Source organism: Ictidomys tridecemlineatus, chromosome 4 (genome assembly GCF_052094955.1).
Source record: "Ictidomys tridecemlineatus isolate mIctTri1 chromosome 4, mIctTri1.hap1, whole genome shotgun sequence".
NCBI lineage: Eukaryota > Metazoa > Chordata > Mammalia > Rodentia > Sciuridae > Ictidomys > Ictidomys tridecemlineatus.
This window is the reverse complement of record NC_135480.1, coordinates 131,670,090-131,814,268: the sequence shown is the minus strand read 5'-3', so window position 1 is coordinate 131,814,268 and position 144,179 is coordinate 131,670,090. Positions and strand designations below refer to the sequence as shown.

At 36.5% G+C, this 144,179-nt stretch overlaps 1 long non-coding RNA gene across 1 annotated transcript; it reads right to left on the bottom strand.

The window, feature by feature from the left end:
• Window positions 1-35,373: 35,373 nt before the first annotated feature.
• LOC144377251 (uncharacterized) lies at window positions 35,374-119,213 on the bottom strand. Its single transcript, XR_013438060.1, has 4 exons — window positions 118,713-119,213; window positions 47,689-47,763; window positions 43,879-44,054; window positions 35,374-37,848 (listed from the first exon to the last, which is right to left on the bottom strand). It is a non-coding gene; the product is annotated as an uncharacterized LOC144377251 (long non-coding RNA).
• Between the last annotated feature and the right edge of the window lie 24,966 nt (window positions 119,214-144,179).

The window sequence follows — 144,179 nt, the reverse complement described above, 5'->3', positions numbered from 1 at the left end:
GGCCCCTGCCTCCCTGTAACCTGCCATCATCTCACACTGGGATTATTGAGACAATCTTGAAACTGACCTCTCACAAATCACCTCCCCTTCTCCACAGTCCATGGATCTCAAGACGGCACACCTCTCTAAAACCCATCAATGACTACCTATCCTTTCATTTCTAGTAGAAAAAGTACCAAATCCTTAGAATGGCATCCTGCTGAGGGCCATTGCCAAGTAGGAATGACGCATGGAAATTTCCTTGCCAGCATACCCCATGTTAAATGGACTTGCCTTGGAATTTTGCTGTTGACATTGCATGTAAGGTGACCTTGCTCAAGGACCAGGGCGGATCCGGGTTTAGAGCTGATCAGGTTTGAGGAAGTATCCGGCTCCTTGAGTTTAAGGCATTCCCCGTTTAAGACAAGTTTAGGGCGTTCCTGGTTTAAGACAATAGGGTTTTTAGGGAAGTTGGAGGTTGAAGATTATTGCTGCTGGGAATAGGGTGTTCCTGCTGCTTGTTCCTGTTGAGTTCTGGTGAGATTCAAATGGGATTTGGAAAAAAGACTTGTGGAGTAGGTGAATTGGGCGGGCAGATTTTTAATTTCCCCTGAACGTGTGTGGAGGCCGGTGTGAGTTCGGGAATAAAGAATTGCTGTTTGAATCTACAAGGTATGTGGTGCCTCCTGATCTTGTGCCCAGGTAAGACATTGGCAGCATCCCCTTCACTTCCTAGACTTATTAGCTGCCATTTGCCTTGGATATACCCATATGCTCTTTCCAGAACTTCTGTGCCCACTATGGCCTTTCCCAGGCCTATACATTCATTCAATATTCCACTCAGTCTAGATGGCCCATTCTTCCTTCCTTAACTCAGAAAATCAACAATAATCACTCCTATTCAAGACCCATCTCAAATGTCATCTTCCCAGTGGAGCATCCCTCAACACCTCCAAAAAAAAACTCTCTTTTTTCCTCATGACTCTTCTTTAATTGTTCTAGAGAAACACGTAAACCTCTGCATTATAGTAAGTTGCAAGCATTTCTTTTTATTTATCTTTTTATTAATAATAATAATAATTATACTGGGGGTTAAACCAGGAGTACTTTACCAATGAGCTACAACCCCAGCCTTTTTATTATTATTATTTTGATACAGGGCCTCACTAAGTTGCTGAGTCTGGCCTCAAACTTGTACTCCTCCTGCCTCAGCCTCCCAAGTCACTGGGATTACAGGCCTGTTGCCATTGCACCCGGTTTGCAAGCATTTCTTATTTCACCAATGCCAGACTATGAACTTTTTGAAGTGTATAAATATCTCATTGGTGTCTCTCTGCCCATAGCAATGATTCCAGTATTTAGTCATTAAAACTAGAATACCCTGGTCAGCTGCAGAAGCATGACAAATAATCTAATTAAGACTTGGGAAGCATTTGGCTTTGTAAGATTGCTTGAGGAGAATTATGTAGATATAGTCTATAATATTTTCTAAAGACTTACAATCTAAATCAGGTTAGGCACTTAAGCTTAGATTGAACATCCTCTAGAACATCCCTTGTGATCTTAAAATATTTAAATATATTTAATAATTAAAGATTTAAATATTATAAAAATATTTAAATATTACAATATTTAAATATAAGATAAGGGCTTAAAAATCCCTGATCCTTACAATGAATGACCTTGTAGAGGTCAGCCACTGCTTTTTTACCTTCCATTAGATGTGCAATATCCATTGCATATTCATCTGGTGTGAATATTCTTAGTTCTTTGAGGATTAGTACTCCCTCTTTGTCTAGACTCTGCTGAGACTGTTGAGCATTATCTTATACATAAGCTTTTGGGGGACGCTTCAAACCCAAACCACATGAGTGTTGAAGTTTATTCATTTGAACAGAGTTTGCAGAGCATGTTGAGAATGTTTGACTATTTAGACGCAAGGAGTTGTTCTTTATTTCTTTTTTGAACCAAGTTTTAGAGAACTACTTTTAATTTTTAAGATATACAATATCCTTCCAATCTTCATTCTTTTCACTCAAGTTATCCAGGTTGATTTTTATGGTTGTCCAAAAAAACGTCCAGAAGCATCCTCTGATTAATAAAAGTATACTAAACCTGTTCACTATATTCTACATGCTAACTCACTGGCTATATTCAGATGAATAAGACTGTAGGAACTCTCATTTATAATCTAAATATTAATATAGCCAAAATAATTCATGCCTGAAAACTACTTAGAGATACTTTTAAAAAGTTAAATAATAAAAAGCTGTTTATAATTGTTTTTATTCCAGTCTTCCATTTCCTAACATAAATAGTTTGGTGTACAGATGGTCTCCAACTTATGATGTTAGACTTATGATAGTTAAACTTTATGAAAGTACAAAAGCAATATACATTCAATAGAAATTGCCTTATTAATTTTGAATTTTCATTTTTTTCTGGTATGATACACTCTCATAAATTCACGCAGCAGTAGCAAGTTGCAGCTCCCTGTCATCCACAGGATCACCAGGGGACACAAACAGTACTCTACAGGGTGCTGTGCTGCTACGCTAGAATGTTTGTAAGATAACTGTATTAATGCATTTTCTATTTAAGATACTTTTAAATTAAACTAGGCTTCTCAAGATGTGACCCCATCATAAGCTGAGAAGCATCTGTATATTCTATTACTAATAATGTTGTACTTGGAGGTTCTACAATGTTGACTCACCTGCCGTATTCCCTATAGCTCTTTTTTTCTCCTATGTAACAATATTATCAGAGAAAGTAAGGTCATATAAATGCACATTACATTCAGTTTATTTTTCAAAACTACAAATTAGAAAAAGATACCACAAATCTGTAGCAATCATAAAGTTCTACAACATGCAATATTATGATTTAGATATGAGGGGTCCCCTAAAAGCTCATGTGTAAGACAATGTAAGAATGTTGAGGTGAAATGATTGGATTATGAGAGTGATGATCAATTACTGGATTAATCGACTGATATGGAATGACTGAGTGGTAACTGGGCATGTGGGTTGTGGCTAGAGGAGTTTGATCACTGGGAGTGTGACTTTGCAGTTTATATTTTGTCCCTGGTAAAGGGGTGTTCTCTCTGCCTCCTGGTTGCCATGTCCTTAGATGCTTTCCTTGGCCACAACCGTGATACTCTGCCTCAGCGCGGGCTCAGAGCTATGGAGTCAGCTGACCATGGAGTGAACCTCTGAAACCATGATCCAGAATAAACTTTTCCTTCTTTAAGTTGTTCTTGTCAGGGCTTTTGGTCACAGCAATGCAAAGCTAACTGAAGAATGCAGGCTCCAGAGCATAACTGTCACCCACAATGCAAGTTCATCCCATCTTGAGCTCATTCTCTCTCAGAGCCTAGACTCCTCTCACACTTTTCAGACTGTTCTCCAAGTAACGGATACCTAATCCACTTGTTATTTTATATCTGATAGTATGTACTTTATTTATGTACACATTTCTCATTAAAATTTTCATGAAAAAAAAATAAAAATAAAGCTTTTTTTTTTTCATGGAAGTGTGAAACCTGTTGTCAGGACAACCAAGAAACAAAGCCTCTTATAAGTATTTAATTTTGTCAAACTATTGTCTTGTTCTATACTTTTACTCTTGCAAGAATGCATCTTTCTGCCAAAAGAAGTATCTTATCTTTCTTTCTCTATGATTTATTATTGCTTATAAGTAGTCCCCTGAATTTATTGACTTTAATATACTATATTTCTAGACTAATCCTAAGACATTTACCTTCCCTTTGAAATTGGCTCATCTTCTAGTCTACCTACCTAATGTAAGTCATTATGTTCACAATCATAAATGCTCATATGAACCAACTCAGTTCAAATCCAGGTTCTATTAGAAATTAGCTGTGTGGTTGGGGGGGGGGGGTTCTCTGTGCATCAGTTTTCTCATCTATAAAATGGGTCTAATAATTGTATTAGACTCACAGGAACATTGTAAGAATTAAATGAGTTAATGCATATAAAGCTCGTAATACATTGCCTATAATGTAGTAAGTCCTCAATGAGTTAGCAGTTTTGATAATGAAGATTATGGTATTTGACAATGATGATGATAATGAAATAATCATGATGATAATGCTAATAACTGATAGTTTCAATGGAATGATTTAGGAGGTAAATAGAAAAAAAAGTGGTCTTCATTTTACTACATATATGCTCTTTCTCAGTTGCCTACAAACCATAAAAGATGAAAACCCTTAAAAAGATCAGACAGCAATAAAAAAAGAATTCATTTTCTTCAATATGAAGCAGATATTACAATTATATTAAATTTTTTCTTCTGTAGCAAAAATGAAACTATGATAATGGGAAATTTTCCCTGAAATGGATTAAGGCATCCTGAACTTAGACCTTTCATCTTTTGCATTTCCAACACCAGTCTTTGGCATCATGTGTCTAGTTCAATATTTTTATGTTTATGTTCTGTTTCACTGTGCTCTAGGAATAGGTACATGTATAAAAAGTAATGGCTAATAGTCCTATTTAGGTCATGGCTTTCAAGGTATTGGAATTCAAATTTAAACTAATTTAAACAAGTATTTAAATTTAAATAATTTAAAGAATTTAAATTTAAACAAGTACAGGAAGTCCATGTGCTTGGACTCCAGTTCAAACTTTACTGCTTACTTCCTATGTGAACTTAAATCAGTTCCTTAACTTTGCAAGACCTCAGTGTTTGAAAATGATGAGTCAGGTTTAATTAGGCTTGTAAATGCTTCTTTCAATGTTACAATGGAATCAAAAGAATGATTATGTGCTTCCTACTTTAAGGTAGTTTTGCTGTTCTTGGTTTTCTCACAAAAAGCGGAGAGTGCTGCCTTTTCTTGAATCAGCTCCTAAGATGGTGATATTTATAAAGAATTGTCTATTAAGGTGAAGGAAACAACCTGCTTAAAATCAACTGTGGGAAACTGGATGCATGAATAGAAAAGTAGACCATTTAATTGAGGTTTTTCTTCTCTTTCTTATGAAAGAAACCTGTAAAAATCATATTTTCTAAATGTAGCCTTCAAATCTGGGTTGCAGACCAGATGTAGATTGAGCATAATTAGAAAGTGGAAGGATAAGAAAAATAAAAAGAATGCAGAGGATAAAGAGAACACAGAAAAAAAAAAAACTAAAAGGAAAGTAACCCGTTTCTTGCCAAAGTGTGCTCGTTGGACCTGCAATATTGGCATCACATAAAAACTGATTTGAAATGCAGAATCTCAAGTCCTATGTCTGATCTACTGTATAGATGATGTTGGTATACTGGGCAGATCCTTCCACCTGCTAGTGTACCCATTCCCTGGCTTCTCTGAGATCTAGCTGAAAATAAGTCATGGATGCCTCCTTATCTAGAGAGTACCCCTTGGCCAAGTGGAAGTTTTTACACCCAGAAGTTTGTACAATATCCAGCCCCACCACCCCACCCAACATTCTTCAGTTAATGACTGTTGGTACTGAGAAACACAAGACTGGTTCCTCATTTCATGAGGAGATTGCTGCAATTTGTATTCCAAATATAGCTATGAGTTCAGACTGAAACTAATCTTCAGTTGAAATAGCATTTAAAATAGTTTTCATACCAGACTTCCCTCATCTCTCTTCTAAGATACAACCCTCTCTCCAGTGAATCCCTCAAGAATTCCCACCTCAAGCTTTGCTTTTAAGAAATTCAGCCTATGTCAGTTTGTACCAGAAGTAAATCTAAGAAGCATGTACATGGAGACCCATTTGATGACTGGCTACAGGTGGTGTATTGATAGTCTCTGGAATGCTGCAGCATACAACTACAAAGACTTTTACCTGAGAAGAATAGATAGGAGACAGAGGAGATACTCCAATTGGTGCAATTTCTCGGGCTTTGGAGAGAGATGAGAAATAGTTATCATAAAGATTGCAAAATTGAATGGCCCTTGCTTAATACCATTGATTTGTTGAAGAAAGAAAATGATAGGCTTAGATCTCTTAATAATTTAAAGCACAGTGTGAGTGTCCCAAGTCTCTTTGGCAGCATTTAAAAATATTCTCATCTCTTGAAGCTGGCAGAAAAAGCCAAAGATCTGGAAAACTACTTAAGTGTGTAACAGTTTCAGGACTTCAGAGATTTTTTGGCTTAGGAAAACTTTCTATGAAAATATGGGACTCTTATAAGGAAAGAATCAGGCCTTGGTATTTTAGATGGCAGTATCTGGATAAATGCATTTGTGAATCTTATGTCCTCAATTTCTCTGAATCCAATAGACCAAGATAAATAGTCCATTCTTTTTTGGAAGAGGAGTTATCCTTGTCCTTGTTTTAGTCTATGTAGGGGCCTCAATTCGGGAAGATGCCAAATAAGACAAAATCTTTCTTCTCCTTGCCTCCTGGATACTAAGCCCTTAATAATAATCAAATCTTGGCATCACCAATCTACAGAACCTCTTAAGGAATAAGAGGATTATGCACCAAATTTTATATAAGGCATGGATATCAGCATTGGCAAGAATTAGGAGAATATGTCTGGGAGTGAATCTTGAGGTTGCTGGACCAAGAAGAGTAGCACACAAAGCTGGATAACAGAGGGCTTAAATATGAGGGAACTCTTTAATGACATAGAATTGAACTCTGGCAAGGACAGTAAGTTATGCTTCTGAAACACTAATTGGTATTGGAAGCCTGGAAAAAGAACGAGATGCATTAAAGAAAATAGACAAGACAGAAATTTCATGGAAAACAATAAGAAGGAGTTTAGCTTAGAGAATTGGGCATGCTATAAGGGATCTATCATATAAGCTAAACAACCCAACAGCTTGTCATTTTCCTTAGGATGGCCTTGAAAATATTTCCATTTATCAGGGCAACAAGGAATGAGAAGAATACACCAGAATCACCATAAATCTCAATAGTGCTTATGCTATGTGGAATGATCTCATGGAAGAGGTATTATTATAGAACTGTGTTGTCTAACTGCTGTGGGGATGAAAGGATCTTGGGAAAGTATAATTAGCAAAGTCCTAATGGCATTCAGGAGGATCAAGATTATAATTATTCAAACGGTGGTCTTACAAGAGCTGGCATTTGATCTTTATGACTCAGTAGATTTCATGATATTATCTGTGGTAGGAAAAGACATCCTGTCCAGGATTTGGCAAGACCAAACAGGATGGTGACAGCAGAAACTCTTCAGATTTGAAAGAAAAAACATTCTTCATATAGCAAAGAACTAAACACCATTCAAAAAGCAGGTCCTGGGATGCTACTGAGTCCCTAAACTAACCATCTGATCTTGGGAATTAAGTGACTATGCAACCAGAACTAATTATCATAAATTGAATACTTTCCAATATACCAGATCATAACATTGGCAGTTGCAGCAGTGATCTTTGATAAAATGAATGTGGTAAATCCACAATCAAGGTCAAGCTTATCTGGAAGACACAAAGAATGTACATGAACTTCTTGCTTATAACCATGCTTCTCTGAGGCCCTTTCCTCAGCCCACAATTCAACTCTCTTAAGCATTTTCTATAACTAAATGGACAGGAAAAATACCGAGCTTGGTTCACAGAAAGTCAGTTTAGTACATAGATGCAAGAAAAATAATACCCACTCAGGGGCATCCCTAGAAGAGAGCATCAAGGAAAATGTCTCTCCGTGGACAAAGCTTCAGAAACTACATGGATTCATACATGTGGAATGTTGAAACTGGACAAAGGTTAAAAACACACACACTTAAGAGTCAAGGGAAGTGACTTATTGGTAAGTTAGTAGCTTGGAAATTATCAGATTAGAGGACTTGGGGCAAGGAGACATGGGGAAGTAGCAGGTGAGTGAATCTTTGGAGTATAAACGTCTTTATAGTACTTGGCAGTTTTCCTCAAAGAACATTCACTATACAAGAGGCATTAAACCATCAAGAGTACAAGATGGCCTAATGTGCAGATGTCTTCTGACATTTATCTTTGACCAGCACAGTGATTGCACAATGGATTTGTAAAGAGAATGGTTACAATGACAGAGATGGAGACTATTCATAAATCAACTAATATAGTCTCCTCCCTGCTGATGTTAATCTAGCATGTGTTCTGTTAAGTATCCCACCTGCCAGGAAAAGAGAATACTGAGATCTCAGATGAGTAACACTCCTTAGGAACATCAAGCAGCTACTTGTAGTAAATTGATGTTGCTGGACATCTTCCTTCTGGTAGTGACAGTGATTTATCATTGACTGGAGTTAACACATATTCCAAGTATGAGCTGCCTTTCTTGTTCATACTTCTCCTGAAGGACCAACATTGTCTGATCTACCAACATGGTCTCGGACGCTTTACCAAAGAAGATGTTCAAAAGCAACTGCAGCAGTGGACACCGTAGTTTCTCCCACTAATCTTCTTGATGTAAGTTTTCCCATAAATTACCAAGAAAAATCCTTAAGAAATTTTCTTTAGAAGGCATAGGAAGTGATGAGATGGGAATATGGGAAGTGATGAGAGATGCAAGAAATTGATGGTAACTGATGCTAGTCTTTCCCATTCTGTTTACCTCTACCTGACAGTTTGCCTGAGAATATTATAACAATTCCTGTCTGCCTCCATCTCCAGAGAATTGCCCATGTCCAACAGAAACTGCTTGACCAATAGACTATGCCTTGTCACCCACTGAGGTGTATCTTAGCCAAAGGTTGACTAGTCAATGATATAAAAGTCCAGCCTTTGTCACTGAGAGTGGGATAATGCCTCAAGTGCAATCGGTGCTCAGGTATTGAAGTCAGACAAGAAATGGAATCATTAGCAAACAATTTAATAATTCTTTAATTTTTAGTTTCCCAGCCTTAAAAAAAGAAAGTAACTACCTCATAAGATTTAATAAGCTAAATTGGATGAAATACTTAGAAGAGTAACAACAAATGATGGTAATGGTGATATTATAAGGTTAAAGAGCAAATCAAAAACATGTTTTTATCAAAAAAAATTGTTCTGAAGAGCCTAAATATTGAACAGGCAGACTCAGCTAGAATTTCTTTAGTTCTATTTATTATTCTAGAAGAATATGTATAAAAGTGTATATGTGTCTATATTTATTTTTCTTATGAACGTAGGTGATTTGAATATTTGTGTGTGTTGAGACACCCTTTCTACTATAAATAACTTTGTGAGCAGCAAATATCCAAGTCATGGAGTCAAAAGTGGCTATAAAACTTGTAGGTCCGAGTCCAAAATGAAAATATTGATCCCTGGTTCAAAAACTCATTAAGAATTTCAAAATGGCACTTATTTAGTAAGTCACTTGGAAATTTTCTGAACATGGAGCCCTGTGATTGAATATGTCTTAACTCATGAAACTTGCCCTTCTTGGAGGGCAGGCAACATTGTATATTCAGGAGGGAGTGTGTGTCTAATGATATGATTAGGAGATCCCTAAATTTTTCCAACAGCATGAACATTTTGCAGACATACATGGTTCCTCAAATTATTTGCAAGGTTGTGGTCTGAGGTTTTTATTAGCAAAGATACAAGTGTAAGAAATATGTCATCATGTGTGCATCAACTCAGGGAAATGATGTTTCTCAGGGTTGTACCTGTTTTCTCTATTTTATAAATGCTTGAACACACCCAAGTGGCCATTCTATTTCTCCTGACAATATTTTGATCTTCTTTTCTTGGTTGAATAATATCTTATTGACACCTGATACTACTTTCTAAATAATAACAATTTGTTTTTAAAATATGAGAAGAAAATAGAAGAGCAAATGTCTATGATAGAGTGAAATCTCTATATTATATAAGCCTGACATCTTCAATGGGCAAAACATCCTTCTGAGAGGTATAAATAGTGTACAAGGTACAATGTGCTGCATCAGAGGATAGATTAGAACACGAAGCTAGGCAGAGTGTTTAAAGGCAGCCCTTAATAGCTTTTATGTCAGATAAAATCTTCCAGTGGAAGACTTTGTGGTGACAGAATATTCTGATTAAAGGTGACTGGGAGACATGAAAAAAATCAATAGTGCTTATAAACAATGGTTAGTGTGAGCTGCACACACATTAAGGAGTTAGTGAGGGAGAAGCTTAGTAGAGAACCATGGATTAAACAAAATAGATATACCAATTTCTTTCTCAGGAGATTTATTCTAGAAGAATGTTGGGAAACTCTCCAGTATTTCTCCAATCATCATGGCAGCCATTTTTAAATATTCTATGAGTCTGATTTGGACACATCCTAATATCCATCTGGTTGCAAGATAGATGGTACAATCCTCAGTTAATACTAATTGTGCAATTGTTACACAAGAAAATGTCTGAGTAATTGCAGAGAATTGACTCTACACCTGTGGCTTTAGTATACCTGAAGAAGGCTGGTGACTGGCACAAAAAATTATCTTTATCTGCAGCTAAGGGGAACAATTAGGGTGCCTAGAAAGAAACTGCATTAAACATGTTTCTTCCTGCAGGCACCTAAGCTTCAGGAGAATTCTCATTTCTCTGTCTTTGCCCTGCCTGGCTTCCTCTTTTTCCTCTTAAACACACACACACACACACACACACACACACTTTCATAATTTGATGTTTTTCATTTAAAAGACATGCGTCAATGTCTATTTGGAATTACTTTTGCTAATTGTGGCTTTGACTTGCACTTCTGAATCAGTCTTTGGCCAATATACTTAATTCAATGGCAGTAACACAAAGTTTCCTGCAATAGAATTCTTTGTGCTAAATCTGCTGAAATTTTCCTATAACATAGGACCCATGATGGTTGATTAGGATTAGCCCTTTCAGGGAAAGGGGAAATAGCTCTAAGAAATTTTATAGTGCAGAGTCAGATTGCTTGATGTGTCATTGTGTTGAGACAAGTGGCAAACGAGAATAAATACAGAGAAACTGATAGTGAAGGGCTGGGCTAATGTAAAAGCCTAATAACATATACAGAGAAAATAAGAGGTTGATGTTTAATAAATATATGTCATGCCCTGTACCAGCCATTTTACCATAAGTAGGCTATAATTTTCATGTTTTCTATAAGAGACTACAGCCTAGAGAGGTTAAGGAGCTTGCCTAAGATTTGCAGCTAGAAAATGGCATATCCCTGGTTCAGGTCCAGAGCCATCCTTCTTGTAACATCGTGCTGCATATGAAGCCCCACGGGGAGGAATGCCACACATCACACACCAATGGCTCTACCAGATAATTAAGACATGACAAAAAAGTGCAAATGGACCTACTCCCCAGAATCTTCTGCCACCGAAAGGCTGGGTCGAGGGCCTGGAGGGGAAGTGTAGATGATAGAACATGCTCGCTCTGTGCTATGGCTGCCAAAGGAAAGACCCCTGTGAAGAAAAGACTATTAACAATCTCAGCTCCATTAAATTTAAAGCAGCTGCTAACAGTAGGGGCCTTTACATTGTCAATTATATGAATTTTCCTATTACTATGTCATACCAAAGAGCAATTATAGCACATTCATCAAATCCTGCTTCCGCCTCTCTGGTTCTGTCCATTAATGCCACAGTGGCAGGCCTTAGAAATCCTTGAAGACAAATCTGACATGCAGACTTTAATTGTTTCAAGGATTTGTGGTCAGAAACAACACTAGGTGAGTCGTAGGGGGTCAATTACACAATTAGATAGTGATAGGCAGAGACCAGCTGAACTCACACAATGCACCAAATATTTATATATCAGTACACTTTGCAAAGCACTTTTGACACCTCCTATTTCACTTCAGGTTGACATCTATCCCATTAACGGATCAGGGCCGTATTTAATTATTCTTCGTCTTTTATTGTGGAAGAAGTAAAGACCCCAAGAGTCTCAGGTGGCTGAGACTAAGAAGTGATTCCTGTGCAATTTGGCCCCCCACTGATGGAGCAAAGCAGCAGGGAATGAATGGTTTTTATCTCCTTGTGCCATATTCGGAAAGAAGGGAATAAACTGGTTCTAGAAAAGAAAGAAGTAGGAAGGAAGACAGAAAGGGAAAGAGGAGGTCAGAAAGAAGAAAGGGTCAGCCCTGAGTTGAGCTTCCTAAAAATGGTTCCTGACAGAATAACATCGAGCTGTGTTATGTGGTATGGTATATGCTGTGCCACGGCTCCACAAAGACAGAGATGAACTTACAGAAAAACAGAGGATGAAGAGGATGGAAAGCAAATTAGCTCTCTCCAGTGAAATTGTGCTTCAGAAAAAAGCCTACTTTCTTTTCCAAAGGCAGGCATCACATGGTTTCAACTCAAAGGTTTTGAAATCTCAAGAGAACTGTTATCTGCACAAGATGAGCCCCCTCAGTTCCATGCAGTACAGTGCTTGCTCATCCATGTTTTGAGTTCCCTTTTTAGATGCTTGATAGGCATTGAATCATACAGTAAAATTTTTCTATCCTTCGGGAAATTCACCATTCCTGGAAGGGCCCAGAACATTGGCAGATGATTCAATACAGCATCTTAAATGACGGTAGTGAGCTCAGTTTGCCATGGAAACAGAGAGAGAGAACCTAGAGGCTTAGAAGAGTTGTCCCAGAGCTGTCTGACATGATAGATAAGAGATAATCGGTATTAAAAATAAATAAATAGGGGTGGGGTTGTGGTTCAGTGATAGAGCACTTGCCTTGCACATATGAGCCACTGGATTTGATCCTCAGCATCACATAAAAATAAATAAAGTTATTGTGTCCAACTTAAAAAAAATTAAAAAAAACAAATAAATAAGAGCAGGGAAGATTTTCCAATAAAAGATAGAGATTCTGCCCTATCATTTGGTTAAGCACATATGGAAAGAGACATAAAAAAAATAGTCAGTTTTTTTTGTTGTTGTTTTAACCACAAGTCTTTTTTTTTTTTTTTTTAAATCAGATCTCATGTAACTCAATGCCTCAATGTGGTTGCCACTTGACACATTGCCATCTCAGTGGCTACCTGCAGGCATATTGCCTGGCTTCCTAAACCTTTCTTTGAAATCATGATGGAAGCCTCTACCACCTCACAACTATTGCGTTCTGCATGCCTGCAAAACCAGTACTATGTAAGTCTATCATCAGTGGGAGCAGTGGCCACACTTTCTTGGACTATAACTGCAGGGACCACTGCATGCCAGGATAGATGAACAGAGTGAAATGAATCCCTGAGAAACAACTTCCTAGGCAGCCTTGTGGAAGCAAGGCTCCCAGAGGCAGTCTTCAGAAAAGAAAGGTTTGTACTTTTCTACCCTAAGCCTTCAAGGGGTGTGGTCTTGCTGATTCCTATGATGCCCTCAAAGCATCATTCCTAGGATCCCAGTACAAAGTACTTGTTTTTGTTTTGCCAAGGTACTAGGGATTGAATCTGTGGGCCCTCACCATTGAGCTACACCCCCAGCCCTTTTTAAAAAAATTTTTTATTTTGAGACTGCATCTCCCTAAATTGCTAACAGTGGCCTTGAATATGTAATCTTCTTGCCTCAACCTCCCAAACAGCTGGGATTATAGGTATATGCCACCACACCAGGCTACTACTTGGCTTTCTAATGGTTCTGAACTTTTTAACAAATTCACCCTCTTTGGCAGAAACATTAAAAACCCTTATTTTCTGGCCAAAATGCAAGTTGCTCACATTTTTCTGTTTTGCTTTTTGCTACCTATTCTCAATGTTTCTGGTTAAAACCAGCCAGTAATACCCATGCTTTAGCCTAAATGCTGTGCTATCTTAAAGTTTTCCAGAATAATTATGCTATCACCTCTAAACTCAGCCTCTAGTGCAGTTTTAGGATACATACAAAATGTAGACAACTTCTTTGCCAGATTGTAATGTGTCTTCATTTCCATCTGAAACCTCATCAGCACAGCCTTTACTGTCTGCATTCTTATCAGCATTCTAGTCTGAGTTCTCATCAGAATCATCTGTTAAGCTCTGCTTACAGCATTCTTAGCTGTCTCTAACCCACTTCTTCCAAACTTACAGGAACCAGTTCCAAAGGCTTCTGAAGCACATCATCAGATATAGTCACAGTAATGATCCCTCTTTTCTGTACTAATTTTCTATATTAGCCAGTTTTCCCTTACTATGACAAAATGCCTGAGAACATCAACTTAAAAGAGGAAAGATTTAGTTTGTCCACCAGTGTTAGAAGTTCCAGTTCACAGTCAATTAGTTCTGTTGTTTCTGAGCCTGTTATTAAGGAAAACATTGTGTTGAGGAGCATGTAGTGTAGCAAAGCTATTTCCCTCATGGTAGCTAGGAATGGAGCAGGGGTTCCAAGTCTTAACATCCCTTTCAAGGGCATACCCCCAAAGACCTACTTTCTCCAATTAGTCCCCATCTCCTAAAGTTTCTACCACCTCCCAATAGCACCACCAACTGCGGACTACACTTCAACACATGAGCGTTTGAGGGACATTTAAAATCCAAACCATAGCCAGGCGCAGTAGTGCGTGCCTGTAATCCTAGAAACTCAGGAGGTTAAGACAGACAGGAGGATTGCAATTTGGAAGCTAGCCTCAGCAACTTAGCAAGACCCCATCTCAAAATAAAAAATAAAGAGGGCTGGGGATATACTTCAGGGGTAATATGCCCCTGGGTTTAATCCCAGTACCCTCCCCCCTAAAAAAATATTTAAACCATAAAACCAAGATGTGGAGAAATCCAATATTTTTTTAGTTGGAATGAGATAATCATCACATGAAACTAAGGGTAAAACAGACCTAAAAACTTTAAGTTTAAAAAACATTTACTGTTTTCAGGATCAAATAAACAAGTTGTCCAATCTACTACTGAAAAGCAAACTATCTCAAAATTTAAAAGTGTAAAACGACCTTTTTTATTGTCTTTACTGTTTGTTTGTTTGCTTTGCTTTATTCACATTTTTATTGGTCAGCAATTGAAAATAAGCTTGGCTGAGCAATTGGTCTCTGATCCACATGGCAATAGGTGGAGTGGCTAGATGGCAGAATCTACCCTCATGGTGGCTCTTTACTATATATGCAAAGATTCAGGATTACTTGATGTGCCTTCTCTCTTGTTCTCCCCACTCCTCTTCCCTCCCCTCCACCCTCCCTCCACATAAGTTCTCTTCTCCAGAGTTTATTCACGCTTCTCACAACATAGTAATCTCCCTTCTAATATGGCATTTGACTTCCAAGAAAGAGAAGAACACCTACCACTATCTGATATTTTTGTCATATCCAGTCACAAACCATCCCAGGTCCAAAGGGAAGAAAGATAGAATCCTGTCAATGGAAGGAAAGTCAAAGAATCTGTGGTCATCTTTAATCTGTCTAGAAACTCAACAGAGGTCTCGCCTATATTAAACTTCATTAACCTGTGGCGCTTTTAAAGTAGTCATCACCTGGTTTCTTAACTCTCATCATGACTAAATAAAAAGCAAAGCTAACATCATAAGTTCCTTGTCACAAGGGGATGCCATGCATGCAGCACTTTGTGTAGTGACTTTACTAGAAGGAACAAGGAGACGTGGTACTAACCATGAAGGAATCTGGCACCTACCTACACCTACCTGTCTCATTTGAGATCCACACCAATCTCTCGTCACCCACATACCCACATATTATTGCTAGAGCTTTGCCATGGGGTTAACTTCTCCGTTGGCCAGTCATTGTAATTTCAAGATTGAATTCTCTTTCTCTAGTAAGTTAAAAGTACACACAGAAAAATCTGAGACCCAATTTTCAATACGTTTTTACAAGGAATTCACCATCACAACCATTCTGAATATTAAGTATTATATGATTAGGAAGAATTAGTATTTAAACCTTTTTAAAACCCTTTAAGTATGTGACCATCAAATGTAATTGATAAGGGATGAGACTAGAGCCCTGGCATCTGACCATCTGACTCCAAAGCACCTCTTTCTACTCTCTGTACTCAGCTTCCTAATACAATTAAAAAAAAAAAAAGTCTCAGGAGAAGGACAGGGATGACAAATGCCATCCTTTCTGAGAAAGGCTGGGAACTGCCACTGCCTGCAAATCCTTTTCAGTTGCCAAAAGTGGCCCTGACAGGTGAGCAGACAGGATAACTCCAGGGAGCTGCTAATGAACACAGGGCCTGGAGAGCTAGGAAGGATTAAAGCAGAAGCAGCTATAATATCAATAGCTGCCTCCTGTTTCTGGCTACTGTTCCAGGGCACTTAGGTCGGCCCTCAGCGAATTTTCAGGGTAGGAAGCTTGTATTTCAGAATTCAAGTTTTCCTTCTCTTCTCTCACTCTGGAAACTCACAGTTTATCTCTCCCCTAATCATTGCCATTAGGCTTCTTGAACATCCAGATGCCCAGCAACCTCCCTCTCCTCTGTCTACAACCACCACCACTGCAACTTCCTCATCTCAATACACAGGGCTCCAAGAAACGGACTCCAATGTCTGATTTGCCCTGTGTTTAAGGTCCAACACTTCAGCTTCCGTTTTAGAGAGAACTTGGATCTTCAGCCTCTTTTTTCCCCTTTCCTATCCATTGCCATCCCCCCCCTGTCTAGATAATGGATGTGGCAGCAATTTTGTCCCAACTCAATCCCAGACATGCTTTATGTAATGAAAACCGGTAATAATTGAAGGATTTGAAGAAGGAGGAAAAAGAGGTGGTATATTATATAAAAACAGTTTCTGAGAGTAAAATTTAGTATGTCACAACAAGGCTATGGAATTAATAGTAAAAGTCTTCCACATACTCTGAATCACTTTACTAGGTAGGAATGATACATTTAAAAATAAATAATGCTTTATGGATTTACTTTATCTAATGTAAAAGAGAATAATAAGAGCAAAGATAGAGCTAACATCCAGGTCATCTGATTCCAAATCCCATGGTCTTTCTACTCTCCTGGCAGATTTCCTTGTGGCTTTCACTTTCAGCTGTCTATAAGGTAACAAAATGAACTTTTCCAGATTTTTCTATTGTTAGAAATTCCAGGGTGCCATAAGGAATCAATGTATGCTCTGAAGTATCTCTGCAAGGTGAGCTTTACTTCTACAGAAGGGTGTGCAACCACAGCGTTGCAAGCAAGCACACTTAAGCATGCAGTCTGTTTTTATCCCCAGCTCTGCACTGCCCATCGCTCTGATAGGAGGAGCTTGGGTTATGATGCATGTGACTGGCTAATTTTAAAATTGGGGCAGGGGTCGGCAAAGGGAACGGCTTTAGTTAAAATGGCTACAGTTAGATATATGGTTTGGGAAGCTCAAAATATCCACAATTGGATCCATTTGGGCTGTCCTCTGGAAACCCAATCTGGGAATTTAGGCTACAGGTTGCCTTTTTGACATCCCAATTTTACGTTTAAGGCTAAATACTATGTTCTGAAAATGGACCACTGGACTTTCTATTTCTCACACTATGAATTGCCAAGAAGTCTCAGATGTATATTTTTTTGTTTTTTTTTTTCTTTTCTTTCTTTTTTTTTTAATACTCAATATCAGTTAAAGGATTCTATTGTTTCAACCAGATTAGGTCAGGTTAAGCTACAGTAAAGAGAATTCCAAAATCTTAGTGGTGTCACCCAATAAAAGTTCATTTCTCACAGACATCTAAATCCAAAGTGGGCCAACAGATGAGCCCTCTTCTTCATAATCCTCAGGAAATGACAGGTTGAGAGAGCTTTGTCTTACAAATACTGTCATAGGCTCCCAGGCAATTAAAAGGAAGACACTGACCTTCACACTGGCCCTTGAAGCTCCCACCTGGAAGCTTCACAAAATTCTCTTCAGCTCACATTTTATTGGCCAAAGTGAGTTGCATGGTTATGCCTAAATTCATAAGGGATAGAGAAATGCTACCCCACCAGATATCTAAAAGAAGGAGAAACAGAATATTTGTGAACCATCAAAACTACTACTACACATAAACATACACACACACACACACATACACACACAATTAAAAAAAACAGAAATAAGCATGAGTGAAGGTTATCCTAAACATTAGAAAATTTAAGAGTTCAGTTATAATTCATTTAAAACCCATTTTTACTCTCTGAATAGATACCTGTAAAAATAACAAAAAGACTATGAGTAATAATCATGACTCACAAGAAGAATACAGTCAGGAATGAAAAAACACTTTTAAACTAATCCCCCAAATTAGTCAAAAGATAACTGATGGTTAAGCATACATAAATATTTTATAAAACATCATTGCTGGTTCCTAAGTTAAAATAGTACCATAACTGCAATCAACAACCAAGAATATGAAACTGATAGCTAAACTTCTAACATAGCTGAAAAAAAAAAGTTAGATAACTGAGCAATTGGGTAAAAGAGAGATTTTAAAAATTATGAAAAGTTGGCTGGAATGTTGGTGTATTTATCCTAGGATTTTGAAACTTACATGGTTTACCTCTACTGCTAACTTGGAAATTTCTCATGCCATTGCCTAAAGCATAGAGGACAATCCAGCAAAGGTCATCTTTATTCTCATCTTTGTTTCTCAGGTGAGGAAACTGAAGCCCTGTTGTTTTCTATGATTTGCCAGTTGTCAGTCATTTGAAAAGAGATGAATTTTGAGCCTATTCCTGTCCCATGACCACATACTGAAGAATAGGTTAAAATGTGGCAATAAGATCAGATTTGAAATTCTGAAAACTGGGATGGTGCATTTTTATTCTTAAGCAGTGTCCGGTGAAAGAACAGATATCTGTGGAATTAAACAGAATGTAAATAGGCTTGGGACTCTGTGAGTTAAAGAAAATAAAATAATTTCTTGCAAGGCTTTTCAGAAATTTTGCTGTCCTATTAAGCATTATGAGCATCAATGGATGAGGGTCACCTAAGCAGAATAATGGTCCACATCTTTGAAACCAGTCTTGAAAATCTGGTTTTATTTAAGAAAAAGAGGAGTGGGTCCAGAGCTGGTGCCCAAGGGAGTGAGGGTGTCATGCCCCTTTTATAGATTATAGATTTCCTTTCTTCTCAAGCCCCCTTCTCCCATTCTGCCTATGTGACCAAAAGTGACCAAAACTTCAGGAAGAGAGCATTCAGGGGGTGATTGCTCTGTTGGAAAGTGCAATCCTGCCCTTCCCCCAGAGGCTGTTAGCAACCCATTTCCGTTTCTTTGATAATCACTTACTGTCCTTTGCCCTGGTCTCTTGCTCATCCCCAAACCTGTGATTTCATTCACCTTACATGGGGCTTTGAGGACATGTTTACATTAAGCATTTTGAGACAGAGAGATCACCAGGTGGCTCTCCTGGAATACTCAGGTGGATCCAGTGTCACCACAAAAGTCCTGATAAGAGAGAAACAGAAATGTCAGGGTTGGAGGAGATGTGACAGTGCAAGCAGAAGTCATAGTGCTTCCAAGTCTGCATTCCCAGAATATGAGCAGCATCTAGACACTGGAAAAGACAAGCCAAGAGAGTCTACTCTGGATCCTCTTGAAGCAGCACAACCCTGTCAACATCTTGATTTTCACCCCACAGGACCCATTTTGAATTTCTGACATTCTGAACTGTAGGAGAATAAAAATGATCTTGTTTCATGACACAAAATTTGTGGAAATGTTTTTACAGTGGCATAAGAAACAAATGCACAGCGAAGCTCCCTTCTAAAGTTTATTTGCAATTGAACTTTCCATCTCCTGAAATACCTACCTCAAGGAATATAGTTTGGGGAAACACTGGCATGTTGTCATCCCCTACAGTTTTCTTGAGATATGGTTTAATGGTACATTCCCAAATGTTAAGAATAAAGCATTTCATCGAGATAAAAAAAAATTAATCAGCATTAGAGGAGAGAGCAGAATTTGATAACTAGAACCCGGGGAAATAATTCATTTCGTCACCCCTCAATTTTAGTCACAAAGGTTTTATCTCTCAAATATTAAATGTTCCTGCCTCTCTGCTGCCTGGAGTGAAAAGCCAGCCCTCCCTGCCCCCATCTCCTCTCTCTGCAACACAGACACTTTTCTACTATGCTGCAGGCAAAAACAATTTGAAGCAGGTGACAGCAGAGCTCTTCTTTTTAATGCCCTCTGCCTCAGGCACAAGACTGGATCTTTCCAGACACTAGAAATGTTATGAGCGGACATTCACCCATTCTCCCTCTGGCAAGCCAAAACGTACTTTTCAATTGGCTCTCAGAAATGCTGATGAGTATCAGATGCCTGACAGGCTGCTTCTGAAGGGGGCCTCCCATGCAGCATATTTTTACCTGTGTCTTATTTGGAGTGGCTGCCCAGGGGCAGTGAGGAGAGGGAGGGCAAGCCTCTCCAACCTCCACCCCTGCCTCTGCCTATCAGGGATCAGAGAGAAAGGTGGTGAAAAATCTATCCCCCTAATGCAATAGGCTTAATGCCAGTGAGTTTAAAACCAGTAGAACCACAAAACTGCAAACCCTCTCAGAGCGCAGCATTTTAAGATCATAAAGAAGTATAAATCTTCACTAAAATAGTAGAAAAGTAGCCTCCCCACCCCCAGCCTTCACAGGTTTCTACAAATCACTTTTACCTCTTACCCAGGAGAACCGCTCATGATGCATTAGGTTTGGAGAAAGCAGAAAAAATTCCTGGTGAGCACAATTCTGGTTATGTCACTATCACTGAGGGGTGAGCATGATTGAGCTGTTTTGCCAGGACAGTAGCTTCAATCCCCCAAAGGAAATTGCAATACTCCAGTAAATAGAAAATGAAGGCCTGCACAATAACCCAGAATGATTGTTAAGGCGAGTTCCAAAGACATTAAATATGCTTTATTCCAACCTGTCAGAGGGCTGTTGTTTATTCCATTTTCACAGCCTGCCCTCCTTCAGTCTGATCAACATTTGTTCATTGGGATTATGGCCAAAATCCTATGGGCTGGAAAACAAGCAACTATGAAACGAGCAAGCTGCTGGCAAACTGTTTCATTTTTCTTTATCTGCTTAGAGGGTCCAAGTGATATACAGATGTCTTCCAAATGATTCCTGGTTTTTTTATACAGGAGATAGGATATGGCCATAGGCTATCATTTTATGTCGTCAGGTGTCAAATTACTTCTGATGACTGAAAGCATCCACCTTGCTGGTGAGAAGACAATGGTTTATGTTTAAGAAATACCTAGTACCAACATCACCCATCAGCATTATTTTTCCAAAAATAGATTCATTCATAAAATAATTGAGAGTCCTACGTGCCAGGATACAGAGATGACTAACTCCTTATCCAAAAAGAGGTCCTAGTGTTTTGCGTGGATAATACGCGTGTAAAGACAGAATTAGAATCAGAGTACCAAGAGCAGAGTGATCATTCTGTCTAGGGTCAGGTTAAAGTATTACCTTGTAAGGGGTACTTGAACTGAGTATTGAGAAAATGGGTTAGAACCCAGAGTGAACCAGGCGGGAACACCACCCAGGAGGGAAGTGAAAGGGAATCTGGTGACTGAATGGTGAGGGAGGCAGGGAGTGTCAGTAAGCTGAAGATATCCACACACCCACATTAAGGAGGGTGTTGTGGGACACCAAGGGCCTTCAGCTTTATGGCACATCAGAGAGAATTAACAAGTTGACTCAGTACCACCTGAGATAACAGCCTCAGCCGAAATTGAAAGAAGCTGTGTTTTCTTTGTTTGCCCAGCTTTCACGCTTCTTGTATCAGTCAGGTCCAATTATTCCAACTCCCAAGTACTCCCGACAAAACGAATTATATTTCCAAGAGAATTTAATACAGGACATTATTTACATAAGTAATGGAAAAGTTAAGAAACCAAATTGACAGTGAGGAGACCCAGAAATGGACAACAGCAGAAAAACCCGCCGTATAGGAATCCCGAAGCCAAGAACGTCTGACCAGAGCTTGACCATGGCAGGAACTTCTCATCAGAGCACAGAGACACAGAGCAATGTGCTCTCTGGCAGGAGCTGGCACAAGGGAGGTGAACCTGCTTCAAAGATAGCACCAGGTGGAGTCAGGGAGGAAGAAATACGCGGGCTTCCTTTCTCTGGCTTTGCCCTGGGACCTCCTATTGGTTGGGCACATTCAAGAGTGAGCAGGCAAGGGAACATGCATTTATTTGTGTCACAGATCAGAGCTAGAGAAGTACGGAGAATGAATACGAGACAAAACATCAGCTGACCTACACAGTTGGCCCTTTTTCTTTCTTTTTTTTTTTTTTTTTGCTACTCTTCTGTACATATTTAACTTCCATACCATAACAACTTCATTCTCCCATTTCACAGAGTGTAATTTATGCAGACTCCATGGAAAAACTATCCTATATTAAACAAAGATGTTCTCATCAACTTCCCAAATGGGGAAATGTGAAGTGCCCAGGGACCATAATTTCCATATGGAAGTTGAGTATTAAATATTGACACATGGTCCTTCCCTTCAGGTTATCAATAGTCCTGAGATCTATCAACTAATTTCTAAAAAACATAAAGGAGTTTATTTGAGCATTCAGTGATCCATGAATCAAGCTGCTTCAGACCATAAGCAGTTTGGGGATCGTACCAAAGCAGCAGGAGAGGAAGACTTTTTATGGCAAGCACAGAAGCAAGGCAAAGCAAATACTTGACTGGTTAAAGTGGAGCAGTGGACTTACGTGGATCCTTCCTTCCAGTGGAAAGTTCCTAGAGGTTAGTTGAAGATTTATGATTGGTTAAGCATTACCTTTACATTGTGTTGACTTTCCAGGGGCTTCCACAGAAACCCAGGGCTCAGGAGCCACCTCAGCCCAAGGGCTTCCCAATGAATTATTTTAACATCCTGAATCAAAGTGTCCAGGAGGAGGGCCATGAGAATCTGTATTTTTAACAAGCAACTACATGACTCTTCTATTGGTAGTTGCCAGCTGTTTTTGAAATAGTCTGTGGAACTTTTTGAAACAAAATGGTAGGGGAGGGGAAACAAAAAATAACAAGATAATGTGTGTATAACAAATACGTACAGCTGCTACAGTCTGTAAGTGTTCATCAGGCATAGTTGATATCCTTTCAACAACCCTAGATAGGTATAACTGACATACCATAAAGGATACATAATCACATACATAATTTGATGTATGTGTTAGACAAATGAAGATATCAAAGAAACCATCAAAATTCCTTTATGTCCTTGGTAGTCCCTCCCATTATAGCTTTCTATGCTCTTTCCTCTAGTCCCAAACAAGCAATGATCTTCTATCACTCTGTCATTAAGTTGCATTTTCTAGAGTTCCACATAAATGTAATTACACATTATTTTGTCTGGCTTCCTTCATTCAGCAAAGTCATTTTTATACTCATTTATGTTGTTATGTATATCGACAATCTATTCCTTTTATTACTCTGTAGTATTCCATTACATAGATATTTTATAGGTTGTTATCTGTCATCTATTGGTGGACATTTTGGTTGTTGGCAGTTAGGAGTTACTACAAACAAAGGTATTATTAATATTCATACACACATCTTCATAAAGGCATGTATTTCCTTTCATCATGTGGTAGAAATGTATTTAAATTTTTTAAGAAACTGTCACTCTTTTCCAATGTTGTTTTACCAGAGTTGATATTGATCATTTCCTTCCTCAAGCACATAGCCCTTACCCTAAGACATCACTTTGGTCAGGATTTCTTAAACGATGGGATGTTCCAAACATTTATTCTGGAAAGCTTTCTGCAGTTATTGAGTTATCCACTGTCAGTTACTATTGGATATGAAAGTACTAAGAGATACTCTAGTGAACACATTAATATCCAGAATATGAGATCCAGGCTCTGTGCTTTTACCTACTTTCATTATACAGAAGCAAGCCAATTTACCCTTATTATCAGAATTAACTACCAAGTCAGAACCAATCATCCTACTCTGCCTATTGTTTCAATGGCATGAAGAGCCCAAAATAGCTTAGATTAAATGAAATTAGTATTATGTGCCCTGATGTAAAGAATCCTTCCTATGAAGCCAAGACCTCTAACTGAGAACAGATATGAAAAAAAGTTGTTTATATAAATGGCAACTAAGGTGTTGTTTTAAGTCTCCACCAGGTCAGTTAGCAGGATCATGGTGCAGGCCCTTAGGATTTGGGAGCAAAGTTAGGTTTCCTCTATTTATACAACTTGCTGAATACTGGGTTGTTGAAATTGACTGTGGGACATGGAACAACATGCATTCTGAGCTGCCTGTTGTGAAATAGATAATATCTGGTTTACTAAGCTATAAGTTTAGATCTGTACAATGACTATTTTTGAATGAAAGAACTATATGTGAAATTGGGCTTGAAAAGTTCAGAAGGGCACATGAAATGTACATAAGGAGATGTCTCAGATTCTTACAACATCTATATCCTTACATGCCACAGCACAAGAGCATCTTCTAGAACTTAATTTCCAAATATCAAAGTGATTTGTACTTGTATGAAAGCCTACATCTTCAGTACAAATTCTCTGAGCCTTCCTGAAAACTAGTGGTCATATGAACATACTTGGTATATGAATCAGAACAGTAAACCAATTATTATTTATTATTGCCTCCAAATGTCATAAAGAGCCACAGAATACATGTGTGCCTCTGTCTTCAACAGGAAGTATGAGGTGTAGGAACTTGTCATTCCTATAAAAATTTTTAAATGAAATAATTGATGACTGAGGATTTTTTTTCCATTTTCTAGCAGACAAATCTTGCTACCTGCTCACCACCAAAACCAATCAGCATAATGTCATTAATGCAGTGACAGTGAGATATTCTGTGAGATGTACAGATGGCTCTTAGGTGAGAGGGGGAATGTATACTACTGCCCCTTCCAGGTAAAACATTTTTTTATATATAATCCTTGTTAATTTGTTTAGGAAACTGTATTTATCAGATTAGTAGTTGCATACCAGGTGCTAGGGGTTGTGTTGAGTTAATCCATAAATATGTCACACCTGAAAAACAGCTCCAATGGAATTATTAGTTGATAAAATTTATGAAAATCCTCAGTTATTTTAGAAGATATATCAGCTTTTTAACCCAGAGAAGCAGTAAGTTAAACATAAATATGATAGTAATGATTACCTGCATCCTGATAACCTTAAATGGTAGCACTCCACTATAATCACTATACATGATTATACTGATTTTTTAATTATTCATTTGCAATGAGAGATGCTTCTGGTGAATTCATAAAGGAGCAAGTCATCTCCTTTGAAGGCAACTTCTTCAGATGAATAAATTAGAGTTTCTTTAAGAAAAGGAAGACAAGGGAGGCTGAGACAGAGGATCACAAGTTCAAAGCCAGCCTCAGAAACTTAGCAAGGCCCTAAACAACTTAGTAAGAACCTGCCCCAAAATAAAAAATAAAAAAGGGCTGGGGATATGGCTCAGTATTTAAGCACCCCTGAGTTCAGTCCTTGTCAGAGAGAGAGAGAGAGAGAGAGAGAGAGAGAGAGAGAGAGAGAGAGAGAGGAGGGAGGGGAAGAAGGAGGGAAGGAGGAACAGAAGGAAGAAAGGAAGGAAGGAAAGATGAACTTCATTAAACAAAATTGTGTTTGCTGGTAATAAAAATTAGGGTATATATTGTATCCAGGTTCTTAAGTTCAACTACATTTACTTAAATATCCCCCATCCCGACTCTAATAGTTAAACTGCTTAAAATTAATGTCTTGACACTATCATAATAAACAGCTGTCTGGGTCTTCAACTTGCATAGTAACTACACTACATATAGTTCCTGTCCTCAACCATGATTTTCCTCAAGAACTTCTAAAAATCACAGAAGCTCTCTGGTTTTCCGATTGGCCTGTGAAGTTAGGCTTGTTGTTGTTGTTGTTGTTGTTGTTATTATTATTATTATTATTATTAGTAGTAGTATTTTGTAAGCAGTCCAGCACAATCAGAAATAACTGGCTCTTTCATACAGTCAGACGCAATAGCTACTTATTTCGCCCAAAGACTTTCTTTCAATGGGCACATCATCCCAAACACACCAGGTAACAGTGTCATGATGTCACTTGATGGAACACCTTAATTATGTGACTCATTTTCTACCTGAAAGAGATTCTTCACTGTGTTCAAGATAAAAGAAGAAAGCAATCTAAGCTAAATTCCTTCTTTAGGATCTGTTTCCTAGGACTAATTCTGATTTAAAAAAAAATATCACTCAAATATGGAACAATGCAAACTAATTTAAGTATTTCACATAAAGGAAATTTAATATAGGCAAATCAAATGTCTAAAGAGCCAGAAAACTGAAGAGGTGATCATGAAACATCGCACAGCTCAGCAACAGCAGAAAAGTCAGTATCACCCTAAAGAACTAAAGAAAGGAAAATGTGATTTTACTGAAGCTTCAAACCAGGAATATGCAATAGGGGCAAAAACCATTAAGTGAGAGGTTATCTAGTAGGAGCTCGTTTTAAAGTCCAGCTTTTTCACTGCTGTGACTAAAAGTCTCTACCAGAACAATTTTAGTGGAGGAAAAATTGTATTTGAGGCCTCACGGTTTTAGAGGTCTTACTCCATAGAAGGCCAGCTCCAATTCTTAGGGCTCAAGGTGAGCTAGAACATCATGGGAGGAGAAGGTGGCAGAGGGAAGCAGTTCATACCACTGTGATCAGGAAGCAGAGAGTCTCCACTCTTGGGATACAAAATATATACCCCATAGCCACGCCCCCAATGAACCACTTCTTTCAGCCACACCCCACCTGCCCCCAGTCAATGCTCAGTTAATGCCATCAGGGATCAACTAACTGATTAGGCTTAGACTCTCACAACCCGATCATTCCTCCTCTGAACCTTCTGGCACTGTTTCACACATGAGTTTTTTGGAGGACACCTCACATCCAAACCGTAACAGAGCTGAAGTTAGGGAGAAGATTCAGCTGCTGCCTAAGTTAACATGAACTCAGGGGAAATGACCTTAAAAGTCTTTCTTCTCTTACCCTTTAGTCTTCTCTTCCCATGGATAAATTCTGCCTAGAAGCTAGTAACTCCTTGCAACACAGATTTGGAAGAGGAAATGCATGGTAATTGATCAGAAAACAAATAAGCAAATGGCCAGCAAGCTTCCATAAAGAGAAGAGTTGGCCATTATTAAACTTGTAGTTTTAGCCAGGCCAACCCAGAAATAAACTGCCTATAGAACTAGTTTCTATGTTGTGCTCATGTTTTTAGATTAATTCAATGTAGAAAATTTGATGTCACACAAGAAGCTTTATAATCTGTAAAAGTTTGGACAAAGTTTGGGTTCGGGTCATTGTCCATGAAAGTTAACTAATTATAATAGTCATTGAATATAGACTTTACTTGTAATTCTTCCTATGTCATCACTATTAAGATAATTATCAAAGTAATTGATAGCAACTCTAATTTTTTGTAGAGTAGTAGTCAAGGTATATTAGCCCATTTTTATTACTGTAACATGATACCTGAAGCAAGCTAATTTTATTTTAGATGAGGTTTATTTAGGTCACAATTTTGAAGGCTGAAAGCTCAAGATTAAGTGGCCCTATTAATTTGGCCTCTGGCAGGAAAACCTGTAGGAGCATGCAATCACACAGAGAGATGGAAAGCCAGAGCATAGGAAGGGGTCAGTCTTGTGACCTCTTATTAGGCCTCACATCCTAAAGGTCCCACCACCTCTGTGCTGTCATACTGAGAAATAAGCCTCCAACACATAAATCTTAGGGGCACCAATCACATCCAAACCAAAGCAAGAGCATAAAATGCATTTTAAAACTTAGAATTATGCTACAAATTCATCCCAAAACCGGAATTGTGGAACTTGAGTATCAGTTTCAGTGATTCATCTCTATGGTACTCAATATACCGCTCTTTAAATCAGATTAGAATAATTTTTAAGTCTTTTTTTGTGTGTGTATTTGTTCAACAAGTACTTTTCCTAGGCATCTTGCCAATGGACTTTATCTAAGCTGAAGGGATACAATGGCATTATATCTACTACACATTTTATGAAACTATATATTGTGGTTGTTTATCATATAATTAGATAAATATTTTTACATTGTACCTATTCCAAGTGTTATAAAGGAAAAATCCATGCTTTCATGGAGAGGACCTGGCCTAGTGAACATTCAAAGGAGTTCATGAAGAGATGATCTGGGTATGTAGGAGTTCAGTAGGGAAAGAAATGCTCTGAGAGTGTCCAAGTGGCTATAATAGCCCTGTTGCTGCACATGTACATCAGGCTGAAAGAAGAAAAATGTTTCTAGAGTCAAGAAGAAGAACGGGGGTATGGTGCATTCCGACACCGGATGGGTAGTGAGGGGCTAGAATTCAAGTGTCACCAGAGCATGGGAAGTAATCCTGTCCTTGTCCTTGTAGCAGTAAGAAGTCCTCAAAAAGTTTCAGCTCAGAAAATAACATGCTCAGATTTGCATCATGAAGAGATCACTCCTAGATATGTTACTGAAAATGTACCGGAAGGGAAGTAGTGAGGGTGGTAGCTTAGATGAATCTGAAATTGAAAGAGAAAATGAGTGTTAGATTTATTTCAGTGATTTCCTTAAAAAGTAAAATATGACAGGGCCTGGAGCTGAATAGGATTGGGGAAGTCAATTACTGGAATTTTTCTCAGGTGACTCCTAGTTTCTGGCCTGCCTATGGGGATAGATGCTGGAGCATTCACTGATGGCATTACTGATGGCATTTGCTTGAAATAGGCCAAGGTGAAGGAACAGGATAGCAGAGTAATCGCAAGTATATTCCTGGGAACATTTGGTCTGGGTGGATTTTAGCTACTTAAAAGCAAGTGCTAAGTAGTCAAATGGATACTCATGTGTGAAATACAGGAAATGTTATGCTAGAAAAGATCTTTGGGACTTACCAGCTTAGAGATGGTAACTGATGGTAAAGACAAGAGTAGATTATCTAGGAGCATGTAGAGTAGGGAGCGAGATGGGCCCAAAATGGAAATGTAATTGTATCAGACCATAATTAGCTACAAGGGTTGAACCCAAAATAGAAATAGGAAAAGTATAAATAGAAAAAAATAAAGGCCAAGAAAGCATACTATCAAAGAATTCAAGAAAAGAATGCTGGAGAAGGAGGCTGTGTCCAAAGCCAGACAAGAAAAGAAAGTGTTCCTTCAATTACGAGAAAGGAATATTACCAATGAGGGGATCAAAGGCCAAACTGAGGCAAATTCAGAAGCAATCTGAAGGAATTTGGCTTTGGAGGACAGGAAAAGGACTAAAAGGTGATGATAAGTGTCTTACTATGTTTTGTGTTGTTCTAACAGAACACCTAAAACTGGTAATTTATAAATACCATAAGTTTATTTCTCACATTTCTGAATGCTGGAGAGTCCAAGATCAAGTTGCCACCTTTGATGCGTCCTCTTCCCTCTTGCTGCATCCTCACACGTGGGAAGACCAGAAGTAAGAAAAGGGGAACCTACTAATACCAGACCCTTTTTTGGCATCATTAGTCCATTCATGAGAGCAGAGCCTCATGACTAAATTCTTCCCAAAAGGACCCACCTCCCAACATTATTGCATTTGGGATTAAGTTTGCAATACATGAATTTGAGGGGACACACTCAGACCATAGCAGAAGTGTGTCCCCTCTTAAACATTTAAGAGAAATGTGTACTATCCAGAGCAAGAAGAACAAGCAACAAAACTCTGGAGCAAGCAAGCCACAGGAGGTAGAATCCAAAATTTAGGTAGTAGAACCATCTCATTACAATGAGAAAGACAAAGACAGGGTAAACACAAATTTGTGTGCATTTGCATTTGAAAAGATGCTTGGTTGTTACTGGGAGGGCAATGGAGTTATTTCCTGTAGTTATTTAAATTTTCTGCAAAGTCAAAGTCCTCTTCCTAGAGAGCAGGGATTAAAGGGTTGAAAAAATTAAAGGAAGCAGGAAGCAGTGAGGGAGACCTTTCCAACCCAGGTTTTTGTGATTTTATTATTTTGCTTCCTATTTGGTATATCCTGATTTCAAATTAAAAAGTGTTCCTTGAAATAGTATCAGTCTTTTGGAAAGATCACTTTGTCTCATCAAAACTTTTTACTTCTCATTAACTTTCTCTCTCTCTCTCTCTCTCTCTCTCTCTCTCTCTCTCTCTCTCTCTCTCTCTCTCACACACACACACACACACACACACACACACACACACACACACACTCACTATTCAACTTTTTGAAAAACTTAATGCTATGTTAACATTGCTGTTTGAAATCAATCTACTGCCACAAATTTTGCAGTTGAAAATCTGAAACCTGAGAAATTTTAACATCGATGTGTTACAGGGTAATAGAAATTGTACAAAACTGCATGCATAAAGTGCTTAAAAAACGCACTTCTACATGAGTGAATCCTGGTTTCACATTGATCTGTAGCTTCTAATTAGTGAGGTTGCCATTTAAATTAAGCTAGGATTCCCCTGGTCCCCCAGAGAGTAACGAATATTTTCTCCACAGAATTGGCTTTTTTGTGGGGCACAATGGCACAAGCCTGTGATTCCAGTGACTTGGGAGGCTGAGACAGAAAGATCACAAGTTCAAAGCCAGCCTCAGCAAAATTGAGGCACTAAGCAATTCAGTGAGATCCTGTCACTAAAATACATAATTGCGTTGGAGATGTGGCATGTGGCTCAGTGGTTGAGTGCCCTTGAGTTCAATCCCCAATACCAAAAAAAAAAAAAAAAAAGGAAGAAAGAAAGAAAAAGAAAAGTGTTCTTTTTAGTGAACATTTTTGGCCATAGAATATTCACCATGACAGCAGCACAACATGAGAGCAATCCTAGATGACTTCACTTTTATAATCCAAATAAAGGGAAATCTTCCAAATAAAAATGAAGGAGGATGTTCCTACCATTTTGTCAACTGCTATAAAATCCATAAAGCTCCATCTAGCTTGGGTATCCCATCTACTGACAAATTCAATTAAAAATAGATGTGAGACTAAGTAGTAACAGAACAGTCCAAGTTTAAGGATGTTGCCACTGAAAATTGACTTCCAAAAGGGCAACAATTAAAAGGAAGTGGAGAGATGTGAGAAACCTTCTGGTAATAACACATCTTCAGTTATGTGAAATATTGTAATTAAAGGCCAGTGAGGTGAGGAAGACTTGTACCAAATAGTGCAATTACAAGCTAGCAAGTTGAGAATTCAACCTATACTCGGAAGAACTACTTGGTGTATTAATTTTCTCTTGCAGCTGTAATTTAGAGACTTTAAGCCCCAAGAATTTATTCTTACAGTTCTGTAGTTTATAAATCTGGCATGGATTCTACTGGGCTAAAATCAAGGTGTTAGCGGAGAGGCATTCTGTGTGGAGCCCCTGAGAGGACAATTTGTTTTCCTTGCTTTTTCCAGCTTCTAGAGGGGACACCCATCTCTTGGTTTATGGCCCTTTAATCCTTCTTCAATGCCAGGAGCAAAGCCTCTCTGTCGTTCTGCTTACATTATCACACATCTCTTTCTCTGACCTGATTTCTGCATCCCTTTTCCAGTTTTGAGAACTCTTGTGATTATATTGGACCCGCCTATTTCATATGGGATAATTTGCCATGTCTAGGTCCTTAAATTTATCACATATGAAAGTCCCTTTTGCAGAGTAAGGTATCATATTCACTGGTGTTCACAACTAGGCCACGATCAGGACATGGTTCTGCCTATTAGTATTGGGAAAGTGGAAAGACATATTTCTAAAAGAACCTTGTTACTGAAAGGCTTCTGTTTTCTAAGCCTATCACATTCAAAGATGATATTAAATCAAGATTTGAAGGAATTTTTCCCCCATAACTATGCAGTACATCAGATAATCAGACTACTCATTTTCAGTGACAAGAATGCCAAATACGAAAAGCATTCCTTTGGCAAAATGAAACTAACTCAGAAGATATGAATGGATGATTGAAAAGCTATCTGGGATGCCCACAGGATGTCATGCATCTTTTTTTTTCAGGAAATTACTGCAGGAGAGAGAATAGACAGAGGCTGTAAAAGGGTAATAAAAATGTATTTTAATTAAATTATTCCACAATAAAACTGAAAGGAATCTAAAAACAATGGCTGATTATTATCCTAATCATGCTTCCTGAATGGCCATTGCAAGAAATTATTTTGAGATAAGAGCTGAGCTGGTTACAAATGATTTCATCCTATCTCTCTCTCTCTCTCTCTCTCTCTCTCTCTCTCTCTCTCTCTCTCTCTCTTTTATCCATCTCAAAGTTCCTTTCTTCTTGTCTCTCAACTCTCTCCCTCCACCTTCTTTCATCTCATCTTGCAGGAAGTGTGACCTTAGTGAAGATTCAGTTTCATCAATTCATTATGTTCCAAACAGAGTATCAGTGGATAGCGCGTTGCTATGGGTTAAAGTTGGCAAGAAGGCAAACTCTGGCCTCAGCTGCAGCACTTGATACCTTCACAATGTGTCATATTCTAAGAGATGCAATTGCCAGGAAAGCTAGCTTTCCAGGAAGCAATAATGTTCATATTTTTGTCATTATAATCTAGGTCTAAATTTGCTTGTTTAAAAAGCCTACAGCATTAAGTGTCCACATTTTTCAAATAAAATACTGAGGCATGGGGCTTAACAAAGGATGTTTCGCCCTTTATAAATTTAAATGAAAAGTGTTACAAACTCATAAAAAAATAAATTGCATTTAGCTACATATTGAATAAATTTACTTTATTGAAAAATAAAATAAAATTACATGTAACCAAGATGGTCCCAGAAAACCCAGGGTACAGGCTCACAATTATTTCTACCAGGCAGTTCAGAATGCTCTTTAGTTGTAAAACCTGCAATTTATTTTGTGTAGTGTCTGCTAGTGACACCAAAGCTGCAATAACAAGTTTCTTGCTTTTTTTTTTTTTTATTCCATGTGAAATCATGTGAGCTGAGTATTTGGCTAGTTTAATTATCCCAAGAGTCTGGTTCAGTAGTTCAGTGTCTGGCACACTAAATGCTCAATAAATGTAGAGCAACTAAATGAACAAATGCATGAACAATTTAAGATTAGCCAGATAGAAAGCAGGCCAACTTTCACCTCTGCCAGGACTGAGTGAAACTCTCAAAAGATCCAAATAGAGAAATGACTTCTAAGAGGACATGGAGTCCTGTAAGGGGAGAATCACTGATAATAAGCAACAAATAACCACATTAACTGATTTTATCAGGGAGTATCGGTTCATGGTATCACCATGAAAATGTTGTTTCAGGGATTTTTTTTTTCAATTAAAAAAAAATTGTCAAAGCCTTCATTTCCATGGGATTTCAGACTTCCTAGTGTTAGTTCAATTTTACAAATTTCTGACTGATTTTGAAAACTTGAATCTTGTGTTCGATTCCCAGGTCTCTTCCAGTCTAATCCTGGATAGGCTAGACTGGTGGTCTGGGGTGCTGGGCAGCAGGTGGAAAAGGAGCATGGAGTCTGTTCTCTCACAGCATTCCCCTCCACTGTCCTGACTTTCCTGCAGCTGGAACAGGAACGAAGGAGAGGGAAGAAGACATTCCAAAAGAGACTTCTCCTTGGAAATCAGCCTCTCTGGTTTGTCAAGCCATTACTCTCCGGCCCTCATTTTCCTCTCCAACCAGGAAGGCATTCTGGGGTTCTCGGGTGGGATCACCGGAGGTTTCTCCTTGCTTGATTCCGCCGTGACGTGGGATCAATGCATGAGGCTCAGCCTCCTCCTTCTCTCCTGAAGCCCTATCCCAGGTGATCCACCCCACCTTCCCTTCCTGTTCGGCTCCCTTTGCCCAAGAACAGCACCTGGAAGGGACACTGGTTGCAGAAGCTCAATCCTGCACCACCTCCTCACTTGCCATCCGTTGTACTCACATATCCTTCTTGCCCTGCTGAACAGACCTATAGGCTGCACCCTGGGAATCTCTTTTTCAACTTTCTTACATCCCTTTGGTACTTTTCTCCAGGCTGTAGCCTAAAGAACAGATGATCAGTTCAGTGGCTCAGCATTTTCCAGCACATCACTCTGAGCCCTTCACCAGTATGAGGAGGGGGCAGGCAGAGAGGGCAACTTGGACACACTCTTACAGGAAGTTAAGACAGTATATCACATAATCCCTTCTTCTTGGGGAGGAAGTGGATACTACTTGTATAATCCATACTTCTCTAAAGGATGATGGCCCATCGTCTGTGTCAAGCTATATATATTTTTTTTATTTTTACAGATGTGGAAGAAAGGAGGGTTAGGCAGACCCAGGCCACGAAACTGTTCCTTGCCACTCCTAGAGTCCCAGATGGAGATATACTAGACCTAAATTCTATCCTATACTTAAATTCTAAAGTGACCAATGCCTCTTATCCTCACTTGTGGTCATTTGTCAAGTGATTCCTTAAAAACAGAATCACAAGGCAGAAGGCTTACCACATGGCCAGACTTTCTCCTTACAGGCAGTGTTCTACACATATGAAGCCATTTTTCTTTCTACAGCTGTACGAGTGAAAGATAAGAATATGTTTGTTTAGTAGTAAAGTCTAAGTAGCACTAGGTATCAGTTAACCACACCACTCAGTTTTAAGAAACAAGTTGATTTTTTTAAAAAAATTCATTTGAAAAAAAATTATATTCATATAGAAGATATTATTATTATCTTACAACATGATGAGATGGATAATTGCTATTATTTCCTTTTGGATACTTTTTTAAAATCCTACCAAGTCTCCAAGCATTAGAATTAAAGCCAGGTGTTCATGGTCAGTGTTCTTCTTTGATGTGGGGCTGTTAAGGGGAATCTGTACTCCTCTTCCTGTGAAGTTGGGGACCAATGGTTCTATTCTGAAACAACATCTGTGCCACACGTGGAGAAATTTATGAGGATCCCCCTACATACATAAAATATGTTAAATAACAAAAAGACAACTGAGTTCATACAGTGAGTTCATCCCTCAAAAAGGTGACTAGCAAAGCTTCTCCATAAATAAATTACTGCAGTTGTCATACCATGAAATATTCTTAGGCTTCAGGTCTATAACTCTCTGATGCTTTCACCTGGACCATCTCCATTCAAAGGGCAAGCATCTTAAAATATTGAAGAGCAAGGCTAACTGGGCTGCAGAGAAAATCCCATTTGGGATGCAAATATATTCACCCCATGGTTACAAAGATTTATAAATATGTTTTCCCATGTCTTAAGGTCACTTGGCTATTATATTCCAGAGTATCCTGTAATCCAATAAATACTCTATCTATGTATTTACTGTTTACAAGGCTGGAAAAAGAGAACTGAAGGGGGTTCGGGTAGCACATGAACCACTGTAGAATACTGATGCTGAGACAAATTGCTATGGAGACAGTTTTCCACAATATGGGAGAGAAAGTTCAGTCCTAGTGGATGGATAGCAGGGCTTCTGAAAGCAAGGGGAAAATCTCTTTGAAGACACGCATATGCAGTTTTCAAAACTACATCTTTCTCCTTCCTCCTTAAGTCTATATTTTTGAAACTGTTTACCTGATTGTATCAACCATAATAGTTGAAACTCAGCTAACAAGTACCCTCTTAAGATGCAAAGCCCAATGAAGAATTAAACACTCATCAATCAGATATCAGTGAGTTTTTCTTCACTTTTTATTTATGTATTATAGTTACACATAATATTGGGGTTCCTTTTGATGTAATTACACAAACACGGAAATTTTTTAATACTTATTTTTTAGTTGTAGTTGGACACAATATCTTTGTTTTATTTATTTATTTTATGTGGTGCTGAGGATCGAACCCAGGGCCTCACACATGCTAGGCGAGCACTCTACCACTGAGCCACAACCCCAGCCCCACAAACATGGAATTTTAATGTGCTCCAATTCAGTTCCAAATACTTCCCCTTTCCCTCCCCTCCTCTATTCCCCTATTCCTTTTCCTCTGTTCTACATAGTTGGTTTTCTATTTACTTTTAGTTTTTTTTTAATTAATGCAATATAAATATACATAAAGGTGAAATTCACTGTGGTATATTTGTATATGTACATAGGATAGTCCTCGGTACACTGATGAGAAGGTTTTTAATTAACCACTTCATCTCAACTAAAAAAAGCACAGGTGAGATACAACATTTGAATTGGAGAGAAAGTGATTGTTAACAAGGAGAGGTGCAAACAGTGCTCGTTGCAGCACAGCTTGTAATAGTGAAAAATCAACAGCTCTTTAAATACCCTCCAGGGGAATATGATAAATTATGATGAATATTTCTGAAAGAATATTACATATCAGTAAGCATTAATGATTGGATTAATATGTCTTAAAAATACTGTTGAGATGTGTTTTCAAATAGATGCCTCGATTTTTGCATCTACAAAATGGAGATGATCATAACACTTCTTTCTCAAGGTTATTTTCAAGAATCAAGCTTGGTACCTACTAAGTGATCAGTAAATATTAGTTATGTAATAATAACATCAGCTATTACTCATTATTTATGGACACATATGTAGAAAAATAATATTGTGATATATAATAACATCAAATAACATATCAGATATTATTATATAATGTAAGTACCATCATGGCTAACCTTGTGTCACTTAAGATTTTTGCTCCACTTGCAGTGTTGTGTTACTTATCATTTTCAATTCCTGATCTCATACATACAGCAGCAGAAATGCAGGCTACTGTCAGGGGAGAAGAAATGTCTCCGAAAAAGGATCCAAAGAGTTCCTAGAGAGAACTCAGGACCAGCAGAGTTCTTGACATACAGACCAAAAAGAATTTCAGCAGGTGCCAGTCAAAGCCATATACAGAGGTTTGCTTCAAGGGGAATGTGGGCAGTTAGAGAGAGAGACAGAGACAGAGACATACAGAGGGAGACAGAGAGACACCAACCTTTGCTGGTAAGGCAAGGAATACATATTCAGGAAGAATGCAGGCATTCTCCAGAGGGAGAAACAGCAACCTTTGGTATGGGGGTGTTCACATGTGGAGTGACTATTGCTAGAGGCTGAAGTAGAGGTGGTGCAGAGTTATACAATTTTGGGGGGCAGAGTTATGCAAACATGGGGCAGAGTTATACAATTTTGAGCCAATTTTTACTGAGCTTAAGCATCACCATCATGTTACTCTTGCAGACAAGGGCTGTGACCCAAACCATGAGCTGGGTCATTCAGGTGTTGCAACTGTTCAGGGCTGCTTTCTGTGTTTCAGTGGTTTTTGTATGCTTCTTGCATCTCATTAGTTCATGGGTGCTTCCTTTGCAACTCAGTACCTCTTCCTTTAAGCCCCAGTCCCTATCTCACTACCACTCCTCTTGGTCACATGTAACACAGGGACTGTGGTCCAGTTTTGACAAGGATGCCTAGAAATTTACTGACTCACATAGTTCAAACATCCAGAGAATCAATTTTACATTAATCCAAAGAATCTACGTATCTGTGATATTTTATATTTTCCAGTTTTCTTGCCAATACCCTGAATTCATGTATTTCCAATCCCTATTGAAGTGCAAATCTTCTCAACCAGAAACATCCGGGACCAAAATTAATTGGGATACACAATTCCAAGTACTGTCTATCTCCAAATGGTTTGATTGCATACCCAATTAGAATAAGGTCTAATCCCAAATATCTATGCTTTTTAATTTGTGTTGTATACATATTGCATCCTATCTGTCTGTGCTATGCATAGCCTGATTAGCCAAACTTCATACACATTGCTTCTTCTTAATAGGGGTGGATGTAAAAACCTCATTTCAAGGGCTGGAGTTGTAGCTCAACGGTAGAGCACTTGCCTTGCAAGTGTGAGGCATTGAGTTCAATCCTAGCACCACATAGGATGACACACTGGTTCCCCAGGCATCGCCTTGGTCCAGAGTGTGAGGCATTGTGTGATATTTATGGTGTGTTTGAATCTGATCTGTTTATCAATGTCATCCTCCTCAAACTAGACCTGGTTATATCAACTCATGATTTCCACACAAGCAATGGTAGAATGATGGATGAAGCTTCAGAAAAGAACACACTCACGATCTCCACCGTCAATTTTCAGGGAGGGAAGCCAGTTCTGAAAGGCTGCAGCAACCACATCCTGGATTTGCTGGAAAGTAATGTTTCATTCATTAGTGTTGCCTTGAATCATCTTGCTGACTTGAAAAATAAATTTATAAACAACCAACCAGCACTTAAAAATTCTTATTCTTTAAATCCTTGCCCAAAATACTTCACCTACATTTTTGAGAAGTAAATTCCCGACTTTGCATAATATATTCATATTTTCCACCACTTCCCCACCCTTTCTGGTTTCAAAGAATGAGTAAAATATAGCTCAGTGTTCCACTTCTACCTGGAGAAATTTATGATTACCCATAAAGAATATCTGTGGCTTGTATTCCCCCATTTAAATACTATTTTCCACATCTACAAAACTCAACTATGGTAAAGATTTATCTGTAAGTTTGTGAGAAAGCCAGGCAATATTTTTCTAGGTAAAAGGAAATTATATAGATTATTAAGGAAGTGGTAATTTGTGTGTGTATAGTTGCTCATCAGTACACAATTAAAATAGGCTTCAATACCTTGGAGATACGAGAATTCAGAATTGAGTTATCTCCTTTGAAAGCAAGTTAAGCTATAAACTACTAGAACTAAGAGGTAGAATTGCTCTCTTATTAAACCAGAAAATGGACAAGAAATGAATCAGAGTAGAAAAACACCAACTCATCCCAGATAAAATGATCCTCAGACAAAAACAATATTGCTTATATCAACATAATAAAAACGAATGTATTTATATTGAATGGACTTTGGCTAACGCAGAATTTTAAATCTATGAAATCACATAAGTATATTTCTGATTCCAACCTCCATTGTTCAGGATGGATAGAACAAGGAATATTTTAGCAAAATATTACTATGGGAAGTGAACATTTCTGTTGCAGGAAAAACACAGTCAAAACTGCAAAGCTTGATACCCCAAAGATCTTACTCAAAAACCCACTCTGACCCTTGAATTTCTTTATGGTTTTACTGAGTATGATTTTCATATCATAATAATCACTCATTATAAGTGTAAAGTTGAATGAATTTTAGTAAATTTATGCAGTTTTAGGCCATTTCTATCACCCAAAATATTTTATTAAACCCATTTTCAATCAATTCCCTAGATAAACTCTTAGTCCTAGGAAACCACAAATTCACTTTCATTTATATGAATTTGCCTATTTTTAAAATTTTCATATGAACACAGTCTTTGTGTTGTTCTTTCACTTTAGCATAATGTATCTGAAGTCTAACCATGTTTTTATAGGTATCAGTAGGCCAATTTTGAAACAATTCTTGAGTAACATTCCATTTTATGGATGTATATTTTATCCATTCCCTGGATTCGGGACATGTAGATTGCATGAGTGAGCTGCCTGAACAGTTTGGTTTTGGTTTTTCTGTGCTGGAAATTGAACCAGGGGTGCTTTACCACTGAGCTATACTCCAGCCCTTTTGATACTTTTATTCTGAGGCAGGGTCTCACTCAGGATGTTGCTAAGTTACTGATGCTAGACTTGAACTTGTGATCCTCTTGCCTTAGCCTCTCAAGTCACTGGAATTACAGGTGTGTGCCCCCATACCAAGCTCATGAACTGTTCTGAACAAATATCTGTGTGGGTATAACTGCTTTCTGAAGTGACTGTATAATTTTACATATCCACCAATGATGTATGAGAATTTCAGTCTTTTGTTTTTATTTGGCCTGTTTAGATATTCATAACAGTAGAGGGTATTTTGACATATTATACATGCATGAAGTATAACTCATGCTAATTAAGATACCATTCTTGTGGTTGTATACGCATGTATTCGTATATGAACATAGGAAAGCTATGTCGATTCATTCCACTGTCTTTTCTATTTCCATCTCTCCTCCCTTCCCTCTCTCTCTCCTCCCTTCCCTTTGTCTATTCCAATGAACTTCTGTTCTTCCTTCCTCCTCCTCTTACTTTGTGTCAACATCCAAAAATCAGAGAGAAAATTTGGTCTTTGGGTTTTTGGGGACTGGCTTATTTCACTTAGCACAATAATATCCAGTTCCATTCATTTACCATCAAATGCCATAAATTCATTCTTCTTTATGACAGAGTAATATTCCATTGTATGTGTGTATGTGTGTGTGTGTGTGTGTGTGTGTGTGTGTATATATATATATATATATATCACATTTTATTCATCCATTCATCTGTTGAAGGACACCTAGGTTGGTTCTATTACTTAGCTATTGTGATTTGAGCTGCTATAAATATTGATGTGGCTGCATCACTATGCTAATTTTAAGTCCTTTAGGTATATGCCAAGGATCAAATGGTGGTTCCATTCCAAGTTTTCTGAGGAATCTCCATACTGCTTTCCAGAGTGGTTGCACCCATTTGCAGTCCCACCAGAAATGTATAAGTGTACTTTTTTCCCCACATCCTCAACAAAATTTATTGTTACTTGTGTTCTTGATAATTGCCACTCTGACTGGAGTGACATGAAATCTCAAGTGCAGTTTTAATTTACATTTTCTAATTGCTATATTGAATATTTTTTCATACATTTGTTGACCAATCATATTTCTTCTTCTGTGAAGTGCCTGTTCAGTTCCTTTGCCCATTTATTGACTGAGTTATTTGGGGTTTTGGTGTTCAGTTCTTTGGTTCTTTGTATATCCTGGAAATTAACGCTCCATCTGTGGTGCAGGTGGCAAAAATTTTCTCCCATTCTATAGTCTCGCTCATCACAATAATCTCAAAAAAGTAAAATATAATACTTGAAAGTCAATCTTACAAGAGAGGTGAAAGACTTCTACAACAAAAGCTGCAGAACACCTAAGAAAGAAATTGAAGAAGCCATTAGAAGACAGAAAGATCTCCCATGTTCTTGGATAGGTAGAATTAACGGCCACACTACCATAAGTGTTATACATATTTGATGCAATTCCTATTAAAATCCCAATGACATTCTCCATAGAAATAGAAAAAGCAGTCATGAAATTCATTTGGAAAAATAAGAGGCCCAAAATAGCCAAAGCAATCCTTAGCAAAAACAGTAAAGCAGGAAGCATCTCAATACCAGATACTAAATTATACTACAGAGCTATAGAAACAAAAACAGCATGGTATTGGCACTAAAATAGATATAAAGACCAATGGAACAGAATAGAAGACACAGACATAAACCTACATATGTATAGTTATCTAATACTTGACAAAGGCACCATAAACATACATTGGAAAAATGATAGCTTCTTCAACAAATGGTTCAGTGAAAACTGGAAATCCTTATTTAGTAGAATGAAATTGAACCCCTATCTCTCACCCTGCACAGAACTCAAAGTGGATTTAGGAAGTAGGCATTAGACCAAAGTTTTTTTCAAATCTTGACCACACTTGGACTTGTAAGACTTTTGGATTATAGCCATTCTCCTGGGTGTGTGGAGGTAGCTTATTGAGGTTTTAATTTGTGTTTTCCACAATGAATATGGCATTCAGGATCTTTTAATGGGCCTATTAGCATTTTTTAGATCTCTTTGTGAAATCTTTTTTCAAATATGTTGCTCAGTTTTATTCCGATCTTTGTCTTCTTATTATTGACAAGTATTCTTTGTATATTCAGAAGAAAAGTCCATTAGTACATATGTTTTGTAATATGTTCTCCCATTCTGGTGTTGGCCTTTTCATTTTCTTTCTTTAAAGAGAAAAAAAAGTGTTTTAAATTTGATAAAGTCAAATTTATTAATTAGTGCTTTTACTGACCTAAGAAATTATTGTTTAACCCAATGTCATGAGATTTTCACTTACATTGTTTTCTAGAAAGTTTATATTTTTAACTACTAAACTTAGGTCTACAATCCATTTTTCTTATCTTTTAGGTTGATGGTATGAGATAAGGGACGAGAATTATTATTTTTTTTATGAATCTATTCAATTTTCCCAGTTGAAAAGCTAATCTTTTCCTTGTTTAAACATCCTTGGCATCTTTGTTGAAAATCAATTAAGCATTGGTGTAATGTTTCTCCTTTAGTGTAATTCAAATCATGGATCCTTTCGGGATGCCTTTACCTAAGGAATTGCACTGCTAAGGCTAGTGTGCACATCCACGCCTAGTTCTCACTTTAGATAAATTAACTGGAATCCCCATTCATGGGTAAGTTTAGCCTGGGTTTCTGAGCCCAGCAAGCTGAAGACCTAACAGGGATGAATATTTCGAGATAATCATAATCTTGAAATATTCATAAATATAATGAGGACATTTGGTAGCCAGCCATCTTCTCCTGATATCATGTTTCAGAAACTTCTAATCTTTAAATGCCCCGTAAGTATTTATTGATAAAAGTGTGGAAGGCGTTATGAAGAATTCAAAGAAATGTAAAATGAGTCAGTATTTGACTGAGAATGCCTTTATGACCAACCAGGTTGTTTACATCCAGGATCCATTGAGATTAGTGGTGTGTGTACTGTGCCCATTGTAAATCATTTGAAAATCACCAGTTCTCTTGTCTTCCATGAGCTTATATTCTACTTGGAGAGATAAGACCCTTACATAGTTAAACTATTCAAGGCAGTTAAGTTATATGCTTGGATTCAAAAGGTTGAGAAAGTAAAGGTCACAGACAGCTTCAGGTAATGTTAGCAGAAAAGAGGAGAAAAATGTTTTTAAGATCAATAAGAGCAGTTTTTTTAAAAAAGAATATTATATAAAATGTAGGCTTTGCAAACTTACAACTTATCAGTGCTCCAACTATTATCCGTAAATATCTAAATAATGGTATCTGTTTAAAAAAAACTTTTAAAATAAAACTGATTGCTGCCACTTTTTGACTGCCTACCAGGGGTCAGGCTATGAATAATATTGTCTAATTATCTTAGCCTATGAATTATATTACCTTATTCTTACAATTGACTTAATAAATAGAAGATATTATTGTAGCCATAGGCCTAACTTCAACAGCTTTTAAAATAAAAAATAAGGCTACAAAGGGAAAATAATATTGTAATTTAAATATTCTAATTTCCATACATATAATGAAAAGTTTGTTCTTCTCCAAATTTTCCTATCCTAAGGGTTTACTAGGAGCAAGGGAAAGCATACGTAGAGAATGAATCAGTCCTCCTCATTGCCTCTCGCCCCCTGCCTTCAGCCAAAAGAAGGCAATGATCCAGTCATAGGCAATAGGTGCGGTTACCATGATGGCTGACCTTTAGCAGCCAACACAGGGCCTTGATTTCTCTCCATAATGTTCTGCCACTGTCACTGATAAAGCTACTATATTTTTGAATCTCCAGTGATCATCAGGATTAAAAAAAAAAAAAGAGTGATGTTCCTCTGTTCCTCTGCCTGTTGTCACACTGGGTCCTGGAACCCACTGCATATACAGTTTCTGTTAAGCAGAGGGGCATTTTCCTAAGAGTGACCTTGCTTCCATGGTCATGAGGAATTGTTTACCTTCTGCATCAAGACTGAGACCTTTCCCAAGACCTTCACTGAAGCCACTGAAGGTTGAAGAACTTCATAGCTCTCCTGTGCCAAAGGCAACCGCATATCTTATTCTGGGGTGAATTACTGAAGTAAGCAATATTTGCCTTAGGGGAAAAAAATCTAAATTTTCCTATCCTTATTCAAGAAATAAGAGAATAGAGGCTAAGAGAATTTAAGTGAATTGCTGATGATCACACAACAAACATGAAATTCAAACTTAGCATTTTCAAATTTCCAAGCTAATATTTTTTCACTCTGCTTGACTGTTTATAAAATCCCTAATAATGAAGAAAAGTCAGTTCTGGGTAAGTTGGACCTAATAAGAACCTAAATAGTTCCCCTCACCCTCCAGACACACCTATTCCAATAAGATTTAAAAGGTGCCTGCAGCAACTTGCAAGGCTTCTTATTCTCTTATGGGTTGTAGTCTGAAAGAATCTTTGTGCAAACCAGAATGTGTGCTGTTAGTAAACAACCCAAAGCTATTTATTAATTGAAGGTAAATAAAAATGCAGTTGGGTTTCATTCTACAAATAAGCTCATAGAATCTAACACACAAAGACAGCATTTCAGGCTAGGGAAAAAAAAAAAAAAAACAGAGAGTGAAACATTCCAATGTTACCTTTCTGCAGTGGAAAGCTCTTGTTAGTATGACAGGCACGGGGCTCATGGTTGTGTTTCTATCATTGACAGGCTGTGAGTCTCCTCAGTGGGTCACTGATTCCCTGCAGACTCCTGCAACCTAGTCTGCCCACCTTGAAATTGCTGCAAGGGAGGGTGGTATGAGAACGAAATGGTCTAAAAGAAACATAAGAGAAATAATTTAATGCAAAATATTTGTACATGAAGAAGCTTTCTTTGGCCTGGCACAGTGACACAGACCTGTAATCCCAATGGCTTGGGAGACTGAGACAGAAGAATCTGAGAGTTCAAAGACGGCCTCAGCAATGGAGAGATGCTAAGCAACTCAGTGAGACCCTGACTCTAAAATACAAAACAGGTCTGGGGATGTGGCTCTATTACTCCAGAGTTCACTCCCCGGTACCAAAAAAAAAAAAAAAAAAAAAAAGCTTTCTTTGATGACTCAATAATATAAATAACATCTGATAAGGTTCAACAAGTCAATAAAATAATTCAAAATTATTTGTAGTCTGCAATGATTTACTAAACATTAGGACTTGAACAACTTACTCATAGCAGAGCTAGAAGATCAAGGGATTGATCGAAACTTTGGTGCTGATTGAATTGGTTTTCCACACATGGCTTCTGATAAAGTGGTGATGTGCCCTTAGTTCTGCTTTTCCAAAGCAGACAGAGCCTTCCAGTGTATTTCTCACTCCAAATAAATGAGTGTACAAACATATAAATATTATGCATTTTAAGGGACAATATATTAGAAAGAATAGTTAATCATATACTGTAATAATAAATAACTAAAATCTCAGTGACTTGAAAAATAGAGGTTTATTTCTTACTTGGTTGGCTGTTCTCTAACTTGGAATCACACCATCTGAAATACATGATGATATCTGCAAGATCTCTATGGTACAAAAATAAAGATGGAAGATATGCTCAGGCCTTCCTTCTCTCAAAATGGTACCCATTATTTTTGTTTTCAGTCTCTTGGACAAACCAGTGGTATGGATCAACCCAGCTAATAAATGTGGGGAACTTACTCCATGCCTCAGACACCATGGTATTTACCTGCTGGATTACCCAGGTCTGAGTGTAGTATCATCCTTTATAGAGTAGTTCTAAGAAATAAACAAAATAACTTACAGTATGAGCTAGCCCTGGATCTGGCACATACTTAGTATTCAATAATTACTAGATCCTTTCTACTATTCTCAGTCCCAAAGGTGAACTTTGCCAACCTGTACAATCAACAGCAGAAGCAAATGCATTCCTGGGTGTGATAGTGAAAGCACCTTCACACCTTGTTCAGCACAATACAAAAAGCAAATCAAAAAAATGATGGTGGTGTTCCTGTGACAATTTGCAGCCCATCTATCAGACCTTCAGTATCACAATTGTAGATCCCTCTATGGTTCCCCAAGTTTTAAGGGAAAAATTGAAATCCCTAAATGTAACACCCAAGGCCCATTTAAATCTTTTCCTCCAGCCTCCCTCCCTAACTATAACAATTGCTGCATTCATCCTCATTCTTCAACTGAATACTAAGGCTCTGGGATAACATACACATTCCTGTATTACAAATCACCGCTCCACTGCCTGGTCCAAGGGTCTGTCTCCCCCCCTCAATTAGAAACTCAGAAGTCAGAATCTTTGTCATATTTGATGCAAGATCTTCGGAGTCTGACAAGGTGCTTGACTTATTGTAAAGTTAAATAAAAGTTGATTTTTTTTTTAATCAATGAATGCCAATCTCACCCTTGTTTTTTTGTTCAGTATTTCCAACCATACTCACTCTAGATGTTCCAGCAAATTACTAATCCAATTGTACTAATCCTGTTAATCATCAACTTCAGATGCTTTTGGACACTTTTAACTCCAGATGGGAAAGTCCCCAAGCTCTATTCAACAAGGGATGGAAATGCACTATTTGGAGACAGCAAGGTCTGGAGCCAAACCCTAGATTTGCCACTTAGTATTTGTGTGAACTCAAGCACACTCTCTTAACCTTAACTATTCTGTTACTTCAGAAGGAAATTAGGACCATTACTTCCATGCCATAGGGATATTGTGAACACTGAAAATAATCCTAAATTTTGACCTGCCTGCATATTTCTTCAGATGGAAAAAAAAATTGGCTTGCCTGCATAGTTCTTCAAATGGACATCTCTTTAGGCAGGGAAGATATTTATTTTTTGAAGAAAAGTTCTTTAAAAGCTTCTTGGAATAAAAGATAAGGCTCTGAAAGAAGTCTGAATGTATAGAGAGCCATGCTGTCAGATTCTGAATGTTTAGAGAGCCATACTATCAGAGGGAAAACAAATTGTTTCTTAAGAAAAGAATAAGAAATGAGAGGAAGAACAAAATCAGGAAATTATAGATGACCTCTCTTTGACCCCTGAAATTTTAATTAAGTCCAAAACCATGGGGAATACACTTTAAAGCACCTAGTAGTATATTCTGTCACATAATAATTAGTCTATAAATTATAAATGCAGTTATTATTTAAAGTGTTGTTGTTATTACTAATCTAAACTTAGTTAGCAGATAATTCCACAGATTTATATTTTCAGTAAGGTGAAAGGGAGAAGATAGTGGAGGGAAAAGAGTTAACAGTTTTCCTTCTACTTGAATTGCATATTTGTCTTTGTTTTTCTGTTTGCTTGGTTGTTTGTCTTTGCTCTTCACTCTAGGGTGTATTTTCACTACTATACATTTTTCTTTGCTCATAGCTGACTGTGTTCATTTTTTTCTTCAATTCTATCAAAGTCCAATTTATGTGCAAGTCATAGTATTCATTTAAAATATGCAATTCGATGAGTTTTGACATGCATGCACTCATAAAACCATATCAATATATGAAACATTTTCCATTAGCCTCAAAAGTTTTCTTGTTTCATGTCCCAGGCAAGCACAAATCTGACTTTTATCAGCAGTCTAAAATTTTCTAGAATTTTTTTATGAATAGAACCAAATGGTATGATGGACATTTGGGTTATTTTTTGGTCATGTGAATAATGCTGCTATGAACATCCACGCACTGATTACTAAATGCTTTCATTTCTCTTGGGTATAAATCTGGGAGTAGAATGACTAAGTGATAAGAAAACATATTTAACCTTTAAGAACTTTCCAAACAGCTTTCTTAAGTGGTTAAAGTATTTTGTATTCCCACCAACAGTGTTGAAGAGCTCCAGTTGCTTTACATTCTTGTCAACATTTGGTTTTGTCAGTCCTTTAATTATTAGCAGTTTTAATGGGTAAATAGAGGTATCTCATAACTTTAATTTGCGTTTTCCTGATGTCTAATGGTGTTGAGAATCTTAATTTTTTCTTCCACTGACTTTTAAGTTCCTTATGTATTCCACTTGAGGTCTCTTCCACTATATCTCACCCTTTGAATAGTGGGAATATCCTTTTCTCATTACATTTACTGGTTGGGACAGGTATGTGGGATTTGTTTTAAAATTTATTCTGCTTTTTCACCTTTGATACTTGAATATGTCAATCCTTAACTTTTAGGGATGATTTCTTATAAAGATGCATTATTTAATCCTCTTAAAACTTTACCCACTAAATCATTTGGATTATTTGGGTAAAATTTTTATCAATTATTTTTCGTACAAATTCAAGGTATTGAAGTAGAACATGAAATCTACAATTAACTTGGGAAATCCAAAACTAATCACAGTCACTTAACCAAGCCAATAATAATGACCATCTGCCTAATTTTTATGAACTTGCTATAAAAATTAGAAGTTTGGGGCTGGGGATGTGGCTCAAGCGGTAGCGCGCTCACCTGGCATGCGTGCGGCCCGGGTTCAATCCTCAGCACCACGTACAAAAAAACAAAGATGTTGTGTCCGCTGAAAAACTAAAAATAAATAAATAAATATTTAAAAATTCTCTCTCTCTCTCTCTCTCTCTCTCTACTCTTTAAAAAAAATTAGAGGTTAAAAGAACTGAACAGGCAAACAAATATGCCACAGTTAAGTTATGAAAGGCAAGTTATACTACTTAGCAAGTTAGATCATTAAAATAAAATGAATATTTAATATGTTTGTCTTCAGGTGCATTAAATTTAAATATATCTATTTCCATGAATTTATAATTGAAATACTTGTAATCACACCTAATTGAAACACACCTTCACTTATCCATTATTGACAAAATATGCAGAGTTATTGGTGGTATTCCCTGGAAAACTCTGCTCAGTTGACCTGAAGGATTGAGGTGTCTATTCATACACCATGAATATTGATTTCTATGTTGTATGATGAAGAGATATTCTTTTTCCTGATGTTTTAAAATGTTTGATCATGAAAAGAAAGGTTGGAAGAGCTACCTTAGATATTTATAAGCACATATACAAGTATCTCAGTTTATTGAATGTATGTGCTTTAATGTATGAATATATACATAATTTTTTAAATGTTATTTCTATCTACAAAATATATATCTTTATAAAAATGACTTTCATTTCTTTCTCTTGAAAGAATAAAATTATTTGGGGGAATATATTATTAAAGACACAACTTAGGACAAAGTAAAATGCATCCATCCTCATCACAGAGAATGTCAAGTTCACCTTGACCTTACAAGTTCTGCTCTGGCAGGAAAATGGAATGTTGTTCAGGACCACCAGAGTTGGAAGAATCCTATTCCACAGTAAGATTTCTCTGTGAAAAATGTTACCACCATTGTCATCTAATCCTATTCAATTTTCCTTTAACGTCGAGTTCCTACATGTTCTATGAGCACTGAAAGATTGTGGTGATAAAGAGCAAACATTCCATTTTAGGAATATATCCTGGAAAGAAATTCTTTAAGTCTCACCATTAAAAACAGAGAAATGCTAATAGCATCTGTTTTTAATAATGTACTCTAAAGTAAGCAGACTACAAATTGTCTATTTTGGTTATATATACTAGGAAAGAATCCATATAGCTATTTATGGAATTTGGATTAAATTGGCCATTACTTTTAGAAATTGATGGGAAAATTGATGTGCAGAAAGGTTATATGATTTGTTAACATACAATCAGCAATAATGCCAGAAATAAAAGCCACAGTCTTCTGATTCAATATTAGCTAAATGGATATGCTAGCATAGACTAGAAAACAAGCTGTTTGAATAATTAATTAGTGACCCTTGCTTACCTATGTCAGTATTGTTGCCACCTTCAGAGTTTACTCAAGAAATATTCAATATAGGGGTTTATAAACATTAATCGGCTATTAGCCTTTCCTCAGAAACTTCATAGTATTACGGAAGAACACTGTGAGTGTGTTTCTGCATGAGTACAATAAATAATAAAAACATAAATCATGAGAAATATGAACAGACAGAGCAGTATGGAAATTTGGGTTGGTATTGAGGACATGCCATTTTACTTCCTTATGGTGCCTAGATCAACACAGGTGCTTAAATATATTTAAGAGTTATACAACTGCATGTTTAACTTATGTGAAAACTATACATGCGGATACCACAAGAGACTAAATAATACCTCTTCACAAGAGACATCATGTGTTTTTTTTTCTAGCAAAACAGAGTTTTTAGTTATACATAGTAGGTACCCAAGAAAGATAAATAAATGAATAAATGAATAAAGATTTCCAATATTTCCAATGGTCTCTTCACCTTGAACAACAACCATCAGGTATACTGGGCTTTGGACATCTAAAATAAGTATAAGAACTAATATTCCTTACAAACACAACTAATAGTTTCTACCAAACACGATAACAGTTTGTATATTAGGATCACTAAAATGTCATAAACACAGAGGGTCTCTTTTATCTGATTACACCAGAGACCTGGGGATTAGTCTTATAAATCCACTGACATTACAAAGGCAATACATGTGGTATTCACAGATGAATTTTTTATTTCCTTTTCCCACAAAACAGGCAAAATACTGATAAAGGATAGATTTTAATAATTTATTCATGACTCTCCAAAGAAACAGTTTGCATTACATAGGAATATTTGTTAATACAAATGACAGAATCAGGTTGAATATCACAAAGGAGAAACAAAATATATTGCAAAGACTAAGAGACAACTCAAGTTGACAATTTGTCAGTATTAACAAGAGTTAGGCTTCTCTTTTCAAATGAAGCCAATTTGGGAAATAAGATCCTAGAGCAATATGTCTCCAGTACAATCACTGAGGCAATTCAGATTCAGATGGAGGAATGGAGGATTTGCGCATTCTAACTCCAAAATTCAACAGCCTTTTCCGTTGTTTCACAGGTTCACCTGGCAAAAAAATAGTTTCCATGAGCCTCAGATACTCCTGGTATTCTGCATGCCCTCTAATGATTCACCATCTGTGAATCTCAGAGGGTTGGTTTTGGCTGGGCTTTGAAGCCTAGAATATTAGTGTGAGTAATGCTACAGCAAGCAACTGTGGACCTGAGAACAATTGAGCTCAGTGGTGTGAAATGTAAAGGATCAAGAAAGCAGCCATGCTCAGCTGGGTGAAGTGAAGCAAAAGCACAAATAGCACGGCATCTGGATAACAACCCTGAGGAAATGAAGAGTGACCTTGGTGGTTCCAGACTGCATCCAAACAGGTTCACCTCCCATGACTGCAAGCTCTGCTATGCCACAGATGAAGGCTCAAATTAAATCACTCACTGAAATAAGACATCAGACGTCTCAGCACTTAATTGCATTTTCCCATCAAGGAAAAAAAAAAAAGTACAACAAGCATACAGGTAAAAAAATAAAACAATAATCAACATATCAATTATTTTATTCCTTGATCTAAAAAAAATCAAGATCTACCCAAACTTAGCATGAGTCCATTGCCTGGAGTGCAAAAAATTGATTATTAGAAGATTCACAATATTATCTAATAAACCCATCAAGATACAATGGATAACGCCAATATTTCTCCTTTAAGTGTTAAATTAATACAAGTCCCAAATATCAAAGCGTACAGAAAATAATAAAACTTTCCTAATTTTTCTGAAGTGAATGTGTTTGTTATATTGCAAACTCGCTCCCAAAAAGAAACTTTTTCTTATCACCCAAAGACTCAGAAAAGTGTATATATTTTTTTTTTTGTTTAAAAAGTGATACCAAAAATATTGGGCCTGACATTTAAGGAGGCAATAAGTCAGGATTTGAATATGTTGCTGGTCTAATGAAAACATCAAAAGTGATATAAGAAAATATCATGTTTTGCCTGAGAGAACAATAAAGTGAAGTTGTAATGGGTTGCCAAAGCTTAATCAATAAAATCACACTTCAAAGTTTTCAGAGTATTTTCTTTAATGAGAACTGGGAGATCACTAACCTCTGTTGGTTTCTCTGAATTACATCATCCAGTCCTCTCAGACACTATGTGTTGGCCACTTTTAACTCCCTGAACACAAGCCCAGTAATTTAAGCATTTGTAGATAAGTTGGCCAATAAAGGCGTCAAAAACCAGTCTCATATCCATGTTCCTTTTACATCTTTTAAAATACCAGTTTGATGGTTCAGTGTGTTGGAAAAGAGGTTGCATGATATTCTTAAATGTTTAATTAGACTATTCCATTAAGAGCAATAAAAGGAAACACATGGTCGTCTCTTGCTCTATTTTATGGAAAATGTTAGCTGCTCATCCTGAATAAAATCATGACTCCAATTTTAATGTTTCTAGTTTTGCTAACTAAATATGAATTTTCACTTATAAAAATGTCCCTATCAGAAAACACGCCAATCCTTTTAATTTAAAAATGATATGAAGTGATACTACCACAAGAAGCAGCATTTTAAAATAAGGGTAAATGAAAACTGACAGCAAAATTTGATTTTCCTTTCTCCAGCAATTATATTTCTGAAATAGCTATTCTGTGAAGCTTACTTAATCTGTTGGCTTCAACATTAACCTTTCCATGTTATAATCAAATTAACTGGTATGAAACAAATACAGGTAGCTCCTGCTTAAGAAGCAAAGCTTAAAAGAACAAGTAGCAGAGGATATGTAATATTCCAGAATAATAGGAAATTCAGTTTTATTTTCTCGCTCCTATCCCTATATTCCATCTAACCCATCAACTCTAAATCTACACTGAAGAACTATATAGCTGATTAAAATATTATGAAAGAAACCATGCAGCTAGTAATCTGGAGCAGTTATCTCTACCCACTCAGGACAAAGTAAGATTTTTTTCTAGGAAAATAACAGTATTAATTAGTAAATCTATCAATGGAATTACTGCACTAATACATATTAAAGGAACAAAAATCAATGTCATTTGAATAGTGGCCCAAATGTTTTCTATAACATTCAATGCCATTTATATAAGTGAAAAAGAAGCCCTGGAAAATTAGTCAAGATAAATAAATAAATAAAAGAGTGACTTAATTGTATATAAATCATATCCACAATAAACTTACAGTAAAGATCCTTCTTAAATTTAGACATATTTTTAAACACTTCTCATTAAATTCAAAACAAAGCCAAAATGATGCAGGAATGATTATTTTTATATCACCTATTGTATTTATTTCCCCCAAAATGCAATAAGGTAAAATTATATTATGTAAGGTATAAATAAAATTATATGATAAAATTAAATTATACAATTTTTAATAACCATAAGGCAACAAATACAGGGCACAAAATTATAATTATTAGAAAATACTATATCTGAATTCATAGTAAACTCCAAGAAACCCATATATAAACTATTAAAATCAAAAGAAATGTAGCAACTTGGTAGTATACAGTATCATTATTATGATATCAACATTGCTTCCCAGCAACAAAAACCAATTACAAAATGTGATAAGAAAAATTAGAAAAAAACATTTCCTATATAAAGAGAACTATAAAGTACTTAGTAATTCCTATATAAATTTGCAAAATATTCCTAGAGAAGATCTTATTTGAAGGCCTGATAGAAGACCTGTTATAGTCTGTTCAGGATGTAATAACAAAATACCTTAAACTAGTGCAATGGTTTGAATCCCTCAAAAATTCATATTGAAACTTAGTCCCCAATGCAATGGTATTGAAGCAGGGTCTTTAGGAGATGATTAGGCTCCGAGGGCTACATCCTCATGAATGGGATTAGTGCCTTTATAAAAGGGCTTAAAAGTGCAAGTTCAGTCCCTCTCTTTTCATCACTTACACCAGGTAAATAACATTTTGGAAGCAGATAGTGAAACCTCACCAGACACCAAATCTGCCTGGATTTTGAAGTTCCCCACATTTAGAACTAGAAGAAACAAATTTCCTATTGTTTATAAATTATCCAGTCTAAGGGATTTGATGATAGTAACATGGATGGACCAAGGCAACTGAACAATTTTCAAATAACAGAAATTTATTTCTCATGGTTCTGGAAGCTGGAAAGTCCAAAATCAAGGCAGCAACAGATTCAAAGTGTGATGAATGCCTGCTCTCTGCCTTAAAGATGGCTCTTTATTACTGGGTCCTCACATGGCAGAAGAGGCCAATCAGCTTCTTTCCACCTCTTTTATAACGGCACAAATTCCATTCATGAGGATAAGCATTTTACTATTCTACTTTAAAAGCAGTCTTTTGAATCTTTGCAAATGAAAAATGGAAATGAACACAGCATGAGTGTGTGTACACGCACGTGCGCATACACACACACATGTGCACACACACACACACACACACACACCCCTCAAACTTAAATGGAGTGGAACAAAGAATACTTCTTTAGTCCAGATCTCAGACACTTCCCTTCTCACTTGAAGTGACTTCTGTCCCCTTTCCACATACAAGATGAATGACAGGTATGATACCCAATTACAATTTTTTTTCTTCATCATGTGATTATTGAGAGGCCACCTCCACTATGATCTGGCAAAGATTATTTTATTAATGAATAACTACTTTGTATTAGCTCTGGGATATTTCTGATGCTGGGGACACACACACAAAAATGCCTAAAATGCAAGAATTCAAACATTATGATGTAGCACTGAGTTAAGCATTATTTAAAAATTACTAGGAACATAGTAGAATTCTCAGCAAGATTTCCCAATTAGTTCACACCCTGATGCATACTCACCACTGTTCAAAATATATCTTCACCAGATGTAAAAATCTGGGTTGATAGTTTTTAATTTTGGGTTTTCCTCATGGCACTTTAAATGAAGATTGTCTTTTATTTTCTTCTGGCTTCCATAGTTTTTGATGAGAGTTGGCAGTTTTTCAAACTATTGTTCCTCATATGAAATGTGTCTTCTTTTTCCTTGAATTTTCAGTAGTTTGACTATAATTACCCAGGCATGCATGAGTGCGTGTGTGTGTGTGTGTGTGTGTGTGTGTGTGTGTCTATTGTATCCTGTTTGAGTTTCTCTGAGATGCTTAAATCTGTAAAAATTGTACCTTACATCAATTGGAGAAAAATATTTCCCCCTTTTGCTGCCCTCCATCTTTCTAATAATGTCCCACAGGTCACTGAAACATTTCTTGGTCTTTCAAATCTTTCTTTTTCTCCTGAAATTGTATAATTTCATTCAACTATCTTCAAGGTCATTTCTCTTCTGCTAGCACTATTCTATGGTAAGTATTTTCATTGCATGTATTTTATCTTGAAATCTAGAATTTATACTTCCTATTTTCTTCCTCCCCCAGTACACTTTCTTTTACTTCACGTACCATCATATAAAAAGGTGCTTTCCAGGCAATTGGGAGTTTCCATCGCTGCAACTTGGGAGGCTGAGGCAGGAGGATCACAAGTTTGAGACTTGTGTTGGCAATTTGGCAAAAACCTGTCTCAAATAAAATATTGAAAGGGCTGCTAAAAATGTAGCTCAACGGTAGAGCACCATTGGGTTCCATCCCCAGTACCACCCCCCAAAAAATATAAATAAACAAACAAATAATAAATAAATAAAAAGATACTTAAAGGTTCTTACTAAAAGTTCTTCCTATACCAAATCATGAGTCATCTTGGAGTCCTTATTATTTGATGATTCTTTTTCTTTATATTGAGTTACATTTTCATAATTCTTCATATGTCAGTTAGTTTGATACTGTATCCTGAACTTTGTGAATGTTATATGATTCTGCTTTATCCTTCAAAGAGTGGTAATTGTTTTAAGCAATGGACATGGGTGAACTCAAATTGCCAACTTTGTCTCTTGGTTAGCATCTCAAATTTCTGTTCAACTATTTCTCTTTATCTGGATTCTACTCCACACCATAGTTGTTCTGGAATGATCCCGTGATATACACAGACCTAGAGGCTTCACTTTTCCAGCTTTCTCTTTTCTTCAGTTCTTAATTCTCCAATGGCTGTGGTTAGCTTCAGTCTCTACTCTCTGATTCCTCAGAACTGTGGTTTCCTATTGGAGTTTCAATCACCCTATTCAGCTATAACTATACAGCTCTCAGGCTGAAGTTCATAACAAAGGAATTTCATCCCACATTGTCCACTTTATCTCCCATATTTAAACTGCCATCTAGTTAATGCTTAATCGTCCCTGATAGAAGAACTTCTGACAAGTTCTATTGTTTATTTGGCTGAGTAGTACAAGAGACATGGGATTGATTAAGATTCTTGAAAGATTTAAATTCTGCATGAGGGATTTCTTTCCTTCACTTTAGTGTTAGTAATGTAGTCAAATGTTCCATTTATTTAACTCTGTTTCATACATTGCTATTTAGAAACACCAAAAACAAGTGAAAGCATGTTGACAAATATGGGAAGAGAGATGATAAGACAAGATATGAAAGTGATATTGTTGTGATAACAATGTCCTCACTGTGGGAATAGAATAGTGTTTCTCTTTGGCACAGAGGCAAGAAAATTGTAGTATTTATGAGGACTTCACTTATCCAAGAAAAGGCATCAAATTCCATTTGGCTCAAAGTAAAGGTTCTAGGAAGTTCTTCTTTCTCCTTTCTCATAATCTTAAGTCCCCAGTGGTAGAAGAAATGACTTTAAGAACAACTACTCTAGACTTAACTCTAATAAACAGAGGAGTCATTTTTGGTGTTTGGGAAATGATAAAAGTCTTAAAACAAAGCAATCCTATCATCTCAGATCATACCACCTAAAGAGAAAAACTACCAGAGCCTATTTTAAATACTCTGCTGGGACATTTAGAAGGGCATGTTTCAAACACATTGTAATTTACGGTTCCAAAATACTGACCAAGTTGTTCCAAATATGACACTTGAATGGTAGCATCCCAGAGAGTGGAAAGCTCTTATTGAGGTTGTTCCAATTCCAAAATGAAAATCATCTTAGGAAAAAGACAGAAGGTGGAAATGCATGGAGGAAATGCCCCAAGAGTGGAAAGAAAAATAAATAACTAAAGATGTATATAGCCATGCTGTCAGGGAGTCTAAGTCCAAAATGAACCAAGACATACACCCAGGGTCCAGTACCACAAAAATATTTTTAAATGCTATTTTATAAATAAGAAGTGTACAAAGGAGGGTCAGGACTACTGCATGGAGTACAAGAAATTTATATTCAAGTTTCACAGAAGGAAAACAGAATGTCAAAATCCCTGTGTTTGTTTTCTTCTGGTTTCCCAAAATAGAAGAAACCAAATATAGAAGGAGCATTCATAAGAGAAAACAAAATCCAAAGGTAGTAAAGTTATTTTATATGAACTCAGGTCATTTATTTTAGATAAATTGCATCCCAAGGTTTTAAGGAAGCTTGTATGTGAAATCACTCAATGACAATCCTTATTCTATGAGATCTTAGATAAGAGCAAAGGAGACTGAAATAAGGGGGGAAAAAAGCCAGTGTCAGTCCAGTTTTGAGTGGAAAATTACAAGTTTGGCAAACATAGTTCTAAAAGAAAGGATAGATTATGTAATGGTTCAGATATGAGATCAGCACCAAAACTTTGTGTGTGAGACAATGCAAGAATGTCCAAAAGTGAAATAATCCAATTATAAGAGATATGATCTAATCAGTTGATTGATTCACTGATACTGATTAACTGGGTGGTAATTGCAGGTAGTAGGGTACAGTTGGAGGAAGTAGGTCACTGGGGTGTGTCTCTCGGGTTTATATTTTGCCCCTGGTGAGAGTGTTCTCTCCCCTACTTCCTCCCCCGTATTTCCCCTCCCTCCTCACTCTCTCTCTCTCTCTCCTTCCTGGCTGTCATGTCTTGAGTTGCTTTCCCCTGCCACGCCCTTCCATCATGATGTTCTGCCTCACAGTGGGCCCAGAGCAAAGGAATTGGCCAACCACATGCCAAACCCCTGAAACCATGAGTCAAAATAAACTTTTTCCTCCTTTAAGTTGTTTTTGTCAGATCTTTGGGTCACATCAACAAAAAAATAAACTAAAACAGATTACTAAAGGAATCGATTGTGTCTGGAAAAAGTGATAATCAACATAAAATAGCTAAGAATTGCTTGTCACGTTCCAATCATGTTTTACTCTGAAGGGATTCTAAGACTTGTCTGATGAAAACCCAGGATGCAAAGCTTATAAGACATAATGAGTCAATAAAAAATCAAGTAGTTCTCTTTTTATATTCTTTTGTATAGGATGTAAAAGTATGGATTAAATGCTAAGGAAGGCTGTCAGGTTAGAAGTCAGTAGAATTATATATGTAAAGAGTAGTGACTAATGAATTGAGGCCAATCTAAAATATAATATTGACAGATATTATAAGTCAAATTATCTCACCTAAAATGGCACATTACAGTACAGTATCTAGGGGCTGGGGTTGTGGCTCAGCGGTCTAGGAACTCTCCTCTCACATGTGAAGCACTGGGTTCAATCCTCAGCACCACATAGAAATGAATAAATAAATAAAGGTACAAAAAAGAGTACAGTATCTAGGAATGTCGCCTCTCTTTACAAATGTTATCAAGTTAACACAAGGCCATTAGTGTGGAACATAATACAGTATGATGGTATCCTCATAAGAAGAGGACCACCAGTCAAAAGAGAGACTCACACAGAGGACACCATGTGACAGTGGAAGCCAGGATGAAAGTGCCTTATTGCAGGACCAGGGACACCAGGACTGCCAGCAGCCACCAGAAACTAGAAAACAGCAAAGGAAACACTCTCCCCTACACCTTTCAAATGGAGTATGGTCCTGTTGACCTCTTAATTTCAGACTTTGGGCCTCCAGAACTGTGAAAGATTATATTTCTGCTGTTTTGAGCCACGCAATTTATAGTGCTTTTTGACAGCAGCCCCAGGAAACCCACACCAGAAGTACATCCCAGGAGTCTGATTCTGACCCTGTCAATTCAACTTTCTACAAAGAGCTGAAGACATAAAGGACATGTTAAAAAAAAAAAAAGACTAGGAACAAAAATTTATTAAGAATAAAAATGTCCTTGATTTAAAATAATAAAAGGCAACTAGTTTATTTTACTGTTTTATCACTATTTAAAAATAAGACAAGTACAAGCAGAATTTACACTTTCAATTTTTTAGTTTCTAAGGAACTCAAGAAAATCATTACTTTCCTTAATAAATTATGGGCCATTGTATCATTTTAATAGGCACAACTGGAGTCCTAAGTTCGGTTCCAAATACGGTGCATTAAAGAGCTCTGAGCAATGAGGTCTAGTTTAGAGGAAAGTGATCAAAAGAAGCATCTCAAAACCAAGCCATGTTAAAAGTCCAAAGAAATGACAAAGTAAAACGACAGAGAGTTACGTGTGGAGAAGAGATGACTCAAAGCAGACACCTCAGTGTCTACAGACACTGAAGAGGTATTTGACTGTCTCTCCAGGACCTCAAGAGGCTGCATGAGTTTCAGAATTTCACACTCCTATTACTAACTAGGAGCATCCAGTATGTGAATGATCTTTATCTCATATACAGAATGAAAGTGTAATGTGGCAAATAATAGAAATGCAATATTTAATTAATTCTGAGACAACTTTTTCTCTACTTTTTTAACATCCCTAGAATCCAGAGTTGTCTTATAATCATAGACTACCAGGTGGCAGTCATAATGGAGTTTACAGTGATTGTTCATGAACAAGCTTGGATCCTTCTTCATATTGGTGTCACCTTAGTTATGTGCATTACTAACAGGTCATCTGTTTAATTGCCACCTAACATGTCTTAAAAAATGTTTCCCTTGAAATGAAATGAAATTATTAGAAGTGAAATGAGTGAAATGCAATGAAACTACTGCATAAGAAGAAAGGCATTAGAACAGCAGGATGATGCATTGTGTTTAAGATGAGGGGAGCAAGAACTCATCATGGGAGGAAAGACTGCAATCCTGTGTTTTCTTGCAATGCAACAATCAAATGCTTTACTAGATCTAAGAAAATACAGGTGATTTTGTTATGTTCTGTTGCTGGTTTACATTCAAAAAGATTGCCCATTCCCTGCTAAGCAGCACAACTGAAAGCAGGAAGTACTCCATATTTCTTAGAATAGATGAGAGAATGTTTAAAATGAAAGAGGCTGGTATGACCCATTCACACTTCAAACAGCAGCTCTATGGTATTGTATCATAGTTTAATTGGCAGCATTTTTGTTCCTAGTGGAATGTAACTAATGGTACATCTGATGATTGATAGTATCTTCTATTCAACAATATAGCACTTTGTATTTATACAGAACCTTTGTGATTTACAAAGCATTTTCACAAATACCATTTCATCTGACCTCAACAGCTGCATGAAATAGGAGTATGTGTATTTTATAACTATTTAACAAAAGAGAAAATGAATGCTCAGTAGCTAATTACCTTGCCTCCCGTCATGTGTAATGTGACAAAACTGGAATTAGAGATTTAACCTTCTCACTCCTATTCCAGGACTTTTTCTACTTTAAAAAATGTACATCATGGATAATTTTTTCTGTTAATATTTATATTAATTAAAGTATAAAGTAATGTATATAATATATAAAATTTCAGAAAACCTTGCCTTTTGATATCCAAAAGACAAACTAAGGGACAATGATCTTTTCAATGCCATGTTTCTTTATACCTGATGAAAGAAGAGGTACAGAAAAGCAAATTCTTTCAGAAAGTTGTTCCAAGTGATAAAAACAAAAACCAACTGTTTCTGTCCTGGGAAAGAATTAATAACTTTGCTATTTTTACCTCCTCTGAAACTAATGCAATTCTGAAATGGAATACTCGGTTATCTAGGTTCTCATGCATGCCCACAATTTGCAATTTTAAAGTATCTGTCTGTCCTCTGAGACAAAAATTAAGTTCTTCAGTATATCTCCTTGACACAAAGCATACAAATATTCTGATCCTTGGATTTGAAATAAAATTAAAATAAACAGCTATGTGTCTTAGTAGAGTTTTAGATATTCTCACAAAACGCACTAAATCATTTTATTCGGATTGCATCTTAATCTTCATAACCATCCTGTGAAGTGTTATCATAATCACCAACCTTTGACATAGTTGGGGACTCACAGCAGTCACACCACTTGCCCAAAGTCACCACCTCCTACAGATGTTGCAACCAGAACAGGAATCTCCTCCTATGAATCTTCATGTAGGAGAAGATTTGGGAGATACATACATACATATCTAATATGGAGAATTGCTGAGTTACACAGTGGCTTTAGGTTCAATATTCTGAGGAATGGCCAGACTCTTTTCCAAAGTAACTGCAACATTTCATAATCCCAGCTACAGTATCCTAAGAGTTCTCATCTCTTCAAGCCTTCACCAGCACCATTTAGCTGTGTTCTGATTATGCCATCCTTATAATTAATCATGGGTTTAAAATGTTACCTCCTTGTGGTTTTGATTCACATTGTGCTAATGACTGATGATGTTGAGCATATTTTCATGCACATACTGATCATTTGTACATCTTCTTTAAAAAATGTCCATTCAGATCCTTTGCCCACCATACATAGCAAAATTTACCATATCATTTTAAGAGTACACTTCTGTACCACTAAGTATATTTGTAAAATATATAACAATCCCTACTATCTGCTTCCAAAACTATTATCATCTCAAATGGAAACTCCCTACCCACTAAATAATAGTTCCCCATATGACCCTCCCCCAATTCCCTAGGAATATCTATTGTACTTCATGTCTTTATAGTTTCCTATTCAAGGTATCAGTAGAATCAGATAATATTTCTCTTTTTATGTCTGGATTATTTTGCTTAGCATAATGCTTTCAAGATTCTTCTGTGTATTAGAATTTTATTCCTGTTTAATGACTGAATAATATTCCTTTTTGTGCACATTTCATATTGTGTTTATTCATTTCTCTGTTTGTTGACATATTGTTTCCACCTCTTGGCAATTACGATTAATGCGGCTATGGGTATGAGTACACAAGTATCTGTTTAAGTCCCTGCTCAATTATTTTGCTCAGGAGTAAAATTACTGGATCACCTGGTAATTCTATGTTTAAATTATAGAGGATCTGCCAAACTGTTTATACTGTTTATGCACCATTTTATACTTCCCACTAGCAATGCACAATGATTCCAATTTCTCCACATTCTCTCCAACACTTAAAATATGGTAGTTTGGAATATAAAATGGCACAGTTGAGGTTAACAATTATTAAACACATGTCAAGTAACTCAGCAATTCCACTAGCAAATTATATATATTAATAGCCATAATAAGGAGTGTGATATCCACTATGGCCATTGCCATTTTTAATTGGGCTATTTTTCTTTGTAATGTCAAATTGCAAGATTTATTTACATATTCTATATATCCCTTTTGATCAAACATCAGTTTAATATTGATAATGATTGGCTTGTGATTAACATAGGATAGCAGACCACATAAGGATTTTCATTTATATATTGGCCAATAATTTTTACATATTGAAAAAGGAACTTACATGAGGCTGAATAGCTTTTGAACTGAGTTTACTTAACAACCAGGGCAGTGTATATGTTCTGTTTTAGAGCATACACACAGCTGTATTCCCACCATGTCTCTTTGTGCAAAATCTAGCTCCATGAGTATAAGTTTTCATTTTTTTAAGATTTGTTACTTTAAGAGGCTTTCTCAAACCCTAGAAATTACTTTAAAATTCACAGTAACTTCCAATGAGTGAGATTAGAAACTGCCATTTGGTTATTAATAAAGAGCTCTGAAATAGCAATTTTAGAAAACTACAGGGTGATGGGAAATAGTATTTTAGTAAATGCTGCAAAATCTTCAAGCACAAAATGAACAAGGGAGGGGGAGACAGGGACCGTTCCTGTGAGTGGCTAAATGATACCTTTCCATTTCCTTATCGCAGAACGTGTCAGGATCACACTAAGGAGTCCCATTCAAATCAAGCAGCCACAGACAGCCCAGATGGAATACAAATAGACGGAGGAGAAGTGGAGCAGGGTTAGCGAAGTGTGCAGTGGGGAGATTGATGTTGATACCCTTCACTGCCAAGTGAAATGCCAATAATGCTTGTATAGCATTTTGTGCGGGCAATGGGAGTATTGATTCTTGAGCAATAATAAAGAATGAAGCCGCTCTCTCAGGTATAAAAATATTGGCAACTGTTACAAAGAATTGACTCATAGGGGCCTGAGTGCTGGCCTATCTTAATACAAATAATTCAGGCTTCAGAAGGATTGCAAGAGCAGCCAGGCATGGTTTGCAGGCACCAACTCTGCGATTAATTTACCTGCATCTTTCCTGGGCCTCCCAGCCTATCAACCAATGGGTCTTAGTAGGGCAGGAGCTAAATGGATTCCTAAGGTCTCATTGAGAGTAAGGCAAGATGATAAAAATGGAAGAAATAAAGGAGTATAAAATGTTTACCAATACATTTTTAAAGTTACAGATTGCATTTATTTATTGCAGCCACCTAAGCAAAGGAATATATGCTTCTAAACACATTCCCATCAACACACGTGATTTCCAAGAAGACTGTTTTATGCTATAGGTTACAATAAGTTTTACACACTAAAACCAAAATGGAACACTTGCAAATGTGTAGAACTATTATATTTGATGATATCATATTCTTGGCAGGAAAGCTGATACTCTACGTTTACAGAAAACTGGAAAATTAGCAAAAGAAGGGATACAGTTACCCACTCTCACAGTCACCCATTCCTAAAAATCAGTAACCTCATGGAGGAATAAAAATAATTCTTCACCATGAGGGCACTAATTGTCTTATTTTTGTAGACAGTAAAAAGTATTTGGTCTCTTATGAACTCTACTTGACCTAGGAATGATTAACTTATTTGAATTAGTGGAATCTTTAAAATGCAGGACCATGACCAATATTTAGACTGAATTTTTAATAATTGTACAAATATATACTCGTTAAGTATACATGCACTCATACACATATATGCAAAGTATGTACTCACTGGTAACAAAAGAAAATACATACTGGTTCAGGCCCAACATTCTAGAGAAGGGTTTTTAAATTTTTTTTTAAAAAAAGGCTATTTATAATATTAAATTAATGAAGGAAAAATAAATAAGTGTCCAACATTGGAGAACTAAGTGATTTTAAGTGAAATAGACTTCAACTCACTTTAAAAATGAGGAAACTCTATGCTGTGATTGACATCACAGGTTAACCAAAGTCAATATCCTCCCACACTAGTCTGCCTTTCAAACAGTTTCCTAATTTTATTACTCTGGCCACTATTCCAGGAAAGGTGACCTGCTGTCCAGTATCAAGCAGAGACCATGCTTGACATAAGCCAGCCAGAGTCGTCCTTTGCTCTTTATCAGTAATGAGAAAAAACAGACTGCTTTAATGTTTAGACCAGTTTGACTTGAAACTTTCTGCTGCTAGTAAGTGAATACATCCAAGAGAACAGATTAAGATATTACTTTAGAAAGCAAGAGTACAAAACAGAATATACCATCTGTCTTCCCTTGTTACTAGATATTACATGACTGTATTCTAAAATATTGATTACTTCTAAGTAATAAGAATATTACACATGATCTTTAATTTTTTGTGCCTATGTACTCTAAATTTGGCATTATGAATATGTATTGGAATTGAAATAAGAAAAGCATTTTCCTCCTATGCACTGTAGAGGATACCACTTATTCAACCTCCTTCAGTCTCCTTATCTCTACCCTTCAAACCTCTAGTTACCATTACTCACTCTACTTTTATGAAATCAACTCTTTTAGCTTCCACATAGGAGAGAAAACACATGGTTTTTGTCTCCTGGACTGTCTTTTTTCACTTAGCAAGTGTCCTCCAGTTGTATCCATGTTTCAGTAAATGCCAGGATTTCAACATCTCTGTTGAGGTGAATCATGGTCACAATAATTCATTATATTTTTAAAAAATATTTTGTGTTTCATAAAGAACTAGAGTAGAGGCACTTAAAGCTTTCCAACACAAAGAAATGATAAATGTTTATGGAGTTGGAAATGCAAGTTATTCTAATTTGATCATTATACATTGTACACATGTAGTGAATTTTCACACTGCACTCTACCCTATAAATGTGTACAATTATTTTGCCATTTTAAAAAAATTCAGAGAATAGTAATGTTTTTACAACACTGAAGACTTTTTCAGTGCAAATAAATCTTACAAGAGTTGGGAAAGAAAAAAACATTTTAAAAAGAATCTCTATCAACATAAGTTAATATAAATAATGCTTATATGGTCCTATAGCAACTGAGAGGCAGGAATTCCTAGTTATAGTGTAAGTAAAAAGATAAGAATCTAATTTTGGCTTCCACATCAGCAGGTATCATTTAGAATTAGGTGCTCCACTGAATTCTTGGTCAGATATTAGATGGGAAGATACATAATGTCTAAAGTTAAAAACATTTTTCTGTTGCTATATTGATATAATAATAAAGCTTCATTATTCCATCAACTTATTAAGAAACATTTATTGAGCATCTGTTAAGTACTAAGCAACATGCCAGCTAGGCAGAGAGAGGTGATAAAGATGGATGAAAAATATGTCCTGCTCTGGAGAAGCTCACAGTCTGAAGGGCAAACTAGCATGTGAAAGTTTGTATTATAATAAGATATTGCTGAAATTGAGGAGTGCAAAACGTAGATGGTGACACAAAGAAAAAAGTGATGTGTTTCAGTTATGGACATGGAATATGTACAGAGGAAATGGCACTGGATTGGTATCTTAAATAATTAATAGTACCCACCAGGTGCTGAGCAACTCAGTGAGAACCTGTCTCTAAAAAAAAAAAATATGCAAAAAAGAGCTGGGGATGTGGCTCAGAGGTTGAGTGCTCCTGAGTTCAATCCCCGGTACCCCCCAAAATAGTAATTAGTAGAACTCATTCATTGACCGGAGGGAGCAAATCCTGGAATGGATAAAACAAAGGGTGACCCAAGGAAATCCAACAAATTCATTGGGCTGCAAGATAAGCAATTTAGTGAACAACGTAAAGAGATGATGAGGGGAGAAAATGTCTCTTCGTTCTATCTTTAGATATGGAGAGCTGTACAGTTTCCTAAGTCAAGGTTTCACAAGATCAAGTCTTGGTCATAATCTATATTCAAAGGCAGTCTGAGGGGAAATGTGAGTGTAGAGATACAACTTGAGAGGATGCTGTGACTGTCCAGATAAGAAGTAATGAGAATGTGAACTATGGTAATGGTAACGGAGTTAGAGAGGGGTGAAAGAGTAAGGGAGCTACTTAAAGGAAGAATTGATGATGTACACAGGCAGTTTTGATGTAGAAGGACAAAAAAGCAAAAATAAGATTAAATTAAAATTTTAAAAAAATCCTGATAATTATTTCAAGTACCTAATTCAAGAACTAGACTGATGGAGAGTATCTTAAATGGGATGGTAAATATAGGAAGAAGAATTGATTTGGGATGGGAGGGATGGAATGTAATAATCTGGAATTCAGAAATATAACTTTGAAACTAAAGGAGAGGTAGGTAAAGATGGCAAGAATTTGGCAGTATCTTGATGCTCTAGCTTCTAACTCAAATAAAGAAAGTTATACCTAAAAATTATAACCAATCTTTAATTGTCATCTAAGGGGAGAGTTGCAAAAATCCTCCCTGATCACTGACCTAAAGAAGCAACAAATAAGCTTGCCATGTATTTAGCACTGGAATAAGGAAAAAAAATCCTCAGTGACTAATCAAAACCAAAACCTTTCCAAACTTGGGAATGGAATTTGAATTTACAATACTCATTTGCTCCATAAAATGCAAGCTATAATATTAACATATCACTTTGTCCAGGGCTTTTGGAATGCCTGTAGTCCTGACAAAAGCAAGATCTAACATTCTCTGGAGAAACCCTTTCTCATCCTAGAGCTGCTGGGATTCCCCCTGAATTGGTCCCCCACCTGCAAGATCATAACCAATAAAAAATTACAACCTATCAGGGCTGGGGTCGTGGCTCAGAGGTAGAGCATTCGCCTGGCACGCCCGAGGTACTGGGTTCGATCCTGAGCACCACATAAAAATAAAATAAAGACATTGTGTCTACCTATAACTAAAAGAAATATTTTAAAAAATTATAACCTATCATGTAAGCACCATGGGGGAACATCAGCCAACACATAAAACAGAAAAATAAAACCCCTTGGTACCTAAAATAAAAGAATAGCCAGTAAAGTGATTGTAAATATTTACAGGTAGATAGAGATAAATAGAAAAAAAAAATAGGAACAATTAGAAACTATGAGAAAGAAAGAAATAGACTTCCAAGTAAAACCATTATGGAAACATTGTCATTGAAGAAAAACTTCCATGGATTTGTCAAAATAAACTATATTTTGAATTATAAAATACAAATTAGTAGATGACAATGGGAGCAATAGCAAAATAGGTGGGATGAAGCAAAAAAAAATAGGTAGAATGAAACTTTAGTCATTCCTAACAGTATAAATATCTAACAGTATAAATAGCCTTGATATTGTATGTTATAAAAAAGAAGATTAAATATTATCTTGGTTAACTTACTGACTCAAGAAGTTTGAAAAGAGGGTGGAAATTAAACTAATGGATAGCACAATAAAGATATGACAGTATTAATGAAACAGGACAAGAACCAACAAAACATAATTTTTTTTTTCTTCTGAAATGAACAAACAAAAAAGCTAACTACCGATTTAATAAAAGTCATAAAAACTTGAAAATACTGTTGAAAGAAATTAAAGAAGAGCTAGCAAAAGGAAACGTAGCTCATGTTTACGGGTTAAGATTCAGTGTTGTTAAAATGTCAGGACTTTTCCAATTAAGCTCCAGATTCAATGTAATCACAACCGATTTTTGCCAGAAATTGACAAGCCAATTCTAAAATTGATATGGAAATTCAGTGGATTTCAAATAGTCAAGAATGATCTTGAAAAAGCAAAGCTGAGGATTTATACATCCCTATTTCAAAACTTTCTTGATTGGTACCACAAACAAGACAGTGTGGAGCTGACATATAGACATAAACTGAGATAAACTACTGCAGATTCAGAAGCAAAACAAAAAGGTTGAATCTTTACCTTAGACCATATTCAAAATTTAACTCAAAATGGATCAAAGACCTGCATAGAAGAGTTCAAATAGAAATATTCTGTTTATAGAAAATACACAGGCACAAGTTTTTTTTACTTTGGATTAAGCAATAATTTCTTAGATATTACACCAATTACACAAGCAACAAAAGGAAGAAAAGAAAAAGTTGACATCATTATAGTGAAAACCTTTTGTGCTTCAAAGGACACACTCAGAAAAGTGAAAAGAGAGCCCATAAAATGGAAAGAAGTTTTGAAATCATATTAAGGAACTTGAATCTAGACTATACAAGTAACGCCTACAACTCATAATAAAAAGACAACCCAAGAAAAGTTATGTAAAGGATCTGAAAAGAAGATACTCAATGGTTAATAAGCACATGGAAAGAAATTCAATATCATTACGAACAAATGCACATCAAACCCACAATGAAATACTCATTAGGATGGTGAAAATAAAGCATTAGAGATGAAATTGAAGAATTGAAACTCTTATAGATTGCTGGTAGGATTCTCAAATAGTAGCATAACTTTAGAAACTAGCTGGGCAATTTATTAAAACATTTAATGTAGTTATCACATTACTCAGCAATTCCACTCTAGGTATATACCCAAGAGAAACGACAACATGCAACTGAACAAAAACTTGTACACAGTGTTCATAGCAGCATTCTTCATAATATCCCCCAAATGGAAATAAGCTAACCTCTATTCATTGATAAATAGACAGAGTATGATATTCTTACATGGAATATTACTCAGAAATAAAATAAAATAAAATAAAATTATAATGCATGCTACAACACAGTTGAATCTTTAAAACATCATTTTAAGTGAAAGAAGCCAATCACAAAGAACCACATATTGTATAATTATATTTATATGAAATTTACAAAATAGGTAAATACATAGAGATAGAAAGTAGACTGGTAGTTGCCTAAGACTGGAGAGATTGGTGGGGTGTGAGGATTGGGAGTGATGGCTAATGAGTAGGAAATTTCTTTGTGATGAAACTTTTAAAATTTATTGTAGTGATGTGAAAAACTATTTCACACATTAAATGGGTGATTTGTATGATACATGAACTATATCTCAATAAATTATATAAAAATCTAAACAGCACATACAAAAACCTGCACATGGATTTTTTGTCAGCCTTACTCATAATTACCCAAACATGGAAGCAACCAGGATGTCCTTTCGTAGGTGAATGGAAAAATAAGCTGTTCTACATTCAGATAATGAATACTATTCAGCATTAATCCATTATGTGTCCAGTTTTCAATTCTGCAAATATTTCAATGAAATTGACACTGGAGTATTAGTAGGTAAGAAATTATAATTTTGAGCTTATATATTCTTTATTATTAGAACAAAAATGAAGTTTATCCAATAAATAGGACACTGGGAAAATACAGAGTCTTTTACATATATAAATAAATGTAAATAATACTTTGTAAAACATGATATGCTTTCATAGATAAAGAAATGACTTTTATAACCTGTTCAACAATTATTTTGGTGGAAAGGAGCAAAACACTATATAATGTTACATTCCTTTTTTGACAATATGTTGTTGGTTTCACGGGACATGGCTTGTTTTGATATCATGATTGTTCTTGCTATTTGAGAATAATGTGGCTTCTCATATTAAATCAATAGCATCACGGACAGCAATAGATATGGGAGTATTATGCTTTCTTCTTCCTGATGGCTTCTCGCTACATCATTTTAGGTATGCCAAGCAGACGTTTCTTGAAATCCAACAAATTTGTCAGATCCTTATCTTTGCTCACAAATTTATGAATAATCCCTGCATTTATATACTTAATTATTCAAGGATAGGAGGAAAAGGGTAATAAAAATGTCTATAAAAATATGTCATAAAAAATGACTCAAAGCCAAGTGTAGTGGCGCATGCCTGTAATCCCAGAAGCTCAAGAGGCTGAAGGAAGAGGATCATGAGTTCAAAGCAAGCAAAAGTGAGCATCTCAGGGAGACTCTGTCTCTAAATAAAATGAAATATAGGACGGGGATGTGGCTCAGTGTACATGTGCCCCTGAGTTCAGTTCTGGTTACCCTCCCCCAAAAAAATGACTCAAGAAAACCTGAAAAGCAAGCACAGAGTTAAATTCAATCAAGAAATTGAATGAAATAGAATAAAAATTCTGTCAACAAAAGCACATGCTTCAGAAGATTTTTAGTGGTAGATGCAAAAGCTCAAAATACTATGAAAGATAAAAAGAAAAATTTTGCAGCAATTTAGACTTTTGAATTTTATTTTTCTCATAGCAAGGTACTGCAATTAACACATAGGTTCTAAGAATGAGAGAGGCAACATCATATCAAATGGACAAACTGCTGATTATTTTTCTCAGAGTAGTGGTTTGATAGGAAATTGGAACAGACAATTGGTAAGGTAAGAGGTTTGCCTCTCCAGCTTTCAAGACTGTGTTCACATTCAAAACAGAAGGGACCTTCTCAGTCTCCTACAAGATAGAGTCCTCCACTTTCATCTGGACTTTGAAGGACTGTAGGTAGAAGTGGATATTGTTTGATTATCCAATTCTTTGCACATTCCCTCAACTTTCTTTTTTACTACCTAACATGGTAGTCCTTGGAAGAGGGCTACAAATCTAGCTGCTGGGATCAGGATTGACCCTTATACAAGAAACTATAACCATATCTTTAAACCTTTTGAGCAGAATTTCTAAGAATCTAATGGGCTGGATTTTTGCCATCATCCCATCTGACATATCGAATTGTCAGGAACTGCAGCTGTATTTTTGTGGCTAGGATAGCTCACCTATTCTCTTTCTGTGTACCCCACCATACACGAATGGGAAAGGAACAAAGGCAAAGCACCAGTTAGGTTTCTATTGCTGGTGGTAATTTGGGCCAGCATCATTGAGGAATCTGATGTTCTTCTAAAGGAGGAAGTGTTTGGGTTAAAATCCATGCCAAATTGAGAGGAAAAAAATAATAGCTAAAGGCAAGACATGAAAAAAATGGATTCTGCAAAGAAGGAAATACATTGCATTGTTATCTGGAGAGAGGCTCAGAGCAAGAGAATAATCTTGTCCTTTTGTAGAATTAAATCAAGTGTCTGAAAGAGTGAATTCATATGTTGTCCAAGACCACCTCCTTTTGTGCAACCAAGTCATGCTGAATGGAAATCTGCAAACCTGAATGGCATCACAATAGCGTGTATTCTGGTCAGACTGGCTGTTGAAAACTCAATAAAGCTCTTGTAATGTGCCAGCATTTTTTGATTCTTGTTTTTAAGCTTATAACTACTACATAAGTTATCATTTTGGAAGGAATTTCCAAGGGTTACTCTCTGAAGGGCCATTAAACCTTGAAATGTACAACTGGCAGACGGATCCCTGTGCAAACCTAAGCCTTGGTGACTAAATGTTTAAGGGGCTTCCTGTCTATGATTTATAAAACATAACAGCTGTATGCTGTAGGGCACTTTATATAAATACAGATCACCTTTGATGCTTGGTTTCCTCTGTGCTCCTCCTATGTGCCTTTAATATTTGCTGATTTTGTTTTACATCTTTTCATTGAAATAAGCCACAACTATTTGTATCATGATTCCTGAGCCCTATGAGTCCTTTCTGCAAATCACCATAGCTGACAGTGGTCTTAGAAAGCCCGGAAGCAAATACTCTTGCATGGAGTAGTCAGTCATTTAATGTTTTATAGGTGAATAAATGAAGTGAGTATAACACTATGCCCTCTCTTGTCCTCTAGAGTAAGAGGGTGATATTCTCTTTGCAAAAGGGTATTCCAACTTAGTGACTGGAACAAATTACCATGGTCTAATGGGTTTTATTTATACCATAACTAAGCAAACAAAATATTCATGTTTTCTTCCTCAGAATATATCAAAAGAAAATTGGAAAGAGATTTTGAAAACAAGCTGAGAAAAAAAAGGGAGAGAAAAAAAACATTTCTAACAATAATTTTCTGAGGCTAAGAGAAGTCCTGTGAAAAGCAAAGAGCAAATCAAAGCTATTATAAGACTCAATGATAAAAAAAGAACCCTCTGGCCTGAAACTTAAATAAAAATTATATATATATATAATAAAATTTGAAACAGAAAGAGTAATAAAAAGTCTAACAGGGAAATAAAAATAGAAACTACAATACAGAATTTCTTATAAAATATCAATAGGTTGGATGATTAAAAGAGAAAGGCAAGAATAAAATCTATGGATAGAACAACAACCGAAAAAACACCATCAGCTCTGAAGATGAATCATATGCGTAAACGTGGGAATAGCATTGTCTGAATGGACATATTCACTGCATTTGAAAACATATATTAGGAGTATGTTTTTAGTCATCTATATTTTATTTGGGAACTTGATTCAGTAATTATTAACACAGTCATAATTGCATAAAAATATTAATGCCTTGGGTAACTACATCCTAGATAATAGGAGTATTTCAATAAAATTACTGTTGTTCTACTCTAGTTCTTATAAGATAAATGGGGCATTATTACTTCTCATCCAGAATCACCCAGAATCATGTTGACCAAAGTGTCTAGGCACCTCATGGTGCCATCAAGTTGACATATTAAATTAAGTATCACAATCAAGAAGTTCATAAATATAAGAATCTTTTCCTGTGATACAGGGCTTCAACACCTGACAGGGACTCCATGAGAAAATGATAACATGTTGCTCTCTTAATAGCTTCACAAAAGCAGTAGCTCACAATAAGCAAAGTAGAGATGCCCAAGCTGCATGGCAAAGGAAGAAAGAGGAGAAGTGGGCTTGCTACAGTGGAAATACCACCCAAGGCCAGAAAACCCACCTGATTACCACATTTCAAAGGCAGATGCAGAGAATGTTCCACTTAACCAAAGCCATAAAGAATGTGCAATGAGAGGGATGCAGTAATCGCTGAAAAGCTCAGTGGTATCTCTGCTTTGTGGGAAAGGCTGATGGTGGGAGATGCTGTACAGCATTTGACCTTCTGATATTGAAGAGAAATTAAAGGATTGTCAAAAATCATAGAGGTCAGACAGCAGCATTAAATTGTCAAAAACCGCACAATGCAGTTGTTATAATGAATGGCAAGAATGACACCAGCAAATGGGGTCTAATTTGAAGACAGCAATAGAATAGATTATAAAGCCTGACATCTCTATAGGCAAAATCAATGTGTGCTTGACAAAAATGTTGCTCAATATTTGTACAATTAAAAAACCTAAAATTGATAATAAGAAACTAACCATGGGACATCAAGTGACCATGTGTCCAGACTACCTATTATGATCAAGATTCTATCAGACTCACCAAGACACAAGATCGGGAGATTCTAACCACAATCCATTATGAGATCTAGTTATAATTTCCATATTTTGGCATGAATAAGGCCAAGTGGCGGAAACAAACAGCACAGATAAATTGCCAGTTCCCCAGCCATTCATTCTTGTTGAACTGGGATCTGTTGTTCTACAGCTCCCTTACAAGCAGTTGAAGAAGTATAAAGTTCAGGCTTGAAAAGTGGATGGGTTGACTCAGCATGTGGATTCAACATGAACAAGTACATCCACCCATTCTGGGATGGTGCTGAACATCAATTGCTTGGGAAAATCCTAATATACCAAGATTTGGGGAAATAATTAGATTATGAGAGGTGCCACTATCACAGGGTTAATTCATGATATGGGCTAACTAGGTGCTAACTGTAGGGAGGTAGGATGTGGCTGAAGAAAATGGGTTACTGGGGGTGCGTCTTTGTGGTTTATATTTTGTCCTTGGTGAGCAGAGTTGCGCTCTCTCTCTCTCTCTCTCTCTCGCTCTCTCTCTCTCTGTCTCCTTCCAGTTGCCATGTCCTGAGCTGCTTTCCTCTGCCATGCTTTTTTGCTGTGATGTTCTGCCACACTTTGAGCCCAAAGCTATGGAGTCAGCTGACCATGGACTGAACTTCTAAAACCATTAGCCAAAATTAACTTTGTCTCTTTTAATGTGTTCTTGTCAGGTCTTTTGGTCACAGTTATGTTTTAGTCAACAGCAACGGTTTAGCTGTTGACTAAAACAGCTTCTGTTACACAATAGAGATAAGGAGGAATTTGTTTGGATATAAGGCAGTTTATTTACATGCTTCTTATTCTTCCAGTCTCCAATTTTAATGGTAAAAAGGAAATTCTTCTGCCACAGCCTGAGAAAGAGGTTGTAGGTTATAACCAAGAATCCAGACCCAAGAGGAAAGAGGTCTTGAATCTGCTTATCTGGTAAGCCACTCCAACCACAGATGTCCTCGTTATTCTAGAATAGACAGTAGAAATAGGAGACAATAAATAACTGTAGTTCATCATACTATCTGCCCTTTTATTACTTTAAGAAAAGAGGTGCACCAGAATCCTGCAGGAACCTGTATCAGAAATTTTAGCAAAGAACCAGAGGCAAGCAGTGCAAGATATAGACTACAATGGGTGCTGTGGACTGTGGCTAGACTGCCCCTCTTGGATATTCAAGCATTCCTTTTCTTAGCTACTGAAAATGGTGGTGGATGACAGCTCTTGTCTGATTCTCTAATTGTGGATTACCTTCAGCTAAAAAGATCTGGCCATCCAAGACTAACAACTAGTTGATGGGGAGTTTACCAGAAAACCAAATCTGCATAGATCTTTACATTTATATTCATATAATTATTCATTTAATCAATAATGAAACTACAAAAGTAGAGATTTGATCTAGTCTCTGCCCCTCAATGACACCTCAGGATGTTTAAGCTCTTTATCTTTTTTCATCATCTTTTTTTACCATCCTTGAACATCTAATTAAAAACACTTTCTTTCTTCACAGTCTCTTTCTATGGACTGAATCATGCCCCCCATCCCCAATTCATATGTTGAATCTTTAACTCCAATATGATGCTATTTGGAGACGGTGCTTTAAGGAGACAAATAAGTTTAAGTGAGAACAGGGATTTCATCATGGGCATTAGTACCCTTCTAAGAAGAGAAAGAAACATTTTAAGAGCTTTCTTTGGGCCATGAGAGGACATCACAAAAGAGCAGCCTTCCTCAACCTAGAAAGAGAGCCTTTACCAGAACACAACCATGCTGGCGCTTTGATTTAGGACTTTCAGCATCCATAAGTGTCAGAAAATAAATGTCGGTTGTTCAAGTCACCCTGGCTATGTTATCTGTTATGGCTCTCTGGATCGATAATTTTAATAGATTTGAAATAATTCATTTGTTAAATACTCAAGGCCTACAGTATTTTAGAAAAGAAATATAATTTTGGAATTCTATAAATAGTTTTTCATCATTACTGACCTGTATATTTCTCCTTTTCATAATTGGTAATATCTGTTTTCCAAGAAAATCAACCATTCCAGGATACCAAATGTATTTGAACAAAGTTATAATTTTTTTCTGTATCTATGGTTGTTTGTCTATTTTTGTTTTGATTTGCTATTTTATGTTCTCTGTGGTTTTCTTTTTTATTTGTTTAATATTCAATTGATTTTATTTTTTAAATACATGTAAGTGGTGAGAAGAGGGGTAGGAGGGAAAGGGAGGGGGCAGGGGACTAGCAAGGATGGTGGAATGTGATGGACATCATTATACAAAGTACATGTATGAAGACTTGAGTTGGGTGCCAACATACCTTATATACAAACAGAGATAAGAAAAATTGTGGTATATATGTGTATTAATAGTTGTAAAGCAAATAAAAGTACATGTATAATGGCATAAATAGGCGTGAACATAATTTACATACAGAGATACAAAATATTGTGCTCTATATGTATAATAAAAATCGTAATGCATTTCATTGTTGTTGTGTATTTTAAAAAATAACAATAATAGAAGAATTGTAATGCAAAAAAGTGCATGTATAAAGACATTATTGGTGTGAACATACTTTATATACAAAGATATGAAAAATTGTGCTCTATATGTGTAATAAGAATTGTAATGCATTCTGCTGGAATTGTAATGCAAAAAAAGTGCATGTATAAAGACATTATTGGTGTGAACATACTTTATATACAAAGATATGAAAAATTGTGCTCTATATGTGTAATAAGCATTCTGCTGTCATGTATTTAAAAAATAAAATTAATAAAAAAGAAAGAAAATTAAAAATAAATAAATACATGACATTGGGTCTGGGGATGTGGCTCAAGTGGTAACGCGCTTGCCTGACATGTTTGGGGCACTGGGTTGGATCCTCAGCACCACATAAAATAAAATAAAGATGTTGTGTCCACTGAAAACTGAAAAATAAATATTAAAAATTTTCTCTCTCTCTCTCTCTCTCTCTCTCTCTCTCTCTTTCTCCTCTCTCTCTCTCTTTAAAACAATACATGACAGTGGAATGCATTACAAATCTTATTACACATATATACCACAATTTTTCATATCTCTGTTTGTATATAAAGTATATTCACACCAATTCGTGTCTTCATACATATACTTTGTATAATGATGTGATCACATTCCACCATTATTGCTAACCCCCTTCACCTTCCCTTCCCCTCCCACCCCTCTTCCCTATCTAAAGTTCCTCTATTCCTCCCATGCTCTCCCTCCCTACCTCATTAAGGGTCAGTTACCTCATATCAGAGAAAACGTTCGGCATTTGCTTTTTTGGAATTGGCTAACTTCACTTAGCATTATTTTCTCCAAAGCCATCCATTTGCCTGCAAATGTCATGATTTTATTCTCTTTTATTTCTGAGTAATATTCCATTGTGTATATATGCCACTTTTTAAATCCATTCATCCACTGAGGGGCATCTAGGCTGGTTCCACAGTTTAGATATTGTGAATTGTGCTGCTATAAACATTGATGTACCTGTGTCCCTCCCGTATGCTGTTTTTAACTCCTTTGGGTATACACTGAGGACAGGGATAGCTGGGTCAAATGGTGGTTCCATTCCCATTTTTCCAAGAAATCTCCATACTGCTTTCCATATCGGCTGCACCAATTTGCAGTCCCACCAGCAATGTATGAGTGTGCCTTTTTCTCCACATCTTTGCCAATGCTTATTGTTGTTTGTTTTCATAATTGCTGCCATTCTGACTGGAGTGAGATGATATCTTAGAGTAGTTTTGATTTGCATTTCTCTAATTGCTAGAGATGATAAACACTTTTTCATATATTTGTTAATTAATGGTATATCCTCTTCTGAGAGTGTCTGTTATGTACTTGGCCCATTTATTGGTTGGGTTATTTTATTTTATTTTTGGTTCTTAGCCTATTGAGTTCTTTATATACCCTAGAGATTAGTGCTCTATCTGATGTGTGAGGGGTAAAAATTTGCTCCCAAGATATAGGCTCTCTATTCACCTCACAGATTGTTTCTTTTGCTGAGAAGAAGCTTTTTTAGTTTGATTCAATCCCATTTATTGATTCTTGGTTTTAATTCTTGTGCTATAGGAGTCTTATTAAGGAAATTGGGGCCTAATCCCACATCATGAAGATTAAGGCCTACTTTTTCTTCTATTAGATGGAGAGTCTCTGGTTTTATTCCTTGGTCCTTGATCCACTTTGAGTTGAGTTTTGTACATGGTGAGAGATACAGGTTTAATTTCATTTTGTTGTATATGGATTTCCAGTTTTCCCAGCACCATTTGTTGAAGAGGCTAACTTTTCTCCAATGCATGTTTTTGTCATCCTTTTCTAATATAAGATAATTATACTTTTGTGGGTTAGTCTCTGTGTCTACCAGTCTGTTTTGGTGCCAATACCATGCCGTTTTTGTTACTATTGCACTGTAATGTAGTTTAAGGTCTGGTATAGTGACACCACCTGCTTCACTTTTCCTGCTAAGGGTTGCTTTAGCTATTCTGGGGCTTTTATTTTTCCAGATAAATTTCATGTTTGCTTTTTCTATTTCTATGAGGAATGCCATTGGGATTTTTAGTGGAATTGCATTAAATCTGTATGATGCTTTTGGTAAGTATGGTCATTTTTATAATATTAATTCTGCCATTCCAAGAGCAAGGTATATCTTTGCATCTTCTAAGATCTTGATTTCTTTCTTTAGAGTTCTGTAGTTTTCATTGTATAGATCTTTCACCTCTTTTATTAAATTGATTCCCAAGTTGTTTTTGTTGTTGGTTTTTTTTGTTTGTTTGTTTTTGTTTTTTTGGTGGCTCTTATAAATGGAATAGTTTTCCTCATTTCCCTTTCTGAGGACTTGTCACTGATATACAAAAATATCCTGCTATTTTGCTGAATTCATTTACTAGTTCTAGAAGTTTTCTGGTGGAACTTTTTGGGTCTTCTAGGTAAAGAATCATATCATCAGCACTAGTGCTAATTTAAGTTCTTCTTTTCCTATATGTATCCCTTTAATTTTTTTCATCTGTCTAATTGCTCTGGCCAGTGTTTCAAGAACTATGTTAAATAGAAGTGGTGAAAGAGGGCATCCCTGTCTTGTTCTAGTTTTGAGAGGGAATGCCTTCAATTTTTCTCCATTTAGAATGATGTTGGCCTGGGGTTTAGCACAGATAGCCTTTATGATGTTGAGCTATCTTCCTGTTATCCCTAGTTTTTCTAGTCTTTTGAAAAAGGAGTGCTGTATTTCGTCAAATGATTTTTCTGGGTGTATTGAGATGATCATGTGAATCTTATCTTTGAATCTATTCATGTAATGAATTACATTTATTAATTTATTTATGTTGAACCAACCTTGCATCCCGGAAATGAATCCCACTTGATCATGGTGCAATATCTTTTTGATGTTTTTGTATTCAATTTGCGAGAATTTTATTGAGAATTTTTGCATCTATGTTCAATAGAGATATTTGTCTAAAGGTCTTTTTTTTTTCTTTGATGTGTCTTTGCCTGGTTTTGGAATCAGGGTCATATTGGCCTCATAGAATGAGTTTGGAATTTCTGCCTCCTTTTCTATTTCCTGAAGTAAATTGAAGAGTATTGGTATTAGTTCTTCTTTAAAGGTCTTGTAGAACTCAGTTGTGTATCCATCCAGTCCTGGGCTTTTCTTGGTTGGTAAGCTTCTGATGGTATCTTCTATTTCATCACTTGATATTGGTCTGTTAAAATTGTATATATCTTCCTGATTCAATCTGGGCAAATCATATGATTTAAGAAACTTATTGATGCCTTCAATATCTTCTATTTTATTGGAGTATAAATTTTCAAAATAATTTCTAATTGTCCCCTGTATTTCTGCAGTGTCTGTTGTGATAGTACCTTTCTCATCATGTATGCTGGTAATTTGAGTTTTCTGTCTCCTTCTCTTCATTAGCATAGCTAAGGGTCTGTCAATTTTATTTATTTTTTCAAGGAACCAATTTTTTGTTTTAATCTTCTTAATATCTTCTGAAACTCATTGTTCATTCAGGGACATATTGTTTAGTCTCCATGTGTTGGAGTAATCTTTATTTTTTATTTTGTCATTGATTTTCAATTTCATTCCATTATGATCTGATAGAATGCAGAGTAGTATCTCTACTTTTTTGTATTTGATAAGGTTGATTTGTGGCACATTTTATAGTCTATTTTAGAGACTGATCCATGTGCTGTGAGAAGAAAGTGAATCCTCTTAATGCAGGTTGAAATATTCTATATATGTCAGTTTCATTCTAAGTTATTGATTGTATTATTGAGTCCTATAGTTTATTTATTCAATTTTTGTTTGGAAGATCTATCCAAGTGGTGAGAGAGATGTGTTAAAATCATCTAAGATTATTGTGTTGTAGCCAATTTAACTCTTGAACTTGAGAAGAATTTGTTTGAAGAATATAGCTACACCGTTGTTTGGGGAATATATGATTGTTTTGTCTTGATGGTGTATGGTTCCCTTTAGCAGTATGTAATATCCATCTTTATCCCTTTTGGTTAAGTTTAGTTTGAAGTCTACTTTATTTGATATGAGGATGGAAACCCCTGCCTGCTTCCTCAGGTCATATGAGTGGTATGATTTTTCCCAACCTTTCACCTTCAGTCTATGTATGTCTTTTCCTATGAGATGAGTCTCATGGAGGCAGCACATTGTGGGGTCTTTTATTTATTTATTTATTTTTTTGGATCTAATCTGCTAGCCTATGTCTTTTGATTGGTGAGTTTAAGCCATTAACATTCAAGGTTATTATTGATACATGGTTTGAATTCTCAGTCATAATTGTTTATTTTTGTTATTTTACTTGAATTGGTTTTCTTCTTTGATTAGTTTTTTCTTTAGGATACTACCTCCCTCTGCTGATTTTTATTGTTGTTGTTTTTTTTTTCATTTCCTCTACATGGAATATTTTTCCAAGGATGTTTTGTAGACCTGGTTGTCTAGCTATAAATTCTTTTAACTTTTGTTTTTCATGGTAGGTTTTATTTCATCTTCAAATCTAAAGCTTAATTTTGCTGGATATAAGATTCTTGGTTGGCACCCATTTTCTTTCAGAGCTTGATATATATGTTGTTCCAGGATCTTCCAGCTTTCAGGGTCTGTGTTGGAAAATCTGCCATTATCGTAATTGGTTTTCCCCTATATGTAATCTGATTCCATTCTCTCGTGGCTTTTAAAAATTTCTTCTTTTGTATGTTGGGCATTTTTATTATAATGTGACGTGGTGTGAATCTGTTGTGATTTTGTACATTTGGTGTCCTGTAGGCCTCTTGAATTTGGATTTCCAATTCATTCTTCATATTTGGAATGTTTTCTGATATTATTTCATTGAATATATTGATCATCCCTTTGGTTTAGACCTCTATACCTTCCTCTATCCCGATAACTCTTAAATTTGGTCTTATTATGCTATCCAATATTACTTGAATGTTCTGCTTATTGTTTCTTACCATTATCACTGTGTGATCTATGTTCTTTTCAAGATTATATATTTTATTTTCATTGTCTGATGTCCAGTCTTCCAAGTGGTCTACTCTGTTGGCCATGTTTTCATTTGAGCTTTTAACTTGGTTTACTGTTTCTTTCATTTCAAGATTTCTGGTTTTGTTTTTGGTTTTGGTTTTTGGTTTTTTTAGAACCTCCATCTCCCTGTTCAGGTGATCTTTTGCTTCCTGTATTTGTTTATGTAGCTCTTTGTGGAAGTGATCTTTCATTTCCTGTATTTGCACTCTTATATCTTCCTTGAGTTTACAAAACATTTTAACCGTGTACATCCTGAACTCCTTCTCTGTCATTTCTTCTGCTATGCCTACCAATGATTCTAATGACGTGGTGTCTTGATTTGTTTGGGGTACTAGCTTCCCTTGTCTTTTCATGCTGTTCCCAACTCTGTGGTCTGGAGTGCTATTGTCTTTATCCTATAGGTTTGTAAAGCTTTTGTAGGGTTCCAAGACCTCTCCTTTGTGGGAAAGGACAATGTTAACAGATCCTAATATCAATAATATAACACTGATGAACAATTTGTTGTTATTAAGACATTTACAGTTTAGTCTCAATGTGAAGAAATGTTGGATTCAATTATTATCTAAAATATAATCAGTAGTTTTGTATAAAGGTTTTCAGTTTCTGACAGTGGACAATGAACTGGGGGTGGGGCATAGGATGATATGCTGAGGAGGTATGATGTGAGGATATAGTTAATATATCTTAGGAAATGTGAAAGAGAAATCTAATGAAGAAGGTTAGTAGCAAGATAATATACAGGAAGTAATTTAGAGTAGAGAAGCACGTGGGAAAATAGTAGAGTACATAAAACAAACACACATATGTATTTAGAAAAATACGGGATGTAAAAATAGTAAAATTTGGAGGGGGAAAGAAAAATGAAAGAAGAAAAAATATGGGGAAAAAGGGTATATACATCACCTCTATATTATATTATCTAGATGACTCAGTCCTCAAAATCCTATTTCACGCAAAGTTCTAGGTTTCATATATGTTGGGGATGTGACGGCCAGAGGATAGAGAAGTAGAAAAGAAAGAGAGAGAGAGAGAAAAAAAAAGAAAGAAAACAGAGTTGTTGCTAGTTTTAGATTCATATATTTCCTGCTTCTCTTCTTATCCAATAGGTGGGGCTGTCTGTCGTAAGCTGGTATCTCTGCCCTCAAGATGGTGGAGGTAACCAGGGTAGGAAGTCTGGTCCTGGTGCAGGTTGCCTGGAAGCAGGGAGTGACACCCGCCAGTCCCTGCAGGAATACTGCACCTCACGTTTCTCTTTTGGGGACTGCTCATATGACTTGACCACTGGTACTTTCGTCTTATCTTGCCCGGAGATTGCCCAGCTGCTGGTTTCTCTGTTAGGCTCCAAACTTTAGCCCGTTTTCCTCTCCCTTAGCAGTTCCCAATTGATGAACCTCTCACACCAGGGCTCCCTAGTCACACTGCACACCTGTGTTGGGCAGCTACTGTGTTGGGTTACTGCCACTGAGAAGCAGGGGAGGTTGAAAAGCTGTTACCTTGCTGCTGGAGATCTGATCTGGGAGCTGCTCCCATCTAATAAGGCAAGAATGTTGAGGTAAGATGGAGGCTGTCTGCTTTCAGCGTTGGGGTTTCTGGTGAGGTGTGGGGAGCTGGGCGATGGCGTTGTGTTGTGGGTAGGTAGCAGCTGAATGACCTTCATAGGAACAGAGCAAAGTCTTGGCGATCTGCAGATGTGTTGATAGATGATTCTGCTAAAGTGCTCGTCAGCTTTGTGTGGGCTAGAACTTAGGGCTACTCAAATGCCACGTGTCCTACTCAAATGCTGAGGCCCAGATTCCTGCCACGGGGTCATAGAACTGCTGATTTCTGCTGAGAGCAGCTGTATAGGGGTCTTCTAATACCCTCAGAGATGCAGTATTCCTACTAGGTGAGATCTGGATCATGGAGCGACACCTCTCTCTGGCCCGCCATCTTGAAACCTCTTCTTGGTTTTCTTTAAGGAAGTAGCTAATTAGTTATCCATTTTATTGACTTTTCCCCTAAGAAATCATTTTATGGCTTATCAATTTTGACATTGAGTTTTTCTTCTTTTTAAAATTATTTTCAGTTTTAATCTTGATTATGTTCTTCTTTGTGCTTAATTAGTGGTTAATTTTCTAATTTCCCATGTAAAATATAATTCATTTAGTTTGCTTTTTTATTGTTGTTTGTTTAGCCAGATAAATACTAAAAACTTTGTACTTTTCTGTACTCAAAGCTTGATTTACCAACTTCTTATAGGTGTTAACTAGTATTTTCCTTATGATTGTTTTCTTATTACTATGATTATTGTCTTTTTTATTTACTCTTTGGCCCCAAAGTAATTAAATACAGAATATTTTATGAAGTATTTACTATTTTGTGTTGTTACTCAATTCATACTTTTATATATGTTGTTATGTGATAAGAGATATTGAATGATAATCTTTTAAGTTTAATTTAATCTTTTGATAAAGCATTTTATTGACAAAAAAATCATGTCCCATTAATCATTTTTCCCTTTTCACTTTTTAATGTGGCATTTTTCCTTGTTTCCTATGACTTTATTATTTGATCTCTAATATACTTCTTCTTTCTTCTTACTATCTCTAGACAAAATTTAGAATTATATGGCCTGTTATTGAATTTTTCAAATTCTTATATCTCCATTTATTTTATTATTTATTTAAAAGTGGATAAGAATCCATTGACTCAATTTTTAAAATATTATCAAAATGGGACTTTAGCTTGAGTCTTTTATAATTATATTAACATATTTTATCTGATATAGATTTCTTTTAGCATTTATAACATATAAATTTTGCCGCACAACAATAATTCCAAACTTATGCCTCAGTTCTGTGTGTAAATAGGTTCAGTCACCATGGTCTTTTAATGTTTCTCACTTTCCTGTGTTCTTTGTTTTGAATATTTTCTTAATTTTCTTGATTTTGTTAACAAGTAGTAGTTTCAAAGTCATCTTGATGCTGTAGTCTTTGAGTTTTTACACATTTGAAAAATACCTGTTCCATTTGTAAATGAAAGATTCTTGGCTGGGTACAATATCCTTTGGTCCTATATTTACTCTTCCAAAATCTATAGACCTTGCTTTATTGTCTTCTGGTTTTAAAGAACTCTGAGCCAATATTGTCTTGCTCTCATAAACTTTTATCAACTTCCTAGATAAGCATAGGATTCTTTTCCCTAGAATGTATAAGTTTTACCATTTTAAATCTTCATGTGAATCATTCTTGATGAATTTTTTCCTTTTCTTTTAAACCTTTATATTATTTTCACATAAAAGTGGTGCTGGGGTGCCTCACACATGCTCAGCAAACACTCTAGTACTGAGCTATAATCCCAGCTCCTTGAATTTTTTTCTTTTGAAATTCATTATGGTCTTAGTTATATATTCATGTTTTTCTTCATTTCAGGATGGGAAATTGTGGCCTTATTATATTGTTATGTGTAAGTCTTTTTTTCTGTTATAAACCCAGTATTCATATTCAATATACCTTTGAGAGGCACACCCAAGTAAATTAGTGGGAAAAAACTTCTAGGATATATTGTTAAGTGAAAAAAAAATAGTGTGTACATAGTATGCTACCTTTTAAATAGAAATCATACATGTGCTTGCTTGTTTGGTAAACAGAAATATAGTAAATCTCTCTCAAAAACTAATAAAATTGATTACCTAAGGGAAAGAGGATAGGCTAAGGGAGGAGATGTATATTTTAACACTTGGAACTATTTTAATGTTCCAAACAGACAAAAAATAAAATAAATTTAAAACACCAAGAATGGAAGGAACTCTAAAACAATGAAAAAAGAAAGAAACACATCTGTATTTCAAATGATGGGGTGAGGAAATCTACCCAAGTACTGTCTAAACACTATAATTTGACCGTATATACTTTGTCTAGAGAAAATAAAAACTAAAAGCATATAGTAAACTAATAATAGGGTTATGTCTCTTAGTGGCATGCATATGAATATCTGAAACTATTTTGCATATACTGTAGGATTGATAAACAGGTGAGTAAACACACTGGTGCTGAGTCTTATATTTCACAGTAAGAGATATCAAGGCTGTGTGAGAAGGCCACGAGGGGCCCCATGGGATTTCATGTGAGATATCTGTATAAGTTCACAACTTCTTATACATGCATACAGGCACACACATGTACACATTGTTGTGGCTCTGTCCAGTAAGAGTCCCATATAAACTAGCAAACCTCAGGACCAAATTTTTTTGTACAAAATCTTATTTCCTAGAAATGGCATTTACTGGGGTGCCTTTCCTAGGATGGAATTCTGTATCATAAGCTACTTCCTCTTTCCTTCCTTCTGACAATTTTTTAAGTTTTTTTGTTTTGTTTTGTTTGTGTTCAGAGTTGTGGTTCCTAAATTGGTGTAGGAGAAAGATTTTCCATAGGAGATGATAAAGAAAGAATAATGAAACTATAGTTACTTCAAACAACTGCAAGTCTAAAGTAGAAAGGTGACCTCTGAATTGCTTTGGTGGTAAGGACTTGGCATTTCTGAACTAGTTAGTCACTTGTGGATGAAAGATTCTACTCTCAGAGTTGGTCTCTTGAAAAGCTCACCAAGTACACTTTTGAATTAATTTCCAACAATCATAATTGCCAATTTTGTATGAATAGGTTGAAATGTCAATTTCTGTGTAGTTTTTGTCTTTCCGTATGTCTTCATCAGCAACTCAATAACAAAATAAAGAGACTGTGTAGGGGACTGTTAGCCAGACCCAATTTTAAACTAAAAGTTACTTTAATCCTTTTTAAGGAAGCCATCAATCTTCATTTATTATATCTTCATTATACTCTGTTCACAGTCCTAAAACTTTGAAGAGTTTGGTTTGGTTTGCAAGCTTTCCTGGCATTTGTAGTCCTCCCCATCAATTATTTAAGATACTCTCAATATTTAGGTAGATCCATTTTTTTCTCTTGCAGAGAAGTATATTTCCTATTCTTCCAGCATGAGTTGCTCAGCCGTTGAACTTCTCAACATCCTGGGGAAAGCTCCAGTATCTTTTCTTATTCAAGGGTGGACAAGAACCATTTCTGGCCCTTTCTTCACTTTGCACTGTTTTCCCATGGCTTAAATAAGTCTGCTAGAGTTGAATGATTCTCAGGGCAACAAGAGTAAGCTGCAGAAAGGCAGCTGCTGTCACTTGCTCCATCCTCTAATCTCATAATTTCTTCCTGGCCTCCTGCACACCGGGGGTCACTGCACAGCCTTCTGCACCTGCAGGTGTTATTTTTGCAACCTTTCCCCAGGGCCCTCAAACCCAGAGTTGGGTCTTTTCTTAGCTTCCTGCTGCTAAAAGCCAAACAAAGGGAAGTGAGAGAACATCATTTATAAAAGCCTCTTTAGACGGTGGTAGGAAAGGAATGAGTGTCTACAAGACATTTATCTCCAGAGGAAAACAATCTCTCAAAAGCACAAACCTTGGCCTCCAACATGGAAAGGCTTATAAGTAAACATGGTTTAACTATAACCTTTAGCCACCCAGCTCCAGCCAGACTTCCATTTCCCATTGTTCTCACTTGTAAGCACTGACTCCCATTCTGTGGCCAGGTAGGAAGAGAGGGCTGGGTTCAGAGCCATGTTAACCGATGGAGAAGAAGGTAAGGGGGAAAGTCACGAGAAGGGAAAGAGACAGCTTAAAACTGCCCTCAGTACTGAGTCCCTCCAGCCACACAACATCCCTGGTGGATCTCTCCCGCCCCCAGCCCCCTACACACACTTCCCATGATTCCTTCTGTGACTCCCCACATAGAGCCAAAGTGCTCTGAGCTCTTACTTGTGATTCATTTATTGTGATCCCCTTATTCAAATTCACCCTTTATATCCCTTCCCTTTTCAGACTTGATTTTTTTTTGTCTATTTCTTACTTTCTGTTGACTTTCATTTGGATTTCACCTGGGGTTATTTGTTATCCAATGTTTACCTCTCTCCATTTTTGTTTTTGACATTCCTAGTCATCATCTACCTCCCTGTGTTTCCAGTGATCGGCATTCTTACTCATGATACCTCCATTCATCCTTTTCATTGCTTCTTCATATCAATCTCTACTTCTGTTCTCAACCACACAGTAGGTAGTTTCATTTGTAAAAGCTTGGGATTTTCCTCCATATGCCACCATGAATTAATTAGAACAAAGAGGTTTTAAATGTATCATTTATTTATGATTTCTTCAGGATTTGTTTGTTACTAAGACCATATTTACTATAAAGAATAAACATTGCCTTTTAAGTATGTCCTGAATCTTTATTTTTCACTGCAAGTAGATATTTTGATACAGAATGTAAAATTTATGGAATTATTTCAAAAGAAATGCAGCAATTTCTTTGAATCACAGCTATTTGTTTAAATCCTTATTAATCTAAAAACATATGTGAGTACCTTCAGAGGATTTCTGATTATTATATGTAATTTTAGATGTTATATGTTCTTACATGAAAAGTTTGGGCAACAAAAAATTTATTTCTGGGAAAAAACAACAGCAGCAACAAAGCTACACTCAGTACTGTTTCCCTTCAGCCATGCAGCATTCCTGATGGATTCTTCCACCTTTGGTCCCTTAATCCCTTCCCTGACTCCCCCACATTGCTGCCACTGCAGACAATGGAGAAGGTGGCACAAGATATAACATAATGCTATTGTGCATGACCTTTTCCTTTTGTCAAACTAGCAATGGTGACCTTCATGACATCAGAATCTCCAGGGTTAATAAAGCCTTGCAGTGACAACAAACATCTCTTATAATAGATATTAAAATTTTTCAGATGTGTTGTATGGTCCCACAAGAGTCTGTTCCCACCTAATACACTAGAGTGTCGTCATAGCATCAAATTTCAAGTCATCCCAGGTGTTAAATGGTTCTCAAGTTGTAACCCCATCCTTGTGGTGTTTGTGTTACTCATAGGCCCAAGTTTTCAGCAAATTTCTGTAGGACTCATAAAGGATTTTTATTTATTCTATCATGGTGACCTTTATGTGTCTTTGCTCACTGATGATAATAGAGAAGATGGCAATTTATTTCTCAAAATACAAGACATGATTTTAGATATCCAGACTTGTAATGGGTAAGTTAATGATATAGACCTATTTTTTTTAAAGTATCACCTCACATTCCTAAAATGGTTAAAAAATTCAAAACAGAAATTTACATGTGTTTATTCTAAACACAAAAATTAATCCTACATTATACAAAAAAACCCCCAAATATGTGTCAGTGTATACACAAATATTAAACTTGAGAAAAAATACATGAATGCTAACCCCGGATTCCCCAGATCGAGAGAAGAGTGCACCACGGTACTGAATTTGGTTATAGGAATAAAATATTCATGGGCCTAAAATGTCCTCTCATCAATACACCAACCACCTGCAAAAATGATTCACACTTCAATTTTGCTAAAACAATAGAAGCTCAGGCAAGTCAAGTCTGTCACCTCCTATTGTTCTGCCAAGCAAAATTATATCACTCTCCTTTGTGTTTTCATGTCTGTTTAAGATAGCACATATCACTCTGCTGTGAATATATTTGTTCCTTCAACTATGTTATAAAATTTTTAAATAAACAAATGGCATATAGTAGAGATTTCACAATTGTCTCATGGATTGCTGGAGTACTTAAATCAGAACACGACCTTACCTAAAAACAAAACAAAATAAACAACAAGAAAAAAAAAACAGGGAAAAAGTTTGTATGATTATTCAACCCATATTAGAAAGCTGAATAGAAATACAAAATTAATAAAATTTATAACTGCTATATAAAATTTATAACTGCCCCATAACTAATATTTAGCATGCAGAATAGCAATAATACATTTTATTGGGGAGAAAATCCATTATTGATGGTAGGGCTCCAGTTATATAATTTGTAGGACTTAGTATAAAATGAAAATATGGGGAGTCTTCTTCCAAAAGAAGAAAAAAATTAAAGACAGTAAAATGTACAACTTTTCCTTTCTTTAGTTGACTTTCTCATCATAGTATTTTACCATTTAATAACTTGCAAAGTTAACAAAAATTAAAATGCTTGATTACTAGCATGAATTTTTCCATTAATCTTTATATTGTGCAATGTATTATAAATGCAAATATTGGAGCATTTAATTCACATGCAGACCAAACTGTATAATTCTCATTTTGTGACTCTTATACACATATGCATTTCATTCCTGCCCAAACGATGAAACAACAGACAAAGCTAACTCAACTGTTTCCCTTTTACTTTTTGATAAGTACACATTCTATCAACACACCCTATTTTCAGCTTAGAGATGAATAATGAACAACTTAAAAGAAAACAATAACTGGGTTGCCCTATGGTTCCTTTTTCATCCTATATCATTATTTTCAGCATAAGTAGTTGGCTAATACAAGTAACAAAGGATATAAAAATAACACAAGAAACAAAGGATATAAGATTATTTGCTTATTCCTTAGAATGTCGTTACTTTCTACATTTGAATCAAGTTCTGGTTCAAAAATAGGAAGCATGGCATTTTGGAATTTCCATGGACATATTTATTCAGTCGTAAACATAACATGCATACCTTATAGTCCCTTTAAATCCTGTTGAACTCCCATGGTTCAAGGTTCTACTGGGATTCTGTATTCATGGGGCAGGATGTACATAATACATGAATGGGGTGGCAAGGGAAAGGCAGATACATACACATATACGTTTCTTCTCTTTATGCACATGTTCTATTATCCCATGGGACCTCACTTCTATAACACAAACTCAAATATAAAATTGACAATAATTTCAAAATGGTGATAGGCAAGTATTATATTAAACAATGCCACACACTCAAGAAGCTCATTGATTGGTTCATGCTCATGGCTTAGGGGTGCAGTCCTCTGAACCATTCCATTACCAACTGACAGGATGGCACTGATTTCCCATATTTCTCTTAAAACAGGTTTTTAACCCATGTCCTCTTATTCACTTTCAGGTGAAAATGCTACTATCCACTTGCACTGGACTCTTTGCAGGTTGCCACAAATAGGGACCGAGAAGTGTTTGAGCTGTGCAGAGCGTATTCCTAGTTTCAACATTCTTCCTGCCTTTAACAGCCTGCCTTGCTAAGCAGAACATTCCACGGCAGAGTGCAACGATAAGGAATACATGCCACATGAAGCCCACGCTGGGTTTCTGCCTCCCTAAGCCCTGTTGAATTCTCTTCATGAGCAGGAGGCTGCAAGCCCCAAGTTGTTAAGCACAGTTATGGAAGAAATCTGGAGGTGGAAACCTTGTCAATCAGCGACATGGGGCTTGCTCAGCTGATAATAGAACCACTGCTGCTGCCTAAGAAAGATTACTGTTAGCATTTTAGAAAAGGCAGCAGAGTGACCTTTCCTTCTGAGAGCCAAAGACCCAAAGTGTCTGACAGCTTTGCTGATGGATTTTTTTTTTAATTCTTTCTTTCCACACCTGGGATTCAAGAGGCATTAAAGCACTTTAAACCAAAGGAGCTGTCCTCATCTTCATGGAGCTTTTTACGTTATGTACTACAACTTAGCAATTAATTAGATTATGACTGATTATTATTTACTTTTCCTGTCACTTCATTCTACAAATAGAAGCTCATACCATCCTTCAAAAGAGTGGTTTCTGTTTGTTAATATGATCCTCTTTGCTTTTGGTGAATGTTAGATTTTAACAAAGTATAAAACATAACACCTGCAACAATGTCAGAGAAAAGTAAGAAAGGCAAAATAATAAAAGGGCTGTTTTTTGCTCCCTGCAAATATTAACCCAGTATGGAAACTGATTTTTGTCAGATTGATTGATCTATTATTTGTAGGCAATAAAACTCAACAGTTTAATATATAAAATCCAATGAATTTTGACAAATGTATACTCCTATCATAAGCATGATGCAAAACTTATCTTTCAATCTATCCTCTCTGCAATCCTTTGTAGTTAATTCCCTCCCTTTATACCCTGACCCTAGCAACAACTGATATGACTTCTATCACTATAGTTTTGTTCTTTCAAGAATTTTTTTAGATGGAAACACATAATGTACCTCTTTATAACAGGTCTATTTTACTGGGCTTTTGAGCTTCATGCATGTTGCTACACACTGGTTAATTCCTTTTTGTCCATGAATGGCATCTATTGTATGGTTACACCATGATTTTTAAAAATCTATGTGCTCATTGATAGAAATGTGGTTTATTCCCAATTTGCAGCTACTATGAATAAAGCTGCTATGAACATTTTTGAAGTAATTTTCTGAGGGATCTATGTTTTTATTTCTTAGAGATAGAAACCAAAGCACAGCATTGCTGAGTGTATGTATAACCCTTTAAGAAACTGCCAAACTGTTTTCCAAAAGCAGCTGTATCATTTTTCATCCCATGAGCAGTATCTGAGATTCTTTTTTCTCCTCATCCGCACTTGACATAGCCAGTCTTGATAATACTCTAGGAGAGGAGAAGGAGTATTTTATTTTGGTTTAAGTTTGCAGTAACTTCCTGACAACTTTTTAGGTGTATATTAACCATCTATGAAATGTCTGTTCAAATAATTGGCCCATGATTTTTAGTGGGGAATCTTATTATGGGGTCATAGTTTTTTATATATTTGATATGTAAGTGTTTTATTGGATATGTCCTGCAAATATTTTCTCAGTGTAATAACATTTAGTCTCTTTTTTTTCTTTCAATGGGTATTTAGTAAATTATTTTTGTTTGTGCATTATAATCATACATAATAGTTGAATTTGTTGTGACATATTGTACATGTACATGACCTAATTTAGTCAATTTAGTTACCCAGTGTCTCCCCTTTCCCTTCTTTCTTCGCTTCCCCTTGGTTCCTAACTCCATTCTAATAGTCTCTCTTCTATTTTCATAAGATTACTTTTTTTATTTCTTTCTTCTTTTTAGTGTCCACATATGAGAGAAAACATATAATAATTGACTTTTTGAGTCTGGCTTATTTCACTTAGCATGAAATTGTCTAGTTCATCCATTTGCCTGCAAAAGACATAACGTTGTTCTCCTTTATTGATAAGTATACATTGTGTATATGTTCCTGTTCCTTGTTTTCTGTATCCATTCATCTGGTGAGAGGCACCTAGGCTGGTTCTATGACTTGGTTACTGTGAATTGTGCTGATGTAAACATGGGCATGCATGCACTACTGCAGTATGCTAACTGTAATTCTTTGGTGTGTATACTAAGGAGTGGTACAGTTTGATCATACGGTGCTTCCATTCTTAGTGTTTTCTGGAGGCGCCATACTGATTTCCATGTGGTTGTATTTACAATCTCAACAACGTTGTGTCAGTGTTCCTCTTCCTCCAATTTATAAAGCTGTTGAACATCTCATATATTTGTTGAACATTTATAGTTCTTCTTTTGAGAATGTCTATTTAGATTCCTTTGCCCATTTCTTGACTGGAATATTGGAAAGGGATATTAAGGTTTTCGTTTCTTTATATATTTTGAACATAAATTCTCAGTCAGAAAAATAGTTGGAAAAGATTCTCTCCCATCCTACATGCTACCTCTTTATACTGTTTCCTTAGCTGTGCAGATGATTTTTTTAAACTAATTTATTTATTTGTTTTGGGGGAGGCACTAAGGATTGAATTCAGGGTCACAAGACCCTGAGCCACATCCCCAGCTCTTTGTTGTATTTTTTTTTTATTTTTTTTTTTAGAGACAGGGTCTCACTGAGTTGCTTAGCACCTCACTTTTGCTGAGGATGGCTTTGAACTCACCATCCTTCTGCCTCAGCTTTCCGAGCCTCTGGGATTACATGTATGCACTGCGCCTGGCTTGCTGAAGCTTTTTAAACTTATTTTTTGTGGGGGGTTAGTAGGGGTTGAATTCAGGGGCACTCAACCACTGAGCCACATCCCAAGCCCTCTTTTGTATTTTATTTAGAGACAGGGTCTCACTGAGTTGCTTAGCGCTTCATCTTGCTGGGGCTGGTTTTGAACCTGTGATCTTCCTGTCTCAGCTTCCCAAGCTGCTAGAATTACAGGCATGCACCACTACTCCAGGGCTACAGAAACTTTTGGATGCCATTCCATTTATTGATTCCCGGTTTTATTTTCTGCGTTTTAGGAGTTTGACTGAGGAAGTTGTTGCTTGCTATGTTTGAGTATTAACCCTATACTTTCTTATTGCAGTTACATATTTTATGGTAATTCCTAGGTCTTTGATCCACTTTGAGTTCACTTTTGTGCAGGGTGTCAATTATGGCTTTAGTATCATTTTTCTAAATATGAATAATCCATTTTCCCTAGCACCACTTGTTTAAAAGGTTATCTTTTCTCCAATGTATGTCTTTGGTACCTTTGTCTCATATCAAATGACTGCATCTGTGTGGGTTTGTTGCTGTGTCTTATACTCTATTTGTGAATTGCATGTGTTGATTCCCAGTGCAAAGTCCCACAAGTATCCCAAACAATCCCTATCACTTGCCCCTTATGATCATGCTGGTATCAGCCCCTATCTGCTGCATTAAAAGCCTCAGGCATTTTCTTGCTGGGTCTCTATGCCATTGGATATTCAGGCAGCTTCCCTCTGCTAGGCCCCTTGGTCCCAGCCCTGCAATCTGAATCCTGGGGACTATACCTCTTCTTCCTATGGGGCCTCCCCACAGAGTCAGTGGTTGGGCCCCTGGTGAATTTGCCTTCCTGAATTCAGTGCCAAAGCTGCTTCTTGGTTGTTTTTGTCTGCATCTAGTGAGCAAATGGGAGCTGCACAGAGCTTTCACCCCTGCCCAGGTCACAGACATTGAGGGGGCGGGGGCTTTGCTGCACTTCCCGGCCACCAGTCCCCTTCGGCTGGCTCCATTCCCCTAGTTTAGAGTGAATGGGAAGGGGGCGCAGTTTCAGCAATTTAGGGCCAGTAGCCATCCATGTAGAAGTTCTTTCTGGCTGGATTTTTACGAGGTCCCACTTCAAGGGACTTCCCTCTGGTGTAGTTTGCAGCTGTCTGGGCGTGGGAAGATGCTGTGTTGATCCACGAAGGTGAAGGTTAGCTAATGGCTCCACAAGATTATGGCGAACCCCTGACTCAGCTTTCTTTTCACAATTTGGTATTAAGCTGTTTTAATGAGCTTTTCTGTTTTGTTGTGTTTTAAGTTTTGTCTATTTTTCCAACTGTTTTTAAGTGGGTGGGCTTGAGAGAATGTCTGCTCTTCCACTCTCCCTTCCCACTTTATCTACCATTTGGGGTGGGCAGGTTTAGGGCGCTCTACATTGGTTTTCTACTCTGGTACTCTATCTTCTAGTCTCTCCAGGTCTCAGACCAGGCAATATTGAGTCTTAGTATGTTTATTTCATCACTCACCTCTCAGTTCTACTTTTCTTTTGATGCCTCCCTTCTGTGCTAAGAGGAAATCCAGGACTACTGCTTAGCTTGATTCTGCCGTCTTGAGCCAGATCCCAACCTTTTGGGAGATACATTTGCTTTTCTATTCTTTTGTGTGTAGTGTTTCTTTAAGTATTTTCTGTAATGCTGACTTGGTAGTCATGATTCTTTTAGTGTACACTTACCTGAAAGCCTTTTATTTCTTTATAAATTCTTATGGATATCTTTTCTGGATATAGCAATCTGGATTGACAATTATTTTCCTCAAGGACTTTGAATACCTTGTTCCAAGCCCTCTTGGATTTTAGAGTCGACTGAGAAAACTGAAGTTATTTGTATTGGTTAACCACTGAATGTGCATTGACATTTTTCTCTTGAGACTTTTAAAATGATATCCTTGCTTCATATGTTTGACATTAATTTTAATGTGTTGTGGGGAGGTTTTCTTTAGTTTGTCTTGTCTATCTGTTGTATTTAAATAATTTATATATAATGTGATTATTAGTGTGGATTTTTATTGGTCTTTCAGTTATACATGACAGTAGAATCTGTTTTGATTTATACAAACATAAAATATTTCTTATTCTAATTAGGATCCCAGAATTGTGGATATATACAAAGGTGAAATCCACTATGGTGCATCCACATATGTACATAGGAAAGTTATGTCAAATTCATTTCACTGTCTTTCTTATTCCTGTCCCCACCCCCTTCCATTCATTCCCCTTTGTCTAATCCACTGAACTTCTGTTCTTTCCCCTTCCCTTGTTGTGGGTTAGCATCCACATATCAGAGGAAACTTTCAAATTTTATGGGGGGACTGACTTATTTCAGTTAGTACGATAGTCTCCAGATCATACATTTACCAGAAAGTGTTATCAAATCATTATTCTTACTGGCTGAGTAGTATTCCATTGTGCATATATAGAATATTTTTGTTATCCATTCATCCATTGATAGGCATTTAGGCTGGTACCATAACTTAGCTATTGCAAATTGTGCTGCTATAAACACTAATGTGATTATATTAATTTACCATCTTGCTCTTATTTTTTTGTTCCATATTTTTAGTTGTTTTTCCCTTTTTTCTACTTTCTTTGAAATTGGCTATGTAGGTTTTTTTTCCTGTTTTGTCTCCATTGTTTTCTTTATGGTTATAATTCATTTTCTGATGTTTTTCTAGAATTTACAAAATGCCTATCTCCATATATTATGCCACATTATTTAATAACAGTATATTTGTATTACCTACTTCTTTCCTTTGTGGTTTTATGATCGTACAACTTATCTTTACATGTTATAACCCTAACATTGTTATGATATTTGTTTTAAATACTTAATTGAATCATCTTTTAATGTGCTTTAAATCTAATCAAGTAGAAAGCATTTACATTTATTCTTATGTTTACTATTTCAAGTGCCCTTCATTTTTTGTGGTTTCAAATTTCCATATAATGTAATTTTTCTTCTGTCTGAAAAACTTTCTCAATATATTTATATATATGTATGTATGTATGTATGTATGTATGTGTGTATTTATTTTACTGGGTCTTTCTTCTCATTATCAATTTTCTCAGCCATTTTTCACCTGGAAGAGTCCATACATTATTTCAAATTTTAAGTCAATATTCTCTGGGTGTAGAATTCTAGGTCCATATTTTCTCTTCAATAATTTAAAGAAATTGTTCCATTGTTTTGTGGGTTTTGTGGTTACCTAATAAAACTCTTTGGTCATTGCTATTCAAGATACTTTGTATGTGTAAGATTCTCTTCTTTTGGCTGCTTTTAATATTTTTCTTTATCTTGGGTTTATATAAATTTGAGTATCATGTGTCTTGGCATGGCTTACTACATGTTTATTGTTTTCATGAGATCATTGGCTATGTGTGCATGTAGTTTAAGTAAATTATAAACAAAATTGGCCTTCTCTCTCTCTCTCTCTCTCTCTCTCTCTCTCTCTCTCTCTCTCTCTCTCTCTTTCTTCTTTATTCCTTACCCTCTTTCCAGTCTTAGTGATAATTCAGTTAAACATATGTTAGAACCTAGCTGCCTCACAACTTATTAATAGCCATTCTTTTCAACATTTAATTTATTCCCTCTGTGCTTCACTTTGGATGTGTCTTTTGCTGTTTTGAATCTTACACTGTTCTGCATTATGTAATCTGTTAATCTCATTCAGTGCAATTTTTTTAAGGTTTTTTTTTAGGATGATGTGTTTTTTAATCTCTAGAAATTTCATTTGTGCCTTTTATGTATCTTCTGTTTCTCTCTTCATCATTATAATGTTTTGCTCACGTCTGAAATGTGGATTACATTAGCACAGATCTTTTAAATTTCTTATCTGCTCATTCTATCATCTCGGTCAATTCTGAAATATTTTTGTTTCATGGCTATCCATAGTATTCTCTTTTTTCTTTGAATGTTTGGAAAGTTTCTATTGAATGGATAAGATGATGAAATGCATGTTGATTAGTACACTACTTCATCGTATTCATTGAAGTACTTTTTAATCTTTGTTCTGAGATTCAGTTGAGCTATTTAAAATTACTTTAATAATTTTATGGATTGCTTTTGGAATTTGCAAATATGAAACCAGAGTAGCTTTTAGGACTAATATCTTTTTGAGGGCTTTGCATGTTGAACTGTGCCTTATAAGAATTTTCTGTTTTTGAAGAAAATTAACTCCTATCCTGTATAAATTGTGGTCACATTTATCCAACCTTTTTCCAGTTTTCCCTTTCCTAAACTTGAATCATTTCTTCCCGTGCATGCATAAATCAACATTTAGCCAAAGACTTGGGCATATCCAGGTTCTTTTACTATGTATCTCTTTTCTGATCACTGGTCCCCAAATTCCAGCCACATTATCCTCCGCAAACTCCCAATGTTGACCCTTTAACTCAGCAAAGCTGGTGGGTTTTGTTGTAGTTGTACTCTTGAACTCTCTAGACCAAAAGCTTTCCTCAGCCACAAAGTGGAGCAGTCACAGGGCTCAGCTCATGTGTTTCATTTCCCTTCAGGATCACTGAGCCATTTTACTTCTTTTCCAAAATATGAAAATTGTCATTTATCTGTCTTGATTTCAAGTTGTTTAGTATGAGATGGTAAATCTGGTTCCTATTACTTTGTCATTAAAAAAAAAAAGCAGAAATGTTGGTGAATCCTTTTTTAATGAAGGGAAAATTCTAACAGCAATTGCTGATCATAGATAATCAGAAAATTATACATCTGCATTTAAGTATCGTAATAGAAACTCCAGAATGTTAATGTACAGTTCATACTGTCATGTGCGTAATTTGATACACGCAACAATTTGATGCAAAAGATTGACATATCTCAGGCCAAAGTTGGCTAAAGGACATTGAAAGAAAGGTTTGAAATTTCCTCTAATTGCTCTTTTTCTTCATTTTGTTAAGATTGTGATGCCAAATTAAATTATAAGTTGTAACAATTTAGTCAAAATCAACGTGTTATCCAAGGTTTCACCTTCAATTTTACTTATTACTTCCTCTTTAAAAAGCATCCATTAAACATCACCTATATGCAAAACAGTATGCTAGCAATTGGCAGAACACAAGGAAATAAATTAACCATCAACTCACCCATAAGGAAATTATGATATAATGTCACTCCAGTATAAAACAGAATAAAATAATTCCCAAGACAGAAATAGACGAAAATTGCTGTGAACATACGAAGAAAGAAATGATTACTCTGACTTGAATGGGTAATAGCTAATAATGATCACATGTTGTCTACAGTTAGGCACTTTCGTGCCTCATGTAATCTCACGCTTAAACCTCAAATGTATTCTATGCAGTAGATTCTGGTAACATCTGCATTTTACTCACAGAAACATTGAAACTAGGGGAGCAACTTTCCCAAAGTCACAAATCAAATTAAGGTAAATTCAGAATTTGAACTCAGATAATCAATTCAGGGTCCATATTTTTAATCACTAATAATAATAATAATACCCAAAAATATCACCATTGAATTGAGCCTTGAAATGTGAGTTTGATTCATATAAGTGGTAAAAGAATATTACAGACTTAGGGAATAGTATGTTGTGAACATACAAAGAAAGAAATTATTCCTCTGACTTAAATGGATAATAGCTAATAATGATCACATGTTGATGTAGTGGGTGTGTGGAATTACATGACCAAAGTTCAAGAAACAGGAATACTATCGATGTAATGTTGAGAAGATATATATTCTGATGACCCTCGAGTACCACACAAGAGAGAATTCATCTTCTTGACAGCTTGTAATTATGCATTTACCTAAGTATTAGTTTCTGTGTTACAACTAATGACTTTATAAGCTTCAAAAATATATAACCACAGCCTGATGCTCAAAGAAATAAGGAGAAAAAAGCAACACATTGTGTGGAAAATATATTATCATTGCTTGCTTCTCAGGATGTTCTAAAGTGGAAAAACTAAATCCTGACATTTCCCAGCTTCAGGCAACATTAATAAGTGCACAAAGAAGGATATATGGATAATAAAGCTATCTTAATCAACTTAAGAGAGAAAACACATGAGAAGTAAGAGAATTATAAACACAGGAAATTGTTGCTTAGCCAGATGAAAAACAAGCCATAAATGATTTATTATATGGGATATTGGAGTAACACTTTTCACTTTAAATAAGTTTTATCGTTTTTACTTTTAGAATAAAAATATTCCCCTTATTTTCCAGTTTGTGGAGCATGCTGCCTCATGTGTACATACTGGTGTTCAACAAAAAGTGGAGATAAGCAATTCTGATATCATTGAGATAAAGCAAAAGAATTTTATTTTAGGGTGAGTTTCACTTTTTATTCATGAAGATAACTCTTAATAACAATGATGATAATTAATTGCATTTGAATTGTGCTTCCCAAGTTCGATTTAAAAGTGTTTCTTATTTGATTGTTTGGATCTGTAAATATCCATTTTATGGGTCAAAAGAGGGCTAAAGTGACTTACTTGGTTTAAATAAAGCTTTTGAGAAAACAAAATCTGGACAAGGCAGAGAACAGAGTTTTTAATTTCTGCCAGTTGCCTTGGAACAAGAATATAGTCAAGCATGTAGTCTGCAATGCAGTCCAAAGCCTTGATTTTGATAGAGAACATCTTTCAGGTGTATCTGAACATGACCAAAAGCAATTGATACAATCATTGGGACTGTGAAGATACTAGTGGATAAATTCCCCCTGGACATACTAAATGAAAACAATGTGAAAAGTCAATGGTGGACCTAGTCTGGGATTGAATTTTGCCTTCTAAGCAGCATACTATTTATTTACTTATTTTTCAATTTGTTTAGAAAACATTATTTAGTATCCATTATGGGAAAACCCTGGATATGCATTAGCACAGAAAAAAAAGAAAAAAAGATTTTTCTATAAGAATGTCACAAATCAGTGAAGAGGTTAAGTTATGTACACGAGAAATTATCATACCAGATGATGTGTCACCAACCTGATGGGGAGGAGCACAAAATAAACAGAAAAGTAATCTCTTCCAGCTAACATAACTAGGTTAAGTAAAATAAAACTGGCAGGCTTTTGCTATTCTTTGATTTATGGGGCTACTAAGACAGAAATGATGGAAATGAGTGAGGTACTATGTGTTTGAAAGAAGATAAAATATGAATAGGGTTTATCCAGAATATGGTGGTCTCTTAAACTAAGGAAGCAGAAATCAAAACTCAAGTTTGCTAAAATAGCTGGAAATCATTGGGAAAAGTATCCGAGAGGAGAGAACTACACAGAATCAGGTCTTCCATCGATGTGAGTCCTTGGACCAAAGAGTTGTATGTTTGCAAAACTGATTCAGTAAGTTTTAAAAAATTATTTCTATAGGATTGAGAAAAGAGCAGAAATACTAGTTTCACTGTGCTAGTAGATGATCAAGTTATGGCACAGTAAGAGTATTAAAACACCAGAAAAACCATGTCTTAGGGAGAACCACAGTCTAAATAATGTCTATTCTAGATCTGTTTTAAGGGATTAGAGTGTAACTAACCCAACATGTTTCAGGCTCTGGACTTGATCCTCAACCTAGGAGGAAAAAAAAAAAAAAACTTAGATCCATCTTGTTTGTTTGTTTGTTTTGGTACTGGGGATTAAATCCAGGGGTGCTTAACCATTGAGCTACATTCCCTAGCCCTTTTATTTTTTATTTGGAGACAGGGCCTCAATAAATTGTGGTCTTCCTGCCTCCACCTCCAGAGCTACTGGGATTACCATTATACCTGGCAGTCCCACTTTAATAAAACCTAAACCTCAATAGATTGAGAGAGACCTACCAGGATATTCACTGCTTTCCAGAACGTTACTTAAGATTCTTTAAAAGGGAAGGCACCCATAATTCATAATCTTTACACGTATCTTCCAAAATATCCAAATAATAAAAACTTACAAGACATGAGAAATACGTGAAATTGTAACCCATAATCAAGAAAAAAATCACTTAGTAGAAATAGATCCTAAAGTGAACAAGAAATTGAGATTAACAACAAAACTTTAAAACAAGTATTATATTTTTATTCAAGGATATAAATAAAAAGATAAAGATAATGTGTAGACCAATGAAGAATCTCAACAGAAAAAACATGGAAATTATTCAAAATTGAATCATTTCTAGACATTATAAGAACAATATTTAAAATGAAAAACATATTTTGATGTGTTCAACAGCATATTAGAGATTTTAAATGTCCACTTAATTAGAGACTACTGGAAATTATTCAACCAAGAAAGATATAAAAATATGAAGAAGCATTATTGACTTACAGGACATTTTAAAAATTCTAATATATGTTCAACTAGAACCCTGGAAAAGAAGAAAAACAACAATTGGAATTTTTTGAAGAAACAGTGGTTGAAAATTTCCAACATTTGATGAAGAAACATCAATTTATGGGACCAGACTCTAATTTGCTTACATGCAAAGAATATCACACCTAGAACCTTGTGCTAGGGGTCTGCAAGGTTACCCACAATCTCCATTATTTGCTAAAAGGACACAAAGATTTAAAAAAATGTTTTACTTACAATCATGGTATCCAGAGAAAGGATGCATTCACAGAATGAATACAAAAGGAAAAGGTTGGTGGGGTAAAGTCTAGAAGCAATCAGGCACAAGATTCCAGTTTTCCTCCCCCAACAGAGTCACACAGACATTCTTGCTCCCATAATTCTTCCTTATGGCCCAAGGCCTCAGACATACAAAACATTCTTATTAGGTATGTCATTCCAAGACTCTGAGATCATCTCTCAGAACCTAGCCTAGGGCCAATACTGAAAACAGGCATTTCTTCTACTGAGTTAATTTGTTAACTCATTCCCCCTGATCCACTCTGATTTGTATTTTGTGACAAAATTGTGCAGAAAAATTACTCAGCATAGAAATGAACTGACAAGTAGCTAAATCCAATTCTTACTCACACCAGTTATTTTTCATTTGTATTATATTCTAAAGAAGCTTCATTTTGATCTCTTGATACATTTGATCATTATCCTATTCTCATATTATATATTTATATAGGGTAGCTGAATCTCACCAATAGTGCCAATGTTTTATAAAATTGCTTTATGTTCATGTTACAATTCAGCTCCATCACATAATAATTCAGTAAGAATTAGAGATATTTGCTATGCCTTCCCAATAGAATTAGCCCATATATAGTATGTTATTATGAACAGGCTTCACTACAATTGGCCTTGGTTCAGTAATTTCTGTGCTCCAAGTCAGTTGAGGCCAAAGTCTTTTCTTCTGTCTTAGATCAAAGGCTTGTATTGAGACTATTTCCTGTAATACAGCAAGGTCTTTTTCCCTCTTACAGGCAGAACAGGGATGGTAATCAAAATGGTTTCTATCTCTACTAACTGTACCACGGGACATGTCTTATTTTGATCTATTCTTGGAGTCAGGATGATTATAGTGCATAAGTGTAAATTATACATGCCTCCAGGGAACTTTTTTACAATTGGAGATTCATAAGCTTTCTATCCACATTTCCCTTGAGCCTCAGGAGCTAGAATCGAGGGACACTGGTCCATGGGTACTCAGACTCTGTAACAGTCAAAAGGCCCTATTGGGTGAGGGTACAAGCCCTTTCTGAATGCTGCCTCCTAACACTATCCGTCACAATTTGTTGAATCTTCCTAACCCACTTCACAAAAATCTCATCATCTTTTCAGGCTGACTCTTATTCCTTGCCTTTTTCCTAAGAGAGATTTAAAAAAAAAAAAAAACTCTGCCAATTCATAAATCTTGTTACTCTAAAAGGCCATTCCTCACAAGTGAATTCAACTTGTCTCACAATGCCTAGATTATTACCTTTATCCCTAACATCTTTTTCTGTCTTGTAGGCTAATGTTTGATCTACCACACATGGTGTTGCCCCTGTGGGCTATTGCCATGACTAAAGCTAGTATATGCATTGTCTACCCAAAAGTGTTTGGTTCAGCATACTTGGATGAAATCAGTGTTACCACAGTTAGATGTAATTTTGTCTTAAATGTGCTATAAGGAATCCCACAGCCTTCCTTGTCTCACTGGAGGTTGTTCCCCAAGGGGAATTAGGACCAACTATAATGAAACTTACTATTGTATTCTCATGGTACATATGTCATCTTATTCAATTCTGTTTAATGGTTTCCATCCACAAAAAGAAAGTTGATGTACATTTGTACACAATACACTGTAGCATATAAAGCATTCTACTTTATAATTTTGTCCATTATTTCCATGAACCTTTCTAAGTATTTGGTCATCAAGGTGCAGTGACATAGTGTTCCATCTTCTGGAAGTTATACAACACATGGTTTTATGATCTGGTGGGGCATGCTTCCTTCCAATTTCTTAAATGATATCCTTTGTAATTGGAACTGGAAAAATAAAAGTCAAAGGTTGTTAAATTATTAGAATTCCAATTAGCCATTGATAATTGGTCTATTTCATCATCATAAAACTAAAAAGTCACTCAGAGCAATGTTGTTCAGATTTGTAGGCTTGAATTTCACTTTATCGGGTTCCAAAAGCAGGAGTGGTTTTGGCAATTATACGAATTCAGCATTTTGAGTGTCTGGTACGATGGTGCTAAGGGACATTCTTTCACTTTGAGCCTCTCTAGAGGTACTGATGTAATATTGGATTTCTCTCAAACATAATCCATTTATTCATTCATCTGCCCTCTGCTACTATTTCTCCTTCCCTGGATTGTCATCGATTTTTAACCCAAACATTTCCACAGTTGGGAGAGATATTAATTTAGTCACTCTTCTGGTCCAGATTGCTGGCAATAATACATAGCCCTTTCATCTTCAGAGGACATGTTTCAAGACCCCAGATGCTATACCCATGAATGACACTGAATACTATATATACTATGCTTCTTCCTATACATACATATCTATAATAAATTTTAATATGTAATTTGGACACAAGAAGAGATTAACAAGAGGAATAATAAACTAAAACAATGATGATAATATACTGTAATAAAAGTTATGTGTCTCTCTCTCTTCCTCAAAATGTTCTATGGTACTGTACTCACCATTCTTTTTGTAATGATATGAGATGAAGCAATTCCTACATGATAAGATAAAATGATGCTCATTGCTTTCTGGCACAAAATGATGCCATCAATCAGTGCACATTTTCTCTTCATGTCTTTCACCCATAAATAAAATGCTTTTTCATCTTAATTAAGCACTTATCATGCACTGTGACCATAACTTTTCCAGTGGGAGTTGCAACAGCTAGCCTATAATAAGTTTGTTATTCCTTCATAATTTCATGGGCAGAAAATTCACTCTTATTATATATCTTAGCAACCACAACATACAATTCTTTCTTTCCTTATTAAGTCAAGAATTTTCACATTTCCACTTAAGAAAACAGTTTATGACTTTCTTTGGCATAATTCAACTACCAGAGTCAGTACTCTGGTATGAGAGTATTAAAAATGGGTTACTTGAAGCTGGGCAAGGTGGTGCATGCCTGTAATCCCAGAAGCTCAATGGCTGAGACAGGGGGATCACTAGTTCAAAGCCAAACTCAGCAAAAGTGAGGTGCTAAGCAACTCAGTGAGACTCTGTCTCTAAATAAAATACAAAATAGGGCTGGGGATGTGGCTCAGTGGTTGAGTGCCTCTGAGTTCAATCCCCAGTACCAAAAAAAATGGGTTACTTGAACATAATCACCACAATACCAATGTGTAAGCAGTCATTCTAATAAGTAAACTGACTATTAAGTAATTAATGGTGGGGTAGCATATGCAATGTGTATATGCTGGGGAAAAATAGAATGATTCATATCCTGAATGGAACATAGCTGGATTCAATGAGATTCTATCCTGCTAAACCTGATGTCAAGCAATTTAAAATTTACAAACTTTTCATATCTGGAATGTTCCACTTAATAGTTTCAGAACATGGTTGACCATGGGTAACTGAAACTACAGACGGTTTAAATGTAGATGGGGGTATTGCTGAAGCTGTATAGTAAGTAACTTCCCTCAATCTATCCTCATTCATTTAGAATAGAATTAAATAGGTATGGAACTAATAGAATATCTTGACCAGTAGGCAATAAAGCTGCACTGCTGTCAAACCCAATTTTGCCAGATGGGTTAAAAGCACATCCTATCCTTAGGAATTTTACCAAAGAAATGTTTAAATATGTAGTTAGTTTCTTTCCTAGAGATTATTCTGCCCTGGCATTCATAGTTGAAGCCCTAATCCTGAAAACATGTACCAGATAGGGAGAGAGAGAGAGAGAGAGGGTGGAGAATATGTGAGGAAGAATTACACAGCCATATCAAATTCTTCCCCCACCCTCTCTTCCCAGATTCCCTATAAGACTGGAATAATGTAATGCAGACCCTACTTTGACACCCCTCATGTTGAGTTCATGCATATTTTCCGAAAGCCAACCTTTCATGCCTTTATCTCCTCTCATTTTAGACAAAGGTTTTAATTGCCTTTTCTAATTCTCTACGAAATTATTAGTCTGAGGATGACATGTATGAATATGGTCTACTCATCTGATGTGATTCTCTCTATCCATACATGTGCAGCATGGGTTAGATGCATATCCCTTGGTCTGAAGAAATATACCTTGAAGTCCCCAAAAATCTATTTCAGTTCCTTTCCAATGTTTAAGTATTTTCATCTACCACCCAATCCAGAGTAAATATCTGTTCCTGTCAAGACTCATTTATATTCTTCAGAGTGTATAAGTAGTTATTGAATGTAGTCTGCCTGCCTTCTCTCAGGACTCTCCCCCACTTAAGAAATCTGCCCAATATCCATCCTCTGTCTCTCTTATTGATATAGTGGACAGTTCATATTGGTATTTTGTACTTTGAACAATGAGAGGGGTCTATATTAATGATCGGCCCATGTCCATATTTCTGAAGCTCTTAAATGTCCACTTACTTGATGGACCAACATAGCCACCTCAAGCAAGTATACCAGGAGGTCTACTTGCATGTTCTGGTCACCTTCCAGTCTTGGAAAGTAGTTTTGATGGAAATTAATATAGCCAACTTTAAATCGGCTCTGCAATTCCCATAATGTTTCCCATAGGGTTATGCACCATTTGGCATCTATTGACTGTCTCATTTTTTCATTGCCAATCTTCCTGACCACTGGCCACCATGAGTCACGTTGTACCCCAACATCCATACTATAATTGTTCAATTCTTGCACAACTGCAAGGAAATCAGAAAGAAATTCAGTTCTCTTAGCTGACTCGTTCTTACCTTCATCAATCAGACTTATTTTCATCAGTCATGTGATGTCCTTCCAAACAAGATCCTATTCATACAACTTGAACCTGCCATCTACAAATAAAGAATCTTTCTTGTCAATTTATCAGGAACACTTCATAGGATACTGTCCATATGGCAACAGGATCCAGCAGTTCCTCAAATAGTTGATCTGCTCATGCAAAAGATAAGTAACTATTTGAATTCTTCCAGTTTCATGTTACTGTAAAAAACATTTTCATTTTTTAAAACTTTCTGGGTGCTGCCTTCCTTATTAGGTTTTTCTTTTTCTGACATTACCCAAGATATTATGGATGTTGTAAGTTTCAAGATTATTTTGTGTCATTCAGCCACAGAGGCAGTTTTAGTGAACACTTATAATTATCTCTCAAATGACATGTACCATCCAACAATATCTGTACTTTTTCTGATCTAAAATTCGAATGGAGGAATTCTTGGGCTTTTTGTCATAGCTGGAAGTTCAGTTTGCCTTTACAAATATTGCCTTCTTTTGAGCAATTTATGAATAAGAACTAATAGTATGCCCAGATATGGGATATGCATCACTCAAATATTCAAACAACCCAATCAAGTGCTATGTTTCTTGTATATTACCAGAGGTAGGAATAATAGTAGTTTATTTTTAACTGCTTATGATAAGTTATAGATGACTCCTGCCCAGGCTATTCCCAAGAATTTCACCTTTAGGTGGGTACTTGAATTTTCACTGAATTTAACAATTAGCCTCTTTTAGTCACCACTGCATAACTTGTTCTTCACTTTCTGATATTGTGACTTCATCAATATCTTGTGTCTCTATCACCCCCAGGTCCTTCATCAAGTCCAAATCCCTTACAACTAAATTATGAAAGTGAATTGATGAATTCAAATACTTCATAGCAATTGAGTACATGTAAATTAGATTCTTCTTAGGTGCAGACAAACTTTACTTGGCGTTTTTTTTTTCAAGATCAGGATTGAGAATCAAACATCCAATAGTCACTATAAAGCCAATCTACTGTGATTTACAGAAAGACCTATTTTATATAAGATCAGGCACTAAGTACCAATCGTCTTTAGCTAGTGTGTTTTCAACCATATCAATGGCTGCTTATATTATTGGTGGTGCTACTTCATTTGAGCCTGTTTTCTACCATTAGTCTTCATTAAAAATTCAATTTTTCATGGGGCTCATTGGGGTTATTGTACAGAGAAGTTGTTGGGTCCATCACTCCTAATCTGTCAGTAATTAGAGTGTTAATCTCTCCTTGTTCACCAAGTATCCATAACTGTTTAATTAATAATCTATGTGGGTCCAGTCAATTCTACAGGTTCTTGTTTTGTCTGGATGAAGGGTGAACTTACAAGGCTCATGTTTTACAATACTAGATAGGAGAAGTATTCCCCAGTCAGACATAATATCCTTCTTAATAACATAGTCAGGTAAAGCGGATGAAACCACTTCATAAAATCTGTTCAAACACACCAATTCATACCCAAACTTTTACCTCAATCCTGTCAGCCATGGCTTCTTCATATTCTCCCAATCTAATTATATACCTCCTTAGGGTTTCACTTACATATTTTGGATACAAAAATGTGTTGGGCTGCACAGAAGAATCCCCATAAAGACCTATTATCCATCCTCTGATCGATCTATATATATATATGTGCTTATGACTTGGGAAGACAAAACATGGTGACTCCCTTGTCAGTTTTCATTCACATTAACTTGCTGGATTATTGCTCTCGGTAATTCAAAGTCAGGTTTCTCGTTGTCATGTTTACCTTCCTGCTTTTAAAATTTCTTCAATTAGAAGTAAATAGAGAGGATTTGTTAGTGCCTTTCAAAGGTAGGGGAGAAATGGAGGCTTCCCTCAGTCACCCAACCTCCAAAAGTGCTGCATTAAGATCTCTGGGCTGACCCATCAATTTTCACTTTATTCATTCCATTCAACAATAACCGTTTTAAAGACTCTCACCCTTCCAGGATGAAGATTTTGATCATCTCCTTTGTAATTCTTATTCTCTTATGAAACCTACTAGCTTTATTAACATAAGTAAGATCCATAAGAAGAAACCAAGACAATAAATTTGATAGGACTTTTTGGACTGTTACTTGACATTACAGCAATATGGCTACATGATATTTCCTTGAGAAAGGAACCCTAGCGTACTGATAAAACAAGAAGGGGACATGGTAAGTATATGAATATGTCAATCACTATAAAGCCAATCCATTGTGACCTGCATGCACTGGATGTCTGTCACTTCATCATGTCAGTGCTACATTTCTTTAAGGTAGAGAGACAATTAACTTTCTCAGGTTAAACAAACTTTATAGTGGCTTTTCTCATGTTTTCCAGGTTAGCTATCAATTTGAGAACAAGTTGGTGGTATTTGGTTCACATATCATCATCAGTTATTATTTAGTAGTAAGCTGTGGGTCCTGCATCCACCCAAATACATTCCTTCAGTCTACAGGATTCAAACCCATGGAGACTGATCCTATCTGAGTCATTTTCGTAATCCATTTTAGTAAAGGTTGCTCAGGAAGCTGATTATATCAACCACAGAATGGGTCAACTCCTTTATGCTATGCTCCTTGGTCTTAATAGTTTTTTGATTCTTCCCCATCATTTTCCAACTGAAATACAGACTGGGTAACCAATGGCACAGAGGTGCTATCCATTGTCATAGCATAATTCTTCCTGTTGGTACCAGCCCTGAGGCTAACATTCATAGCTTAGACTGACCTAAATCCAACCTTGGCAAAGTGAGAAGATCTACCTTCACGCTAACTTTGAGCTTTCATGTTACCTATTATAGATAAAAATAATAATAACCATAGTTGGTTCTCATTGATTTCCATTTCTTTAAGTACCCAGTGAGCCAATCCCTCAGTATGTGGGTCTATTCTTTCTGAATTTCATAGGTAACTTTTACCTTAACTAGCTGATTGCAACACAGATATTGCCTCATGTCACAGATGACTCAGTAACCATGTAAACATCAAAGGGTCATCATACCCAACCCAGACATCTTTTCTTTTTCCAAACAATCTTTCTCCCATATTTCAGTGAGTTGGGCAGGCTAGTCACTCCCACTTTGGACATCAGCTGTATTGCAAGTCCCCAAGACCACCCTCAGGCTCAATGATTCACTAAGTCACAGGACTTAGAAAAATTGTCATACTCACAATAACAGTTTATGACAGTGAATGGATACAGAAGGAAATCAGCAAAGGGAAATGGCGCATGGGGTAAATTCCAGGAGAGACCAGGCACAGGATTCCAGGTGTCCCGTTCCAATCAAGTCACATAGACACATTAATTTTCCTAACAATGATGTGTAATAATACAAGAGGAGTGTTACTGTTTGAGTCAGGCTTTGCCTAATTCTGACCAAAATAATTGACACAAACAACTTAAAGGAGGGGAAGCTTATTTGAATCTCATGATTCCAGAGACTTCGGTCCATAGATGGCTGAGTCCAAGGTAAAGCTGTATATCATGGGAGAAGGGCTCAGCAGAGGAGAGCTACTCAGCTTTTGCAGGTTAGGAAGCAGAGAGAGAAGGAGGAAGGTGCCACAGGGAGAAAGCATCCTTTCAGGGCATACCACCAGAGACCTCCCTCTTCCAACCATGCCCAGCTGGCCTTGGATTACCACCCAGTCAGTCCATTTAAACTAGGGTGGACTGGTTAGGTTACAGCTCTTGTAATGTAATCATTTGCTTCTGACTATTCCTACATTAATACAGGAACTTTGTGGGGAAACCTCATACCCAAACCTTAACAGTCGATAACCAGGAAACCCCATGCAAGCCTTGGTGTCCAGGTCTTTTATTGCAGATCAATCACGTGGGCAACCAGTTTCTGCATAACTGACTTGAGCTACCGACTCCAGCCACTCCCCACACAACAAAACAAGTATTCACAAAAAATTACATCTTTTTATCATAAACTGTCAGATCAGGCTGATACTATGCAACCCAAGTCCTCAGGCATATAAAAACATTCTTATCAGGCAGAATAGTCCAAGGGCTCAGATCTCATCTCCCTGAAATAGCCAAGAATCCATCCTAAAGATAAGCCTATCATGGGAATGTGCAGGATTTGAGCAGTTCATGCCTGATAACTTAACCCTTCCCTACACATGTCTTGGTTAAATTGCTGAACACCAAAGGTAAAGAAGCAACCAGGAAAATGTGACACCATATGCAGGTAACCATGATATGAAACATATAAATCTTCTTACCAGATACAAAGGGAATCAGAACACAGTGAGATTTTTTTTCTTTAAAAATTATGTAAGATAATAAAAACTGTCAACAAATATCTCTATACTCAAATATAAATAAAGATAGGGTTAAACATGAAACATATGGCCTTTTAAAAGTATACAACCACTGAGAAAGTCCTAGGACAGCCAATAAACCAATACTAAAGATTCACTAACAGGAGCCTATTCCTCCTAACAGATATTTATGAAGAACTAATAGCAGAATTTCCAAGGATCTGTATAGAAGGAGTTGAAATGTGGACAATTATACCTAACAATGGTAAATAATTAGTTTAATAATAAAATGAAGCAAAACTTTTAATACTGGATTAAATAATAACTTGTAGATAAAACTAACCAGTCTGACATGTGGTAATTGAAAACAGCATGTCTCTTCACATGGACCGTTTAGATGACGGTATGGCAAAGGCAAGGTCTGAAAAGTTTTCCACACCACAGCCAACCAACAAATTATTTTTTTATTGGTTTTATTTAGTTATTTATGACAGTAGAATTCATAATGAGAAACTGATGTGACTCCATTTTTGAGAAACCAGCTTCTACCTCAAGGTCTGTCCAGAGGGAGGGAAAAACCCACAGAGCTTTCCTAGGCACACAGCCATCCTGCTGAGTTGTTTGTCTGTAAATAACAGGAGAGGACTGCAGCACCAGGTGTCCCTGACACAGTTAAGCTACTTCCTGGAAAAAACAAAGAATGGGGCCTAATGCTTTACTGTGACCCATAGCAACCCCCTAGCAACCACCAATCAGCGTTGAGACAGGGAAAATACCTGAAATGCCAGGTGACCCTCCCAGTAGTAGGAAACCCTGTAGTTTAGCTCACACACCCTTGTGACTTAAACCAATCAGTTCAAATGTATCCACCTCTTGAACTAACCAATCACCCTTACCCAACTTGTTCCTGCTATGAATACGCTAATCAATGTTAAGAGTTGTTGTTTGATATTCCCTTGGTATGGATTGATTTGCTGTGTGATATTGTGACAAAAACTTATAAAATCTCACTGCACAAAGGACCCGGACTCACTCCTCCTGAGGACCACTGCTTCAGAAACCGTTGTGAGTCCAGGCTTAAGCTTGCAATAAAGACTCTTGTGTGATTGCATCGGATTCGGCTTCTGGAGGTCTACTGGGGTCCCACGAATCTGGCATTACAATAACAGCATGGAATGTATCTTATTCTAATTAGGAACCCATTCTTGGGGATATACATGGTGGAATTCACTATGGTGTATTCATATATGTACACAGGAAAATTATTTCAGATTCATTTCACTGCCTTTCCTCTTCCTATCTCCCCTCCCTTCCCTTCATTTCCCTTTGTCTAATCTACTTAATAGTTATTCTTCCCTTCTCTCCCATTATTTTGTGTTAGCTTCCATATATTAGCAAAGACATTTGACCTTTGGCTTCTGGGGACTGGCTTACTTCACTTAGCATGATAGTCTCCAGATCCAACCATTTACTGACAAATGTCATGAAGTCATTCTTCTTAATGGCTGAGTAATACTCAACATTTTCTCTATCCATTCATCTATTGAAGGGCATCTAGGTTGGTCCCATAGCTTAGCTTTTGTGAATTAAACTGCTGTAAACATTGATGTGGCTGCATCACCTTAGTATGTTGATGTTAAATCCTTTGAATATATATACTGAGGGGTGGGGTAGCTGGGTTATACAGTGGTTCCATTTCAGGTTCTCAGAGGAATCTCTATACTACTTTTCAGAGTGGTTGAACCAATTTGCAGTTCCACCAGCAATGTATGCATATACATTTTTCCTCACATTCTCAACAACATTTATTATTACTTATATTCTCAATAATTGCCATTCTGACTAGAATGGGATGAAAAAGAAGAGCTCAAACTATCTCTGTTTGCCAGTGACATGATCCTATATTTAGAAGACCCAAAAACTCTACCAGAAATCTTCTAGAACTCACAATGAATTCAGCAAAGGAACAGAATACAAAATTAACCCCTAGAAATCAATTGTGTTCTATACTCCAATGACAAATCAGCTGAAACAGAAATTAGGAAAACCATCCCACTCACAAGAGCCTAAAATAAATAAAATAATTGGGAATCAGTCTAACAAGAGAGGTGAAACACCTCTACAAAAAAAAAACTACAAAATATTAAAGAAAGAAATTGAGAAAGACCTTAGAAAATGGAAAGACCACCCATGTTTTTGAATAGGCAGAATTAATATTGTCAAAAGCACTATACAGATTTAATGCAATTCCTACTAAAATTCTAATGATGTTCTTCATAGAAATAGAAAAAGAAGTTATAAAATCCATTTGGAAAAATAAGAGGCTCAGAGCAGCCAAAGCAATCCTTAGCAAGAAAAGTGAAGCAGGAGGCATTACAATACCAGACCTTAAATTATATTACAGAACTACAGTAACAAAACAGCATGGTATTGGCACCCAAACAGGCAAGAATACCAATGGAACAGAAGAGAAGATGCAGAAGACACATCTACAAAAAGATAGGTACCTCATACTAGACAAAGGCACCAAAAACATACATTGGACTAAAGATTGCCTCTTCAACAAATAATGCTGGGAAAACTGGAAATCTATACATAGTAGAATGAAATTAAGGCCCTCTCTCTTAGCTTGTACACAACTCAACTCAAAGTGCATCAAAGACATAGAAATTAGGCCATAAACCCTCCACCTACTAGAACAAAATTTTCCTCGTGGTAATTATAGCATCTTTCATTAGTGACAAGTCAAGCTCAAGCACCAAAAGCTGCTCTAGGCTGTCTTCCAAACACAACCAAACTACAGTACTGAGGAGACATGTCTCCTCATAAAACACATATTCTAAAGTTCAAGGTCTTTCAGATGTGGAGAGAACCATTCAAACGTTTTCTCAGAGAAGAAGACATTTTTATTTTACAAAAAAAATATCTAACCTAGCCCATGGTAGAGTAAATGCAATAAATTAGAAAAAGGAATGAGATCATTAGTAACTTCTACTTACTGAAGGAAAATAGTAGATTTTTCTAAGTAAAAAGAGGTAATAAAAAATTGTAAAAATACAAGTTTAAGAATTCAAAAAACAAAAACATGAGATGGTTGAAGGAATAAAATACTTATTACTTAAAGATGCTTAACTATAAAAAGATAGATATATGTGGTTTAATATCTCAGTTCAAGAAATTAAGACCAAGTGTGATGCATTTTAGAAAACAAATCATTTATATCTACCACAATTTGTCATTTAAATGTCATTTAAATCAGGTACTTAATAAAATGCTCATGTGCATTCCATCATTGTCAGTTAATCATGTGCTACATACATATGAAATATATATTGCACACACAACATATATGTGCATTTACACACTACACACTACACAAATAGACTCCAAAGAGAAATCATTAGCTACAATTCATAATAAGAAAACTTATTCAGTTGTAAATATCAATTCAATTCTGAATAATGGAATTTTTTTTCTTTTCAGAAAACTATGTCAAACCTATCTTTGCCTTTTGCTTCCTAGAAAATATGGCAAATATCTTGTAATCAAAGAGGAAAAGGTATAGGATTATTAAAGGAATTGGTAAAGTTAACACTAAAAACCCTATTGGCCATTTTCAGTTTACATGGTTAAAGGAAAAATGTAACAGGCATCTCCAATGATTAGAGAAATAGTAATAATTAATAGCTTAGAAATCTGTTACCAGCTCTGCTGCCACAACACATGAGGGCACACTGCAGTTTATTATTGAAAGATCATCAACTCCTTACAACTAGGCTGTCAAGAATAATCACAACAAGATTTCCTTAATCAGCTCTCAAAAAAGACTCAACTCCCTGGGATTATAACCACTGCATAAACAGTTTGTTTGCCTGAAAATACCAGCCTCACACAAGCTTCTTCTGAATGACTGTTGCTTTCCTTTTCAAAACTGGATGTGGTGGTTAGATTCAGAGATTTATTCCTAGTGCCAAACGCCCCGTTTCTGCTTGGCAGATCTTTTTCCCTTACAAACATAAAATAAAAATAAATACACCACTAACACAATTACCCAATAATTCTAAACAGAAAATTTGGCCAGAATAAAGCTGATGATATCAGAGACTTGACCAAAGGAATAACCACAGAACTGTAAATCAAGTGTGGCAATACTTTTGAGTTCAGAGTTTTTAATCACAACACACTTGTTAAGGTACCTACCCAAAGTCTACAATGGCATGAAGTCAATGAGAGAATTTCAGTGGAAAGTCAAGTTCATCCTATCCAAGCAGCTTATTTTGAAGATGAGCAAACAGAGGCACACAAATTAGCCAAACCAGTGTGAGAATAAAGAAGCTGTCTTTTCAAAGTTTTGGATTTTTTTTCTGCCACTTTTTCACCTGAGAGAAGAATCAATATGCATTACAAATGAGATTCTCAAATCAAATGTCTTGAGGGTCTTTGACCTCATGGATGGGTGAACATTGTTATCAAGGTAGTGAGTTAGTTATCATGGGAGTTAGATTCCTGATAAAAGGATCAGTTCAGCACCCCCCACCCCATCATGCATACACCCTGCACAAACACATAGTCTCTTGTCCTTCTGCCTTTCACCATGGGAGGGAGATACAGCCAGAGGCCATTGCCAGATGTGGGCCCTCTACCTTGGACTTCCCAACCTCAACAATTGTAAAAAGTTTTCATTATTTATATATTACCCAGGCTTAAGTATTCTATTACTTAACTTAGGTAGTCAAAACTGATTAAGACAGGTGGTTTTACTCAAATTGTATGTCCAAAAACATAAACCAATAATTGTTATTTAAGGTGTTAGAAAACAAAATTTGGAGTTACAAACCAAAGTCATACTAATACTAGCAGTCAGATTAATAACTATTTTTACACATCCAAATCATAGCACTGCCTAAAAGTTCATTTTGTCCAACCTCTTTAACTTATGGCTAAAAGATCTGAGACCCCGATAATTTCGACAACTGACCAGCTATCCCAAACTTGTGAGGCTTCTCTGCAGCAATCATGTTTTCATTCAGTTTTAAATAAGTCCCCCAAATCCTCGATCCATTTCCTTCCTGTTATGCTAATAATAATTTTCACGATTTGTCCTCCCGGATGTCTATGTCCACTCCTGTCATCACTAAATGGTTAGAAAAACCGACTCATTTAATTACCTAGTTTTGGAAATTCTACCTCTTGTCTCAATAAATTACCTCTGCCACCTGCAAGAGACTCTGGCCTTCTGTGCAGACATCTTGTTTTCATGTACTTGAAACACATCTTATTATCAATCCTCTTGTGCAATCTTCCCTTCATTTTCTACCTTTGATTCGCCTGAGCCTTTGTACACTCTCTAAATTTATTCCATAATCTTTCCCAGCCCCTTCTGTCCTGAATGTTTTATATCTTGCATATACCTCTTGCTTACCCTTGATTGCTCTCTGCTCTGCTCCTTCATTTTCATGGTGTGTGAAAAGCCTGTATTGTGTTTATCGTTCACCGGTTTGCATAGCCCCTGGGCATATATTAATTTTTGTTCAAATGCTTGGCATTTCCCTATGCATCCTTCACTTCCATCAACATGTCTTATTTGTTCTGTATTCCCCAAAAGACTGATTGTGTAGGCGGTGTTTCCTTAAATAGTATTATGTAAAGCTTTTTAAAATATTTTAATGACTATTTATAACCCCAAATTACTCCTGTTTCTTAATTGTAAATAATGATGGCATTAATCAGCTTTTTTCCAGTAGCTTTACAACTGACTACATATATGATGTTAGGATGATAATTTATATTCTGCAAGTCCCTTTACTTATCCCTTATATTTTAATCTAAAATGATGAAACTAAATATCTTACATGTCTCTTAAGGCAACAATAGTCTAAATACAGACTGTTCACTGTGCCATTCTTCTAAAGAGATGGCTTAATCAATCACAGTTGCCCACATTCATCTCTATGTTTTAATCTCTCATCGAGTCATGTCTTATATTAGGTTCTTATACAGTGTTATAGTCTAGATCTTTAATGTCCCCCCAAAGCCCTGTGCACTCAAGGCATTGTGGCCTACCAATGGCACTACAGGGAGGTGGCGGAAATGTTGGTAGCTAAAACCTAGTAGAAAGAAATTGGGTGTCCTTGACCAGCTATTGTGACCCTGGCCTCTTCCTGTCTCTCTCTTTGCTTCCTGGCTATCAAAGAGGTGAGCAGCATGCTCCATTGTGCACTCCTGCCATAAGGTACTGTCTTACTACAGGCCCAAAAGTAACTGGGCCAACCAATCAAGAACTAAAACCTCTGAAACCATGGGCAAAACTGAACCTTTCCTTTGTTTAAGTTGATCATGTCTGTTATTTTGTTATAGTCATACAAAACTAGCACAAATAGCAATTGGACAATATTTCTATGTTCACCATCTCCCGAATAAATACACTCTCTGAAGACAGCAATATGAAATTGAAGTTTTACCTTTATAAAATTGCCTTTTTATGAAAAAAATAATAACAACTTCAAGTTTCAACCAAATGTATAAATTTTATTTAATGAAAACTATTAGCACCTATAATTGAACAACATGATTGCTTGTTTTACATATAATACTTCATTTAAGAGTGAAAACAGTCTAATGAGTTAAGTACTATTATCTCCATTTTAAAAACTGAGGCTGAAAGGGCCTAAAGAACTTACCACAATCATGTTGTTGAAAACATACAGAAAAAGGATTTAACTCTGATTCTTGAGTTTTTGCTTCTTCCTCAGATTTTCTAAGAATAGCACAACACAGGTATAATACTGGTTTTCAGTTCAGATTAGTAAATCGCAATTATGAAGCCACCCTTGAAAATTATGTTCTATGGTATTTTATGTATTTAAAATGTAAGTTGGTAGCCCTGTATGTACTGCTATGAAAGGATATCAAGTGTATGTTGTGGAGCAAAGAAAGGTGTTGAAGAATTAAAATTGCAATATTATCCATTTAGAGATTCAATAAAATCGAGGAATATACCATTGTGGAAATATAAGAATATATACATAAAACTATATACTTGTGTGTCTAAAAATAGCATTTGGCAGCATATTTAAAGTATGCAGGAAATAATACTTGTCCTAAAGACATATAAAATAAGAATAGGAAATAAAAACAAGAAAGATTTCTAATTTTACTTTTTATTCTTCTAAATTTCTTGCATCTTTTTCAATAATTTTGTCCTTTTGTCCAACAGGGGGGAAAGCATTCCCATAATCATCTATCTATCTATCTATCTATCTATCTATCTATCTATCTATTTTTTTATTTATTTTCCTGAGGATTGAACCCAGGGGCACTTTACCACTGAGCTACATCCCCATACCTTTTTTTTTCCGAGACAGGGTCTTGGTAAGTTGCTTAGGGCCTCTCCAAGTTGTTGAGGCTGGCCTGAAACTTGCAGTCCTCCCGCCTCAGCCTCCGAGCAGCTGGGATCAGACTGTGCCTGGCTTAATCATTCATTTTAATAGTAAAGTACCTTCCCTTTGAGAACATCTCCTTATGATTCATTTACATTCTCTACGTTATAAAAAGTTCATGTTCTAACACTCATCACAATACAGAAAACTATACTCGTCCCTTTGAAGACTCTTAATTGCCATCCTTTTTATATATCATGCTTCTCATCCCTGTTGTGATCCTTGCAGCTTTCCATTAAACAAATGACAGGAGCTCTGAAATGCTCCATGGAGCTCACAAGAGGCAGATTCGAGACCCTGAGGAGAAACTCCCACTTGGCCCTCACCTTGCAGCCAGACTACCTTACTGCATAGTTAGCATTACAATTCTAAAATTCTAAAGGAAATTTCCACATAATTAGATTTTCTTGTGTCTTTTAATAAGTCTTTTCATTTTTAGTTTTTATGACACTTCCATGTAAAGTATAAATAATTTTGTAGTCTTAACAATGCATACCTGTAGGTTGCTCTACAAAAGATAAATAGGATCAAAAATGATTCTCCTGAGAAATGTCCCCCACATTGCCTAAAACTGTTCAGTCTATTACTATACTAAATGAAATTTTACCAATAAGGAGTGAAGAGCGACTGATAAAGTGCTCCCTACAAAATGAAAATGACTTTGAAGACCTGAGAACTCTCACATATTTAGGCAAATCACTTTACTCAGATAAATATTCTCAAAAGATCCTGCTGGACCACAGAGCTGATTAGGCTAAGTTCCCTAGAAACAGGTGAGAGATCCAAAAGCATATGACTTGATTGAGGGTGTGCTCCTCAAAAAACTCTACAAAAGGGAGAGGGAACCAAATTGAGCAAGAAAGAATGTGGCTTCAGGAAAACTTAGCCATGGCTAGATGCAGCGTTTCCCAACCTCAAGGGAAGGAGGCAAAAGTTTGGGTCCTTTATTGGATAGTGGTTGATATCAGAGGGAGAGGGTGTGAATCCCAGGATTCTCTGGGACAGGGAACAGACAAGTTCCCAGAGAAGGTTAGGAGGTGTTAATCATTAGAGACAACCTTCAGAGCAACTGGGGGATGTGTATACAGGCTGAAAAAAATGAATTTGGATCATGTACCATAAACATCCACCCACCATAAGTTAAAGGAAGAAAGGAGAAGAACAAAAGAGGCTCTAATAAGTACATTTTTGAATTAACTTAAAAATGTAAACACACACAACTTTATTTTGTCACTGACTGGACTTTGTTTTTTATTATTAGAAGTGAAAACCCAAGAGCATGCAACAATAAAGAATTGTACATCATCCATCATCTGTTCTGCAAGTGTCACCTTGAAAAACAATTGCAGGAAGCACTTGTATCTTTAGGGAAAACTAGATACCCCATGTTCTATATCCCCAGAGCACTTCTAGTGAGAAGAGACCAAGCCTGCATTTTAGTGTCATTGCATGTTCAATGAATCCCCCCTGATTAATGTGACATCATAAAGTGCCACCTGGAAAGAACACCTCAGCCCGCTAAAACCTCTTGAAAAATATCTTTTCCAGACACACACTCACTCCTTTCAGACTGTGCTTTTCAGAGTGATGTCAACTTATAACAGCTTCTTGACACTAATTACTGTGCCATCCCATAAGTTTAGCTCTTTGAAAAGCAGCCTGAAGCTGTCAGGGAGGGTCACATATTTTAATATCCACTTACCTTGACACCAAGATGCTTGCTTTCAGCTCCTCATTCCTTTTCAAACATTAGGAGGCAAGTGACCCACCATCCAATCTGCAAATCTTGATTAATTCCTTCCACTTAGCATGTCCCAATTTCTGCCAAGGTATGTGGTCTGCAGATTGACAGTCTCGTTAAGAGCTTGTTCAAGTGCTTGATTATACAGCTTTGGAAGTTTCTCGAGCCCTCAGAGCCTGAGTAGAATCTCCCTCCCTCTTCCACTGCGGCTCAATAGCCTGTCTGAAGCCCAGAGACCAAGAGGCTACAGACAGGACAGTCAGTTCCTAGCCCCTGAACACAACTTCTAGAAGCAGCAGTTTCCTTGAAGCTGTCTCTGTCCTGGAGAGATTCCTTTACAAATGTCTGCTTTGACATGACTTCTGAGACTGTGGTGAAAGACAACTTCAAGAATAGGTGCGTGAAGGGACTGTACTCAGAATTCTTATCTGGAACCAATTTCCAAGGATACACCTATTAGTCCAAGTCAAAGATCAAAGAGGATAAAAGTGACTTCACTAGTTATGAATTTCTGCATAGGGCAAATGAGGGCAGAGGACTATAAGAGAAGCACTGTGTTCTTATTTACAAAACATACCCTGTATTCCTCAAACAAACTTCCTCTTCAGTAGGAGCCAGAAAATGACAGCAATAATTTAACTCTGCTAAAATAAAATTGCAGTCAACCTTCTAAGTAGTTTGGGTCCCCAGTGTTTCTCTTGGGTCCGTTATTTGGAACATGAAGAGTACTTCTCCAGTGAAACCATCTCAGTGCAGTAAACTCTTTTTTTTTAAAAGCCTTCATTAATTTAACCATATTATTATCAACATTATCAAATGTTTAGGATATAAGTTTCACTCTTGACAATAAATTATCCACACTATAGGATTTAAGAAATAAAACCAATTTTCCCCAAATCATACACTTTAAAAATAAAAGGTTAAGCTAGCATTAAAATAAAGGTTTGTCTAACCCCAGGACAAAACTCACCCATGACGCTCTATTCTCCCTTTTTCCAGCAATAGGACTAGCATGTCTACCACATATAATTCTAATGTTCTTTAATGACAAACGAAATAGGTTTCCAAATAAAAATGCACAAACCACACACACCCCACCACCATCTGTTCCTACATTGAGAATAAAACCTCTCTTCCCAGTTCCTCACAGCCCAACCTTTTCAAGTGTGAGCTCAATAGCCATGTCCTTTCAGAAGCCTTTCATGTCCCTCTGCCCATCAGGCCAGGTTGGAGGATTCACCTTTATACTACACAGATAGACCTCTGGATTTACCTCTGCTGTCACACTTACTTCTCCGTATTATAAGCATCTGTTCCCTTTCTGTCTCTTCCACTGGACTGTGTGCTCCTGATGGCATTCTTCTTTTGACCCCCTGAGACAGGTGCTGAGTAATGCACCTGTGCACCAGCTTTAATTGACTGGTTTGAACAGGGTGAAGGGTGCAGGAAGGTTGAAGTAAGGGATCATAGGGATGCTGGGATCTCCTGGAAGGATTCTTGCATCCTATTGTTCCTCCATAGCTTGCTGCTCCTTTTTTCCCCACTTTGTGGTTCTAGAGATTGAACCCAAGGCTTTACACATATTAGGCAAGTGCTCGGCAACTGAACTACATTTGCAGCCCTGAAGCCCTTTCTCTGCTCAGCTTCAAAAAGCAGACTACATCATTTCCATCAGTGTCCCTACTCCACCAGGGGTTTTCTGTTCCTTTCTGGTTCCCTGTGGAGAAGGGTCATCGCTGCAGAGGAAGAGAGAGAAGGAGGTGGCACAACTGTCTCTCAAATGTCTTCATTTCGTGTGTTAGAATTAGGCTAATCACTCTGCCTATGTGTGCTAGGAGCTGAGGAGTCTAGTCTTCCTAAAAGGAGAGAAGAATTGGAAATAGTAAGCATTCTATTGCAATGCAGAACTTGAATCCTTTTCTCCCTTTGTTCCTATGACTGAACAACTTTATTTTATTTTTCTGAAGATTAGGGAGCCACCAGCTAAAGAACAAGCCATTGATTATTGAGAACAAAACTTAGAAGCAGAATCTGTCACTCATTCTTTCTGAATAAGCTACTACAATGAACTTTTCCTCAGAGGCATGAGGAGAGAAACTTGAGCAGAAAAGGCAAAGCCTGGAACCGACCGGGGTCTTGAGAGTTTATGAGCAAACACTAGATATCATGGAAAAACAAAATTCATGAAGCCACCTGGCTAAGCCAGCCATTGTAATAAAGGGCATAAAGTCATACATGAACTAGTACCACATACATGAACTATGTACCACGTTTGTGTCTCCAAAACTTCTGCTAAAGGAGAGGAGGAGTGTTTTAATCAGCTAGTTGCTTCTGTAACCAAAAGACCTGACAAGAACAAATTTAGAGGAGGAAAAGTTTATTTGGGGGCTCACTACTTCAGAGGTCTTAGTCCATAAACAGCCGGCTCCACTGCTCTGGGATCTAGGTAAAGCAGAACATCATGGTGGAAGAGTGTAGGGAGGAAAGTGGTTCAGGACATGGCACCAGGAAGTAGAGGGAGAGAATTACCCTCACCAATGATAAAATATGTACCCCCAAAGACATACTGCCAAAGACCCACCTCCTCCAGCCACAGTTTTCACCTGCCTATAGTTACCACCTGGTTAATCCATACAACTGGATGAATGCACTGATTAGGTTAGGCTCTCATAACCCAATCATTTCACCTCTAACCTTTCTTATGTTGTCTCAGACATGAGGTTGGGGGACACCTCATATCTAAGCCATATCAGGAAGCATTCTTTTTTAAAAATTATATTTTGGTAAAATAGACATAAAAAGTACCATTTTGGACATTTTAATGTGTACTAATAGTACCATTAATACATTAACAGTTCTGTATAATTATCATCACTATATAGTTCTAGAGCTTTATCATTCCCCCAAATGGAAATCGTGTATCCATTAAGTAGTCACTTTCATTTTCCCATCCTCATGACCCTTGAAAACCACTAATCTATTTTCTGTCTCTATGGGCTTTCCTATTCCTGGATATTTCATGTAAATGAGATCATACAATAGGAGTTCTCTTATTTCTGGCTTCTTATTTCAAGTTTTCCATGTCCATCCATGTTGTAGCATGTATCAATACTTCATTCTTTTATTGCTAAATAATATCACATTGTAAGGATATACTATGTATATTGATATATTTATTAATTAATGGGCATTTGTATGTTTCCACTTTTTAGCTACTATGAACTCTCATGTATGTTCTTCTCCCCACCCCCCATTTTGTCTGGTTTATTTCATTGAACATACTGTCTTCAAGGTTCATCAACACTGAAGTATGTGTTGGAATTTCATTCTTTTTCAGATACTGGGGATGGAACCCAGGGCTGCACACATTCTAAGACAACACTATACCACTGAGTTACACTGTATCCCTAGGAATTTTATTCTTTTTAAGGGTTGAATAATATTCCATTGTAGATATAGCCACATTTTGTTTGTCCATTTATCCATCAATGGACATTTAGGTTGCTTCCACCTTTTGGCTACTGTGAATAATGTTGCTATAAACATTGATCTACAAATGTCTTCTGAGTCCCTGAAATTTAATTTGTGTGTGTGTATGCAAGTGTGTGCATGTGTGCTGGAGATTGAGCCGGGGGCTGCTCCACTGAATTACATATTTGGCTCTTTTTATTTTATTTTGAGACACGGTCTCTTTAAGTTGTCCCGTCTGACCTCAAACTTGCAATCCTCTTGCCTCAGCCCTTCAAGTCACTGAGATTAGATGCAGGAGTCATTAATTTATTTAAAAAGAAAGAAAGAAAGGAAGAAAAGAAATAAAGAAAGAAAGAAAAAGAAAATCATCATTTTGCAAACACCAATATAATAAGTAATTCTGGTAAGAATCATTAGCAAATGCTAAAATTAATGAATAAATATCACTAAATAAATTAATGATAAACAGTGTGTAAGTGTCTCAAAATATTACCACATAAATTGCTTACTAATTACAAAAGGCCAAAGGCACTTTTACTATGGAGAGATTTGGCAGTTTACTGCTTTTGCCAAGGGTCAAATTCAGCATCATTAATAGAGGAAAACTGACTTTGCAAGTCACCTAATGTGTCTTTGATACAATAAGAATACAACGTCACCTATTAATTACTTTGAGCTAACAACAACTTAAATGATATATGTTCTTATTTAGACACTTATTCCTAAGTATTTGTAGCATATATGTAGGAGTAGAATTACTGGGTCAAATGGGAACACTAGGTTTGACTCCTCGAGGAACCCTAAAAGCTTTTTCATCTTCTCAAACTATGTGACCTATGTATTCAATTTTACAGATAATGTCTCAAAGATGTTCACCAAATTTCCAAGTTGAACCTTAATTCAGCATCCTGCAATAACAATTTGACAAGACCACAGTGAAAACCAAAGGTAGACAGGTTTATTTCTGAATATATTTCCTCTCCCACCTTAAAAATAAAATGAATATTAAAGTAGAACATTGCATAATAATGATCAAATAGCACACTCTAGGGTAGGGGAAACCCCGAAGAGTCTTCCTAGCTTTCCATTTTCATGTATGCTTCATAAATTTAATACATACATCATTGGTCTTATTGGCTTGAGGGAACTGGCATGGCTGAAATAAAAATACAAAACCCTAAATAAAACTATCTGTTGCATATTTACATACATTGAAGTGACTCTGTTTCAACACATAAAATGTAGTGCTGTTAATATGAAGTGAATTGTATTCTGCCATCATGTATAACAAATTAGAATAAATAATCTAATTTTAAATAAAAAGAAGTAGTGCTGTGTCACAAAGCATTAAATACAAAGAAGTGAGTAGTGGAGGAAAGAAGTGGAGATTACAGAGCTATAAGCAAAGCAACTTTACTTCCTGCCTTGTTGAAGAAGATGTTCTGAGACCAAAAAGTCCTGGGTAACTTCTGAATCCTGGCATTTTAACATTTGAATAATATTGTGATCTAGCTCAAAATCATTTATTTCCAGACATGGTCTCCTTTGTCCACAGGTTCACAGGTTTGGTGAGGGATCTAGAAGCAGGCTTGCACTTTGGAGCCCTGACCACTGGTGTCAGTTGATTGGAACAGGGGCAGGCTGGACCAACCAGATTTTCTTGACTAGACATGTAGAATTGAAACTCAGATAGTAGCTCATTTCCTTATGCATAATGTAAAAACAGAAAGAGCAACTATATTCTGCTTTGTAGATGAAGGGGCACCTTCTTGAAAAGATGAGGAAGAGAGAGAGAAAGAAGAAACATGCAATGTTTTTTTAAAAATGGAAAGGGAGAGAGATTGAAAAAAAATGAACACTTGTCTATTTCTAGGTCCAGTCTCCTCCTAAAGACCTAGGATTCTAGGAGAACCCCTCTGCCCTTGTCATAAGTCTGATTTGCTTTATGCCATTTTCTTGGGCAGCCAAACTACATGCAACAAAACTATATTCCCAGTTTCTAATAAGTTTAATTGAGGTCCTGTGTCTGGATCTTGATCAATGTGATATGAGAGGAAGTGATATCCTCTATACATTTAGTCTAGCATTTAAAACTTTCCCTATGATTCTCCACTAATTCTCGTCTCCTGTGCTCAGGTGTCAACATCCAAGGCGATGGTCAAATTCACATGTTGATGCCAGAGCTCATTAATCTGGGTTCCGGGAAAAAAAAATGCTTGGAGCAGCAATCCCACCCTTACCAAACAGGCTCTACGAGCTCAAGAAATAAATTTCTCCATGTTAAGATTTCACAGAGTTTCCAGGCTTATATGATACAGCATCCAACTTTATCTGAATGAGTACAAAGTACTTTGCGTGGGATTTTCTTTTGAAACCTGCCATCAAAGAATCTTAAAACATCCCACTTCCAGCAGGCATCTCTTCTCATTCAGTTCCTGCTTGTTGAAAGGGCCAAAGACCTTGGACCAAACACCTGGCATGCTTAGACTCTGGAGCCTGCAGTAGAGGACAGAGGTAAAGGACTCAATCTCTAGAATGTCAAACAAGACCACCTCAGGTGACATCACACACACATGTACTGCCTTTGTTTTGACAGATATTCTTTGAACACTTATATCAGGTCTGAGAGTCTGAGAATCTCCATATGACTGTGCAAGCTAAAAGCAAAAGCCTTTGATGTAGAATCTTTGTTTTCTATTGAAGCCAGTACTGAAATGTGTTTCCATCCAGCATGATTCAGACAGATTTCCAAGATAGCCAAATAACACTCCATTCAATTATTAGAGCTCCAGAAAGGAAAGGGATGACCAAAGAAAATGTCTTTATCAAAAGCTATATTGACAGCTTCTCTGTATGTAAGTATTGTGAAAAACACTAGACTTGAAAAGAATAGTTTGGCACATGTAATATACAAATTTCCTGTTTTCCATATTTAAGCAGTAATCCCTGAATAAGAGCAAATTTAATGGAGTCATAAGGGCTATTAACACGGAGGATCTATAAGGTAGATCTTCTTGACATTATTTTACAAGCCTAATTGGGCTCTCTGGTCAATAAAATGTCTCTAGTAAAGATCTCAAATGCAATGGAACTCATTACAAGCCCAAGTGCTTGCTTTAAATGGCATGTAGTTTTCGTAATATTTAAACTAATGATTTTATTGTCCATAATGTGTGTAAGATCGAAGGTGTGAGAACCTAAATCCAGGGGAAACAACAAAAACATTTTACCTTGAGGTTATCAGTACTTTGAAAAGTAAAAGCTTCTAAAATGTGGGAGAATAGTGAGAACTCTGTTTTTAATTTTTAATTTTTTATTAGTACATTAAAATTAGACATACCAGTGGGATTTGTTGTTACATATGTATGTATGAACACAACATAATTTGGTTAATTTCATTCACCAGTGCCTCTTCCTGGAATTTGTTTTTTAGAAGTTATGCCCAAGGTCCTTGGAGAATCAGCATGTAAAATCAACCACCATCCTTCCCAAATGCACCCCTTCTCTCCAACGGTTGTGATTGTCCCATTTTGCCAAAACATACCATTTTGTTCTTGTCTTTAAAAGTTCTCAGGTAGTTTAATAAACTGAATGTATTAAATATGACAAAATTAGATTGAATGTGGCTTTTGTCACCCCTGAATGAGTCCATGTTGTTGGAGACATAGCTCAATATGAGAGTCCACAAAAGGGGAGAAAATTAGATGGAAGAGGCCCTCTGCAGGGCCAGACTCAGTTTCTTCAATTTACTATTTTAATACTGCACCTTAACAGACACAAAAGACCTCATACACTTGCAAAAAGAGTACAAAACAAGACTATAATCCTCACTTATATATTTGAAGAGTAGACTGGAAGAGTCTGATGGAAGAGGTCAGCTAGCCAATAAGTGGCAGACAGAGAGAGACTTTTCATTTTAAGAACAGGGCTCACTCTGTTGCTTCACATATTCTTCGTGATGTGAAACCTGTTAATCTAACACCATTTTTCTCAATATGTCTATTAAACTAAGACTAAGAAAATGTTATTGGCATTCATTATAGCCTTAGAGACAAAGGATAAATATGTGGGTGAATCCTAAAAACGCATATGGTACAATTTACAGCTGATTTTACAGCCCCATCCAAAGATGACTGAACAAAAAATAGTCCTCTGGGATCAAGCAAGAAAATTACCACCAATGATAAACAAGTTTAGCTGTCTGGCAAAGTTCTGATTCACACTTACCAACTGCTCACAATAAACACATAAAATGTACACTTATTAAATTTGCCGTAAACCAAACAGTGTTGATGACTAATAGATTAGATTGCAAAACCAGAGCAAACATGGCATTCAAATTTTCTGCCTACATACAATGCCCTTACCAAACGGGAGCAGGCCCTAGGGCTCGCTGCATACCTCCACTTAACCTCTACTGGTTGGAACAAGGATTAAAACAATTCAAGTTTGTCTGTCAATGTCCCATCCTTGGAACTTGGATTGGGGTAGAAACCATAGTTGGTTTCATGAGTTCCCTGGTCTGGAAATAATGCAGACCCAGCTTGGTGGCAGCTATACAAAGGTGTAGGGAAGTTGAGAAACTGATGTGACTCCGTTTTTGAAAATAAATAAATAACAGCAGCTTCTATCTCAAGGCCTGTCCAATGAGGGGACGTAACCCTTGTCCTTGGAAAAACCCACAGAGCACTCCTAAGCACATATCCACCCTGATGAGTTGTTTGTCTGTAAATAACAGGAGAGGTTTGCGGTGCCAGGTGTCCCTAACTCAGGCTAGGTGAGGACCCATAGCAACCCCCCTAGCAATCTCTAATCAGCATGAGAAACGGAAAATATCTCGAATGTCAGATGACCCCCAAGTAGTTTACGGTGGTTGATAACATGTTGGGAAACCATGTAGTTTAGCATGTACACCCCTCGTGGCCTAAACCAGTCAGTTCAAAGGAATCCCCGTCTTGTACTAACCAATCACCCCTACCCAACTTGTTCCCACCATTGAATGTGCTAATTAATGTTAAGAGTTGTTGTTTGATTTTCCCACGGTAAGGAATGATTTGCTGTGTGATGTTGTCATGCATAGAGTACCCCCAAAACCTATAAAATCTCACTGGACAAAGGACTGGGACTCACTCCCTGGGACCACTGCATCGGGAATGGTTGTGAGTCCAGGCTCGAGCTTGCAATAAAGCAAGTGTGATTGTGTGATCACATTGGATTCGGCTCCTGGAGGTCTATTGGGGTCCCACGAATCTGGCATAACAAAGTGAACTAGAATAAATGCTGTAGAAAAAGGAAAATGTGAAGCAAACCATCATGGAAGAATGGATAAGAGGTTTTAAGAGATTGAACCAAGGAAAATGGGAAGTTCTTAGCCCATGAAAAGGGATACTTTCCAAGTCCAGATTCATCAGCCTCAGCTGTGATTTCTGCCCTTGGATTCTGTGAAAATTTCCTCTTCACTGATCATAGATCCCTTTACCTAAAGTAGATGAAGCATTTCTTAAGAAAACAACCTACATTCTTCAGAACAGCACCCCAGACACAGGATTCCCAAACCCTAGAATCCCTAACTCCTTGCTTCTCAGAGGAGTTAGGCTTTACCCCATCTAGGTTAGATGATTCATAACACTGAAGTAGTATCTCTACTGATTCTTTCATGAAAAGTGCCTTTAGGAGATTCTTAAAAGGACTGAGACTCAGGAAGTTAGTGATCTTGCTATAGACTGTATGACTTTTTGTGCATGCTTATTTGAAAATGTGCTTATAATATCTGTGGTTTTTCTTTCAATGAGATTGTAGGGGAAATTAACAATAACTCTCAGCTCTTATGGAAGACTGTGGATATCTACCAGAGATAATAAAGTAATTATGAATGACTAGGATGGCTTGATTAAATGTGAAACTCTATATATTAGAAAATATGAGAGAATTGAAAAACTACTGGGTAGGTGAAGTCATCTTCTTTTCTGTTGTTTCAGTGGATAGAACTGGAACTACTTGGTAGAAGATAATGTTATTTCCAAATAGTAGAAATTCTTTGAAATAATCAGAGCAGTTTGGAAACAAAGTGGTCTCCATGTGTATTCTTCCCATTACAGAAAATACAGAAGTTAAATAACTACTAAACAGATTGAGAAAGGGGATCCTTGCAAATTACAGGATCCTTAAGTTATCCCACCCTTGCAATTTGGGAAACTCTAAAGAAATCCTTCCACTCTATTCTTTTTTTTTTTTTTTTTTTTACTGAATTTCATTAAGCACCACTAAGCAATACTTCATTTGATTTTTTTTAAAGAGAGAGAGAGAGAATTTTTTAATATTTATTTTTCAGTTTTTGGCGGACACAACATCTTTGTTTGTATATGGTGCTGAGGATCGAACCCGGGCCGCATGCATGCATGCCAGGCAAGCGCGCTACCACTTGAGCCACATCCCCAGCCCAATACTTCATTTGATTATCACAACACTCTTATGTGGTGGAGATTATTATCCCCATTTTATACATAAGAATATAAGGATTTCATATACTAAACAACATATCCATAATTATTGTTATGGTTTGGATATAAAGTATCCTCCAAAAGTTCCTGGGGTATACCAAGGAAAGATTTTTCTCTCTGCTTCATGGCAGCTGTAAACAGCTGCTTTCCTCCCCCACACCCTTCCATCAAGATGTTCTGTCTCATCTTGGATCCAGAACAATGGACTCAACCCACCATGGATTAAACCTCTGAAACCATGAGCCAAAATATACTTTCCTCTTCTAAGTTGTTCTCTTTGGGTCCTTTCAGTCATGATGATGAAAAGCTGACTAACAGAGTCATCTAATTACAAGTAAACTTTAACCAAAACTTTAACCCACATTCTTATACATTACCCACTGAAATCATTCAACCTCACCATGTAATGCTTGTTAGAAATGCTGACTCTCAGGCCCCATCTCAGAACTACTGAACCATATTTTAACAGGATTTTTGTCCGAATTCTTCGGAGATACAAAACAAATAGGAGATAAATAGATAGATAGATGGATGAGAGATAAAGAGGATATTTATTATAGGAATTAGCTCAGACAATTATGGGGGCTGAGAATTCCCACCATTTGTCATCTGCAAGCTGAAGGACTGGAACAGCCAGCAACACAATTCAGAACAAGTCCCAGGACCAAAAGCAAGGGAGCTGATGGTAGAACTCCAAGTCTAAGGCCAAAGGTTTTGAGATCCATCCATGTTCAGTAGTTCACTTCTTTTTTTTTTTTTTTATCACTGGACATTTGTACCACAATTTATTTATTTATTTGTTAATGGATATTTGGTTTGTTTTCAGCATGGGGGTGCTATATATAAAGCTGATTTGAAAATTTGTATATTATTCTTTTTAAAATATTTTTAGTCGTAGATGGACACATTACCTTTTATTTTACTTACTTATATGTGGTGCTTAGGATTGAACTCAATGCCTCACAGTGCTAGGCAAGCACTCTTCCACTGAGCTGGAACCTCAGCCCCCAATTTGTATATTATTCTTTGTAAAGATGCTGTTCTCATTTATCTTGGTAAGGTACCTAGGGGGAAAAATGGTTGGGCCATATTGTAGGTATATATTTAACATTATAACAAACTGCCAGTTTTTCAAAGTGATTATAATGTTTCACATTCCCACCAGTGATATATGAAATTTCCAGTTTCTACATATCCTCAACAACATTTGATACGGTCTAGCCATTCAAACAGATGTTTTGTGAGCTCATCTTGTACTTAAGTAACTTGGAAACAAGTTTATCCCTTTGAATCTTACTTTTAAACTTCAATATGGAAAATCTGGAAAGGTTAATCTATGGCTAATCATTCCCCACTAAGAGGACTCTTCTAAGTGCACTACCCCAAACCTGGTTATCATGAGTTCTATAGTTTGTATCTGGACTGGTCCCCAAAGGCCCGTATGTTGACGGCTTGGTCCCCAGGCTGTGGCACTTTTGGAGGGTGGTGAAACCTTTAGGAAGTGGGGCCTAGTGAAGAAAGTTAGGTCATTGGGGGTGTGCCCTTGAAAGTTATATTGGGACTTTGATCCTTTCTTCTTTCTCTGTCTTTGCTTCCTGGACACCAGGAGGTAAATAGGCCTCTTCCAACACACATTTCCACCTTAACATAATGTTTTGACAAAGGCCCAAACCAGCAAGGCCAAGTGACCTTGAACTGAAACCTCTGAAACTATAAGCCAAAATAAACCTTCCTGCCTTAAAAGTTTATTTATCTCACTTACAGTGGTAGAAAGCTGACTAATACAATGAGGTTTTCCTGTGTGGGCTAGTGGAAATAGGCACTAGTCCAGTCCCAGAGACAAAGCACTGTTCCCTTAAGCACTCTTTGTGGTTCTTCCCTTGATTTCTAATACTCTCATGTACTTGTGAAGTATCTACTCAGCCATATACTTCAAGGATAGGAGAGAACTGTGCAGATCTGCAGTCTTCACTCTCTGGGCAGCTCTCTCTTCTTCAGTGTTTCGTGTGGTGTCCTTTAGCTGTCTCCATCTTCCAGGGCTCACAAATCCACCTCCTCATTTCAAGGAGACTCCAGTGCCCAACCCTGTGCCACAGACAAAATCTCAAGGCCACCAACTGGGACAGTCATAGAGATCACCTTCCTTGCCTTTTGTCTCTCAGTGATCACTGACTTTCCGACTGATGGTCTATGTCTTGAAAACTGTGGTTTTGTCTATTTTCTCCTTCTTTTTATTGTTTTTGCAAAGAGCTTATTCCTGTTATTCCATCCTTACAAGAAACACAGAACTTCAACTTGCTTTTGACAGTCTTTAACAATTCAGAGTGAATTCACACCTCACTTTGAATAATCAGAATAAAAGCCACCAACTTTCTTAGGTTCAACCAAAAGAAAGACAGAAAAATCTCATTTCAGCATATTTTTACATGTGCAGCATGTAGCTCCGGTGTTTTCTTTGGCCAAGTTCCATAAATAATTCCATAAAACCACAGTGAGGGATGATGGTTCTCTAGATAATAAACATGCCTGCTGCACATCGGGTTTGTTTGATAACTTCCATAACTTCCCAGGGTGTGTCCTTTATGCTCTTACATGCATGGCAATTCTAATGGAATTATGAACTTGAAACCTCTTCGAAAGTATATATTTAAGAAATTAATGATTTCACAAATACAATGTGTGATAAAAGGTAAATTGTGAACTGGGGAAGAAGCAAGGCAGAGTGAAGGGCCTGTGTTTTGAATCTTTGTTTCTTCATTTTCTAGTTGTCAATTGGGAAACTTGCTAAATCTTCCTGAACCTCCAGAAACCAAGCTAATTTCAAACAGGGAAAACAGGCTCATATTTAACTGGAAAGTGTGATGACAATTGGATGCATCCTTTCTCATATCATACCATGTAATGGTGCAAGAGAATTAAGACTCAAAAGAATTACAATGTATTTTAATATACTTTAAGAATTGCTATTTATTATTATATAGAAGAATGACTTCTACTGCATAAGTCTCATAGAAACTAAACAGTCCAGAATCTGCATAAATATGGACATTCTTGATCTTCCAGCTTAAAAAACACAGCTGCAAGTTTATATGAGAAACACTGCACTTCACATGCAGTTTCTAGATTTAAACGTAGGATGACCCAAAAGAAACTCAGCAATAACAATACTGCTCTTCCATCTTTCTGGTAAACGAAAGATGGAAACATGACATTGTAAAAGAAAAGTTACTTGTCACTACTAATAAACATTCTATACTCAGGTATTAGGTATGATAACCCCAGAGTCTTTCTCTCTAGCTAGACTGCTCGGTGTTCTTTGCTGACTTTCTCATCTGCAGAGCGGAGGCAATCCTGGTGCAACATACCATGATGCACTGAGCCTGGTACTCTACAAATTTGTCTATAGTAATTTTACACACAGAAACATTCGCATAACAGCCCTTTATAATTTAAAAGTTCTCTTAGCAAGAAGTTATAGACCAATTTAATTACTTTAAATAAAATAAAAACCATGAATGAAATATGGTAACTTCAAAACATGAAGTTAGCCTCTTAATTAAAATTGCAGAGCAGTATTTGCCTTTTTCCAGTGAAAATGTATTTGAGAGTTATGTATTGTTTCTGTCCCCATGAAAGTCACACGTTGAAGCTCTGACTGCCAATGTTAGTATTTGGAGGTGGGGCCTTGGGGAAGTAACTAGGGTAGAGTAGGTCATGAGGGTGGAAATGTCATAATGTGGTCAGTGTCCTTATAGGAAGAGGAAGCAACACCACAGCTCACTCATGTGTGTCCTCCCTCCCCTCACCCCATGCTCGCTCTTTCTCTCTCTACCATGTGAGAACAAAGATAGCCATCTGTAAGTTAGGAGAGTTTTCCCCAAGAGCCCCAATATTGGACTTCCAGCTTCCAGAACTGTGAGAAAATAAATGGCATATTTTTGCTTTGTTTTTTGGTACTGGGAGTTGAACCCAGGGCTGCTCTACCAACTAGCTCCATCCCCCAAACTTTTTACTTTTCATTTTGAGATAGGGTCTTTGCTAAGTTATAGAAGCTGGCATCTAACTTGTGATACTCCTGCCACAGCCTTCCAAGTAGCTGACATTACAGGCATGAGCCACCACACCTGGCAATGTCTGTCATTTAAGCCACCTAGTTTATGGTATATTAGTCAGATTGAGCTGACTAATGAGGTGACTAAAACAATGTGAAAATATTGGCTTAATTTTTCTTATTCTACTTATCAACTAAAGTCCTATAAAAAATACTAAAAATATAAAAATTGTCAATAATTTTAAATTTCTGAGTATTCCAGGCATAGTTGAAGTCATAGTTTTCCAGAATCCAATTTTCCCGAGAGTAAGGACTATTTTTGACATTACTATTATTTTCTGTTTATCATGTTTAAGTAATAGAATAACTAAATATGTGGTGAAGTAACCAGATACCATCTTCTTTTGTCCTTCTTAAACTACCAGATATGAGGATAAAAAGAAAAACATTGCTTGCCTAAATAAACTTGTCTATATTTAAAATTAGATTTGAAGTAATAGAGTTACTTACCAGCAATTTGCTCTTTAGTACTGCAAGCTCACTCATATTCTTGTAGAAACATCTGTGTAAAATTAAAATAAATCTTTCTCTTTTTTTCTTTTGGCAGTTCTGGGGATCCAAGCCCAGGGCCTCATGCATGTTAAGCAAGTGCTCTACCATGGAGCTGCACACTATAACCCAAATTCATTTTGATCCTAACTTCACTTCCTCATTATCTTCCCCATCCACTGTTGAACTGTCCACCAAGAACTTCCCCCTGTGCTCTCTGGCCCTTGCTGGAGGGCTGTTACACAGAAATTTTCTCTACCCTGGTGCTATTTCTGGTATTTCAAAATTAACTGCTCCAGGGAAGAAAAAGTACTGGAATCGGAGTTTGAAGCCCTGGGCTCCAACCCTAGTCTCACTATTTACCAGCTGTGGGCACTTGATATTTAACATTTCTATAACCCAGTTTCTCCACAACTAAAAGAAGGATCAGGTCTTAAAATCCTGTATTTTGTCATAGTGCCTAGAAAATGGTCTGTCCGTTACTTCTTGGCTTAATTAATTTGTTCAGCAATTGATAAAATTCTCACCAATAGTAAAAAATTATAAAGATATTACTTGCAAAATCCCCTAGATACAAAATGATAGCCCTTCAGGCTCTCATCATCTGGTTCCAGCAGACATCACCCAAATCCAGAGTTTCTTGCCTTGATACTCGTGGACATTCAATTCAGAAGAGCTGTGCATGCCCTGAGATGGTTTGAAAAATTTCACGTGTGCACTCACATTTGCATTTGAGGGACAGAAAGGCTACAGGTGTTGAGAACCACTGTTCTTCACACATATTAAAAATGAAGTGAAGAACAAAGGAGAATAAGCAATTGAGGGTGTTAGGAGGTAAGGGGGGGAGGCAGGACTGCTGGTCAAAGTAATAGCAAGTTGAGTACTCATATAGCCTTGGTCACCTGACTAGTTCTGCAATTCCCTCTAATTAGTCTAATTAGTCAACCTTGATTCTTGTCCATGATATTCCCAGTTCCTACCACAATATCATGAATATAATAAACATGCAATAGTTATTTATTTTTTAAAAAAGTTCTTTCAGTTGTCTTACCTGTAAAATGAGGGGAGTGAGCAAGATGGCTTGTAGGTTCTATCAATTATAAAACTCAATTACATTTAAAGGAAGTTCTTTTATGAAGGAAAACAATGAGAACAGCCTCCCCAAATAAGTGTGGCTCAAAATTCAGCGTGCCATTTCAGTCTGACATTTGACAAATTTTCTTCTCACCAATTTCACCTCCAAGTCATTCCTCAGAGAAATGCTTTTTTTAATTTTTTGATTATTATTCTCTTAAATAACCTTCTAACAACCCCTTAAAATTCCTGCTTTATTTGAGGCTTCTGACAAAGGGCAGCTAATGCTATAGTGCATTAATAAGAAAGTATTAGCAGAAATGTTTCTTCTATCACAGCCAGGATTTTAACAGTTCTGCATTCAAATGCCATACCATCTGAGCACATCTCCTGATTCAAGGAGAAATAAGTTTCCACAATCTAAATGTTAAAATACAGGAAACATTCAGAAATGCAGTTATAGTTTCCTTCTATAGATAATTAACAATTTTTTCTAAAAAAAAAAAATGACCTCTTCTGATATCTTTTGGGAAAATACCACCGAACTTCAGGTGCTATGAAAGTATTAGTGCTCATAGTACCAATAGGGAAGCCAGGGCATCGCTATTCCAATCACAGCAATGGCTTTGTACTAGGTGGGCTTCCTAGTGCTCTCTCTTGATCTCCATTCCCATTCTCACACTGCCATCAACAATGGAACACTTCTGGGTAGCATGGCTGCCCAGGAAAGTGGACTAGAGTCATCAAACAGGTCTTTCTGGTGCAAAGTGGCATCCTAAGAATCCAGCCTACAAATTTCACTTGTTATGTCTCTGATGAAATACAAGGTAATTGAAACAGACTTTGGCACTGAAACTGTAACCTTTACAAGACAAAGACATTGGGTTTGACTAAATATAAAGGAATCGCTAACAGGGACAGCTGTTCAAAAATTAAAGTAGACGCTTTGGAGGACGCTTTGGAGTTCTTCATAACTGAATTTGTTCAAGCAGAGCAGTTGAATCTACTATCAGTAAGATTCTGATGTGAAGTGGGAGTTCACTTTTCATGTCTTTCAGAGCTTTGGGTTTGTGTCTTTCTTTGGTGCAGACCTATCATGAGCTATTTGATTATGAGGAAGAAGTTTCAAGCACACAATAACAATGCTCAAAGAATTTTGGGTAGTGTTTGTCCCCTTAAATCCAATGCTATTTAGCCTATCATACATTAGTCCTCTGTGGGACATCTGTGGTGTGAGCATCCTTGAGCCTCACAGCATGTGTTATCCTCTGGGTAGATGACAGAAGCATCCTAATGAGTTAGTCTTATCAGTTTCCTCAAGAAGAAAATAAAAAGTTCCGTACTTCTATTGGGGCAAAATAAGCCCCGTGTGGTCATGTTTTCCAACCCTCCCCATACCAATTACATCTCCCTCTTAAAAGAAAAAAAAAAGAAAAAGAAAAAGAAACTAAATGAGAGAAATTTATTGAATACCCAGCTATAATCTAAATACCTTCATTTCTTTATTTTTTCTTGGTGGTGCTGGAGTCATCAAACATGCTAGGTACTCTTCATTTTATTTCTAAAAACCCTTTGAGGTAGTTTCAGTATGTCCATTAGACAAATGAAAAGTCTGAGACCCAGAGAACTTAAGTCAGATTCTAAAGGTCATACTGCAGTAACTACTGAAACCAGAATTCAGTCCTAAGTTTAGCTATCCTGAAAAATTAGGCCCACTCCCCGGTCCTGCTATTCTTTGCTTCTAGACATTTTTTGCTCAGCTCCAGCTCATATGCGTTTAAATCACCTCACATAAATAGCTGTCTGCTGTCAAATCATCCTAGGCGTTTTTAGCTTTCCTTAACAAACATTAGTTCAAGCCCCTAAGGATTTCACTGAATTTCCATATAAACTGTAGCATGTGGAAAGTACATAGAATGAAGGCTTCTCAAAGTCTCTCCTCTTATTTTACCCCTTGAGGGTGCCAAATATCTGTGACTGTGGAGTCTTGTGTTCAAAATGTCCCTCCAGACTTATCTCAAAGAGTGATCATAAACCCGGAAACAAACACCAGCCTCTTAAACGAAAATGTGTGTCTTTAGTCTATCCATGAAATTATTTTTTTCAGCAGCCTTTGCAAGAAAGGAATCATTAGAATGTACATAACCTAAAGGAGAAAGAAAGTACTTTCCCCTGAAAACTGAAGTGAAAAGAATGTGGTAGAGCAGGGCAGAGCATTCTTAGTGAACAGTTCGGCTGCATGAAACCCGTCCCCATCAATCAGCTCTCAGAGCCAGTGCCCTAAGAGAGAAGTGACATGAAATTACACAAGAACTTATGGGGCTCAAGACACTGAAGCTCCTCTTGGAAAGAAAATAATTTTTCATCTCCAGCTGACCCCATGAAGAGAAGGGGTGGAATAACCCTGGGAGATGACAATCTGAGAAATTGAGGTAGGGTTTCCATACAGTGGGAGTGAGAATAAGATGTATTTTTAAAAATTAGAACATCTGCATAAATCCTGCTGAAGTTAAAATGAATGCTTCTTCTTCAGCTAGTATTTCAGGAGCTCCTACATGCTTCTTGTGGGAGAAAGGGAACCAGATCAATGATCTGACATCAGAGTGCCTGGTATAACACAGACTACAGAGAAGGACTCCCTGTCAGACCAGACTCACAGGTGGTTTTGAACCTAAGACCTCTGTTCTTATGCTGTCTGAAGACTCATGAATTTAACAGCACTAGTGCTGGGAATTGAGACAGAGAGAAAAAGGAATGGAGAATAAGCAGCATCCAGTGATAATGTCTTGGTGATATTCACAGAAGAGATTTTGATAGTCTCAACTAAAGCACTAGGGGAAAAACCTGATCCTTGGCTTCTATCTCATGTCATATACAAGTTAATTTAGGAAACTATGATGCTTCTAGAAAAAAATATAGGAAACATATTTTCTGAAAAATAAAAATTTGGATAAGACACAAAAGTACAAATTATAAAATCACAAGTCACAAGATCACAATGATGTATATTCTCTCCAAAGGAAATTCCAACAAAAACTATCCTCTCTTCTCTTGGAGTCCTGTGAACTTTACCTTTTTTTTTTTTTTTTTTTTGGAATAAACACCAGACCCACATACCCAATACTCACATGCCTACACACACACATACACACACACACACACACACACACATATACACATGCACAATGATTTTTTTCTCTCGATTTCTATTGCAATTATTGTGTGAATTGATTTAAAATTATCACAGAGTGCTATCATATCTATTGTGTGCAGTTATTTATTGACTGCCAGAAGTATTGTATGAGTAAATGTTTAGCAATCAGCTCTCTAGGGAAACAGGCCCTGATATGTAGTACTTGCCAATTTCTGTAGTGTAAATACTCCACCATGGCCTATTTAAACATATCATCATGAAGTTATCGAATGAAGAGTTGGAAGGAGATCCATACAACTGGCAAGTGTGTGAGCCAGCACATCCCTGGTTGCCTGTCTCCCCTCCGAGTCTATGACATTCCTGGTGGTATAATTGAATCTAAATGTCATGTCAGTTTCCTTATTTGTTAATAATAAATAACTAAAAGAGTAACTTTCTTAGAGGAGGGTTGATTTTAAAACTTTGTTCAATGCTTAGGAAACTAAAGCAGACATTTGCATAGTATATGTCCCACTTCCATAGCCTCCTCTTCTAGAAATAGCCTGTTTCTGTTTGAATCTATCCTGTCTCATTTTCAGCCACAGTCCTCAGATAAGGCTCGATGTACAGCTCAGGAATGGATCATATGACAAAGACACACCCTCGGTGACCTGTTTCCTCCAGGCATGCCCCATCTTCATACAGTTATCACCCAATTAGCCCTTTCCAATTATTAATCCATCAAATGGTTTAATTTGATTAGGTTACAGATCTCATACTCTAATCATTTAACCTCTGAACATTCCTGTAAGAACACAGATTTGTGGGGGAAGCTTCATATCCAAATGATAAAAGCATGTGATTCGATGACATCAATGCAGTGAAACCTTTGATGAAAATACTGAGACATTGGGCATTTGTCTCAGGAACTTGAGATGGAAATAATATAAGATTTATTGCTGTTAGCATATCCATCTTGTTTATCATATGAAGCCTGTGAATAATGCAAAGCCAACTGAATTATGATGACTGTGTAAGTCTTGAACTTGGAAGTGCCAAAAGCAAAACTTTAGCCTTAGACCTTTGATTTACATAAGCTGATAACTTTCCTTTTCCCTTAAGTCAATATGTATTGTTTCCTCTGACATATAGCAAAAAAAATTTCCAACTGATGAAGAACTTTACTCTGATTATTCTATATTTTTAACACATCTGAGTATATTTGCAAAAATTTATAGTGTGTTAATACTTTTTTATAAAACATCAATTTGGCCGTTTCTTATAAAGTCAAATGTACACTGGTTATATGAGCCTATCGTTATTGGCAGAATAATGGCTCCCAAAGTTGTTTGTGATGGTTTGGACATGAAGTGTCCCCCCAAAAAAGTTAATTGTGTGAGACAATACAAAAAAGTTAAGAGGTGATATGGAAGCTAGAGAGGAAAAAGGAAAAGAAAGGGTGGTTGATCTCATGAAAATCAAAGGAAACTCCATAAAGAAAATGACCAAGGGTTGAGAGGAGGGGAAGAGGGAGAAGTGGTGGGGAGTGATATAGACAAAATCTTATTGTTATTTCTATATTGTGTGCATGTACAAATATGTAACAATAAGTTCCATCATATGTACAACTATATGGTACCAATAGAAAGTGCGGAAACCAAAAAATCTTAAAATAAGAGAGAGAGAGAAAGTTTAGAGGTAAAAATGCTATGAGAATTTTAACTTAATCAGTGCGTAATCTTCTGAATGGATTAACTGGGATGCAAGTGTAGGCAGATAGGGTGTGGTTGGAAGAGGAAAGTCATTAGGGCATGTCTTTAGAGTATATATTTTGTCGCTGGTGAGTGAGAGCTCTTTTTCTGCTTCCTGGTGGTCATGGCCTAAGCTGATTTTCTCCGCCACAGCCTTTTGCTGTGATTATTCTACCTCACCTCAGGCACAGAACAATGGAGTCAGCCGTCTATGCTCCAAGTAAACTTTTCCTACTCTAAAATTGCTCTTGTCAGATCTTTAGTTCACAGCAAGGAAAAAAAATGCTGACTAAAACAATTTCCATGTCCAAATTCCCAGAACTTGTGCATCTTACCTGGCAAAAGGGACTTTGGAAGTTGAAGATGTTATTAAGCTAATTATCTTGAGATGCAGACAGAGGCCCAGATTATGTGGTTGGGCCAATGTAATCACAGGGGTCCAAATAAAAAGGAGCCAGGAGGGTCAGAGTCACAGGAAAAAATTTGACCACCTAATCAGAGGTTGAAATGATGCAGGCTCACTATCCAAGGTATGCAAGAAGCTTATAGGAGTTGGAACAGTCAAGAAAAAGGATTCTCCCTAGATCTCCAGAAGGAGCTCAGCCTTGCCAACCCAGCTTAGACTTCTGACCTCCAAAGCTGTACAAGAATAAATTTATGTTGTTTTAGACACCAGTTTGCGTCAGCAACATTAATCTAATAACATAGTAATCTTACATCTAAATATTTACCCAAGAGAAATGAAAAGTGATACATAAAAACTTAAATGCAATTGTTTATGGAAGACTTAGTCATAATTGCAAGTACTGGAAACAAATGTTTTTCAATAGGTGTACAGATAAACAAACTGAGTGGTATTAAACTCAATGAAATTTTTCATGCAAAATTGGGTGTATCTCAAATGTATTCTCTTAAGTGAAATATACGTAAATATATTTCTATGACATTTTGGAAAAGAAAAACTGGTGACAGAACAGATCAGTGACTGTCGGTGGTGGGAGATGTGAAGGAGTTCATTATAAGGAACAGACAGCATGAGGGACTTTGGTGGTGAAGGATTTATTCTGTATTTAGGTCACAATGGTTGTATCACAACTCTGTACATTTGTCAAAACTCAGAACATCAAAAAGAGTGAATTGTATTGCATGTAAGTTAAAAATAATTGGTGAATAGAATCTGGTATCAAGTTTGCATCGATGATATTAAAACACCTTTCTATGGGAGTTGCTTTTCCTATTTTAATCACAATCCGTCAAGATTTTGCATCTAACCCTTTTCTTTTCAACCACCATTTCTCAAATAACTAGACAATAGCATTAAAAAAAACAGTACTACACTAAAAATCTGAAGGGTCAAGGGGCAAGTCTCAGAGGAACCCAATATCTCTAGAAGCTCCGCCAACAACAGCTCACCAATCCTTTAAAAACACAATGCTTAACCAAACTTTGACCCTAAGTTGTTGCCTGGGCCTCCATCCCTCCGATTCCCTTATTAATTTTTAAAAGGCAGGCATTTCCACAGTTACATTGGGCTGAAAGCCTAAACAATAATATCTTTTTTTAGTTTTAAGATCTCACAACTTTGACCCTATGTGAATCATCAGAGAGAAGCACTGACTCTGTCTTTAAAAAGAGAAATAGAAAGAAAAGATGGATGGTAACAAGAGGAAGGGGCTGGTATATTTCTAGGAAACTAGATGGATGCATGTGGTATTAGCGGAGGACCTTAGTGTGCAGAGGGCAGACTTCCTTCTTCGTGACCCAACTTCATCTTATATGAGAGTACAAGGCCTCACTTCTTTCACAGCATGGGATCACAACTAGACAAAAACACAGGAAGAAAAGGAAAACAAGGGGGAAAGAGCCATTTTTCCAGCATCTCAGAAACAGAGCTCAGCACTTCTATAACTATTTAGAGGGAATAGAAGGAGACACAGCAGGCCTAATGTTTTTTCACAAGTTCTCAGTTTCTAGGATCTGGAATTGTTTTCATATTACTCGTGCCACAGCCAAAGAAGCAGAGGCACTGGCTGTTCTTATTTCAATACCACATACTAAAGAATCGAAATCCATTAGATCCTTGGAGAATTATAAGGAGCCATAAGAGTGATCCAAACTGGAGCAATCTCACAGTAAATGAGAGTTAAATTCACTAATGCATGACTTTAAAAATCTAAAGCAGGAGTCCTTGTTCGAAATGAGTGATTTTCTAACCTCCAAACAGGACTCAATGCTTACCATTTCTATAAGCATGATCTTAGTTCTTCTACCTCTCTATGTTAAAAAGCCCCGTCCTTTCTTTCTGGCGGGGGTGGGAGTAGAGGGAGAAAAACTCTATAAAACAAAATATTCATCTCCTCTGAAAATTCCTTGGCTAATTAATGCCTACCAGAAGTACTTTACTCAACACCTACACAATTATATAAACAACATCCACTCATTTTTTTATGGTGACCTGAAAGAACATAAATCATGTAACTGAAATCTCTGAATTAATTATTTCTTTAAACAATTGGTAAGACTTCTTTTGTGCTGCATTACAGAAGCAGCAACAACAAAAGCCAAAAAAAAAAAAGAAGAAAGAAAGAAAGAGAGAGAGAGAGGAAGGAAGGAAGGAAGGAAGGAAGGAAGGAAGGAAGGAAGGAAGGAAGGAAGGAAGGAAGGAAGGAAGGAAGGAAATACTTAAAGGAAAATGCAGCATAGTGCATCTTATTCTTTAAAGTAGAAATGAACTTGAGTATTATATGAAATTTTTGAAAAGAATGTCAGAGAGGAATATTTTTTCCTCTGCCTTCATGGAGAACCTATGAATTAGAGAACCTATGGATAAGACCAGCAAAAGGCAGATGTCCAGAAGAAAAAGAACACCATTATTATTGCTACTTTACATGTATAGGAACACAGAAAAAGTGAAACTCAAGGAAGTATCTAGATTTGGGGACCTACATAGCATTTAAACAAAGGTAAGGGGGCTTGAACTTCAATGGATAATAAATTGTGAAAAAATAAATATGTAGGAAATATATGGAAATGAGTGGAACATAATTGTTATTTAGCTTCATTTGATTTGTGCAAGCTCGTGTAGTTATGACCCTTCATCTCTGATGATAAATGTTATTCTTTTTGTTTTGGTATAGTAGAAAGGGGGAGCACCTCCACAATAGAATATTTTATGCCCTGAATTTAGGTAGAAAGAGGGAGAGTGGAGAATTTTTCTTGCATTTGATTTTCAATTGTCTCAAATCAAAATAATCTTTAGGCAAGTTTTGGGATGGCACAGCTTAATCCCCTCAAAAATCTTTCCAAAATATGCTACATGCGTGGAAAACATAATTAAGAATTTTCCTAAGAACAAATTAACTACTGGGAATAACAATTAATACAATATACAATAAAACAAATGAACTGTAATTACTCACTGACTTATATATTTTCATAGAATACACATAGAAAACAGAAAAAATAAAGGACTCAGAGCCATAGAGACTTACCTGGCATTCTGGAACAGCATGTGGTTATGTGACCTTGATCATTTTTCTTAACACCTCAGAAGCTAGTATCTTACTCTGAAAATTAGAGCAATATGTTTTCTTCCCAGGAATGCTAATTAACACTACATAGGTAATGCTTATGTCATAAAAAAAATGATGACTAGAAAATTAAGTATGTTGAATGATTAGGTCTTAATCATATGATCCACTCCTCTGCTGGCCTATAAAAGATTTTAATACGCTATCAATAAGGACAGAAAAATTATTATTAGGTTTCAGATACTTCTGTAGATGTTTAGATTTCTCTCTCTCTCTCTCTCTCTCTCTCTCTCTCTCTCTTTCTCTGTCTCTCTCTCTTTTGTAGTCCCTTTTTTGCATTGTATCGTCATTACCAAATGGTCCTATATTTTTTTTCTTAATGAATTTTGGTGTCTTTTAGCAAACTTTCTGCTTCCACATTATCAGCTGTCTATATGTTGCTTTATAGGTGCTGTGATGGATTATATTAGTGTCAACTTTTCCCTGGATGATGTACATAAATGTATTGGAGGAATGAAAGCATGTGTAAATTATATTCAATATCCTTGCTCCATAGCATTCATGGTGGAAAAGGACTTCCCTACCCTGTGATTTTCAGTGTGACCATATGCTTTGCTTTGGCCAATGAGATGTTAGCAGATGCTTTGCAAGAGGAGGTTTGGAATGTATTTGTGCACTTTGATTTGTTCCTTTGTGCCCAAGCTTTTTCCAACAAAAGAAAAATATAGAGCCACTAGTTCAAAAATAATAAGAAAAACAAGGAGCAAACCTTTACCCAAACTACAGTTTAGAGCCCAGCCCAGCCAAGACAGCTGAACCACCACCAATGTGCAGATGGGTGGTGATAAATAAATTCTTATTTTTAGAAACCATTGTATTTGGGGTTGACATTCAACTTTATTGTGGCATAATGAACTCAGTATGCTCCAATCTTTAAGTTTCATCTTGTTGGATAATTATAAAGTTCTTTTAAACAATAAATCCTCATCGTTATCAACATGGCTCTCTACATTATAGAAACCACAATACCACTTTCTTATTTAATGATTTTAGTTGTTAGGAAATTTTCAAATACATATAGATATGTTTGAATTCTGTAAAGAATGAGAATTAATCAGGTCATGAGAGAGGGCACAAAGCAGTACCTTCTAGAAACAATGTGAGCCAAATATGGAATGTTGAATTTTTCTATCATCCATTTAAAATGTACAAGAAAACAAAGTAATTCTAAATAGGTATTTCATTTAACTCAATATATTCAAAATGTTTTCCTTTCAACATAAAATCAATATAAAACATTTAGTGAGATATTTTACATTTATTTCTCCACACTCAGTCTTCAAAACCGTGTATTGGCCTACATCATATC